General features: G+C 38.9%; 3 protein-coding genes and 1 non-coding gene across 9 annotated transcripts; 2 read left to right on the top strand and 2 right to left on the bottom strand.

Moving 5' to 3' along the window:
• Nucleotides 1-37,600: 37,600 nt before the first annotated feature.
• On the top strand, nucleotides 37,601-62,689 carry Pcf11 (PCF11 cleavage and polyadenylation factor subunit). 2 transcript variants are annotated; one of them, XM_051192252.1, is made up of 16 exons: nucleotides 37,601-38,318; nucleotides 41,751-41,876; nucleotides 43,477-43,665; nucleotides 43,927-44,121; nucleotides 45,270-46,387; nucleotides 47,375-47,555; nucleotides 47,656-47,746; nucleotides 48,672-50,218; nucleotides 53,372-53,471; nucleotides 56,646-56,765; nucleotides 57,219-57,324; nucleotides 58,299-58,482; nucleotides 59,363-59,518; nucleotides 59,941-60,033; nucleotides 60,446-60,481; nucleotides 61,560-62,689. In XM_051192252.1, the coding sequence occupies exons 1-16, from the start codon at nucleotides 37,602-37,604 to the stop codon at nucleotides 61,773-61,775; spliced, it is 5,175 nt and encodes a 1,724-aa protein (XP_051048209.1). In that variant the 5' UTR covers nucleotide 37,601; the 3' UTR covers nucleotides 61,776-62,689. The 2 variants fall into 2 exon arrangements, with proteins under 2 accessions (XP_051048209.1, XP_051048208.1); XM_051192251.1 differs by having other exon boundaries at nucleotides 47,656-48,139.
• Nucleotides 62,690-68,147: 5,458 nt separating this feature from the next.
• Ankrd42 (ankyrin repeat domain 42) lies at nucleotides 68,148-111,938 on the top strand. 4 transcript variants are annotated; one of them, XM_051192248.1, is made up of 13 exons: nucleotides 68,148-69,102; nucleotides 73,010-73,173; nucleotides 78,735-78,842; nucleotides 82,266-82,385; nucleotides 83,532-83,667; nucleotides 88,841-88,885; nucleotides 89,095-89,295; nucleotides 92,251-92,376; nucleotides 94,261-94,366; nucleotides 99,830-100,005; nucleotides 104,851-104,977; nucleotides 107,922-108,066; nucleotides 111,760-111,938. In XM_051192248.1, the coding sequence occupies exons 1-13, from the start codon at nucleotides 68,958-68,960 to the stop codon at nucleotides 111,844-111,846; spliced, it is 1,686 nt and encodes a 561-aa protein (XP_051048205.1). In that variant the 5' UTR covers nucleotides 68,148-68,957; the 3' UTR covers nucleotides 111,847-111,938. The 4 variants fall into 4 exon arrangements, with proteins under 4 accessions (XP_051048205.1, XP_051048204.1, XP_051048207.1 ...); XM_051192247.1 differs by having other exon boundaries at nucleotides 73,007-73,173; XM_051192250.1 differs by lacking the exon at nucleotides 88,841-88,885.
• LOC127228983 (U4 spliceosomal RNA) lies at nucleotides 74,693-74,833 on the bottom strand. The gene has a single exon (XR_007835077.1). It is a non-coding gene; the product is annotated as a U4 spliceosomal RNA (small nuclear RNA).
• Nucleotides 111,939-115,229: 3,291 nt separating the features above from the next.
• On the bottom strand, nucleotides 115,230-133,756 carry Ccdc90b (coiled-coil domain containing 90B). 2 transcript variants are annotated; one of them, XM_051192245.1, is made up of 9 exons: nucleotides 133,629-133,756; nucleotides 125,367-125,486; nucleotides 124,457-124,560; nucleotides 122,407-122,508; nucleotides 121,170-121,211; nucleotides 121,018-121,089; nucleotides 120,294-120,347; nucleotides 118,016-118,130; nucleotides 115,230-115,716 (listed from the first exon to the last, which is right to left on the bottom strand). In XM_051192245.1, exons 1-9 carry the CDS (start codon nucleotides 133,726-133,728, stop codon nucleotides 115,658-115,660), a joined length of 768 nt encoding a protein of 255 aa, XP_051048202.1. In that variant the 5' UTR covers nucleotides 133,729-133,756; the 3' UTR covers nucleotides 115,230-115,657. The 2 variants fall into 2 exon arrangements, with proteins under 2 accessions (XP_051048202.1, XP_051048203.1); XM_051192246.1 differs by lacking the exon at nucleotides 122,407-122,508.
• Between the last annotated feature and the right edge of the window lie 10,423 nt (nucleotides 133,757-144,179).

The raw sequence follows: 144,179 nt of genomic DNA, 5'->3' as shown, positions 1-144,179 counted from the left end.
GGACAAGTTACTGGGGAAAAGGATTTCTATTTTTGTTTCCACCGAAAATGAAAAGATGTGGATTCCTTCCAGACTAATGTGGTTTGATCACGCCAGACCGCCTGAAACAGAGTACAAGCTGATCCTACATTCAAAACAGCTGGACAAAACAGCCCTACAGACTACAGCCAGGATATCTGAATCTTCTTCGAATCCCCCAAGACAGCGCCCCTTACCAGCAGGAAGTAGTTTGGAAAGAACGACGCCCAAATTCCCAAATATTGTGTATAAATGTTTGTTTTCATTTAATTGGACTGTTATATAAAATTAAATAAAATTTAAAAAAAAAGAATTATGTTTTTTAAAAAGGCATTCGACACAGGGTAGTATCTTTATTGCTAACTTGTTGGTATATAGAAATACAAATGTTTTGTTTTGCTTTGCTTTGCTTTGCTTTTCGAGACAGGGTTTCTCTGTGTAGCTTTGGCGCCTATCCTGGTACTAGCTCTGTAGACCAGGCTAATCTTGAACTCACTGAGATCCGCCTGCCTCTGCCTCCTGAGTACTGGAACTAAAGGCGTTGGACCACCACCACCCAGCTAGAAGTACAAATGAATTTTCTATTCATTCTTTTACCTACCAATCTCATTTTTTAAAGGATTTGTTGTTCTAGGGACTTAACCAGAGCTACCTAGCCTTAGTACCTTCCCCTCTCCCTCTCTCCTTGAGAGGGAGAGGATGTCTTCCCTGGAGCTGGCCTTGAACTCACAGAGATTTACCTGCCTCTGCTTCCCAAATGCTAGGATTAAGTTGTGTGCCACCAATACAGCCCAATATCAATCTTTCAAGCTCACTTTTTAAGTCCATTCACTATAGATTCTTTTGTGTTTTCTGTCTTTAACTATATCATCTGCAAATAACTTTTTTCTTTCTATGTTTCACTCTAAGTGATAAAATTCCTCTTTTGTTGTTTTCTGAAGTGCTAGAAATCAAACCTAAAATTTACATGTGCAAGGGAAGTACCCTGCCATTAGATTCCCAGTCCTTGTTTTTCAATCAAGGTCTCACTATGGCACTCACTTTGGCCTCCAGCTGATGATCTCATCCTCATGTCTCCATCCTGAGTGCTAGGATTGCAGACTTTCGCCTCTATATCTGGCTTAATTCTTTTTGTTAACATTAAAAAACAAATAAAAATGAAAACATCTCTTACCTATCTGGAACTTATTTTTGGCTTCAAACTGAACTTTTCTCCAGATAAATCTGATTTGGATGCAACCGTTACTTTTTTTCTAAGGTTGGATTTTTATTTTATGTGCATGTGTGTTGATGTGTGTGTACGTGAGTATATGGGTACATGAGCACTTGGTTCATGCAGGTACTTTTAAAGTCTTGAAGAAGGTGTTGAATCCTGATCCAAATACTCAATTTATGGTTGTGAGCTGCTACTACACCCAGTTTATTCTAAAAAGTTACTATGTCATTTCCATACTTTTACTTTGTAAGCCAATACCTGGGTAATAAGTACTTGTTTATTTATAGATAGCTATTCTTGCTAATATTTACATTTGGCCCTTGTGGGTTTTCTTCTTCTTCTTCTTCTTCTTCTTCTTCTTCTTCTTCTTCTTCTTCTTCTTCTTCTCCTTCTTCTTCTTCTTCTTCTGTTTTCTTTAGGGACTTTGGTATATCAAGTGTTTAATTAGCTTCGGGAACAAAATACTAAGCAGCCATGCAGCCAATTACCTTGCTGGGTTCAGCAAACACTAACTGGTTATAATGAAGGTATTTATTTAGTTACAGAAAATGCTAAGGATAAAAATAACAACATATATGGAAAGAAGCTTTCAAGTTGATGAGTATTGAGAGCAAAATAGAAACAAACATGATTTTCTCAAGACAGACAATGAGACAGAGAGTCACATATACAACTGTAACATCGTTCCCAAATAATCAGGCTGTTTTCTTTCAACAGCCCAGCACTCTTTCCAAATCATTTAATTATGTGTTCACAGTTCCCATCCTATTTAACAGTCAATATATTTAATGAAGATACTATATTCTTAGAGAGGCATTTTGGAGTATTCAAATAGCATTTGAATATGTCTATTTTACAGTGTCCAAAGTCTTAATGCAAATTTACATGTTTCCCCAAATGAGCTGTGGGTAACAAGAGGAAAGAGGAAAATATGGGGGTTGCTTTGTGTCCATACAGAGAATGACTCCAGTCAGTCCAGAACGGAGACATTTGTGAGTTATAATGGGTTCTCCTGAGAGTGGTCAGACTCAAACTAAACTGAGGATACAGGACAGCACAGGGAGGGGTCCCTGGTGCGCTGCAAGTGCTGTGGGAAATTTAGTTCCCTGTGTGATGCAACAGTTTTTTTTTTCTCTCTCTCTCCTTAAATGGTTTAATTAAGCTCACATAGCTTAAACCAAGACAAAGAACATTTATTTTGCTCTCATATAGGTCAGACTTTAAATTCTGATATGAATGCTTCTGAGAAATGCAATACTTTTCTTATTTCGTTACTTTTCCATATTAAAATGGATTATAATGGTGTCCTAGTAAGATTGCCATGGAATGAAGTATACTGTGTATATATTTGTATATGTTCATTCTTTCAACATTCATATACACGTGTAGATGCTTAGTAATGTCAAAGACCAAATTCCCTGCTTGTACAAAATGTCTTTCTTTTCTTCAATCTGACATTTATTGGATCATTATCAAGAATCAGAACAATGATTAGGCAAAATCTAGCAGAACCCCTTGATGATATCTCAGTGTGGCATCTCAAAACAGTCCTACAGGATGGCGTAGTACCTGACAGAGATAAGATGATTAATGAAACCAAGGATCTGGCCAAGATTTTGATATTGCATCTTTAAGAAGCAACAGAGCCATGAACCCAGGCATCTTGCCTTGAAAGTGTCTTGGTAGGAAAGACAGGATGTCTTTCTTTGTCTGGCCTGTGTGCTGTAAAACATACTTCTTTGTAATCAAAATATCAATGTGTTGGCACTGTTTCCCCACCAGCCAGAAGATGTCTTTTTTTTCTGTTATTGTTAAGACAGGATCTTACTGTCTATTCCTGGATGGAACTTGCTATCTAGACCATCCTAGACTGGAAATCATAGACATCATCCTGCCTCTGCCTCCTGGGTGCTTGCTTGCTTAAATCTTTTATTGTACATATGTGTTTTGTCTTCATGCATGTATGTGTACCTTGTTGTTCTTAGTGTTGAGAGAAGTCAGAAGGAGGCAAAGAGTTCCCTGAAACTAGTCACCAATGGTTGTGAGTCACTGTGTAGGTGCAAGGAACTTAACCTGAGTCCTCCACAGGAACAGCAAGTGTTCTTAATTGCTGATCCATTTCTCTAGCTTCTTAGAAAACTTCTTGAAGGTGGCAACTATCCATCGTTTTTATCACTCATAATGGCTGGCACATGGTAAATCCATGGGGAAAGTTTATTTTCTTTAAAAAAAAAAAAGAATGTAGTATGTTTTATAGCTATTGAATCATCTGAGTGTTCATATTAGTAAACTTTCCCTGAATCTGATGAGATGGCTTAATTGGTAAAGGGCCCAGCCAAGCCTAAGAATCTAAGTTTGATCCCCAGGAACTACACAGCAGAAGGAGAGAACTCACTCCAGCAAGTTGTTTTTTGACTTCCACTCACAGCCCATTACACCCAAATAAGTAAATGAGCATAATTAATTAAAAAAAATATTTGGCATGATGAAATCAGATGGGCTTTCTTTCTTTCTTTTGTATAGAAAGGAAATTTTAAATATGAAGACAGGTAATAGGCAGAGCACTAAGGTAATGGGAAAACTGGTTAATGAATTCACCCTTCAGGCTAGATAGAGAGAAGTTTACTGAGTACTCCACAAAAGGGCAAGGTCTGGGTAGTAACTGGAGTACTTCCTGGAACTTACATTATTTTCTTTAAGAAATAATACATTTGAGATGCAAATTCTACAACTGCCATCTTTTCTAAGACATAGACCATCTGATTTCATCATGCCAAGTAATTTTTTAAATTTAATCTTTAATTAGCAAAAAGTAACAGGTTTCTTATGGCATTTTCATACACACTTAGTTTCAGTTGATTCTCCCACAACCTGCTCCTCTCCCCATTTCCCTGCATACCTGTCCCCCATTCCCTGTCTCTACTTATACCCTTCATTCTAGTATTCTCACTTATTATATGTATTCTATTACCCTCCCCACCCCTCCTCCCTTAAAGCATCTTTTCCTCCTCTCAAGGTCCTCTTTCTCATTTCCTGACCTCTGTTCACAGTTCACTCCCACACAAACAGTACATAAAGATTAGAGGCTAGGATCTACATATGAAAGAGAACATGCCAAGCAATTTAAGAAGAAGGAGGAGAAAAAAAAATCAGGGTAATGATGATGTCCATAGAATTAAGTTCATTTTCTGATGCCGTCTGGTCTCACAGTGTACGAAGGAACAAATTCAAAGCATTTTACAAACACCTGCCCCTTGTCCAGCCAGCAGTGGCAAGTGTGGGAGTGACTGCACATTTCACCCTGTGAAACTCCTTTCTCTTGTTCTACTTGGACTGCTCAGAGCGGAAGCTGCTCAACCTCTAACCTCTCAGCCATGCTGCTTCTAGAGGACTCCCACAATGTATCAGAAAAGTGTCTGTCAAGCTGGGGGTGGGGGTGGGGGGTGTGGAGGGGTGAGGGATGGGGGTTGGGGCGGGCACATGCCTTTAATCCCAGCACTCAGGAGGCAGAGGCAGGCAGATATCTACAAGAGCTACTTTCAGGACAGCTTCCAAAGCCATAGAGAAACCCTGTCTCGAAAAACCAAAATAAATAAATAAACAAACAAACAAATAAGAGAGAGAGAGAGAAAGCGAAAGAAAGAAAGAAAGAAAGAAAGAAAGAAAGAAAGAAAGAAAGAAAGAAAAGTGCCTGCCCCCAGTAGTTCCCATGAGGTGGGCAAACATTACACTCATAAAACCTCCAGCATCCTGAAAACTGATATTTAGTACTCTTTAAAGCAACCAACAACCCCTAAAAGGCATTTGTTTGTTTGGTTTTTGTTTTTTCTTGAGAATGAAGGCTGGCTTCCAATTCCCTATGTAATCAAGGATGACTTTGATTTCCTGGATTTCTTGTCTCCACTTCCCATGACACTTAGTTTTAAAAGCTATTTTAAAATTATGTATTATTTAGTAATTTCATATATGAATACAATGTGTTTAGATCATATCCTCCCTCACTGTACCCTCCTCCACCTCCTGGACCACACCCATCTTTCTCCCCACTTTATGCCTTTTTACTTTTTTTTTTTAATCTCACTGAGTGCAATTAGTACTGCCTGTATGTTCATAGGTGTGTGGCCAGCCACCATGGGACCATGGGCAACTTCTATGGGCCTTAAGCTGAACAAAATGGATTCACTTTCCCTCAGCAGCCATCTGTGAAATCTCCCCAGTTAGGCGGGGCGTGTGATCTCACGGGTCCCTTGACTGTTGGCAGGTCCTATGAAGGCAGCTTTAGCTGCTGTGAGGTAGTACCATATCCAGAAAACACTTTCTCTGAAATAGTCTTCTCTGACTTTGGCCCTTATGATCTTTCTATCCCTGAGACATGTGTGATATAGGTATCCTAGTTAGGGCTAAGCATGCCATAGCCACTTCTCTGAACTTCAATAAATAGCTCTAAAACAATATGTACTTCCTCAGCATTTTGTATGGATTGGCCTGGAACTCACTATAAAGCCTAGGCTAGTCTCAAACTCAGGATCCTCTGGCATCTGCCTCTAAGTGTTAGGATCATAGTTGTGCACTATGACAGGTGGCCGGTTTTCTTAGATAGATAGACATACATAGATAGATAGATAGATAGATAGATAGATAGATAGACAGACAGACAGAGAGAGAGATATCCATTGCTAGGCACACTTTTAATCCTAGTACTTGGGAGGCAGTCACAAGTGGCTAATTGGTCTACATATTAAGTTCTAGGAAGCTAGAGCTATACAATAAGGCTTTGTCTGCAAAAGAAAAGGAAAGATACCCAAGGGTTGAAACACAGCTCAGCTGGTAAAGTGCTTGCCTAACATACACAAAACACAAACTAGCCACCTTGCTTTGCATTGCATTACAAATCAGGTACAGTGGGGCAAGCTAATGAAGGAAGCATTCTGGAAGTGGAGGCAGGAGGGTCAAAAGTTCAAAGCCATCTTCAGTACACAGTGAGTTTGCTGATAATCTGTTATACAAGAAACAATGTCTCCAAAAGGAAAGAAAAGAGGGCAGGGAGAGAAGGAGGGAAGGAGGAAAGGAAGAACAGAGAAAGGGACTTACTGGAGTCTCTATAATTTCTCCAAATGCATGAACAAGGAAAAAAAGAGGTCTTCCACCTGGGTCTATAAACCCTGGACTCACCCACTAGCTTAGAACCAACCCTTTCTCAGTATCACTTGGACAAAATGGAAAAATGTTACACAGAAGCAGCAGATAGGAAAACAGACAACCCTGAGCTTGAAACTAGGTTGTGCCAGCAATACTAGTCATGTGACCTTGTGGAAATTACTTAACTTCTTTTAAGGCTCTGTGTCCTCATTTTGCAAGGCTGTGGTGAAAATCTAATGATCAGCTCTGGGATCCCAGCAGGTGCCCACCCTGTCACAGAGGTATTTAGTAGATACTTGCTACCTTTCCTCCCCCACCCCCACTCATTTTCAGTTCCAGCCAGAGGTTGCCTTTGGGTAATTTTTTTTCCTCCTTCAGTGTTGTTCCCAAGGTGATCAAGGGCTATTTTTAGCTATAAAAATAAAAACAAACATGAGTGAAAACCAAAAGGGAATATGCAGTGAAAATGGATTGAAATTTAAACCTCCAAGGGATAGTTTAATTTTTCTATTAGATCAAATGTCTAGTATTGCTTAGTGAAGAAAAATTTGCTTTGACGTTTAAAAGGGTTTACTTTAGAATATTGTGACATGCTTTTAAGACAAAATAATAAAGCCCCAGAGAAATAACACAGTGAGTAAGGTTGCTTGTCACCAACCCTGACAACCTGAGTTTGATCTTGGGAGCTCATATGATAGAAGGGAATCAATTTCTTCAAGTTATCCTTTGATCTTCATGTGTGTGTGGAAAATAAATATATACATATTTGTTTATTTGATTTTATGTTGTTCTGTTTGTTTGTTTGTTTGTTTGTTTTTGAGAAAGGGTTGCTCAATGGAGTCCTGCCTGTCCTGGAACTCTCTCTGTAGAACAGGCTAGTATAAAACTCAGAAATCCTCCTGCCTCGACCTCTCAAGTGCTGGGATTGAAGGCTTATACTACCATGCTTGGCTACATAAATGTTCTAAATTTTTTTTAAATGAGCAGCTATTATCAAACTGCTTATCAAAAATATTTTTCCTATATTCATTATGAAGACTCTACAGATCAGTAGTTGAGCACACAGATTTAACCCAGACTAAATAAGATTAAAGTTCAAATTATCACTTAATTTTCTTGTGGGCTTGGACATTTTGCTAATCAGTCTATAGTCATCTATATCATGGTTTATAATCTCACAAAGTCGATACTATTATTGCTACTATTTCACAGACAAGGAAAGAAGTCATAGATGATAAGGGTAAGACTATGTAGCACATTGACAGGCAAATATTAAAAGATGAAGATACTGAGCTTTAAAAAATTTAGTAGCCCCCTATTTTCAGATCAAGAGTACTGGCTCGAACTGGGTGGTGGTACATGCCTTTCATCTCAGCACTTGGGAGGCAGAGGCAGGTGGATCTCTGTGAGTTCAAGGTCAACCTGGTCTACAGAGCAAGTTCCAGAACAGGCTCTGAAGCAATACAGAGAAACCCTATCTTGAAAAAAAAAAAAAAAAAAAAAAAAAAAAAAAAAAAGATTACCGAATCTCATCTCTTCATGCCTTGCAGGCATTGTATGTGGGAAGATGAAGTTAGAATGACTTATTACCTATCTAAATCCATGTGTCTGAAGAGCATAGCCATAATCCCCACACAACTAAGTAGTCACTGTAGGTACCCAATAGATAATTGTTAATCAAATTAATAGAGAGGATGGACACATAAGAATTCTGTTCTGGATCTTTCCAGTCAAAAGCAATGACAGCTCCTATGCCTGTTTGATTTCTCTATCTTTTTGATACTTCTTTCTTCATGTGAAAACTTCAGGAAAGTCATTTCAGGGCCTGTCTTACTCAAAGGTGAGAAAATATGAAAACAACAACAATAACAAAAAACCTCTCTGCTTAGCTTGAGCTGTCATCCCTGCAAATTTCAAAGTTCAAAAAAATAGGCCATTCACATCTAATTGAGAAATGGTGGTAGACTGTGAAAAGCAGTCACTAACACTGCCTGAAATGAACACTCTCACAGTCACTTTGGAAGAGAACATGAAGCCTAAATGAATTAATAACTATACTTGGGAAAATACCTTACTTTGAATAGTAATGTTTTGATCTTAAGCAAAAATAGAAACCTGAATTTAAATGTTAATTTTCAGGGGCTGGAGAGATGGCTCAGCAGTTAAGAACACTGATTGTTCTTTCAGAGGACATGGGTTTGATTCCCAGCACCCACATGTGGCTAACAGCCATCTGTAAATCCAGTTACAGCCAGTGTTCTCTCCAGCCTTGAGAATGCTAACATTCTAATCTAATCCATTAATGGTATTTGAGACTGGGCAAGTGATACTCACAAACATGCACATACACAAAACTGTGTATCAACATACATGTGATTATAGTGCTGATTAGATGGTTACTATAAATTACTTATCACAGTGATGCATGTATTCAATAGTTTCTACAACCAGAAAAAGATGGCAAGACTTAGAGGCCACACTTCTTAGCAATAATTTCTTGAATCCAGGGGTTTCCAGATGATCCCTGAAGCAGAGTTTTATTGGTATGTTTACAACAAATTGTTTAAAAGGTAAACAGTATTGAATTGCAAAGGATAATTTAGGGTTAGAAAAACATAAGCCCCAAGTCCTGATCTGAACACTTTTAAGTAATGTGAACTTGAACTAGTGATTTATCATATTTGGACTCGGGTTCCCCATTTGAAAATAATTCTTTCAACAGTGCTTATACATTGTTGGCATGCTCTTAAAAACAATAGTGGATCCATTAGTGTCTGTCCCCATAACAATCCTGCACTGGCAAAAGTGCTCTAAGGTAAGGGGCCAGGCTTCCTATCAGGAAGGCTACAGAAGTCCCAACACCTCACCACCAACAGGCTGCAATACACTGGGAAGTTTCCATAACTCTCCAGGGTCCACCAGCAAGAAACCTTTTACTGTCTTTCATCCTGATCACCTAAACTCACTTGTACTCGCTTTTCTAACAGAAGAACTCCCTCTAATATGGAATTTAGAAACTTGAAGAAAAGTGGGCTGAAGAAAGCACAACAGTGTTCAGCATTTTGTTTTCAAAAGATACTGTGCTTTTCTCTCACCTCAAGCATATAGCTGGCTTGTTCCACAAGAGCTACTCACAGAAGCTCTGGGTACCCAGAGGGGACTTTGGAGTGACTCAAGGCTTGGCCCAACCCATTGGTATTTAATTAACATATGGCCTTCCATTGATTGCTACTTCCTTTGAACTATGAATGCTTCTTGAAGCTAAACAAAGTCACTAACACAGAATGTCTTTTCTTTTACTTCTCCCCCTCCCTTCTTTTTCTTACCTCAGCCTTGAATCCTCAATTTACTTCATTTTGTAATCTCAAGAGAAAGATGAATTAATATTGTTTGGGAAAAGGTATTTGGTGAAAAGTGAAGTTTCGAATCTCTATAAAGACAGACATATAAACCCACAAGGAATGGGCAGGTCACAATTCACATAGCAATATGGGTTGCATTCAAGTTAGCTTCCATTCCTGTTGGGCAGGCTGATTTGGCATTAGTACACTGTTGCTAGAAGCTCCATCATTATCCATCCATTATACATCAATTTTGCTTGTTCCAAAGAAGGATCTATACAGAAAAGAAATGGCCTTCAATAGACTTTCAATAATCTCCCAAGACCAATCAGTAATGCCACAAGGCCTGAGGTGCCCCACAGTGTGAAGCAGTCTGTGGTATTTGAGAGCTCTGGGTAGACTGTGATGACTAGCCTCCCTTTGAAATTCAAGGATGCAAGCAGCCATGAGTCAGCTGAGGCTGGGTCTATATCCTGCCATTGTGCTCCTTTATAGAGAGTGATGACATTTTTCTACAGGGTCTCCTTATTCTTTTTTATAGTTGTGATGCTTCTCTTGGTACTTGAGGTCACTGTGGTCCAGTAAGTGATCAAAGAGCTGTAAGGAGATGTACAGGGTGGCTGTGTTATTGATACTGCTGGGAGGACCAGATTATAGTGACAGCAGTAGTGGCTACCTCTCTACACCCAATAGGAATGCTCCCTCAAGGCCTTCGTGGGCTGAGTGACATCCTGAATGTTCCAGAGGTTCACCTTGGACTTATCTCTGTGGCTGAGTAATGCCTGAAGTATTGCTTGTTGTAGTTGAAGTCAAGGTTGCACACAACTGCCTGTGGGCATTCTCTCTGTGATATATCTGGCAAATTATGTTGTCTTTGACTACATTAGAAACACAGCAGAATAACCAGCTCCAGGGGCTGCACAATGTTGGTTTAGTGCTCAAGGGACTGCAGGCTACTGTCTTCTAATTCCCTGGGTACACTCCACACTTGCAGGTATACTAGGCCTAAATAGTCCAAAGTATTGAAGTAATATTTGCCAATACAATGTTTGTTGCTGGACTGGCCCAGATTTCACCCATTTGATGGAGAACATTCTTACTTTACTGTTGTGTTAATTATCAACATCGATCATGTAGGCCTATCATATTTAAGAGATTAAAGCCCAACCAAAAAAATGAATGGTATCTGTTTCTGCACTTGGGAGTGTTAGAGAGCCTGAAATTCCAGCCCATGGATCACTGGTGCATCATCTTCCATGCTATGAAAGGTGACCTTGCCTTACTGCTTGTCACATGACTGGCTACTTCCTCCACTGAAAAGAGACTAGGAGACTATTTCACCCAAGTCTAGTTTGGGGAACCTATTGAGTTTATGGGCTTCTTCACAGGACCACGGGTGACTCATAAGTAGCTGCATCACTGGAAAGCTCCTCCTGGGGCTCGGTGATGAAGGCCGAGCTTTGGAGCTTCCTCCCTGACTTGCAGACAGCTCCTCTGCACTCCCCAGCAATTGTTTACCACTAATATATAACCACAGGGGAGAGGCCTTGGGAGATCTGAAAGTCTCTGAGTCTAAGTTTTCTGAGTCCTATGGGCCTCCTTCCTCCCTCCAGAAGGGAAGCTTTCAATTTGAAGGAAATCTCTGCTAACATGTGCTCATGTGAGAGGTGACATGTCAGTCCACTCATAGTCTGTTCTCAGTGCCTGTTCATCCCTTACCTGTGGAAAACAAGGATAGAGCCACTGTTTGAGTTCTGGATTGGATTCCATGGCCTCAGTTTTGGTCTTCTGTATCATCATTGTTCTTCTCCCCCCCCCCCCACACCACACCCCGAGTTCATCTAGTCCTCCTCTTTTTTTTTTTTTTTTAACACAGGGGTTTTCTGTGCAGGTTTAGAACCTATCCTGGCACTCATTCTGTAGCTCAGGCTGGCCTGGAACTCACAAAGATCTGCCTGCCTCTGCCTCCCAAGTGCTGGGATTAAAGGCCACACCACCACTGCCCTGCTAGTCCTACTCTTGTTGTGAGTGAGCTCCAACACCACCTGCTTCATCTGGCCTCTCATTGTCAAAGCCTGAGTCCAGCACAGTAGCTCCCACACCGTGTTTGTTTAATAGCTGGCTCAGTGGAGTTACTTTCTGACTCATTGTAAATTCATGGCAGGACATCCCCAAAATATCTAGTTGGGGCCAGGTGTCATAACACTCACCACTGATCTTAGTACCCCAGCAGATCTTTGAGTTTGAGGCCAGCCTAATCTACATATCAAATCCTAGGACAACCAGGGATGTGGGGAGAGTTGATGTCTGGAAAAACAAAACAACCAAGTTGGTTAACTCATTTATATTGTGTGTGTGTGTGTGTGTGTGTGTGTGTGTGTGTGTGTGTGTGTGTGTGTGTTTTTTAACCTCTCTTTGCTTTATTGGCAACTTCTCTGAAGTTTTCTTCTGTTTTTCACCTCCCAACTACTGGCAATCTTTAATACAAACTGCATAAGTTTGGGAAACTTCTAGAATCTCCTTTACATGGGGCAAACTAATAACGAATATCAGAGAAACAACTCTTTGGTCCTATAGAACATTTTGATAGTTGGGGTTTTTTGTTTGTTTGTTTTGAGACAAGATCTTACTAGTGGACCTGGTTAGCCTGAAACACATTCTGTAGATCAAACTGGCTTGGAATTAACAGAGATCCTCTTGCCTCTGCCTCCTGAGTACTGGGATTATATCACAATACCAGGTGTGGTTATAGTTATACTGAGGCAGGCTAGAAAAACAGGGAAAATTAAGGGGACATGAGAAGAGAAAGGAGCCCCTCTTCCTGGAGTCTAGTTGGAGCCTCTCACCAAGAATTATGAGGATGAAGCCAGGCAGTGGTGGTGCACATCTTTAATCCCAGCAGAGGCAGAGGAAGGTGGATTTCTGTGAGTTTGAGACCAGCTTGGTATATACAGCAAGTTCCAGGACAGCCAGAGCTACACAGACAAACCCTGTCTCACAAAACAAAAACCAAACAAACAATAAATATTTACCAGGATAGAGAGATGGCTCAGCAGTTAAGAGCACTTGCTGCTCTTTGTAGAGGACCTGAATTCAGTTCCCAGAACCACATCAGACAGCTCACAACCACCTGTAACTCCATCTTCATGGGACCTGACATCACGAGTAACATGTGCATATACACATGTGGATGTACACACACACAAAACAATATTTTAAAAGAACTCTACCATAACTAATAACATTTTCTGTAAACTTTGCCTACACAGGGACAATATTTATTACCTGTATGTAGAGCTGTTATTAATAATAATTTGAAGTAACAATGGAGGCCTGATTCTCCTTCTGAGTCCTGCCCCAGTTGTAAAGTTGTAATTTTCTAGGAGTCTCCCAAGAATCCCATTTACACAGAAGATATATTCACCCCCTTGTAAAGCTTTTGTGATACCTTACCTTTTCTGAAATCCTTTCAAAGGCACTTCCAAAGCCATCCCATAATCCGTTGTGTTTAAAGATGGGGAAAAGAGGAGAAATGTTTCTTATCTCTTTCATATAATTTGAAAGCCACCAAAATTGTGAATGTGGATAATGCTAAGATACTTAGTCCTGACTGTCTTTGAGAAGCCCACACCCAGCCATGGGTGTATCTTATCCTTTCCTCTCTGTTTCTAATAATCCCCACACTGAATAGATGTTTAAAGATCTCTTTTCAATAAACTTTAACTGTTCTGGCTTATCCTGAAATCCTTTTCCATGGCAGAGAAAAACCTTGGTCTGGGGTCTGGCTGAGTGATAAAGAGCTGGAACTGTTCTTGCAGGAGATGCAAGTTTGATACCCAGCACCCACATCGGGCAGACTATTCTAGGGTTCTGATGCTTCTGACCTCCTTAGGTGCACCAGCACACATACACACACACACACACACACACACACACACACACACACACACACACACACAGAGAGAGAGAGAGAGAGAGAGAGAGAGAGAGAGACAGAGAGAGACAGAGAGACAGAGAGACAGAGACAGAGAGAATGTGAGCATAAATCCTGGTTTCAAGTGACTGGAGGTCACTGAATAGAATTCCTAAGGCCACTACAAGCATTTGCCCAGGGCAGCAGTTCCTGTCAGATAACACAGCTACTGACCACACCAAAAGATTTTCATTGTTTATATGAAATTCAAATGCAACTGAGTGTCTGTGTTTGTTTTGGCAACTTTAGTCACAGGGTCTCACCCCAAGTACTAACTTGGACATGGAGGCTGGAGGTTGTCATTTACCAGAATTATGCCTTTTAAGGCTCCCTGTTCATTAATTGGTCCATCCCCTAAGCATTCCTAAGGAGAAAGAAAGCTGCCTTCTCTCCCATCCAACACAGGCATTGGCTCAGAGTCATGTACTGGGGAACAAGCACCTTGGCCCCAGAGGTTTCAGCTTGGTCTCAAGTTTCCTTCATCTGTCCAGAGAGTTGCTCTCTCCCCTTAACTCAGGGACAGACTGCGGACATCCCCTTGAAATCAGAGCATTAGACGCTATACTTGGGTTTCCTCATTCCTGTTGCATCCTTCTTAAAATCAGTCTGTCCTTATAAACTTCCCTTCTGCTGCTACTGAAGCAGAAGCCTTACATCTTTTGCAAACAACCTTTCTAGCCTCTTTCTTTTGTATGCCTCATAGTGTAGAAGGTTGTAAAGCCTGGATTTGTTCTTGTTGCACTTATTTAATCTTTTTCTTATAGGAACATTTCTTGGATATCCTCCTCCAGTCCTCTTCTCCAGCCAGATGTGCAATTTAATATGTCATCATCTGGGGCCTGGATTGCAGCATCCAACTTCTTTCAGGTCCTTGCATTTGGGCAATGCCTCACAAACCTATTGTTATGTAGCATTCTTTTCCCGACTGGGATTCTTCTGTGTGACTAGCTGCAATGAATCTGCATTTCTTGTTGGACAAACCAATGCCCAACTCTATGGCCCTGCTCTCAAGGCCCCAGAGCTCATCTGATAACTTTTATTTTATTTTTTTTTACACTTCTTTTTTTTATTATTTAATTTATTATTTTACATGTCGATCCCAGTTCCCCCTCCCTCCCTTCCTCTCTCTCTCCCTCCCTCCCTTTTACCCTCCCCAGAGCTCATCTTCTTTCACAGACCCATGCTATCAAATTTCCAGTAAGTCTCTGGACCTCCTTGTGGCTTCCATCTTCATAGCCCTGTCATCACATCTACCTTCAATACCCCAATCCCTTCCCTCTTCTGGGTCAAGCCATATCCTTTCTCTTCTTGGAAGCCCAGCCAGGAGATGAGATAACAACCAGTCTTGGACTAGAGCAGATTTTGTTCAGTGAAAGAACTCAAAAACAGGAAAAGTCCAAGAGTTTGGCTTACTTAAGATCGAAAAACTTCATATCAAACTACAGTATAAATAAAACAAATGGATACAGTAAAGTACAGCATGCAATAGATAGTTAATATTTTTTAAATGTATTACATTTGTGTGTGGTGGGAGAGACACTGTGTGTGTGTGGGGGGGGGGGTCAGAAGATAACTTTCAGGGGTGGTTGTAACCTTTCACGGTGTATGCTCCAGGGATTGAACTCTCAGGTCCCCAAGCATGGTAGCAAGCATTCTTACCTGCTGAGCCATCTCTCTGGCACCAAAATTAAAATTATTAATAACACATCTGCCTTCAGATGTGTTTATCAATTTGTAAAATGACAAAAAATGATACCTCAAAAGAAAATGACGAACAGAGATACTTCTTAGTGAAAACCATACCCATGCTCTGGGAAATGTCTTTCTATCTTATTCCTTATATGTAAAGTCTATAGTAAGATATCTTGGATGGTGGCTAGAGAGAAAACTCAGTGATTAAGAATAATTTCTGCTCTTGCAGAAATTTGGTTTGGTTCCCAGCACCCATATCACACAGTTTGGAACCTCCTGTAACTCCAGCTGTAGGGTTCCTGATACCCTCTGGCCTCTGTGGGCACCTGTACAAACATGGAGTGCATAAACTCAGGCAGGAACACATATATAAAGTAAAAATGATAAGAAAATCTTTTTAAACTCTTAAGCATGTGTCTTTAGTAAAACTCCAATTCTACTTCATACTGACTTGTCCAGAAATTGTTTGAAAGAACTAAAGAGGGAGGGAGACTGGCAGATATTACCCTGTGATACAAAGTAGAAAGGTCCAAACCCATGGCAAACACTAAAGCCTTAGTTGTAGAGCAAATAGAAGTTAAAACAATGATTTTACCTTTCCTTTTAGTAAATGGCATTTTCTAGAAGGACGATGGAGGTATGAGCATGGGAGTTTTTATGTATGAGTTTTAGCTTGTGCTTCTTTGAAATAGCATGTAGGGATTAGGAGATGGCTCAGTAGACAAAGCACCTGCCCAGAACATGTAAAAGTCAGGCAGGCATCTATAACACCAGCAAATAAAAGACCCAGAGACAGATATTTGGGTTCAAACTTCAAGCTGAAGATCAGAGAAGCAAAGCAGCTGGCTACTAGTTCTTAAACCTCTACCTTAGCTCAGACCAAAGGGGTGATCCTCAGACTGCTCGGGGCTTCACTGCTCCTTGGATTCACCCAGACTGCTATGCTTTCCTCAAGGTGGCTAGTGACTCTATGCCTTCCTATGTTCAATGTGGCTGTTGAATGAATGCTAGCTCTGAGACCTTGTTCCTTTCTTAAATACATCTCATGAATCTGGGACTAAAGACAAGAGCTCTGATTCAATCTCCAGGACTCCAAAGTGGTCTTGGTTTCGGAGATCCATCTGCCGTTCTTCTGAGTCCTGGGATTAAAGGCCACCACTGCTCAGCTTCTATAGTTTGTGGCTGAATTTGCTTCCTGAATCTTCAGACATGCTTTAATAAATCATAGATAATATATCATCACAGACAACTGTAATCCCAACAGAGATGGGATCTCCAGGGCAAGATGGCTGCTGGGCTAGCTGAACCCGAGAGATTCATGTTCAGTGAAGAAGATGGACTCAGTAAATAAAGTGGAGGGAAGTCAAAGAAGACACCCCAGTGTCAACTTTAGGCCTCCCCAAGCATGTGCACATATGGGCACCTACATACACAAATGAGCAGACATGCATGGAAACATGAAAACACATATACATATAGAGAAATTAAAAAAACATATACTTTAAAATATTACTTTCCTGTAAATTAACAGTTTTTCAAAAATAAATATATACTCTTTCTAAAATTGCAAGCCTATGTGCATTCATTTAAAAACTGTACACAAACTGAAGGGAAATGTGGAGGGAATGAGAATGTAATTCATTTATTTAGCTAATTATTTGGGTTTTTGAGACAAAGTCTCACTATACAGCTCAGGCTGGCCTGGAACTCATTATATACACTAGGCCTTAGCATCCTGAGTACTGGGATTGTATGTGCCACTGTGAGTTTTATCATCCAGGTAGATCAGGCTTAGAAATCTCTAGCTGCCCCTAACTAACTAAGCTGTGATTAAATTCTCAAGCTAGGAATCCTCACCTCAGGAAGCTAAGATTACAAAAAAAAAAAAAAAAAAAAAAAAAGAAAGAAAGAAAAAAGAATACAATGTGTTACTACAGTACTTGACACTTGATAAACATTCAAAACATTGCTTATTCTTCTTCTGTTTTAGCCTCAAACAACAGGTTGTTGTTTTCTTCTTTTCTAGAAGGTAAAATATATGATTGATAGTTTGACTTTTGTAAAATCTATACCTCAAATATTCTCCAAATATTCATCTTATTTAACTTTTATGAGACACGATGATGACCTCAGCAATGCAGACTCTCACAATTAGCTAGATCCCAGACAGTCTAGCAGCAGCCTCTATGCTCACACCTCTGTATTGTGATGTTCTAATTCATGCCTTTCATAGTAGGAGCTCAACTTCCAGTCACACCTTTAATGACTCTACCATCACACATTCCCACCCAAACTTCCTGTTCTGCTCTTCCATCAGAACAGCTGGCTGCTTTCCAGTCTAAAACTGGAGTTATCTAGCATAAAAAGTGACATGGGGAACCAAGGTCCTTCTCAGTGTAAAGATCTGGTGGCCCTAAGGCCAGTGACTACAACAGTAAAAACCTCAGGGTGTGTTTTACAAAAGAAAGACTTTGGTAAAAAGCCTTTTCTACATTACAGTTTCACTTGTAGAAAATTTGTCAGGCCCATTTAAATATTTGCTTTGTTATTAAATTTTTACAACTGCCTAATGAGTCAGTATTATTTAAAGGCCTACTTTATGATGGAGCGACTGGGGCTCCTAAGTGCTCAGTTTCCCATGATTACACTGGAAATGACTTAGGATTTGAGCTTCTGGATGTTCAGAGCTGACAGCGTTTCCATTGTCCTATCCAAGCAATGGAGATTTCTATGAGGCTGTGGTAGATAGAAGTCCTTCCTTCCCCTGTAAGTACAAACTCCTCACCTGAACTCCAGTTCATGATTACTGGTATGCATCAGGTATGCTGTGAGGGATTCTGAACTATCTTTAGAAACATGCAGGAGCATTGTGTTCCTAATAATGAGAAACAACTCTGGCAATCAGTTTCTCTTAGCATATTTAGGGTAGTCTTCAGAACACCAGGTGAGTAGCTCGGACTTAAAGCCAAGGTAAGAGGCAGAGAGCACTTGGTTCTAGCTAGTCTTTGGCTCTATCTATCAAAATTCATGATGTCCAAAATATTTCAAAACTTGTCATGTTCAGAACTTTTCAGGTCCAGTTATTTAAAAAAAAAAAAAAAAAAGGAGAAGACCAGAGAACCAAGGTAGGCAAGAAGGAAATCCAGATATTTATTCTCTTGCTTTTCTCCTTGCAGGGCTGTATCCTAACAGAGTTGTTCCTCAACTAAAGTCATAGTCTCTGAGGCAACCAAATCTTTCTCACCTTGATTCTGAAAACCTTAATCCCTGTGTCCCTCTAGACCTTAGCTTTTTTTGGCATTGTGATGGCCACTAGCTTTGGTTACTACACTGTGTCTGTGGAATTCTGACTGTGTAATAATAGCTCTTTTGAGCCAGGTTGGGGTGGCACACGCCTTTCATTCCAGCACTCAGGAGGCAGAGGTCAGCCTGTACTACAGAGTGATTTCCAGGACAGCCAGGGCTAAAGAGAGAGACTCTGCCTTGAAACACACCCCAAAAGCTCCTGTGTAGACACATTTCTTTGTTTCCCATTGGATTTGCAATTTCTAATAAAGTGCTATCCACTTTGAAAAGAAACCAAACAACCCTTCCCTCCCCTGACAAAAACCTTATATCTGAATTGAGTATATGATTTTTCTTATAGTTGCTTAGTTTAACTCTATTGAGACAGAGTTTCACAATGTAGGCAAACTGATTTTGAACCTGTATCCCTCCTGTTTTAGTCTCTAAGTGTAAGGATTACCAGCATATTGCCACCATACCCATGTCGCCTTTTAAAGGTTCTATATATCAGCCCAGCTATGTAGATGGTGATGTAATTCCCGGAGCTGCACAACTCTCTAGGATCATGAAAACTAAGGCCTCCACCCAACAAGTTTGGTTGGATGGAAACTTAGAAGCAACTTAGGTCTCTGACAACTTGAAAACGTGCCACAATTGCCACCTCAAGACTTTTTTGTTTTGATTTTTTTTTTTTTTTTTTTTGAGACAGAGTTTTTCTGTGTAACAGTCCTGGCTGTCCTGAAACTCTCTTTATAGGCCAAACTGACCTTGAAACTCACAGAGATCCAACTGCCTTTGTCTCCTGAGTGCTGGGATTAAAGGTGTGTGCAAACCAGGCCTGGCTAAGACTTCTTTTACATGAAAAATAAACTCTTATGTTATAAACTTCTCTGTTGCAGTAGATTTTTCTCTTATTGATCCCAAATAAAGTATTTTCAGAATTGATCTTTTATGTGGCACTAGGTAGCTACTTACACAATCCTTATCACCCTCTAATATTTATGGCCTGTTTCCTTCTACTAGGCTCCTTCAGGGCAGGGATTTGCCCCCTAGAACAGAGGTCACCGTATAACCCAGCTCAATAATTCTGTGATAAATGAATGAAGGGTTTCTGATCTCCAAACTGCAGAAGTGGACTTTCATAACTGAAGGAGCTGCACAAGGAAGTATAATTCTCATAATTGTTCTCGGGCAGTGATCACCTTAAAGCTGTCTTGGGCTTCATCATACCTCTGCAGGAGTTGTCCTTTCAGAGAGTGGTTTTTTCTTAGGAGAAGGTTCAGCTGTTACAGTGCTTGCTTTGGAAGCAGAGGACCCGAGCTCAGATTTCCTGAGCCCACATTTCAAATGTGGGCAGTGGTAAGCAATTGTAATCCTAGTGATGGTGAGATGGTAGGGAGAGACAGGGGGTTCCCTGGAACTTTCTGGCCAGGTATCCCATTTGAAAGGGCTTTTGCAGAGTTGGAGAAGCTTTGAAAGTTTGTGGTCGCTTATCTGGAATCAGTCTGCCCTGTGATACAGCCACAATAGGGACCTGCATGTTTTATTTCGGGTTGATACTTATGATGAGGTTTGTTCTAATCCCTGAAAAAATTTACACTAAATTGCAATCCAAATCTGAGGCTTTCTTCAACTAGGAACTTGGGCTAAATGGCAGCAGCATATAAAAATCTTATCTTAGCCTTTTGGTCTTAAGCTTTCAGTGTAGGGGAAAGTGTAACAGTCAGTCACTTGGTGTTTCTGAGCTCCTTTGGGTCTTTGACTAGTCAGTAGACTAGAGGATACAACATTTCAGCCAGTCGTGAGAGTCACAGTTTAGTGAGAAAGTTGGAAAATGGCATTGGGGGAGATGGCAATGAGTGGACACAAGCACTCTGGGTGTTTTCTTGGGCCTTGCCTAAAGCTATACTTAGAATCCCACATGCCAAGTCTGCCCTAGAATGTACTCATGCAGGCCTGCTTAAGTGACATTTACAGTCTGGTTCCTCTGGGATGGCTACACACACAGTCCACACTGGTGTTGGGTAATGATGAAAAATGTTTCCCATGGTTCTCCAGTGTTCCTATTATTACTTTAGCTTTCATAATGGCTGTGACTGCCTTTCTTTAGACCCTTAAGTGCCTAGAATCTCCAGTTGGGATTCTGGATTGGAAAGTAACCCTTCCCAGCTCACAGGTGCTTGTACCTATACTGGGTTGAACAGCTGTTCCATTAGGACGCTTCCTCCACACCCACCCCTTCAATCTTACTTCCTCATCTATTACATCATCTAGAAGTGCTACTCTCTCGTTAATCTTGAATCAGGTCCAAAAGCCACTCCAATTTAGCTCAACTTCCCAAACAACTATGGTTATATAGTAGAAATTATGTTAGATTTGGGGATATAAAAATCAATGATGTGCAAACATGGTTCCTAATTTTCTGGAGCTCATGATTTGAAGAGAAGAAAGGCAAGGGAAGGAAAGATAATGTGATCAAATGCACCACAGAGCATTGTGGGAAATCCAGGTGACTGGGAAGTTCAAGATGATTTATATACTTACTATGAAAATACCTTGAACTATCTTGAACTACACTATGTGTGTTTTCTAGGAACTCTTGCTATATAGGGAGTTGCAATGTAGGTTTTTCACTTTTGTGGAACAAAATGTAAGTCTTTTTAAAAATTTTATTTTTTACGTGCATTTGTGTTTTGCCTGCATGTGTGTCTCTGTGAGGGTGTTGGTTCCCCTGGAACTGGAATTACAGATAGGTTTGAGCTACTATGTTGGTACTGGGAATTGAACCCAGGTCCTTTGGAAGAACGTGTTCTTAACTGATGAGCCACCTCTTCAGACCCCCAAAATTTAAGTGTGAAAGGTTGAGAACTCCATTCTTTTGTATCTCCCTCCTAGGACAAAATAATAGTGCTTGCTTGAATTGATAATTTGTTGATTTAGAGTATTGCAGAGTAGGAGGAGAGAGCTTTGATGGGTTGAGAAATAAGGAGACAGTTCTAATTTTAGTCATGTCATGGAATTTGTTAATATTAGAATTTGACAAGATGCTTGACCTCTCTGAATCTCTGATCTTATAGAATAAGGGACTGAAGATGTAGTTCAGAAGTAGAATGCTTATCTAGCATCTATTATAGGCCCTGAGTTCGAACACACATGCACACAAGTAAGAACGTGCATGTGCTCGCGCACACACAATGCTACTCACATGCTGTTACAATGTAAGTGAAGTATCTGGCTTTAAATTAAACTGTAAAACTCCTGGGCTGGAGAGATGGCTCAAGGGTTAAGGGCACTTACAGGTCTTGAGGGGGACCCGGGACCATTTGCAAGTACTCACATGGAACTCACAATTCATTTACAAGTACCCACATGGAACTCACAATTCTCTCTAACTCCAGTTCCAGGCATTTTTTTTAAGTTATTGAAAATGAACTAAATATTCTTTTTATTTACTTATTTATTTTATATAACCAAGTCCATTTAAATGAAAACAAACATTTATAGACAATATTTGGGAATTTGGGCATCATTCTTTCCAAACTACTTCCTGCTGGTAAGGGGCGCTGTCATGCGGGATTAGAAGAAGATTCAGAAATCCTGGCTGTAGTCTGTAAAGCTGCTTTGTCCAGCTGTTTTGAATGTAGGATCACCTGGTACTCTGTTTCAGGTGATCTGGCTTGATCAAACCACATTAGTCTGGAAGGAATCCACATCTTTTCATTTTCTGTGGAAACAAAAATAGAAATCCTTTTCCCCAGTAACTTGTCATTGAACTTAAATTTTGGAGTCAAAGCATTTTTTTTTTTTAATTTAATTTATTATTTTACATGTTGATCCCAGTTCCCTCTCCCTCCTTCCCTCCCTCCCTCCTTCCCTCCCTTTTACCCTCTCTGCCCTCTCATATGCACTCTAACCACCCTCCCCTCCCATCCCCCCACCCCAATTCCATATGTAGGGGAATGCCATCCAGTTGGGGTCATGTAGATCTGACAGGTCATGTGAAGTAGGGACTAGGGCTTCTCTCCTGTCTCTAGATTAAGGCAGTTATCCCTCCATGGGGGATGTGTTCGCAAAGTCCTTTTGTGCACCAGGGATACATCCTGGCTCCACTGTCTGAGGTCCCTTAGACTTCTCAGTCCTTCTGACTGAGACCCATATTCAGGGGGGCCTGAGTCAGTCCCCTGCTGGCTTCCCAGCTATCAGTCTGGTGGTCCATTAGCTCCTCCTTGTTCAGGTAAGCTGTCTCTATGTGTTTCTGCCACCTGGTCTTGTCCTCTCCATCTGCATCTGGGTTCTACTTCGACTCAGTGTTTATGTATGGATGTTTGATCCTGTTTCCAACAGGCATTAGTTGAGGGCTCCATGGATAAGTTAGTTGTTGATCTCACTCTCCGGGAAGGGCATTTATGGTAGCCTTTCCATGGAAGCTCAAATTATTAGTTGGCAGCAGTCTTGTAGTTCTCTAGACCTTTCTTTGTGTTCAATTTTATCTACAAACCAATATTGGCTCCCTATTTTATGTTCTCTCTCTCTCTCTCTCTCTCTCTCTCTCTCTCTCTCTCTCTCTCTCTCTCTCTCCTGTCCTCTATTCCTAACCAGGCTCAATCTTCCTGGTCGCACATGTTTTCCTTTCCTCCCCCTCGTTTTCTCCTACTTCTTTCTCCATTCTCGGCCCCCCCCCACTTCCCCTGAGCTCTGGGGGACTTGTCTCTTCTCAGTTCTGGTGGTGTGAATTATAGGCTGGTGATCCTTTGATCTAGGTCCAAAATCCATATATGAGTGAGTACATACTGTGTTCCTCTTTTTGTGACTGGGTTATCTCATTCAGGATGGTTTCTTCAAGTGCCATCCACTTGCCTGCGAATTTCAAGATACCATTATATTTTTCTGCAGAGTAGTATTCCATTGTGTAGATGTGCCACATCTTCATTAACCATTCTTCAATTGAGGGGCATCTAGGTTGCTTCCAGGTTCTTGCTATTACAAATAGTGCTGCTATGAACAACAGATGTCTTTGTTGCATGGATGTGAATCCTTTGGGTATATGCCTAAGAGGGGAATTGCCGGGTCCTGTGGTAAACTAATTCCCATTTTCCTGAGGCAGTTCCAGGCATTTCAATGCCCTTATCTGACCTCCACAATCATGCGCATGGCGTATATACATACACACAGGCAAAACATGCATACACAGAGGTAGGGGATGCATTGAAAACCAGGCATGGTGATAGACACCTGTAATCTCAGCAGTCAGTGGGCAGAGGCAGACAATTCACTGCAAATTCAAGACCAGTTTGGTCTACAGAAGACTGTCTCAAAATAAAAAAATTAAAAATGGGAAAAGGCAAGGGATATGTCTTAGGGCTATTGCTGTGATGAAACACCATAACCAAAAGGAGGAAAGAATTTGGGTTACACTTCCACATTGTAGTCCATCACTGAAGAGAACTCAGGACAGGAACTCAAACAGGCAGGAACCTGGAGGTAGCAGTTTATGATGAGGACATGGAGGGGTGCTGCTTACTGGCTTGTTCACCATGGCTTGCTCAGTCTGCATTGTTGTAGAACCAAAACCACCAGCCCAAGGGTGGTCCTACCTATAATGGACTGGGCCCTCCCTCATAAATCACTAATTAAAGAAAATCCCTACAGGCTTGCCTGAAGCCCTATCTTTGGAGACTTTTTTTTTTTTTTTTTTTTTTTTAAGTTGAGGTTCTCTCCTCTCAAACAACTAGCTTGTGTTAAGGAAACATAAAAGTAACAGGATGTGTGTAGTTCAGTGGCTGCATACTTGTCTAGCTAGCATGTACCAGACTTTAGGACCAATTCCCAGCACTACAAAACAAATCAAAATCAGTAAATGCTTAAGTAGAAACTGGAGAGGTGGCTCAGCCGTTTATGAGTGGTCACTACACTTGCAGAGGACCCCATTGAGTTTGGTTCCCAGCACCCACAAGTCAGGAAGCACAGGGCTGCCAGTCACTACAGCTCCAGGGAACTCAATAACTGTCCCAAATGCACCTGCACTCACAGGCACATCCTTCATCCCAGACACAGATGAACACATAACTGAAAATTAACAGTAGCTGGATGTGGTGGTGCACACCTTTAATCCCCAGCTCTCAGGAGGCAAAGGCAGACCGATCTCTGTGAGTTTCACCAGCCTAGCTTACACTCCACACAGCAATTTCTAGAACAGGGCTTCATAGTGATACCCTGCTTTAAAAATAGATGGTCTTTTAAATGGAAACGAAGAAAACTGGATGTATGTTCTTCCTGAGATAGTCCTAAGTTGGAGTTGAGTGCAAATGGCTCATTTAGACAGAGAGACTGGAGTCACTGAGTGGAAGGGGAAGACAGTATAGGGTGGAGAGTTAATTAGCAGACTCCTACTTTGGGAAACTGGAGCATAATTCTACTAAGAGATAGCATATAAAATTTGCCTTGGGTGGGGGAGGGGGAAAGGAAGCTGGGGCAGTCATGTGCAGTGGATTTCTATCCATCACTGGCTGCCAGGATGAGAGCAGGTTCATGCCTTGCCAAGGTATGGACCAAGCTCTCCTCTCAATGAGAAAGCCTAAGGCAGAGTCACAGGTGCTTGAAGTCAAGAGTGTTTATGGAAACAATGAGCACCAAGGGACTATCAAGGAGGCACTGACAGCAGCTGTTGTCATATATTAATGTAAAAAAGGTGATAACTGAGTCATTGTTTACAATAGTCAGATACTATACGAAACCTAAATATACTTCAGAGGGGTTGGGTTAAAGTTGTCGGAACCTATAACTAGGAGATGATCTCTCATAGGCTCTCTTTTTCTTTCCTCTTGTTTCTGTCCCTCCATCCCCCCCCTCTCTCTCTTTTGAAGACGTTTGTCTTCAGGGTTTCTCTGTGTATCCATGACTATCCTGCAACTCACTCTGTAGACCAGGATGGATGGCTTGGAGCTCAGAGGTCTCCCTGTCTCTGCCTTTCATGTGCTGGGATCAAAGGTGTGTACCCTAATCCCTGCTGTCATAAGCTTTTTCAAAGACATAGAAATTTTGAGTATGGGTCTGGGGTTGCTGGTGATAAATAGTGAGACTGTGTGTGTGCGCGTGCTTGCATGTGTGTTAGTAGTATCTACAAACAGTTAACATTTTTTGTAAGTCTAAATATGAATTACTCAGTTACATTTTTGTTTTTATATATTTGCTTGTGTTTTTTGAGACAGGGTCTCTCTGCATAGTCCTGGCTGTCCTGGAACTTGCTATGTAGACTTACCAGGCTGATTTTGAACTTGTAGAGATCCTCCTACCTCTGCCTTCTGGGTGCCTACATTTCTATTTATTTGTTTTTTGGTTGTTTACCCTTTTTTGTTGTTGTTTTAGCTGTAGTGCTTCAATCAATTAGGCTGCACTTGTACAAATTTATTTTTAAGATCCAGAGTCTCAAAATGTTGCCCTGACTTTTCCCCACACCACTCCCAACTCCTGGGCTTAAGAGAGCTCCCTGCCTCGGTGTATCTGGAACCTGTAATCAGAGGCGTAGGTGATGGCATCCAAAATTCATTTACACACCTTGGATGTAAGGTTTTAGAATGCTCTATAATTACAAATAATACTTTAACAAGTGATTAATAGTAACTTTGTTTATTTAACACTACTCATCTGTAGTAGAACTACTTTTTCTTTTTAACCAAATCATAAAAGATGAAATGTAGATTATACAAGGCATGGATGGCATTAACAAATTTTGATTTGGCTGGCACACACCTTTAATCCCAGTACTTGTGATTTCAAGGCCAGACTGGTCTACAAAGTGAGTTACAGGACAGCCAGAACTGTTACAAAGAGAAACCTTGTCTTGAAAAACCAAAAACAACAAGAAAAACAAAACAAAACACCTCCTCCCCAAAAAAAACAAAAAACAAAACAAAACAAAAATCTAGTTTGAGCTGGCAGTGATGGCATACACTTTGAATCTTAGCAGTCTTGATGAGACACTAAAAAATTTAGAGGTAACAAATTCTTTTGTTTTGTTTGACTCTGGAGGTTGAACCTAACATATACTGGGCAGGACAGCACTCTACCACTGAACTATACCCTGGCACTGTTTTTTACTATTACTTGTTTATGAATTTATTTTTTATTTATCTATTATGTTTCAGAAATGTCTTACTATAGATCCCAAGTTGGCCTTTAATTTTTTTTATATAGACCAAGCACACTTTGAATTTACAGAGATCTCACTGGTTCTGGAGTTCTGGGATTAAAGTTCCACCAAACCTACTTGTACTTTTTTTTTTTTAATTTTTAAAGATTTATTTATTTCCTGCTGGTAAGGGGCGCTGTCATGGGAGATTCGAAGAAGATGCAGAAATCCTGACTGTAGTCTGTAAGGCTGCTTTGTCCGGCTGTTTTGAATGTAGGATCACCTGGTACTCTGTTTCAGGCGATCTGGCTTGATCAAACCATATTAGTCTGGAAGGAATCCACCACATCTTTTCATTTTCTGTGGAAACAAAAATAGAAATCCTTTTCCCCAGTAACTTGTCCTTGAACTTAAATTTTGGAGTCAAAGCATTTTTTAAATTTAATTTATTATTTTACATGTCAATCCCAGTTCTTCAGGAGGCAGAGGCAGGAGGCTTTCTGAATTTGAGACCAGCTTGGTCTACAGAGTAAGCTCCAGGACAGTCAGGGCTATGAAGAGAGACCCGGTCTTGAAAAACAAAACAAAATCTTACAGTCCAATTTCGTATCATAAGCACAAAATCTAAACGAAAAAAATCTGGGATTTTAAGTTATTTACAAATGCAGCAGGTTCATTCACCATAGAAGCTTGGTTTCTGTCCCAAGGAGATGGCACCTTCTTTCCGCAGCACCTGTCAACTTTCTGTCCTCATAAGGTGCTGTTTCCTCTACTGCTCATCAGTAATTTTGAACAGTTCCATCAGGGCCCCAGTACCTCCAAAGTAACCATTATGTTTCAAAAATAGCTTTTACCTGTCTTTTGAACTAAAAATCCATGACATACCTACCATTTCTAGAGCTCCAGCAGGTAGCTGGAGCCTAGGAATGTTCCACTCCAAGACTGGTCCCATAACTCTTCTATAGTTATCCCTGGAGGACACTTCTAGAGTGCCAACACCTGAACCTAGGCTTGTTTGTTGTTGATACAGCTCAGGATTTGCCCAGTTTTCAAACTAGTAACATTTTGTTTTGCTGTTTAAGCCAACCAAACCAACTAAAGCAGGCTCTGAACCGAATCCGATAGTTCAGTTTATGCAATTACAGTCATTCTGAAGTTCCCCTCAAACTGGAGAGCCCCCATCTCCCGTTGCACAGCGGGTGGTGTGAAGTCCGGAGAAGTTCTAGTTGCTGTCCATCGGAACGAACATGTGCAAGGCATAGGTGGGAAAGCAGACGCAGTGCAGGCTCCCTTTGGCCCACAGGTCCGTTTTTCAGTTCCAGGTGGATGTTTTGGACCAGTTTTGCAGTAAGCAACAGCAGAAAGTCCACTTCCTCTGGATGATTTTCATGTTCTCCACTTTTTCCTGTTCCTCTTCCAGTCTTTGGTTCAAAGTCAACCAATTTAACCAGGGCTCTGCCAATACCCATGACAAACCAAGGGAATCTTTGCTCTTTGAGGTTTTTGCTCAGGCCCAAGTTACATTTGTAACGTCTGAGTTTGCTTTTCTTTGTTACCTATGTCTCTCCCTGACTCCCTTGCTTCTTCTTTCCTTCCAAATTCAGCTTTCTGTTGAAATTCTTTATCTTCCCATTTATTTATTCTCAGATTGTGTTAGCCTATTTCTTATACCTTTTGTTAATTTAACTTCTACCTGGAGCATCTGCTATTACTGATTTTGTTTTTCTTTTGATTTGGGGTTATAATGCTTCCTTATGTCTGTCTGTTTTTGTTTGTTTGTTTGTTTTTTGGGGGGGTTAAGACAGAGTTTCTCTGTATTGTTTTCAAGCACTCACTCTGTAGACCAGGCTGGCCTCAAACTCACAGAGATCTGCCAGTCTCTGCCTTCCGAGTGCTGGGATTAAAGACGTGCCCAAAAAATGCCTGGCTAAGATGCATTTGTTTGTTTGTGTGTATTGTGTGTATGTTTCTGTATGTATATGTGCACTGGGTGTTGGTCCTGGAGGAGGGCAGAAGAGCTTTATGGATCTGTTCTAGCTGGAGTTATAGGCAGTTGTAAGCTGCCTGAGATGGGTGCTGGGAACCAAACTTGGGTCCTTTCGTATAACAGCAAATGCTCTTTACTGTTGAACCATCTCTCTAGTACTTCATCTTGTCTATTTTTAATATTTCAATTCATGGCTTCTAGACCTGTCTTAAACAGCCATTGACACTGGCAACTTCAGCCTCACATGGTCTGCCCTGTGATGTCCTATCATTTAATTCAATTAGTGAACTTAAGTTGTCAAAGACTAGTGAATCTTTACCTTTGTTTCACCCATGGATTCAAATTTTTTTGAAGGATAGTGTCTGTGTATAATAGGGGTGGTCTCTTCTGTCTTCATGTTAAGGGATAGGTGCTTAAGATGCTGCTTTGCCACATGCCTTATCTTCAGTATTATGCCCCTACTGGTTGGGGCTAGAGATGCCGCTCAGTTGGAAGAGCAATTGCTTAGCAAGCAAGAGGGCCTGAGTTCCATCCCCAGCACCATAGAAAAACAGAAGCAGACCAGCTAGTGGATCTTTCCATCTCCCATGATGCTTGGATGTGTGCTGGTGAAGGCATCTTTGGCTGTCACACTTAACAGGCTGATGCATCCTGGAGTCAGGATGAGGCCTGGCTCACCCTGTCACCACCACCCCCTTGTTGCTTCTAGTGTCTTATGCCTTTATCCTTCAAATACTGCTGGAAAGGCAAGTTCATCCAATATGGGGCTGATATGTGACATATCTCTATTTTTACCAACCCTAGGATACTGCAGTTAACTCCCACTCCCATCCCCTTCAGCAGAATGTTTATGGACAGGAGTTTATTTGGTGGGATGTTGATACCCAGGGGCATTATTCCATGAGAGTGTTTAGATGCTGTGGTAGATTGAATCCCAAGTGCTTCTTTAGCAGAATTCTGTACCTGGTTCTCATCACATAATCTCCTAGTTAGAGGAGGCAGAAGCATCCCACCCCTTCCCAAATATGGACAAGTTTGGCCTTGTCATTTGTCAAAGATACATGGGCCAAAATGACAAACATGTCACGTCAAGATCTGGAGGGGCATCCTATGTTTCCATTTACTTTTTGAACTCCTGTGACCCTTCATGAGAAAAACATGTCCCACATAGCTACTGGTCCAAGGAGAATGAGGAACTTTGTGGAGTACACCTGAACCTAATCAGCAGCCTGGAGTCAAGCCCATCTGATCCTAGCCCAACCCAGTAGAGACACAGCAACCCACAGACCCAGAGAAGAAGAAAAGAACGTTGGTTATAAAACCCTGAGAGTTTGAAGTTTATTGATAAGCAGCAAAACCTGTTTCAAGCCCATGGCTAACATTAAACTTTCTAAAAAAAAAAAAAAAAAAAAGTTTAATTACGAATTCTGTAATTCTTCAGTTGAGGGACTAGGTAACTTTCTCTGTACTGCCTGGTTGAATTGGACATGTTAGAAGATTTATGTTTGCTTAGCTCCATAATTACCATTCTAACAAAAATATTTAAAGTCAGCCGGGCAGTGGTGGCACACACCTTTAATCCCAGCACTCAGGGGCAGTGGCAGGACAATCTGAGTTTGAAGTCAGCCTGATCTACAGAGTGAGTTCTAGGGCGCAGGGCTACAAAAAAAAGCTCTGTCTTGAAAACCAATAATAATAATAATAATAATAATAATAATAATAATTTTAAATTATTTCAATAATAAGGAGCTTTACGTCTTGTGTACTTGACCCTAAGACAGTATAATAAGAATAAAAGATTTTTGTCTTATACTTTTCTGATGGTTAAAATTGTTTTTAAAATAGTAATTTTTATTTTTGTATAGAAAGGACCTATGTGATTTTTATTGAGCAGCTGCCAGACATGAAGAATGTGTGTGGGTCCATGCACATATGTTTATTCTCTTTAAAAACAAACTTAACTTTTGATCAGTTAATACGTTTATAAGGTAAAACTTTCAAAGGCAAATAACATCAACAATGAAAGAAGTAACAGGATTTTATTTTATTTTATTTTCTCACTGCCTGGTCTAGAGGTAATTATTACTAGTTTTTCTTTTCTTTCTTTTTTTTTGACTTCCTTAAAATATTATTTAACTAATTTATTTTATGTATCTGGGTATTCTACCTACCTGGTATCCTTATAGGGCAAGAGAGGGTATCAGTTTTCCTGGGGCTGGAGTTACAGGTGGTTGTGAAAAAAACATGTGGGTGCTAAGAATCAAACAGGGTCCTCTGGAAGAGCAGCTAGTGCTCTTTATAGATGAGTTACCGCTCTGATTTCTAGCAGCTTTCTTTTTGGTTTCTGTTTGCTTTTTAAATGTACTCTTACAATAATGTTGCAAGTACAAGAGCACATATTTATTTACCAGGTTTTTTTGTTTTGTTTTTTGTTTTTGTTTATCCAAGACAGGGTTTTTTTTCTGGGTAGCTTTGGAGCCTGTCCTGGAACTTGTTTTGTAGACCTGGCTGGCTTTGAACTCACAAAGATCTGCCTGCCTCTGCCTCCTGAGTGCTGGGAGTAAAGGTGTACCCAACAACACCTGGCCCTAGTTTTTTTTTTTTTTTTTTAATGATATTATATGTACATGCAAAATAATATTATTTATGTGTCCCCTGGTTTTTTAGTTTTTGAGACAGGCTTTCTCCACATAGCCCTAGCTGTCTTGGAACTCACTACATAGACCAGGCAGGCCTCAAACTTACAGTGGTCCACTATTCTGCTTTCTGAGTGCAGGAACTGAAGGCATGTACCATCATGCCCTATTCCTCCTGAGATTTCTAAAAGTGATTCCAGGGCTGAAATATAACACTCAGGTTTGTATGCCTTTTTTTTTTCCCCCCAGTTAGCAATAAATATTTGAAATTCTAGAATAGCACACAAAGAGCTTCTTTTTATTATTATTTTGTTTGTTTGTTTTCCAGACAGGGTTTCTTTGGCTGTCCTGGAACTTACTCTGTAGATCCTGCTGGTCTCAAACAGAAATTCTGCCTGCCTCTGCCTCCCAAGTGCTAGGATTAAAGGCAATACCTTGCCAAGAACTTCTTAAGTAAAAAAACAAACACAAAACATAAATCATTCTAATGTAATACTTCTCAAATTGACTGGAGTTTTTTTTTTTTTAATTCAGAGTAATTTTCACAACAACTCTAAGAAGTTATTTTCCCTTTCTCTCTCTTTCACTGCTGTGCAACAGTTTTCCAGAAGTTGCTCAACTGACTTAGTTTACAGTGGTAGAGGAAGAGCAGAACTCAGTTGGCCTTTATTAAGTCAGACATGGAAGAGATATGCAAAACACAAAAACTGGGCAGTGGTGGCCCACAATTTTAATTCCAGCACTGGGGAGCCAGAGGCAGACAGATCTCTGAGTTCAAGGCTAGTTCCAGAGTGAGTTCCAGGATAGCTGGGACTATACTGAGAAACCCTGTTTAGAAAAACAGGGGAAAAATAACAAATAAAAGTGTGAAATTTTTCTCATTGATTTTTTTTCTTGGTCTTTTAGAAAATATAATTGTTAAGTTTTTTTGCTTTGTTTTTGAGACAGGGTCATATTATGTATTCCAGGCTTGCCTCTGACTCATTAAAAAAAATACTAGGGCCAGGTGTTGTTGGGCTGTGCCTCCGAAATGCTGGGCCAAGTATAGTTTTTTTTTTTTTTTTTTTTAAAAACAGTATTATTTATATTAACATTCTAAATATTTATTAATTTTTATTTATTTTACACATATGAGTGTTTGGCCTACATGTATGTCTGTGTACCACTTTACCACTTGCATACCTGGTATGAATGGAGGTAAGAAGAAGGAGTTGGGCCTCTTGAAACATGTGGGTACTGGGAACCAAACTCATGTCCTTTGTAAGAGCAACAGTGCTTTTAACTGCTGAGCCATCTCTCCAGCCCTATTATTTTAAATTAATAAACATTTTCTGATTTATCATTTTCAAAATGATAAATATTAACAAATGCAATCTATATGGACTAAAGCTATTTGGATGTTTTGTTTTGTTGTTTTTGAGACAGTTTCTCTGTGTAACAGTCCTGGCTGTTCTGGAACTCACTCAGTAGACCAGGCTGGCCTTAAACTCACACAGATCTATCTGCCTCTGCCTGTGCCTCCCACAGTGCTGAGGTTAAAGGCATGTACCACTGTCGCCTGGCTTGGAGTTCTTAATAATATTTAAGAGTGTAACACTGTCCTAAAACCAAAGAGCTTGACAACTGCTATTCAATTACATAACATAAGTTGTCCTTTACCAGCTTACACTTACCTGGTTTAAATTGGTTTTGTTTTTATTATTATTATTATTATTATTATTATTTTGGTTTTTTGAGACAGGGTTTCTCTGTGGCTTTGGAAGCTGTCCGGGAACTAGCTCTATAGACCAGACTGGCCTCGAACTCAGAGATTCACCTGCCTCTGCCTCCCGAGTGCTGGGATTAAAGGTGTGAGCCACAATGCCTGACACAATTTGTTTTTATTTTAAATCATACTGAATGAGCAACTTCTGCATACTTTATTTCTCATGGGTTTAGTTATTACTACTACTACTACTACTACTACTACTATTGTTATTAGTTTTGTTTTAAACTTGAGGACCATTTTATTGTAGTGTGAGGGGAAAATCACTAAGATTGCAAGATGTAAATCCTGGCAGCACAGAAAAACAGGTAGCATTACCTTTGAATTAAGGTTCAAGAAAACGGGCAGATCCAGCAATGAAAGTCTTCAAGCAGCTGCAGAAAGAAGAGGGGGGGGGCATCTTTGTGGAAAACATGGAAAGCAAGCCCACAGTATCAGGAAAGCATGCTTAGGGCATCAAGTGGTACTCAAAGAAGAGGTAGTAATGTAGAAAATAAAGGCTTTTTGAGTTAGAACTTGAAAACCAGGCAAGCCTAGCAACATGCTAAAAAAGGCTGCAGTCTGTTTTGCATTGTTGGAAGTAGAGTTGTGGGTCCAAATACACCATTTCATCACATCTTTGTAACGTGATGAAATGAGAATTACCATCTTCTTTTTACATATTAGAACACAAACTGACAGAAGTCAAACAATGTGTAGTGATGCTGCTAGGAAGTCGTGCTGTAGAAACCAAATGAAAATATTTTACTCAACTCTGTGCTTTGATGGATAGTCTACATATTCTCCACACATACATCTCATCAGTAGTTCAATTCACTTACCTAAGGGGTTTTATTCTTGCCTTGGCCTAGGTTATTTCTTGTAGAATAGTCCAGGTGAATGAACTCAGTCTCTCAAACTAAAACTCAGTATTAGAACTAAGAAGAGTGCTAACAAATTTGTTTTATTGTGATTCATAATAATTTCAACCCTTAAAACAAATTGATGGGTAAATTTTACTTTAAAAAAGTTTTTATGTGTATGTATGTCAGATGCCAAAAGAGGGCATCAGATTCCCCCCCCCCCCCACTGGAGTTATGTACTTGTATGCTGCCTTGTGGGTGTAAGGTGTTATGTGAGTGTGTGAGTGTTGAAAGTTGAATTCTGTCTCTCTGGAAAAGCATCCAGTGCTCTTAACCATGGAGCCACCTCTCCAGCCCTTGAACTTTAGAGCTCACTAGAGTTAAAACTAAATAAATTTCAGAATAAACTGTCTGTGAGCGTTTGGTAACACTTTCCTCTGAGATTGAAACATCCCTTCCTGCACGGAAGCTCATTAAGCAAAAAGGTAAACAACTCAAAATAGCTTCAGGAAGTCCCTGAAACTGACCAGATCCACAAACTCCTTCCCTGACAGAGTTAGTAAAAACTGCAAAGATTCTCCCAGGAGCCAAGGTGCTCTACCATTGGAAGACCTAGAAACCACTGAGCTGCCTGGAAGAAGATTAGATCAATGGAGGCACCTGGAAAGACACTCCGCATACCTGCTCAGCTGCCTGCAGGCTGTGCAGTGTGCTTCAGGCTCCCAGTTTTGTGAGTTTCCCATCCAAACAAGCTTGGGTGGGCTTTGGTGATGTAGCTGTCCTAGAATCACTTCTGCAGCTGCAAGTAACCTACCCTCCTGTCAGGCCAAAACTCATTGGTTCATTAAATTGGACTTTGGTGGTATCTGTTCTTTGGTCTGTTGTGGGCTCCAGATCTGGGGTAAGTAGATGAGTGTGTTGAGACTCCCCAGGAAAAGTTTTGTCATACAACAGTAACCAAATTGTGTTAAAATATGTTTGACAAAGAGACCCCAAACAGCATAAACCACATTAGTCATTCGAAAAACAACCAACAACCACACACAAATAAATATATTTTGATATGTCACCTGCTTCTGCCTCGTGAGTGCTGGAATTAAAGGTGTGTGCCACCACTGCCCAGCACATCATGTCTTTTATTAATGCCTGAGGCTTGTACCATACTGCTGCTGCTTTTGATTTTGTACACAAAAGAGATATCGCTGAGAATATTTAAAAATATGTAATGTGGACCTCTTAAAGATGTAGCTTGGCAGTACCATATTGGCCTAGCAAGTTTAAAGCCCTGGATTTGATGCCTGGCATTAGAAAGAGAAGAAAGGAGGAGAGGAAGAGGAAGGTAAGGGAGAGGGAAAGAGAATGTAGGAAGAGAGAAAATATGAATATATTTACCAAATCTAGGTATTATCTTCTAAAATAAAATCTAAAAGTAGTGCTGGACATGGTGTCACATGCCTTTAATCCTAGCAGAGTGATCCAAAACTGTGAGTTTGAGTATAGCCTAGTCTACCTAGAGAGTCCTTGGTTAGCCAGAAATACTGTGAAACCCTGTCTCAAAAAAAAAAAAAAAAAAAAAAAAAAAAAAAAAAAAAAAAAACCCAAACACACCAAAACTGTCAGGTTCAAAGGAAACCCCAACTCCCCAAACTCCAAAAGGCAGTCCAAATATCTAGAAATAGGTTCACTCTGGACTAAAGTAGGATTTCTGTGGTTAGATAAAAGCCAGCATGCCTTAGGAATTTGTGAAGCCAGTTCCCCTCTATCAAAAGGAGTCATTTCCCTTATCACTGGCAGAAGGGACTTATGGCTACCTGTAACACCTATCAGCCTATCAAAGATTATTATGGCATCCAGGTTTGCTTAGAATCACTAGTATTTGTTACACATTTTAAAGAGCATCCTGCCCTTCTCACCTCCTCTGACACTCAAAACTCTAGCGCTCAGCACCCCCCATTCTTTATAACCATGCTATTCTTGTCATGTTTTCTCTCTCCCTCTCTTCTCTGATCCTCTAGGCCTATTCCCTGCTATTTTCCCCTTTCTCAAAGATACTCCAGGTCATGTCTTGTGTGCTGGCCATGTTCCATCTACTTTCTCTGGACTCTTCCAGATGACCCTGGCTGTTCTGTCATATCTACAGTAAAAACCTTACTCTTAATCATACCATGGAGTGGTCATGTCATCAGTTTATACAAAAATAACACGTGTGTGTGTATGAGAGAGAGAGAGAGAGAGAGAGAGAGAGAGAGAGAGAGAAAGAGAGAGAGAAAGGAAAGAAAACTATTTCTCCACAGACCACTTAGTGGTCCTCATAGACCACTAAGGCCCTGACAAAGGAAGTTGTTTGCTTTATGGTTTTGGTTTTGATTTTGGTTTGTTTTTTGAGACAGGGGTTCTCTGTATTGTTTTGGAGCCTGTCCTGGAACTAGCTCTGTAGACCAGGCTGGCCTCGAACTCACAGAGATCTGCCTGTCGCTGCCTCCTAAGTGCTGGAACTAAAGGCCTGCACCACCAATATCCAGTGTGGAAGTTGTTTGCTTTGTGTATCTTGAAAACAGATTATAGAAACCTAAGATATTTTCCCATATTTCTCAGAATCTGTATTGGTTGTTATTTTTTGGTTTTCAAGACAAGGTCTCAGTGTATCTTTGGCTGTCCTGGAACTCTCTCTGTAAACCAGGCTGGCCCCAAACTCACAGAGCCACCTGCCTCTGCCTCCTGAGTGCTGGGATTAAAGGCGTGTACCACCAACTCATGGCTGTTTATTTCTTTTGTTTTGAGACAGAATCTCTCTGCATCTCCCTAGTTTCCTGGAAAGCAGGCTGGCTTTGAACTAAGCGATCAGACTGCTTCTGCTTCCTGAGTTTGGGGATTAAATAAATGCATGTTTGGTTTTACAGACAAGGCCTTGCTATGTAGCACTGGCTGGGCTGGAACTTGACTGGCCTCGAATTCATAGAGTTCCACCTTCCTCTGCCTCCCAATGCTAGGCTTAAAGGACTGAGCTGCCAAGCAGGGCTCAGATACTGTATTTCTAAAACCATTTAGAAGTGTAGCAGAATAAGAGGTGAGATTTGTTAGGCTGGGGGCTGCGTGTCGCTGTTAATAATACCCTTCCAGAAATGTGACTTCCTCAAGAGATCTCCAACTCCTTGGGAGCGTCTTTCTCACACAGCACCTCTTAATAATATAAACACTTTTTCCTGGGGACTCAACTCCTGCAAGCCTGCCTACGTGCTTTTATGAGTGAAGCTGTGTGCAAGAGTTACTCCAGACTCGGTTCCGGGTAGGCCAGGTACCTCCGCCCTCATCTGAAAGCCTGAGGGACAGCTGGCCGGGCGAGCCCCGCCCAGGCTCTCGGGAGCACCTGGTCTGGCCTGGAGGCCTTGGCTGCTCCATCCCCCGCCCGCACCGCAGAGGCAGGCGGGAGGAAGGATGATTGACGGGGCCGCCCTGGGGTTGGAGGAGTGCAGAGGAGGGACGAAAGAGGCCTGGTGGAGCTTTCTCAAACTGGTTGGGCCGGTCCTCGGGAACAGCCGTCCTCTATTGGCTTCCCTGGGTGGGTTGTTATGGTAACAAATGACCGAACAGTCCCTTACGAATTGGCCAATGAGAACAGACCGTCCTCTGCACCGCGCCTCCGAGCGGGAGGTGTTGCGAAAGCCCAGTCGGACGGAGGAAGAAGGAGGCGCCTGGACGTCCTGCGGAGAGCCGGGGGCGGGGCCTGTGACACGCGCGGGCCAGCCAATCCCGCCTGGTGTTTCCAACGGCCCCGCCCCTTTACCGCACATTTCCCCTCCCCTAGCTCATTTCGCACGACGCAGCGGTTGGGAACACAGACATTTTCGGAGCTGGAGCCGCCACTGCCGCCGCCATTTTGTGTCTGTGGAGAAAGAAGCCCCGGCGGTGGCTGGAAGTGGACGGAGATTCCCCGTGAGGCTGCAGCGTTTCTTCCCCGAGGTTCCCCCTGGGTCGTCCCCCATTCCCCCTCCGCGGTCAGCATGTGGTGAAGCCGCAGCCGCCAGAGACCCGTCGGAAGGGAGGCGGGGTGTCGAGCGGCTTCAGCTTCGGCGGCGGCGGACCTCGGAGGGGGGCCGCGGCGCAATGTCAGAGCAGACGCCGGCCGAGGCCGGGGCTGCGGGGGCCCGGGAGGACGCCTGTCGGGATTATCAGTCGTCGCTGGAAGACCTGACCTTCAATAGCAAACCGCACATCAATATGCTGACCATTCTAGCCGAGGAGAACCTGCCCTTCGCCAAGGAGATCGTCTCTCTCATCGAGGCCCAAACCGCCAAGGTTTTTATACACCCCGCAGCCTCCTATTCTTCTAATACCCCTTGATTTTAGTGTCAGCCTCATCCCAGGTCTCGCTTCCATCCAAAGGGGGGCACGGAGTTCCTCCTCTCCAACCCCCGACTCGGGCTTGGTCTTTGGCCCTGGCTGGGAGCGTGGGCCTCTTTCGGGGAGGGAGCGGGGAGGATGCAGGGTGGAGCCCCGTTTCCGCTTACCAACTCCCTATTTAGGCCACCTCGGAGTACGTCCCCACGCTCGCACGCTTTGGGGACAGCTCTTTCGGATGGGGGAAGACTTAGAGGCAGTTTGTGGTTCGGGAGAGTAAGAGTTAAAACAAATCATCATAAGCCCCTGGGAAGGTGGGGAGGGGCTTTCCCTCAGTGTCTTTTTGGGAATTGTGCTCTGTGGGTTGGAAGGAGGTGAAGGGGGACCTGGGAGCGAGCTGTCTGGTGGGTTGGGTGTAGGGAATTGGCCCCGAGTGGAGCAGCGGCCTGTTAGCTCAACATGGCGCCTGCAAAGCACATGATGCGAAAGGGAAGAGAGGAGAATCCATTCCCTGCCAGCCAGGCAGCTGCTCACACCCGTCAGCCCCATTTTGGGGTGGGGGAATGTTAGCTTAAACTTTTATTCTCCTCTTGGAGGGTCTGATTTGCCTCCCAATGGTAGGGAAATTGGCCCGAGGTTTGGGTGTGGGGGATAGATCTTATCCAACCTGTAGGTTGAGAATTGCCCAGTGGGTAACAGATACTTGGAGTTTCTTTTGAAATTTCAGCCCCTCCTTTTCCTTTTCTCTTTTTTCCTCCCTTCCCTGATAGTGAAGTCTTGCTTTTCTTCACCCCTTGACCGAAGTGGTCCTTTTCACCACCTATTTCCCTCTGGTTTTCCTCTTCTGGATTCATGTGGGAGTGATATGTCATTTACGTAAAGTTACTGTTAAACTTAGTTATAAATGAGTCTTAACAGCTTCCCAATCAATTCGTTTTAAGTTACTTTTCAAGCTTGTACTTAAGGTTTAGTTTTTTTTCTAGTTGTTAGTGATTGCAGTTATCAGGATGAGCCTCCTTTTAGCAGAGTGAACCCCTTTTAAAAGGCCACTTTAACAGCAACCACCAATATATTGTTTAGAGACGGTTTCTGTCTAGTGTAAAACTGAGTGGTCTGACTAATAAATGGTTTTGAAATGTGTGACTGGTATTATAAAATTTGTGAATAAAACATATAAAATATGTATTTGTCTTATTTATTTACCTTTGTAAGGTGTAGAATCTGTTTCCAAGAATTTTTACTTACGTGGTTGTGTGTTTTAAACAAAAGTCTTTAAGTGACTTGGGTTCATTCTTCTTTAGGTCCATCCACTCTTTTGGGCAAATCAGTTCACAAGATACCCGGTTTCACGTGGTCGTTCCATACTTTAATTTAAAGAGGGGGAAAGGTTGTTATTTTTTTAAGGGCTCAACAAATTTATCATGTTCATTTGGACAGCTAAAATAAATCTCCATTCACTTTTTCCTGTTGAATGCCTGTGAAACAGCTGTTTTTGAAGTATGAGGCTTAAGAAGGAAATGCTCCTCATGCTCACCTTTTTGTTTGTTATCACATACATGTTGTCAGAGAAAATGTAGTTTTGTCTTGTTGAAGACTTACCATTAAATACCAAAGTTTTCAAACTATATTTTGGGTATTGGTATTCACAGCACCTAATATTTAGCAGCTCAGATTGCCACTCAAAGGAACCGCTTCCTTGCTGGTTTTTAAAGGATCTACAAAACTTGGAGAACTGAAAACTATGCAGAATATATTGACCACAAAAAAACTTGTATTTGTGTATTTCTTTACACAAAGTGGTGAAAATAGTATTTGCTGGTAAAAGACAGCTCAAAGTTTTGGGGCACATGCTTCCTGGTTTTTGTAAAGCCAGACTAAGCAAAAGTCACTTTGGGGAAAGAATCTTAACCTGGTTGGGGGTGAGGGGAGGGTTTGCTGTCATTCTGTAGCAACTGGCTTGGTTTTTGTGTTTCTGGAAGTGTATGCTTGTGTCCTTATTCTTTAGCATCTCAGCAGTACTAAACTAATGGACTCACACTTAATTTCACTCTTCCCATAAGATAGCAGTAGCAAAAAAATTACATAGGAGGACTTCCCTTGTACAATAACACACTAGTCTATTGAACAGATTGTGGTAAAAGAGCCCATTTCCTAAGTACAATAATTACTTAAATGGTATAAAACAAGACATAAGTGTGACGACCCAGCAATAAAGCCTTTGACATGTTGGTACTTAATAGTTTGTCCACCCACAGTGGCCATGTGGATCCTTTTATTAGCACCTAAGTTTTCAATACGGTCAATACAGAGTTATTCAAATGTTCTGTAGTCAACTTTGGTTGTAAAGGTGATAACAGAAGCAAGAGCATTTCCACACACTTGTCAGGGCAATTGGTTTTGTGAAAGCATGGCAGGAGTGTGAGCCTGCTCTAGCTACAGTAGCTATGGGTAAGTGTTCAGTCAGGTTCATATACATGTGGGGTGGGTAGTTGGGGATTCACTTAAGTTTTGTTTTCTGAAATATGGGTACTCCTGTGGAGTCAGTGAACAGCTTATATGGCATGTCTTAGTGCTCTTCAACAAGTCTGTGAACCTGCTGATGCTTTCTGGAAGCTTGCTGTGCCTTCTAAAAGTCTTCACCTGGGGCAACTTTACCTTGGAAGGGCTGGTACCTTTATCAGCATCACCACACTGGCTAAGCACAAATTTAGAATCCCTGGTTTGTGTATGTAAGAGGAGGAATATTTCGACGACAGTCCATGCTGTGAAGAAAATCTTCAGGACATCCAGGTTTCCAGTCAAGTTGAACCTGCCTTACATGACTCAGCGGCTCCTCTATCCAGTTTTTCTTGTATCAATAACAAGCTTGCATTTCTGCATGTTCATGTGCCAAGTTTTAAGTGTCTTGCCCTTGACTTCATATGTGAAGTGTGTTTAATTTCATTCATTTGGATTAGAGCAAAGTAATGATTTTATAGGTAACAAAGCTTCATAGACTTTAACATATAAAAATCACCCAGTGAAACCAGAATACTTTATCCAGTCAAGGCACAACATAAACACAAATATCAAAGCTGACACTTGGATACAGAAAATACTTTCCTTCTCTTTTTTTCACATGCCTTTTTATTACATGACCTGAAATTGAGTATTAAGTTCTAGATGTTATGGTTTTTCTTGATAATTCTGAGCTTTTTTTGTGCACAATTAAAAACATTGTAAGAAACAAGTACTTGATTGAACACGTAGGTTTAGAAAGTTAACATAATCAAAAGCATTTTGTACCAACAAAGCTAAAGGTCTATATTGTAGGTTTAAAAACACTTTTAAAAGTAATTCTTTGGTGGCAATTCATTATACTAAACTTCTCAGTTTCTTTTTATACTTTAGGCTCCTTCCTCAGAGAAGCTTCCAGTTATGTACCTTATGGATTCTATCGTGAAAAACGTTGGAAGAGAATATCTTACTGCCTTTACTAAAAATCTAGTTGCAACATTTATTTGTGTGTTTGAAAAGGTATATATATATATATACATATATATATTTAGAAAACGTGAATTTTTATGTGTTCCAGATTAAATAAATAACTTGTCTTGTGTTGGGTTTTCTTGGGTGGTGGAATGTTTCATTCTTCTGGATATTTATTGTCCAGTGCCTTTTCAAGGAAAGTGGCAAATGGTAGTTTTTATAGTAGGGCCTTAAAACAGATGCTGCTTAATCCATTGAAGATTCGAATATACTTTGATTAACTTTTAGAATTGTGTATTTTCAAAATGTGAGTATTGGTAATGTGAAGTTGTCTATAAAATATGGGCAAAACGTGACAGTTTCCAGAGTGTTTATAATATTTTTGTTTAAATGGCTAGTGCTGGGGAGTGGGAAGCATAACCCTCCAGTGTGCCTCAGTCTTTGGTTCCTATTTTTATTCTTCAAAATGCCCTTTGGACACTGTTTCGTTGTTAAAAGTGTGAAAGTTACAGGGACATGTGGATGGTGGAGCAGTTCATTGCTTTAGGTTATTATGGAAATACTTTTATTCTTCTCTAGTGCTTGGGAGAAATGCTTGTTAGTGTCCATAGCTAGAAATTATACATACTTGTGTGACATTGTACCTGGTAGTTTGGGTAATAGGAGGGGTTTTCTGAGGTAATTCTGACACTAAGCAGAAGGGCCCTTGAAGTATTTCGGTTTAAAGATTATTTTCTAACAACTTGTAGTTGATGCTATGTTTTACTAGATATACTTGTTATAGGACATACCTTAACTATTGTCTGAATGGTAGAATTAGGCTGTAAATTTTTTTCTCTTTTAATTAGTGGAAAATTCACATTAGCTCTTACTGGAATAGAAATAGTATGTAGAGGAATAGTTTGAAAAGCTGTATTTCAGATATCCCTAAGAAAATGTCAGCCACTATAAGAAGTAACTTAGGCTAACTTAACCTGGTTTCAATTTCAGTATGTTCTAATTATTTGGGGGTTATCATTTTTACTGAATCTAACCTTAATTTTATTACAGTTAATAATAATAATCTTCATTAAAGATGTGAATATAGGTAAAAAGACAGGTTAAAAAAACTTGTCTTACCAAGTACTGGCTTCTGTTTTCTAAAAATAGTTATATCCATTACAATATGAGCAGGCAACTTATATAATGCCCATCCTTGGCTAAGATCCTGTGAATTAAAATTGTGAGGGTAAAATTCTGCACCCAGATTTCATAGATAACAGTCATAGTGGTTAGATAATTTCATCTTTTTTGTATGTTACTGGCAAGTAATTTAAAAATTAGCCACCAGGTAAACCATTCTGGTTTTTATGTTTTTATCCAGTGAGTTTATTAGGAATATTATATCAAGTTCTACCATGTGAAAACTGTTTTTAAAAGTATAAAGAGTTGCTTGGTTTCTTGCTTGAAGTCTGTTAGATAAGTACTTTTCTGTTTTTTTTTTTTTTTGAGGAGTAATTTTATTAACTTTAATAATCAAATTCATTTTAATAAGTTTGATATTTATGTACAAATGGATACTATATATGAATTGGCAAGTAGCTTTATACTTAATGTACATACATTCTATAGTAACTTAACAAGCCAGAGAATTGTTCTCTTGTTCTAGGTGGATGAAAATACTAGAAAAAGTTTATTTAAATTACGTTCTACATGGGATGAAATATTCCCTTTGAAGAAACTTTATGCCTTGGATGTCAGAGTCAATTCATTAGATCCTGCTTGGCCTATTAAACCTCTGCCCCCTAATGTGAATACATCTAGCATCCATGTGAATCCCAAATTTTTAAATAAATCGGTAAGTATATGAATGGTGTATATGTTAATACAATTTGATTACCAAGTACAAACTTCTGTAAACTTTCTTAAAAGTAAAACTAGAATCCGTTACTATGTAACATTTGGGATTTTAAATGCCTAAGCATTTGTGTGAGTGTATACTCTTAAGAGTAATTGAATATTTGTGACTATGGATAATAGTAAGGTAAAGTTGATAATTTTTAATTGACCTTTAGCAGTTTTAGCTATATGTTTTGCTTAAAAATATTTTTTCTTATAGCCTGAGGAGCCTTCAACACCTGGCACAGTGGTCAGTTCCCCCAGTATTTCATCTCCTCCGATTGTACCTGATATACAAAAGAATCTTACCCAAGAACAACTAATAAGGCAACAGTTACTTGCAAAACAAAAACAGTTGTTAGAACTTCAGCAGAAAAAGCTGGAGCTTGAGTTAGAACAAGCTAAGGCACAACTGGTAAGTAGGGGAGATTCGATATTTAAGTCTTTAAGCATTCTAATAGGGAAATAGTTACTTTGATATGAATATTTTATTGATAATGTGTTTTTTCCTATTTTAAAAATTATGATATTAAGCCAACATTTTATAACCTTATTATAAGACACTTGGTTATGAACTGTACTCTGTTTATCAATATTTTCTACTAAATTGCTATTTCTGGAGGATGCAAATATATATATATATATATATTAGTTGGTATTGGGATCCCTATTATCACAATGAACTAGGATTGATGGCACAAGTCTCTAATCTACGCTTGGGAAAAAGAGGCAGGAGAATCAGAAATTCAAGATCATCCTTAGTCCCATAGCAAGTTTGAGGTCAGTCTGGCAGCATGTTTGAAAACATTAGGAAGACAAATATATACTCAATCTTACCAGGGTAGCACTGTAGTTTTATTTTACCATTGTCTTAATAGGGACTTAATATTTTAGTCCTAAGATGGTAAGTATATTGTGAATGTCTTCATGAACAAATCATGTTTCTAAAAGTCTACAAGAGTTAACAAAAATAGACACTCAAGAGTGTATTTACTTAGTAGTTTTTACTTAGCATCTAATTTTGAGATTGAGGTGTAGGAAGAGTTTTATAAGTTCATTAACATTTTGAGAGAAACCATTTTATGACGTTTATTAGAATCATCCTGTCTTTTGTGCAGAACAGTTGTTTATTATGCAATTGTTTTTGAGCCAGTCTGGTTTAGAATCTTGGATAGTTTTGAAGATTGATTGTATAGAAATTATATATTCTAAAATACAGAGTAAAGGGCTGGTAAGAACCAAGATCATTTGGGTGCTTGGACTCTTCATTATACATTAGAAGTATAGAATATTGCCATGTTTGGTGATGTATACTATGCCTTTAATTCCAGCACTGGGAACAAAAGATGGCAAACATCTGTGTAGTTCTAGGCCAGCCTGGGTTATATAGTGAGACTCTTATCCCCTTTCCCTTCCCTCCCAAAAAAGTGTGTAGTGTTCATGCAGTATTGAGCAAACAGATTTATTGAAAATCTTCTAATCTTGACTATAGTCTATATAATGACAAGGAAATAAAATAATCTTCATTGGTTATGCTATTAACATGAACATTTTGTATTTCAGGCAGTATCTCTTAGTGTTCAACAAGAGACAGCCAACTTGGGTCCTGGATCAGCACCGTCTAAATTACATGTTTCACAAATTCCTGCTATGACAGTTAAAACTCCCCATCAGGTTCCTGTGCAACCTGACAAAAGCCGACCCGGTCCATCTTTACAAATCCAGGACTTGAAAGGAACTAATCGAGATCCGCGTCTTAACAGGATGAGCCAACATTCTTCTCATGGCAAAGAACAGAGTCATAGGAAGGAATTTGTAATGAACACATTAAACCAGTCTGATACTAAAACTAGTAAAACTATGCCCTCTGAAAAACTAAATTCGTCCAAGCAAGAAAAAAGTAAATCAAGTGAAAGAATAGCTAAGAAAGAACTTGACCAGTTAGATTCTAAATCTAAATCTAAATCTAAATCACCATCACCTTTGAAAAACAAATTATCCCACCCAAAAGACTTGAAAAATCAAGAATCCGAAAGTATGAGATTGTCTGATATGAACAAGAGAGATCCACGATTAAAAAAACATCTTCAGGATAAAGCTGAAGGTAAAGATGAAGATGTAAAAGAAAAGAGAAAAAGTGCAGAAAAAAAGGATAAAGAGGAGCATATGAAATCATCTGAACACAGACTGATTGGAAGTAGAAGTAAAATCATAAATGGCATTGTCCAAAAACAGGACATGGTTACAGAAGAATTAGAAAAACAAGGGACAAAACCAGGGAGATCAAGTACTCGAAAGCGATCAAGATCGAGGTCACCAAAGTCTCGGTCACCAATTATACATTCCCCAAAGAGAAGAGATAGGCGGTCACCCAAACGAAGGCAAAGAAGTATGTCTCCAACTTTGGCCCCCAAAGGTGGAAAGATGCGTCAGTCAGGACTTAAACAATCACATATGGAAGAGTTCCCACCACCTTCCAGGGAAGAAAGGAATGTTAAGAGAAGTACTAAGCAGGATGTTCGAGATCCTAGACGACTGAAAAAGATGGATGAGGAACGACCACAAGATACTTCAAGTCAACATTCTATGAAGTCAGGTGCTGAACCAAAGGAAAATATGGAGAGTTGGCCAAGTTCCAAGTCTGCTAAAAGATGGAAATCTGGTTGGGAAGAAAATAAAAGGTATGTTGCTGATGTTTTTGATAAAATACAAAATTTATGGTTTTTATTATGATGTTTTTACTTTAGTAAGGTAAAGTTCCCACACAATATGTCAGGCTAGCCTGAACGGACTCAGTAGCACAGGCTGGCTTAGATGTCATGGCAGTTTTCCTATCTTAGTCTCCTGAATTCTGAAATTATAGGTATGATCCATTATTCCTGGATTTAGAATATAAAGTTTAATTTAAACATCAGAATATACAAATTGAGGCTGGGTGGTGGTGGCAGCACATTCCTTTAACCCCCAGCACTCGGGAGACGGAGGCAGACAGATCTCTGTGAGTTTGAGGCTGGCCTGGTCTACAAGAGCTAGTTCCAGAACAACCTCCAGAGCCTCAGAGAAACCCTGTCTCAAAAACAAAACAAAACAACAAAAAAAGAAGATAATTGAATGTTACAATTTTTCTAGTTGTGAAAAATAACCCAGTGAGTTAAATACCTTCTATTACATAGAGGACATGAAAGTTTAGATATGCTGTTCATCTACTTGAGGTTGTATGTTTATATGCAATTATCAGTTTCTTGGTTTTTATTTTTGTTTTTAATTGGCTTTGGTGGGGCCTAGCTCTTTAGCCCCTCCTGTCATGGAAAATGCTAGCTAGCTCATTCTGTCCTTGGATTCATGATTCTATTCCATCAGCTTGTTTTTTTTTTTTTTTTGATGGGGTGAGTATGGGAGTGAGGTGGGCATGGTATTGCTGTTGCTGCTCCTAGGGGTCAAACCTGGGACTTTGCACGTACCAGACAACCAACCCCTCTCCCCCCAATCAAATCTTCAACCTATAAAATTAGAATTCTTACTCTGTTTGGCTTACTTTTTCAAGTTTTTCAGAACAATTTTATGTACCTATTTTATTTAACCAGATCCTTACAGCATCGTTAAGTACAGCTTGGGAATTTTGTTTTTTAAATAAATGCTTTGAAGTAATATTGCTCTTGTGGTTTCAGCTTACAACAGGGTGATGACCATAGTAAACCTCCTCATCTAAGGCATAGGGAAAGCTGGTCAAGCACTAAAGGAATATTGTCACCTCGAACCCCAAAGCAGCAACATCGATTAAGTGTAGATGCCAATCTTCAGATTCCTAAAGAGTTAACCCTTGCAAGCAAAAGAGAATTACTTCAAAAGGTAGTGACTGATTAATCTCATGTAATCTTTTTTTTTTGTTCAGGTTTTTGTATTTTTTAATATTTATAATATTTCATTTCATTTTATCATCTCTATGCAGACGAGTGAACGTTTAGCTTCTGGTGAAATTACACAGGATGAGTTCCTTGTTGTTGTGCATCAAATTCGACAGCTATTTCAGTATCAAGAAGGTAAACATAGATGCAATGTACGGGATAGTCCTACAGAAGAAAATAAAGGTGGATTAAAAAAGAAACCTCTCTTATCTGATGCTGAATTAACCTACTATGAACATAAAGCAAAACTGAAAAGGACACAGGTTCAGCATTCATTTCCAAGACTTGATCTCTTAGATCCTGATATTTTTGACTACCCTTTGACTGATGCCTTGTTGTCTGGAATAGAATGTGAGCCATCCAAAAGTAAACATGCAAGTAGGAATAGTGGAGCACAGTTTGACAGAAAAGAACAATTTAGTGAAAGAGCAAGACGTCTTTCTCCTATATCTGGGAGTCGTACTTATGCTGAGAATCTTTCACCCCATGAGGGCCGGAGAAGACATGACGAGCAAGTCTCTGCTAAAGGTAGAACAAGTTAAATGAGATTATGCCTATTGAATCACACAGCAGTGAAGGGAAAAATGAACAAGCTAAGTGGGGCTGGATCTTATCACTGTTCAGACTTCTTTGTGTGTGTGTATTTCTGTTTTGTTGCCTTTCCCTCACTTTCCCATGGAAAGGGAAGGGACCTAATTTTATAAGGTCAGTTATATCAGGTACTTTACTAGGTTTTTATTTTTTATATATTTAATGTGCTTAAATCTTCACAAAACCAAGGAAGTACTTATTATCCTAATTTTACAAGTAGGAAACAAAACTAAGATGTTAAGTAACTTGCTCTGAAAGTCAAATGTACCTTGACAGGATGGGAAATTTTTTAACCCTAGGTATATCTAAATCAAAAGGGCATCTTCTTAACCTACTGTTGCTGTCTGTCTCTTCCCTACCCTTTAAGGTAGTGAGATATATCTTTGGATAAGTTTTTAAGTAACTATAAAAATAATAATTTGATGTAAATTCAATTTTAGTAAAAATGTATATTTTCCTTTTTTAAAAGGTGTACGTGAGGAGCAGAGATCTCCATTCAATGATCGTTTTCCACTTAAGCGACCTAGATATGAAGATTCAGATAAACCATTTGTAGATGGCCCAGCCTCAAGATTTGCTGGCCTTGATACAAATCAGCGGCTTACAGCTTTAGCTGAAGACCGACCACTATTTGATGGACCTGGTAGGCCATCTGTGACGAGAGATGGCCCAGGCAAGATGATTTTTGAAGGACCTAATAAATTAAGCCCTAGAATTGATGGACCTCCTACACCAGGTTCTCTTCGGTTTGATGGGTCACCAGGACAAATGGGGGGAGGAGGCCCTATGAGATTTGAAGGACCACAAGGTCAGTTAGGAGGTGGGTGCCCTTTGAGATTTGAAGGTCCTCCAGGACCAGTGGGAACACCTCTCAGGTTTGAAGGGCCAATTGGTCAAGGAGGAGGAGGTGGTTTTCGATTTGAAAGTTCACCTAGTCTGAGGTTTGAGGGATCTGCAGGTGGTTTGCGATTTGAAGGACCAGGGGGTCAGCCTGTGGGTGGTCTCAGGTTTGAAGGACATCGTGGTCAACCTGTGGGTGGTCTGAGGTTTGATGGACCTCATGGACAGCCTGTGGGCAGTCTTAGATTTGATAACCCTAGAGGTCAGCCTGTAGGTGGACTTAGATTTGAGGGGGGTCATGGTCCCTCAGGGGCTGCTATTAGGTTTGATGGGCCTCATGGTCAGCCAGGTGGTGGTATCAGATTTGAGGGCCCTTTGTTACAGCAAGGAGTTGGAATGAGGTTTGAGGGTCCCCATGGTCAGTCTGTAGCTGGTCTGAGATTTGAAGGACATAATCAACTTAGGTTTGAGGGACCACATGGTCAACCAGGGGTTGGGATGAGGTTTGAAGGACCTATAGTTCAACAAGGAGGTGGAATGAGGTTTGAGGGTCCTGTACCAGGAGGTGGCCTGAGAATTGAAGGGCCTCTGGGTCAAGGTGGTCCTAGATTTGAAGGTTGTCATTCTTTAAGGTTTGATGGACAGCCAGGTCAGCCATCACTCTTGCCAAGATTTGATGGATTACATGGTCAGCCAGGTCCTAGATTTGAAAGAACTGGTCAGCCAGGTCCACAGAGATTTGATGGGCCACCTGGACAGCAGGTTCAACCAAGGTTTGATGGTGTACCTCAAAGATTTGATGGACCACAACACCAGCAAGCATCAAGGTTTGATATTCCTCTTGGTCTACAAGGCACCCGATTTGACAATCATCCTTCACAAAGGCTTGAATCGGTATCTTTCAATCAGACTGGCCCATATAATGATCCACCTGGCAATGCTTTTAATGTTCCATCTCAAGGACTACAGTTCCAAAGACATGAACAAATATTTGATACACCTCAAGGACCAAATTTTAATGGACCTCATGGCCCTGGAAACCAGAATTTCCCAAATCCCCTTAATAGAGCTTCAGGACATTATTTTGATGAAAAGAATCTTCAGAGTTCTCAGTTTGGAAACTTTGGCAATTTACCTACTCCGATGCCAGTAGGAAATATTCAGGCGTCTCAGCAGGTAAGCTATTTTAGTTATCTTAAAATTATGTGGTAATTATATTTAGGTGAGTAAATTTATCTTTGAGACAGTTGTATAGTTCAGGCTACTGTCAAATTCTCTGTATAGTCAAGGTTGAGTTAACTTTTTAAATTTTCTAGTATTTGGGAAAAGTTTTCAGAGTGTACCTTACCTTGTAAGTTATTAATGTACTTCTGACACCAGTATATTAGGGAAGTGGGATGAGAGTTGTTTTGGGGATTGATATTTGCCATTCTTCCAAGACACTTAGCCATTGCAGTCTTCCCCTTTATATCATCCTTTCCTCTCAGTGTATATGTACACTTGCTTTGTTTTAAAAAGATGGTATTTTAATTTATGTGTGTGTGTGCCTGTCTTTGTGTGTGCAGCTGCCTGCAGAGGCCAGGCACAGGACATTGGAACCCTGTGGGCTGCCTTCTGTGAAGGCAGAGAACTGAACTCAGGTCCCCTGGAAGAGTAGAGCAGGAAGTACTTCAAACCACTGAGCCATCTCTCGAGCCCTTATTTTATTATTATTATTTTGTTGTTATTTTATTATTATTATTTTGTTGTGACATGGTCTCATTTAGCTTTGACTTGGTATTGAGCTCTGTATCAGAGGGTGACTTTGAACCTGATTCTCCTGTTTCCATCCATGGCGTGCTGGGATTATAGGCATGCTCATTGTTTCCAATGCTGAGGATTCTTTGTGACTGCTACTGAACTATTTTTTTTACTTAAAAAAAAGACTGCATTTTTATTTTGTATGTATGTTTATTGGTGTGCATGTGACATGGTGAGCTTGTGGAAGTCAGAGGAAAAGTTATGGTACTCAATTCTTTTCTACCCATGTGGGTACCAACATCACCAAGCCCTCTTTATCAGTGAGCCATCTTGCTGGCCTTACTGACCTTCTTTTGTTTAATCCTTTTTTTTTTTTTTTTTTTTTTTTAAAGAAATCACTAGAGCTGATTTTCTTAGACTTTTTTTTTTTGACCAAAGTTTTCCTTAGTCTTAGATAAGAAATGAAGTTGTACATACTGTTAAAATTTTTTATTTTCTATTTTCACCACTTTTTTAGTGAACTGTAGTTGCATACAGTGGCTTGATACTAATGTCAACAAAGCCAACTTGTTGCCTTCTTCTAAATATATTGTAGTCATATCAGTGTGTACAGTCATCTATTTTCTTGTGCATTCTTTTTGGTTTTTTAGAAAAATCTTATTTGTAGATCAAGCTAGCTGGAGCTTACTATGTAGTGCAGGTTGTCCTTGAATTGTCTTTTGTTTTTCCAGACAGGTATCTCTGTGTAGTCCTGGCTGTCCTGGAACTTGGCTTGGTAGACCAGGCTGCCCTTGAACTCACAGAAATCTGCCTGCCTCTGCCTCTTGAGCACAGGAAATAAAGGTGTGTGCCACAACCAGCTGGTACATACTTTGTTTTTGAGACCTGGGTCCCAACTATGTAGTCCAGGCTGACTTTAACTCGGAGAGATCTGCCTGCTTCTGTCTCCCAAGTGCTGGGATTAAAGTTAAATGCCACCACACCCAGCTTTTGCATACATTTAAAAATTTATATTACAGTAGTCTTAAAGCAATGGGTTTACAATATATTTTCAATCAGTTGATTCCTGACTACTTTTATTTGCTTGTCAAAATTACCCTTGGTTAAATTTACTTCTTTTCCAGTAGCTGATACTTTACTAGGGCAAATTCATTTTATAGTAATTGGATTGCATTGAAAAAGATGTAAAATAAGAATCTTTAAAGCATATTCTAAATTTTATTGCAAGTTTTCTGTTCATTTCCAGTAATTTAGATTAAAAAAAAAAAAACAGTAGTCCTGCCTGTTAAATAAGTTTTGTATTTCCTTAAAAGAAATACTATTATTACCATATGTTGTATAAGTGTGTTTTGTTTAATTTTTTTCTGTGTGTTATTTTGTGTGTATGTTGTTTAGACTATTGAGGAGTCACATGGAGAGTGAACAAGATTTATTAACGAATATTTATGTGACTAAATCCCAAACATCAAATTTGTATGTTTGTACAGTATTTACTTCATAACATTGTAATCTTTATCTTTTATGGTTCTGGAGCTCGAACTCGGATTCTTAGCAGATGATGTACCTGTAAGCCATATTTAGGCCTGCAGTTTTTTTTTTTTTTTTTAATATTTTTAGGTAGGGTCTTAACTCTGTGGTCTAGGCTGCCCCAGAACTTGAAACTTTATATAGTCTAAGCTGGCCTCAAACTCAAGACAGTTGACCTGTATTTCCTCTGACCTGTCTTAACCTCTCAAGTGTTGGGATTACCAGTGCGAGTTATTCCCAGCAGGGTTTTTTTTGTTGTTGTTGATGATGTTTTGCTTGTAATTCTCTTTGACTTTTGTAATCTACTTTTAACTCAGCTATAACCTTAACCAAAAATGATGGCAAAGCAGGATAACTTCTTGAAGTTCACATCGCTGCATAAAACAGTTTTTCTTGCTTTTTTCAAGATATAGTCTTGTTAGCATAGCTCAGGATATCCTTAAATTTTCAGTCTTCCTGCCTCAGCTCCCAAGTCACCAGTCCTGGGATTATTATAGTTATGTTCCATCATACCTGGCTGAAACATTTTTGACTGGGAAAAGGCCAAGGTTAGAAATTCTGGCTTCAGCTTTATGAACTAGCCCCTATGATTGTGTAAAGGTTTAATCTCTGGATGCCTGTTCTATTTGTAAAATAAGGAAAAAGCACCCCCAAGGTAAAGTGACTTGTATAGCATAGGATCACAAAGCTAGTTTGTGGGTACCTTATATTTGCATGGTTTCTTTATACATTTAAGGAAGTCTCTTTCCTGCCCCCCCCTGTCTCCCCCCCCCTCCTTAGGGTTTCTGTATGTAGGTCTGGCTGTCCTGGAACTCTCTTGTAGACCAGTGGCCTTTAACTCAAGGGTCCTCCCTCTACCTCTTGAGTGCTAGGAACCATGTCTGTCTCTTTTAAAGGATAGGAGAAGGTATAGTTTATGGAAGTAAACCAGTTGTTATTTTCTAAATCTTTATTATCACAGACCTTGGACCTTAGGGCATTTGTGAAAATTTTTATGTGATTAGAATGTTAAAATTTTATTTGTAGAAAGAATATTCTTAAAATTAATATTTATCTTTAAAGGTTCTGACTGGTGTTGCTCAGCCAGTAGCGTTTGGCCAAGGACAACAATTTTTACCAGTTCCTCCACAGAATCCTGGAGCTTTTATTCAAAATCCTTCAGGTATGTCCTTCTATTTCTGAACTGTGATTATTTTCAAAAGACAGTTAACTTTTGTTTTGTTCAATAGCTATTGGTGTAGAAAATGGCATGTTTGTGTTCAAGTTAAATTTAATCTGGTTTAAGAATTTTTATCATCTGAGTTTATATTGTTTGACAGATGGTCATGTAAACCTCATTTTACAGCTAGAGATGATTAGGCTGGCCATATAGACCATCAGGGAAGGAAATCTGTTGAATTGAGGCTGATAATTGAATTGAGGAATGATAATTTTGTTGTGATAGGCTGTTTATCATTTAGGAAATGATAAACTATAGAAATTTTAGTTAATATTTGTAGCTTTTCTGAGTGTGTGTGTGTTACCCATTAAACATTAATACTGGGGGATACAATATCATAAGATGATTTATTTACAAGTTTTTGCTGGGTGTACAAATAGAAAAAAAATAAAAACAAAAAACTAATTTCTTAGCCAGGTAACCTGATAGGTATTTTTGTTACTTCAGAGTGAGTTGTAACTAATCATGACTTTTAAAATTGATCTTACTTTGTGGTAAATGGGAAAAAAAATTTGTGTGTGTGTGTATACATATATTTGTGATACTTGTTTTAATTTCTAAATGATAAGGCCTGGGGATATAATATAGCTCAATGTTAAAGCACACCACTTAGCTAGTATGAATGAAGGCCTGGGTTCAAGCCCAAGTACCATCAAACAAAGCAAAACAAAACAAACATTTCTTAGCTTTTCCAAATATATATATTTTTGGAGCTAAAGTATGGTTTTTGGTGATAGCTCACTTGCACAGCATGTACAAAGCCCAAGTACCCCTTTTCACAAACAAAAACATCCCAAACTAAAAATACAACCCCCAAAACAAAACAGCAAACTCCCTCCAAACAAATGGTACCTTTAACATAGTATTGTTACTGACTTCACACATTTTTAAAGAATTTTTTATAACTTACAAACTAGGCAGATTTTAATGAAACTATATTTTATGAAGTAGTTCTTAAAATTGTGTCAGTTTGAACTTAATATGTATTTTAATTTCTAGATGGACAATTAGGATTAGCTAGTCCTTCCCTTCTCCCATTGCATAGTTGTGGTTGGGCCAGGCATAAACAAGTGTTGTTCCTGTTGTTTAGGTTATTTTCCTCTGTTGAAAAAAGAGATACAGTATCAGTATTTCTTGGGATTTTTTTCTTAAAAGAAAGTAAAATAAGATGTGCAAAAGTACTTTGTAACTTTTAAATGCCAAATGAATAACAAATTTGTTGTGGATAGGAGGATGGTTTAGAATTTAAAAATGATGCATTTTGCCCTTGTAGAGGGCTCAGGTTCAGTTCAGTTCCTAGTTCCCATAATTAGGCCTGTAGTATCACTAGTGTCACTTCAGTTTCAGGGAGATGCAGTGCCTCTGGCCTCTGTGACCATTTACACTGCAGTACACATATGCAAATAAAATAAGTAAAATTCATGAGAAAAAGTTTTTTATATTGAGGTTGGTGTCTGACGTGAGTAAAAGCTACAGCTTTTCTTCTGGTTTTCAGAATGTTGGGTTATACATATAACCAAGAGAAAACAATGTTGCAGAGGAAATGTTTTGTTCCCTTGGGTTGGGAATGTATTTTTCTTAAGTTTTTTCAAGCAGCTGTCTTTCAAGTTCCCTTAATATTCTTTAAAGTAGAAAATGCCCTTTCCTTTTAGTTTTATTCTTGGTCATTTGCTGCATGAAAGACGTTATGCTAGGAGGAATTTATAGTAAGGTTTATCCTTAAAAGAACTTTTAAGTGTGGCAAATACGCTACTTCCTCCCCTTGAATATTATATATTGTGCCAAATAATACCTAATTGTTTTACAAATAGTATTTATCTAAATCTCATATCAGCCTTAGGCAGGAACTATTATTCTTTTATAAGTAGTAGAAATTTAGGCAACAATAAGCAAGTAAGTAGATCATGTTTCATAATTAGCAAGTAGATCTTTTTTTGCCAGTATCAGAAGTTAGTATCATATTTTTATCACTGCTGAACTTGGATACTTCCAACCAAGTAAATAGCTAATTGGCCTTCTTAGACATATAAATAGCTCATTCTAATGGAATACAAATGTTGAACTAGTACGTAAATGCTATTATAATTGATTAATTATTGAGGTGGACTTATTCCTGTATTCAGATATTTGAGTAGACAGCTAAATACATATATATTTATAAAAGTCCTGTGATGGGCATATATAATGGTTAATGGTTATGGTTATGGATACAAATTGATTCTGCCATTAAGTCGAATGGAGGTATAGACAGATGGATAGCAGTGGTAAACATTAAAAATTTATTTTATTATGAAATAGGGTTTCACTAGGCTGGCTTGCAACTTGCTGTGTACACTAGGCTGGCCTCAAATTAACAGATCTGCCTGCCTCTGCATCCTTATTACTGGGATTAAGGGATGCATCAACATGCTTGAAAATACACTTTCTTGTAAAAAGATTTTACTTATTTATTATGTATTATTTATTATGTACATGGTGTTATGCCTACCAGATCTTATTATAGATGGTTGTGAGCCACCATGCGGTTGCTGGGAATTGAACTCAGGTTCTTTGGAAGAGCAACCAATGCTCTTAGCCTCTGATCCATTTCACCAGCCCCCTGATAAATACACTTTTGTAGAACCCAAATCTAGGGCTGTCAAGAGTGCTAGGCTAGGCAGTTACTCTACTGCTGAGCTGCTGTCCTGTTTTTACAGTTGAGTTGAAGGGTTAATTATTAGAATAGTACTAGCAAAATAATGGGGTTGGATTAAGGAGAAGACTGTTGTTGCCTTATTCAAATTGTTAAAGCCTTGGTAAAGTTGAAAGTGCTTAGCAATGGTTTGAATATATAGCGTTTCTCTGTGTAAAGTGACAAGTAATATTTTTTAAAATAAGTACATATAACTGTGTTAAATATTTATAAATATGTATTACATATCCTATATATAATATACTGTTTTTAGTATTTATCCTGGAATTTTTTTTTGAAGTAATGATTTGTCGGTCAAAAAGAACTTGAGCCATCAATTAAAAAGATTTATTGTTGGAATATTTTGAAAAAAGCTTCAATGTTGAAAAAATGCTTAATATGAATGTTTATGTTCATTTTAAGAATGTTACTGTTTTCTTTAAAAGGCGGTCTTCCTAAGGCATATCCTGATAATCATCTCAGTCAGGTGGATGTAAATGAATTGTTTTCAAAACTGCTAAAAACAGGAATTCTCAAATTGTCACAGCCTGATTCAGCTACAGCACGTGAGTATGATTTTGTACTTCATAACACCAAGCTTAATTTAGAGATATATTATAGGGTATAATAAGTTTTGGTAAATTTCTATACTTGAGAAATTGAATTGCTATAGCTTTTAGGCATGTGGAATGTTTTGAAAATCAAATGTAATTGGGTTACAGGGAAATTTTAACAGTTTCTAAAGATTGAGCTATCCTCATGGTCCAAGGTTGTTTTAGTTAACATTGCTGCAAATGTTATGTGCTCATTTTTAGTAGTCAATGTATATTAGCTTGGGGTTTGCAGTAATTTGAATGTAAAGGAAACAAACTTTTAAGAAATTCATTAGGTTCCTTGGCCAATAAACTTTGTACCAAATGTCCTTAATACCAGATAGACTTCTGTATAGGCTTGTAAGCAGTGTTGCTCTAAAGAACACAGGGAATGTAGTATTGAGAAATTTATCTTCTCAACTGCAGAAGTAAATGAGGCTGTTGCTCAGCCTCCCCCTGAAGAAGAGGAGGATCAGAATGAAGATCAAGATGTTCCAGATCTTACTAACTTTACAATTGAAGAATTGAAGCAGTATGTGATGTTTTTAAATTTATTCTTAATGTGCATGTGTTTTTGTTACATGTATAATGTGTCTGTGTAAGAGTGGAGGTACATGCATGACACGGTGTTTTGTGCAGGTTAGAGGGTGGCGTTTTGGGAGTTGGTTCTCCTTCCACCGTGGATTCTCACACCATCCAGCTTGTGTGATGTATATCTTCATCCTGTGAGCTATCACACTGGTCTTTTAATCTTAGAGTTAATTATTTAGATAACAGTGGTTTGAGTCCTCCCCTCTTAAGTATATCTGCTGCTCAAGTTTAAATATTAGGCACTAATAATTATTCATGTATTTATTTTCTTTCTTTTTTTGAGTTGTCTCTTTAGCCTAAGCTGGCCTTGAACTCTTGAGTGTTGGAATTAAGAGTAAGAGCCATCATGCTCTACTTTCAGATAGCAAGGAAAAAATGTAAATGAATAAAAATGTAAACATTAGGGGCTGGAGAGATGGCTCAGTGGTTTAGAGCACATACTACTTTTCTAAAGTCCCTGAGTTGATTCCAAGCACCCACATCAGGTGGTTTATAACCTGCATCTCCAGTTTCATAGGATCTGATATCTCTAGCCTCCATGGGCACCTACACCCATGTGCATATATACAGGTATATGCACATAGACAGACGTACATAAACAGTAAAAACAATAAATCTTTAAAAATATAATTTTCTACTTTTAATGCATATTATTACTTAGAGCTTTTAACTATTCTTTAAATGGAATAGAACATTAGAACTATTCAGAACATTAAAATTGTAGGGAGGTGAAATTTCTTGCCATTTATATGAAAGTAGGTTCCATGTTTCTTCACATTTAACCAGAGTTAGAAAGGGTCAGTGACATACTCAGTCTTTCTGGTTTGATTCCTGTTATGGAAAACTTAAGTATTTACAATTTGTTTTTAACCATTGTCATGTTTCAAAATTGAAAGACTTTCTTTTTCAAAACAGACGTTATGACAGTGTTATAAACCGGCTGTACACTGGGATTCAGTGTTACTCTTGTGGAATGAGGTTTACAACATCCCAGACAGATGTTTATGCAGATCACTTGGACTGGCATTATCGGCAAAATAGGAGTGAGAAAGATGTTAGCAGAAAAGTCACTCATAGACGTTGGTACTACAGTTTAACAGTAAGTAATCCATGTTTCTGAGTTACCTAGATGTCAGTTATATTCTGAACTATAAGTTTAAGTAATTGCTGAAGTTAACATAAGTAATCTGAGTAAAATTTGATCCATGGACTATAGTTGTTTTAGATTTATTATTTTGTGTGTGAGCATCTTGGCTGTACCTCCAGCTCCATGGGCTCTGACATCTCTAGCTTCCTTGGGCACTGCACCCATGTGCACACACAGATAACACATTAAAAACAAATCTTTAAAAAAATATAAATTTCTAATTTTTCCTTAGTACTAAGAACATTTAACTATTTTTAAACTGAAGTAGAACATGTTTATGTGTTGTGCACTATATACATGCAGTTCTTGAGGAGGCCAAAAAGAGGGTGTTGGAACCCTTGGAACTGGATATAACAGATGGTCATGAACTACTATGTTGGTGCTGAGAACTGAATCCTGGTACTACAAGAACAACAAATGATCTTAATCACTGAGTCATCTTTCCAGTTCTAAAGTAAATTTAAATGAAAAATTATACATGAAGTTTATCTAGTGATACTTGTAGAGTTAATAGTAAATTAACATTAAGATCTCAGTCATACCCTGGTTTGTTGGCATATGCCTGTGATAGTACTTGGGAGGCTAAAGGAGGAGAATTGCCAATAGGCCAAGCATTGCTCCATGGTTGAAGGCCAGTTTGGGCTACACATTGTGAGACCCTGTCACCAAAAAAAATCAAAAAGATTATAGGGCTTTAAAAAAGTATGTTAAAGTAAAATCAGAGCATATTGTATGAAAACGTATCCTTAATTTTAAATGGATTATAGTGAAGATAAAGCAGTAAAAGCTTGAACATTAATGAACATAATCCTTTACATCAATTCTTTTTAAGGACTGGATAGAATTTGAAGAAATAGCTGATTTGGAAGAACGTGCAAAAAGCCAGTTCTTTGAAAAGGTTCATGAAGAGGTTGTCCTCAAAACTCAGGAGGCTGCTAAAGAAAAGGAGTTCCAGAGTGTACCTGCTGGACCAGCTGGAGCAGTTGAGGTAATAGAATGTTGACTGAATTTCCTGGCAGTGTTCCTCACTTCCTTTACACATTTATGTCTTCACACAAGCTTGGTAGCACAGAGGATCAGGTGTTCAAGCCAGGCCCAGCATATAGAATTGGATGCTAGTCTGGGTTATGTAAGATGTTGTTAGCAAATATAAAAGGACGACGACTTAGCTTTTATCTTAAAAACAAAAACTCAAAAAAACAATTGTGGCTGTTTCATGACCAATTTGGGTGAGATGCCATCAGTGACTAATAATTATGAAATGTTAACATTTGATGTGGAAAGTTGGCACAAGCCATAAAACTTCATTGTTTATTGGACATTGCTTAACATTGTATATTTCTTACTCAACTTGAAAGGTTTTTATTTTAATGGACAATGTACATTTCATTTTATATGATTCTGTTTTAGAGTTGTGAAATCTGTCAAGAACAATTTGAACAGTACTGGGATGAAGAGGAGGAGGAATGGCACTTAAAAAATGCTATTAGAGTAGACGGAAAGGTAATTTCCAGTTATTTATAAGTAATTGTTAAGTTTTGTTAGAGTAAACTCACCATTCTGAAGATGATTCATAATCTTCCTGGGTTTTGGTCAGTAAAAATGGACTTTAAGGTCAGAATGTTTCCTTGGTAGGTATCCTAGCAACTATATGGTTCTATATAGTAGGTCATTTGAGTGACACTAGACTCAGAAGTAGATTTTTGCCTAACTGCACTGCATTTCACCATTAAAAGTCAAGCTTAAAAATATCAGTTTTCATGTTCTTTAAGTTAGGTAAGTTTAAAAATTTGTGGGTTTTTTTTTTTTTTTAAACCAAATGATTTTTATTATCCTTTGATTTAAAATGTAAAGAAAAAAAATCACTTCAGAATAATATATTAGAAATGAACATGCATGCTGTTTTTTTCTTCAGATTTATCATCCATCGTGTTATGAAGATTATCAAAATGTAAGTTCTTTTTGGATATTGTATGTATTTATTCACAACAGTAAATTTTATTTTAATCTTCATAGAGCTTTCTAAAAATAAGTTTATTCATTAAGTATTGGCATTAGATCTATCACTGAAAAGTAGATAAAATTTGAAGTACTGTTTTTTATTTGCTTTTATTAAGAGTCAAACTCTTAATTTTTATTCGACTACCAGAGAAATGTTGAAAACTAAGTCACAATGGCAACAAATTTATGGAGCTCTGGGAAGAATTTATTAAATTTTTAAATGTATTATCTAGTCACCTAATAGAGGAATCCTTTAAAATTTATTGTTAGGTATAAGCCTTTAATCCTAAAACTTAAGACGCAGAAGTAGAAGATCTTTTGAAATTGAGGCCAGCCGGTCTACATAGCGAGCTACTGGATAACCACATAGAGACTGTCTTTAAGCTTAAAAAAAATATCAAAAGTGTGTCTGCAGTCATGTATTTGAATGCTAGTGGCACATGTTTTTTTTTTTTTTTTTTTTAAGATTATACCAGGCTATTTGGTCTGACCAATTCCCAGGGATTCTCTTGTATATCTAAATTTTATGTGTGCTAGAAATTTGAACTCATGTCATTAATACATGGGAAGCACTTTCATCCATCGAGTTGTCTCCCAAGCTCTAGTAATATATTTTAAGTGATGACATATAAAATTGTAAACATACTAGCCTATAGCCTTAGAAATTTAAATTGTTGTATTTGTAGCTTGACATTTCTAAATCAGTGGAACATGTTGACTTGATGTGGGGTTTGATAGGTTAATATATATTTAGATCACTAGAAGATTAGTGTTTCCTGAGGTAAGTTTTAAGAAATTCTCAAGAATATTTAAAATTCATATATACACAATCAAAGTTTGTATAGGGTTGTCCTCTGTAACAATTAAATACTGAAGCCTGTCCAACTTATGTTAATGACCAGTGTCATGAGCTTATGGGAAGCAAGCATTATAGTTGAATGTGTTTGTCTGAACTAAGGGTCTTATAAAACTGTTACTTAATATGATTTGAAGATTCATTAGTACTTATAGGGATTTTCATTTTGTAGACATCTTCTTTTGATTGTACACCATCTCCCAGCAAGACACCAGTTGAAAACCCTTTGAACATTATGTTGAACATTGTCAAAAACGAATTGCAAGAACCCTGTGAAAGTCCCCAAGTTAAGGAAGAGCAAATTGATGCCCCACCAGCTTGTTCGGAAGAAACTGTAGCAACACCCACTGAAATTAAAACAGAAAATGACACAGTTGAGTCAGTTTAAATAAAATGAGAAAGGTATGGTTTTCTTTTTTTAACAAAAGCTGCTGTTGGATCTAGAAGGTGAAGAATTTTTTATGTATATATAGACATATATCTATATAAATTGTCTAGCTGAGGCAGGGCCTTCAGCTATCATTTGGTTAATAAATACATTTTAGTATTTGCATTTACTACTGCCTGCACAGTTTCAGGTGCTTGTTGTGTGAAAGTTCTGTAGATGAGTGCAAATTTAACAAAATGAAATTGTATGTGTAAAAATGTACGATTTTCACTTGTGAACTGTAAATTATAAATAAAAAATATTTTTGCTATCCATGGAGTGTAATATTTATGCACACCATCAAATAAAGACAGTGTTTCCATACTTTTATTGGGTAAGAATGGAACTGAAACAGCAACCTTAATGTGAGATGGTTTTTTTCTAGTAGCTTCCCAGGACCTAAAGCAAAGTTCAAACTTAAGTTTTTCTCAATAGAAAAGCCAGATTTAAAAAAAGAGAAAAAAAAACAAAAAAAAAAAAAAAAACAAAAACAAAAACAAAAAACCAGAAACAATTAGGACATATGTGCTTACATATAGATATGTATCTCCAGCTAGAATTGTCCACCTGTCCTTTTTTTGAAAGTACGTAATGAAACTGTAATGCCTATTCTTGAACTCGGACACTGATGCCATCAAGCAATTAACAAATATATTTAAGTACTAAAAGTGATTTTTTTTTTTTAAAGAAACTATTTTTCAAATTGTCAATTTAATGCAGATGAGCATATTTCTATTTTAAGTTACAGGGACTCTGTGTAAGAATGTTCATATGAAAAAACATGGTTAACTTTTTCCTTTGTTGGTTTTGATTGAATTAGATGGATACCATGAGATGTTAATATTCATACATGTAATAAATTGAATGATGAAGAATCTTCGTTTGTATTTCTTGATTTTAGATTGTGGGACCCTTTTTCATGTGTTTTAAAACATGAGTGCAATGCCAGCTATAAGCCACATTCTCAGATATATTTTTCCCGTTTACAGAAGATAGGGACATAGTGCATGCACAATATTAAGACTTGTAATGTTTTGTGGTGGGAATTGACATACTTCATGTGATTTCTTTGGCTATAGCACCAAAGGCTACTCTAGTTTATGAGTACAATTTAGCCACTCCAAAAGTACAGTGTAAAACCTGGTTTTGTCTTACTCTATAACCAAGACAGATAAAACTACCAAACTATTGGAGAATTATTAAGGAATAGTCTATAGCAGTGGTTTTAAGAGTAAATGCACATAGACAGGATTATCACTGGAAAGTTAAGTTTGAATGTTACTTTTTAATCTCTGGGTTTCATGCCTATATGTATATCTGTCTATCATCTGTATACCTGGTGCTCAAGGAGGCTAGAAGAAGGCATTAGATCCCTTGGGACGTGAGTTCCACCCACTTGTGTGGATACTAGGATCCAGACTGGGTTTTTTCCAAGAGCATCCTGTGCACGCTCTTTAGTTATTTACTTTACAGACATTGGCATTTGCCTGCATGTCTGTATGGAGGAGTCAGATCCCCTAGAAGATCTGTTGCAGACAGCTGTGAGCTACCATGTGGGTGCTGGGAATTGAACCTGGGTTCTGTGTTAGAGTGGCCAGTGCTCCTAACTGCTGAGCCATCTCTCCAGCTCCCCAGCCTGTGCTCTTAAACTGTTTTGCCCTCTCTTTACCCCTTATTTTTTCAAAAACTTAGATATGGCTAAACTACAGTAATCTTTAAGAGACTAAAAAGGCACACAAACCTTAGTAGTCTCCAGTTAGCGGCAAAATATAAATGCGTTATGGGACAGCACAAATGATGTTATATACACAAACACTGCCATGAAAGAATTGTACTGTCTAATAATGTAGGTAAAAAAATACTGGTAGGTGGGAAGGTAAAAGGTAGAATTGCCAAAAGAGGAAAAAAAGTTGGTCAGTTAAAACAAAAAAATTCAGTAAGATTAAATAAGACAGTATTTGAGCCAGACATGTATACTGTTAGTCTTCTATAGTTTAGTTCCTGGGGATATGATCCTTCTGGCCTCTGGGTTGGTACCAGGCAGGCATGTGGTTTACATGCATACATGAAGACAGTCACACATAAAATCCTTACAAAGTTGAAATTTTTGATACCATGTAAAAATAGTTTATCTTCTATGGTAAGATTTCAGCTTGATTTTACAGTGTAATGTTCCTATTTAATTTCTCATTGAGTAGCTGGCATTGTAGCTATATCAAAAAAGTACATTAAAAAAGGTCAATAAAAATTACTCAGGAAATTCTTAGGAGTCTAAGCAAGTCTACAAAGAGAAGATAAACTGACCAGGTGTCATGTAATCCCTGTCTTTCTAAGACAGGGGCAGAAGTTCCAAAGTTAAAAGGCCAATATAGATTACATAAGCCCTATATCAGAATGGGGCTGAGGCTATACACTGGCAGAACATTTTCTTATGTGTAAGGCTGTTTGATTCAAAATGGGCAGGGAGAGGAACAGAAAATTAGTAGGCTATAGTGAAGAACAGCTTCAATTTGTGGGTCAGAGAGATGATTTGCAGGTAAAGGACTGCCTAGTCTGATGGAAGGGTTCCCACAAGTTGTTCTCCGACTTCCACATGAGCACTGCAGCATGCATGATCCTCTACTCCACCCACAGAATAATGTAAAATTAAGGAAAAATAGCCTCAATTATTATGATGGTAGTTCTCTAATTCAAAACAGGGTCAGTTTCTTGAGCAGAATGTTACTCAGCAAACAGAGTAAATTAAGAGCCAAAAATTATCCATAGGACATCCAAGGCAAGGACATAGTGGAGAGCATTAAAGGGAGAGGTGTGTCTTGAGTGCATGGGCAGAACAGGCTTCAATGGTCTAGAGAGTTTGGGCAAAATAGCGAAATGTCTTACTTTTAAAATGTTTACGAGCACACGAAAACAAAGGAATACAAATAGTTGTCAAAATCAAGTTGCCCTAAGCTGGTCCCACTCTCTGGAATAATACCTAGGGCTGATTTATAGGACAATCACTTACTTGTCTTATCTCACTTTAGAGAAACAGACCTGAGAGCTAGAAATGGCTCAACAGTTAAGAACACTGGCTGCTCTTCTTGAGGTCTCTAGTTTGAACCCTAGCATCAACATGGCAGCTCTAGACCCCAGGGTTTCAATTTTCTCCTCTTGTTTATGAAGGCACCAGGCACACTGTGATGCACAGACAAAAATCCCATACAAATAAATGTTTGAAAACAATTAAAAACAAACCAGGTGTAGATAACTAACCATTACAAACTAGAACTATAGTTTCCTGTCTAAAACCAATTCCTAGTCTCTGGAATGTTGATATGTCCACTCCAGTATGAACTTCTCTTGCTTCAGTTGAGAAACAGATTTTACTGCCAACTTACCTTGAAATCCTATGCAACCCGATTTTGTATCTTGATAGTTTTATTGAAACTGCTGTACCAATGACTTTGCCAAAACCAATGTGCTTTTCCTTAGCTTAATTGTGGACCATTACTTTTAAAACTATCTTCTGTTTATATGATAGCATCTTTTTATATTACATTTTATATTTCCATGCCTCATTTTTGTAGTCTATAATGGAATCACTCAATTTGGTACAGGTTTTTTCAAAAATTTCCTAAGATTAATTTTTAAAAAATGAAGTGAGACTACAGGCATTTTGTCTATTTTGTTCTCCAATGCATTATACCATTAATTAATGCCCGTAGATTGCATGTCTACCAGTATTTTTTTTTTTTTTTTACTATTTTTCATTCCTTTAACAAAAGTATTCTGAGTGTGTTTACATCGTTGGAGAATGTGTGCATATGTGCCATAGCATGTGTACAGGTCAGGGGAGAACTTGCAGCAGTCACTTCTCTCCCACCATTGTGTTTTCAGGGATCCAACACAGGTCATTAAGCACTTTTTATAGGCTGAATCATCATCTTGTCTCTGTACACCATCTTATAAATGTAGTAAAGCTTACTTAGCCATTCTCTTATGGACATTCCTTACTCTAACTGTAAAGTGCTACAGTGACTGTAGTTCTCTATCTGAGCAAGGTATTTAGAAAACTTTACATTGTCACTGATTCATAGGTAATTTATATTCAAAGTTTTGAATTATGATTATGTTAGCTTCATGTCTGGCAAACATTCTGTCCTACTTTTCCCCTGGTGATATTTGCCAAGGACAGATTACTTTGGGATATTCTTTTATGATTATAAAATTCTTGAGACAGCTTTTGGATATCTGTATTTTCCTAAATTTATAAAAGTCAATTTGCCAAACTATTTAGTATAGGTTGTGTAAAATCATTTGATTTTTTTTTTTTTGGCAAACCTCTATATCTGTTTCCAACACTGTTTTCTCTTCTTCTGTTTCTCAGATTTGCTGTGTCCATTGTGTAGGCTTATCTATTCTATATAGCACAGCCCAGAAATTGAGCTTTTACTATTTGAGGTAGTTATAACCACTTTGTTAGTTTAGTCATAGTAGGTTCCAAATCCCCAAGTCCTACTAACGTCATCCTGATCAATTGTGACCTGTTTCTTCATCTGTAAGAAATAAACACAATACAGATTAGGTTTAAAATTATTTCAGTTCAGTTGTCATAGGCACTGGTTTCACATATGTAATTCAATAAATACCTGTCACGAAAAAGGTCTCAAGTGCCCAGGTTCTAAAAGGTCTCAAGTGCCCAGGTTCTAAAGAGAGAAAGGAAAAAATTAGACTGGCATGACTAATCTCATATTCCCTTCCAACAGTGAAGAAACTTTGTTTGCAGCTTATCAGTTCACTTACCAGACAATCAGACCAACCCACACTTAACACAGTAGCTGCTGAGCAGCTCTTCTCTTGAATATCCTAGATGCCAGAACACCCAGATGTTGAAGACTGAATGCTTACCTTCTAAAAGGTTCACCTTCTCAGGGAGGGGGTGAAAACCAAATGTTAAGTAGGTGATTACAATGTGTGATATAATCTAGTAAAGGCTTGGGGAAATCAGGTGTTGAGAGGAATGTGCAAAAACAAACCAAAAAAAATCAAGGATGTAGTAGAAAAAAACTAATGTAGGTATTTACTACTTACTGTGTATCCACAAGCAGTATGATGCTTTTAAAAATAAGTAGAAAAATGTCTGGAACATTGAATACAATGTTAGACTGGTCATATAAACTCAAGAAATGTCAGTTAACTACTACTAAAAAGCTATGGTAAAGAAAATCAATTTACCTCAATAGAGAAGGTAAATGGTCAGATATTTTCCAAATGGGATCAGAGAACATAACCAAGGAGAGAACGAGGAGGGCAGAATAGTTTCTGGAGGGCAAACAACATACATATTCAGAGACAGAGAAATGTAAAAGTTCTTTTAGAGGACCCCAACTCATTACTCTTGACATGTGTGACAAGTCAAACATACAAGAAATATCCAACTGAGGGTTGGAGATTTGGCTCAGTGGTAGGGTGTTTGCCTAGCAGCACAAGGCCCTGGGTTCGGTCCTCAGCTCCGGAAAAAAAAAACAAAACAAACAAACAAACAAACAAAAACAAAACAAAACAAAAAAAACAAAACCCAAACAACCAACCTGAGAATTGCAAGCTATATGGACACCGCTTACAGTTTTTATATTCTCAGCGGCTAGCACAAAATTTGCACACATTCGTAGAACTGAACGGGAAGAAACATGTTGAGCAACGTTGTTGGAACGCGTTGGTTCACTTAAAAAAATGTCAGAGTGAAAGAAACGTTGCATTTAAAGTAGGACTGGAGTCGTCTTCTGACTAACGACTGCTGTTTTTAGAACTTAGCTGCTGTTTGGCTTTAGCAAACTACTGTATCTCGAATGTGTCGACCGGGGATGACACATAACAAGCGAGCCAGACACCGAGCATGCACTCAACAATGGCAGGGACCGCACCTAATACCGTCCCCTTTAGGCATTTTTCTCTATTTGCAAAGCCATCGGGTAAAAACAGATTTTCCTGCAAACCAGCACTGAAATAGTATACCAGGCTTGCCAAGGACGAAAAGGCCCCTCAGGAGCGGCACACAGGTCAGCTACGCGAACCGCAGTCCTGAGACCTCCATTGGGGGGCGAGATCCACGATGCGGTGATCCAGAGGCAGGCCTCGATAGGCTCTCGTGAGGCTGAGCAAACAATACAAAACGGAATAAAACAAAAACCCATTGAAAACCACTCGGTACCTAGTGTCCTGCGGCTTTCCTCAGACGAAGCCTCGAAAAAGGTGAAAGGAAGGAAGCGGGAAGTGACGCAAGCAAGCATAAGGGATACGGAAGTGACCGCACACCGGAAGTGTACTTGTTTCCAAGGCGACAGCCCCACCACCCCTTTCCTCCAGGCTGCGGGGACTGAGACGCTGGAAAACCACTCTGAGGAGGGCGTTCCCGCGGACGGCGGCCGTCGCCACAGCCACCCGCGGGTACAGGAGAGCGAAGACTGCGGCCTCCGCGCCAGCCGCCGCGCATGTGCGATCCGTGGCCCGCACGGCTACCTCGGCGCCGGGTCCAGGGAGAGGGTGGTGGAAGAGCAGGGATCCTGTCGGCTCAGCCCCGGAGAAAGAAACCTCGAAGAAGGTGACCGCCGCTCCAGGATCTCCTCTGGAAAAGTAGGTGAGAACGGCGGCTTCTCCCGCAGGGACTCGAGAAGAGCAAGTGAAGACCTAGGCCAGCACCGCGGTGTCTCTGAGGAGAAAGTCAGGGTTCACGATGGCCACCGGCAGAGCAGCCCATGGGTGGCTGTGAGGGGTGACAGCGGCCAACGCGGCAGCGACGTGGGCCGGAATCCCTGCAACTCGAGTGCAGCTGCCAGCGAAGACATCTGGGTGGGCGGCCCTGAAGCCCGAGGGCCCCGAACCAGCGACTCGGAGGACAAAGGCAGTGACGACCACAGCGGTTCTTGTGAAGGAGCAAGCGTGGATGGCAGCCACTGCCCCAGTAGTTCTTGGGGAGGCTATGAGGCCAGTGACTCCTCTAGGGTGAGCATAAGTGAAGACTCCAGCCGCCGCCTCAGTGGCTTCTGGGAGAGAGAAAGCGAAGAATATTCCCGCTTCAGGGGCTCTTGGGAGAGAAGGGAGGATCGTGGGCCCCGCGCCAGCGACGAGGAGTCCAGTTGCTGCAGCAGCAGTGACCCATGCATGGGAGCAAGTGAAGATCGACGCAGCAGTAGGGGCCTGGGCTCCACTCCTCCCCAGAGTCCAAGTCCGAGGGCGAAGGACTGTACCATGCCTGATGTGACCAATTCAGGCCCCTCCAAGTCCTCTAGGGAGACTGCAGATTCATGTGAGTCACTTTTGTTGTTATCCCTTGTTTTGGCCTCAAAACTTTTCCTACTTCAGGGGCATCAGCCCGATCTCCTGCTGGCGCACTCATTCTCTATTGCCATGCCTCCTTTTCCCTTTATTTTTATGGATTCCCTGTATTGCCTTATTTGAGCTTTTCCACATGTGTACACACACACACACACACACACACACACACACACACACACACACACACACACACACTTACTTGTCTGTCCGACATCTTACTCAGATCAAACAGATTCCCTGTATTGCCTTATTTGAGCTTTTCCACATGTACACACACACACACACACACACACACACACACACACACTTGTCTGTCCGACATCTTACTCAGATCAAACAGCATTTGCTAAATGTTACGTATCTTTGTAAGTTCTTGCAATAAAAGTTATTGCACATGCTTTAACAGTTAAAGCATGTGCAGCCTGTGTCTTCAGAAGCAACAGGGTCTTATTGTCTAGTTCTGACCAGTAGTAGTAGCAATAAATTTTATTGTTTGTGGAGCTTCAGAGGCTTCCCTGGACAACACCCTGGACAACAACTCACTAGGAGATATCTCACCCCTGGCACTGGGGGTTTTATTTAATAGTTTGATTCTGGGAATGTCCTTTTTCACCCATGTAGGAGCAAACTGGCTTTTTTACAGGCCTTATTGTGCTGTTGAAGGAGTTCACGTTGTTTTACCCTTTCGAATTCTATAATGAGTTTTGTAACTTTACTATAGCTCCTGGGCAACCCTCCCTGGGTGTTTGACCTCTGATACCTTATACAAGAATGGGCAAGTTTCCATGTTGCTGTCTTGCCTGACTACTTGTAACTGGCTTCACTGTTTGCACTCTTAGGCAATACTCCCCCAAAGTGGTATACCCACCAATGTATCCACCCCCAGAATGTTTTCTTGCAATAGAGAAAAATACATGCTGAATAGTCTTGGGAGGAATAACTCCCCACCCAAGAACCAGCTTAGTCCCTTTTATCTGTATTGTCTTATTGCCATATCCATACACTGTTGCCTACTGTCTCATACTTTTTAGGTTTGTCATGAATTAAGGTAAACTGAACTTTACTATTTTCCAAAGCCCCAAAGTAATTTGAATATTCATGGGGACCAGTAGATCTCTACATTGGCCCTCACTTGTAGATTACCTTGGCCTCTCCATCAAAGGAGTGACGATGGTGGCTACCACTCTGGGACACCTTCTTTTTCATAAGAGGTGCTGTGGGGATCATCTGTACCTTCCTATCTTTCTTTAACCCTTTGGTGAACTGCCATTCAGGCCTTAAAGCTTCATATGCTGTGCCCATTTAATACAGTTCCTCATGTTGTGGTAACCCCCAACCATAAAATTATTTTTGTTTCTACTTCATAAGTATAATTTTGCTACTATTGTGAATTGTAATGTAAATATCTGTGTTTTCTGATGGTCTTAGGCGATCCCTGTGAAAGAGACCCTTTGGGGGTCTTGATCCATAGATTGAGAACTACTGCATTAAGTTTCAAAGACTCAGCCGGGTGGTGGTGGTGTATGCCTTTAATCCTCACACTTTGGAGGCAGAGGCAGGTGGATCTCTGTAATTTCAAGATCAGCCTGGTCTACAAGAGCTAGTGCCAGGACAGGCTCCAAAGCCTCAGAGACACCCTGTCTGGAAAAACCAAAAAAAAAAAAAAAAAAAAAAAAAAAAGTTTCAAAGACTCACAACTATAGAAAGTTGACTTGTTATCAGTATTTCCCCTAGGAACTCTGGTTTGACACATTTGTCTTTGGGTGATTCAGATAGGACCTTGCCTGTTTACTCTTCTCCCCTCTTCCCATATGATGATCTATCTAGCTCACCAGGTGTCAGAGCCTCTCCTTCACAAAGATTCCATCCCACCATGGGGCTCAGCTAAGCCACTGAGTTCTATTAAATAAATATAGTTCTGTCTAGTCCAGTGAGTTGAGGTCCATACATAGCTCCTCTCATTCCTAGTTTCCTCAATAGTGCCTGTCTGTTATTTTTTTTTTTAATTCCTGGACATTTATAGGGACTTTAGATAGAGATAAAAAAATGTTCCCAACTGCTCTAATAAGCCAGGCTATTAAGGGCTGATTTCCCTCACACAGTCTTAAGTTACACAGCCTTTGCCTTATGAAAGTTATAGTTAGAGAAGAGTTATAGTCCCCAGTTTTTCTGCCTCCACAGCAGTCAGACTGATCCGGTTCACTCTCATGTCTCACAGCCTCACAATTCAGGTGGTGACATGCACTTTCATTGCTTTTTAAAGACTTTCCCCCAGTTCCAGCAGCTCAGGTGCTGAATATTCCCGATTACCTTGGTTTCTTGCAATGGACCATTATTAATGCCTCTATCTTCACGCTGCACTATAGATTTTCCCTTTTATTCTATTAGAGATTGGACCTGAGGGGTATCTTCTATTGCTTTTATCATCTTTTCCTCACTCTTGGAGTCTTCCGGTGGGCTCCAGGTTGATGGAGCCCAAGAAGGGCTTTTGAGCACAGATCTAACTGTACTCTCTTTTCCCTCTGGCTCCCAAACCTTAAGTGGCAAGTCAACACCTCTATTGCATCCTCTTGTTTATTTTACTTGCCAAATCAGAGACTAACATGGAGGATGCTAGCTGCCATCCCCCTTTCTTGTTGCAATTGCTTCTTTACAGAAACAAGTTCCTGATTGGGCACCACCTGGCAATCTTGACCCTTGTGCTTGTGTGCTCCTCAGAGACTGCAAAATTTCCTCTAAACCTTTAATTGTGTTAGAGCATTTCCATGTCCCTTGTCAGTCAGGTTTGCTGTCCCATACTGCATAGACAAAGATTACAGTCCTAGTGTTTCTCCTACAGACACTCTTAATCCTGATGGCTCAGCCATAACTGCATGTCTCACTACCTATTGCAAGAACCATGTAACTGCTGTCATAGCACAAAGGCACAGTAACATACACATGCAGGAAAGCATAACTCTATAGAATTTCCTCCATATATGCTCACCTATCCAGGTTTGCCAACCTTAGTTATATTCCTTGGTATCCACAGACAGGGTCATGTACTCAACTCTTGTCCATCTCATCTTTGGTTTTGTTATGTCCCTGTTCAGGTCCATTTCTTTGCAGCTTGGCTTCTTTTTGTCTGAGAGGGACTTCCCTTCATGGTGGATCGTGATTGGGACATGTAAACTGAAACAAATACTTTCCTCCCAAAGTTATTTTTGCTTATGATATTTTATAACAGTAATAGGAATCCTAACTATGATACTGAGCCTTGGAAAGTCATCAGAATTTTCATTCAAGTATTTCTAGCAGTTTATTGCTTCCAGCAGTATCTGTAAGCTGAACTCAATTATATTTTTCTGTATATGCTTGTTTCTCTAGATTTAGGATGCCAGTTTTTTTTTTTTTTTTTTTTCTGAGACTTTAGTTGTCTGTTAGGATTAAGAATGGTAATCCCCTGCCTTCCCTTCCCTCCTCTTTCCTTCCCTCCCCTCCCTTCCCCTTCCTTCCTTTTCCTTCCCTTCACCTCCCCTCCCTTCCCTCCCTTCCTTCCAACAGGGTCTTTCTTTGTAGCCTTGGCTGATTTGGAACTCACTATATAGACCAAGCTGGCCTCAAAATTATAGAGATCTGTCTCCCAAGTGTTGCGATTAAAGGCACTCACCACCATGGCTGTGTGTGTGTGTGTGTGTGTGTGTGTGTGTGTGTGTGTGTTTGTTTATTTATTTATTTGAGACAGGGTTTCTCTGTATTGCTTTGGAGCCTGTCCTGGAATTAGCTCTGTAGACCAGGCTGGCCTAGAACTCACAGAGATCTGACTGCCTCTGCCTCCCAAGTGCTGGTTTTACAGTTCTGTAATATACTTGAAGAGATTTTATTTTATTTTTCAGTAGGTTCCAGAAAGAAGGTGCATTTTGGTAGCATACATGATGCAGTGAGGGCTGGAGATGTCAAGCAGCTTTCAGACATAGTGGAACATGGAGCCAATCTCAATGAAGTTGATGTTCTCCATCAGTTCAGCCCTTTACATTGGGCAGCACATTCTGGAAGTTTGGAGGTAAGAGTCTACATCTACTGTTAAACTAAAATGAATTGACAATGATAGTTTTATAAATTTAGTACAGGGTAAGACTTCATGCCTGACACTCAAAATAATCTTCTTTTCAGTTCAATCTATTATTTGTGTGCTTTTTAGTAAGGCTTCCTAACAAAATATCCCAAAATGTAGTGTTGTAAAGTAACCGTTTTTTTTGTTTTCTTTTTTTGAGACAGGGTTTCTCTGTATTGTTTTGGTGCCTGTCCTGGAACTATTGCTGTAGACCAGGCTGCCCTCTAACTCACAGAGATCCACTTGCCTCTGCCTCCCCAGTGCTGGGATTAAAGGTGTGTGCCACCAACACCTGGCAAAGTAGCCATTTTTAATGCTCATGAGTGACTAAAGAAGTTGAATTGTCTTTGCTCTATAATGACTGGGGTTTTAGTTAAAGACTTGAAGACTACAGCTGGGGATATAGCTCAATACAGAGCACCTGCCCTGTGTACCTGAGGCCCTATACTCAGTCTTAAATATTGAACTAGTGTGCTGAAGCTGGACTCTCCTGAAGCCTCATTCACTCAGATTAATGGTTAGTACTGGAAGAGACTGAGTACTTTATTTCCAAGTAGATGTTTTGCAGACTTCTCTCTCTGGGGCTAGTTTGTGCTTCTTTACAATATGGTGACTAGGTTCTAAAGACTAGCAGAGAGGCAAACTTGTAGAGCATGATAGTGAACTCATGTTCATATTTTGCATAAAATTTAAAGTCCCAAAGTGTGCATTTTTTTCTTTTGTTCTTTTTCTCTTTACTCTTTCGGTTTTTGGGGGCCCACCACCTAGCTCTGAAGTAAATCACACACAGAGTCTTATTATTACTTATAAATGCCTGGCCTTAGCTTGGCTTGTTTGCCAGCTTTTCTTAACATAAATGAACCCATCTATCTTTGCCTCTGGGCTTTTTCCTTTTCTATTCCTGTATACCTTTCTTTCCTTCTTACTGAGTATCTTGCTGTGCAGCTGGGTGGCTGGCCCCTGATGTTTTCCTCTCCTTTTTCTCTTGCTGCTCCTCCTCCCTTGTTTCTCCTTCTATTTATACTCTTCTGCCTGGCAGCCCTTGCTATCCTAGTTTCTGCCTTTGTATTGGCCATTTAGCTTTTTATTAGGACCACTGGGTGTTTTAGATAGGTAGGTGTTTAATTTTGATTAGGCATGTTAGGGTAGCCAAAGAGTCCTTTGATTGCTGGACTTTAATACTCTGATAGCTGGATCTTGGTAGTCAGCCTCAGGAGGAAGAAGTGTTCAGTCAACTAAGGGAATAGACCTTGGAGGCTAGCTTTAGGAATGTAATCTAATATTTTTTATTTTTTTTTATTTTTATTTATTTATTTTTTTTAGCAAGGCAGAGGGAATTGGGGGAGAAGGACAAGGCCTGCCAGAGTCATGTTTCATGCTAGGGCTGGCTAGTGTCCCTTCAATACCCATTCAACATCATCAATTACTTTCATTTAATCTTTAAAGTGTTTCTTTTTTTTTTTTTCAGACTCCTTAGAGACTATCAAAAATTGCCAATGTGGACTACATTTCATGTCATTATGGCAGGGTATTGGGAAAAGTTTTCAATTAGCAATGATCTTGCCTCTGATAAACCTCATTTGCTATGATTTTGCCATTACAAAAAACATCTTTAAAGTTTTTAAAAAATATTTTATTTACTTATGTTTTAGACAGGGTCTCACTGTGTAGCCCTGGCTTTCCTGGAACTTCCTATGAAGACCAAGTTGGCCTCAGACTCATAGATATCTATCTGCCTCTGCTTTCTGAGTCCTGGGATTTAAGGATTAGAGTTGTGACTTCAGACTATTTCTGATAATTGCTTTCCCAGTTTGTTGGTCACGGAGGTTGGAATTTTTCTCTACAATATGCCTGAGCCTAGTGTTCACCTTGTTCACCTCCAAATAAAATGTCCTTCTGGTAGAAAAATGGAACTATATAACCAAGTAGATCTGTACTATGAAGCTAGGGATGGGGAAAGCTATAGGCCCTGGCTAAAACCAGAAGCCCTTTCCTTTCTGAGATTTTTTTTCCCTCAAAATATGTTTTTATATATGTGTATGTATGCATGTGTGTGATAATGTACACATATGTGCAATGTGCCTGAGGAGACTAGCAGAAGATGTCAGATCTGGAGCTGGAGTTCCAGGTAGTTGTGAGCTACCTGGCATGGGTACTGGGAACTGAACTCAGGTCCTTTGAAAGAGCAGCCACTGTTCTTAACTGCTGAGCCATCTCACTAGCAACTTCTGTAAAATGTTTTGGTTTACTTTTTTGTTTTTTAGGTAGGTTTATCATAGCCCAGGCTAACCTGTGTACTAGTAGCCCTTGAACCTGCAATTTTCTTGCCTCTCCCTGCTAAGTGCTGGGATTATAGGTGTGCCCCATGCCTGTTGTGTAAAGTATTGGGGGTCAGTATGCTAAGCAACTCTGCCAACTGAGCTACATCCCCAGCCTAAGATTCAGTAATTTTTAAAAATATATGCTTTATATTTTGTTACATGCCTTTTGTCAATTTCCAGACTTAAAAAGGTCAATTTTGACAACATTGTTAATTTGTCATTTATTCTGTGAAGGTCTCAGCCACTGTTTCCTTCAAAGATTTCTGAAGCCCTGTTCATTTTCCAACTTTTTTTTTAAAAAAAAACATGGTTGATCTCAGTATGCCTGTTCACTATACCCTCAAACTACCGAGCTTAAGGAACCCCTTTACCTCAAGCTTTTGATTAGCTAGGGCCTTAGGTATATGCTATGTACTGACTTTTAAATTTAAAAAAAAACATTTAAAAATATTTTACATGTGTGGGAATTTTGCTTGCTGTATGTTTATGCATCATGTATGTGCCTAGTGCCTTCAGAGGTCAGAAAAGGGTGTCAGATCTTCTGGAACTAGAGTTCCAGACAGTTGTAAGCTACCATGTGGGTGCTGGGATTCTAATACCAGGTCCTCTGGAAGAGCAGACAGTGCTCTTAACTAATTGATTTTTTTTTTTTTTGACAAAGGTTCAAATGTAATTTAATGGAGAATAAATCACATCTTTTAGTCTATTTTTCTTCTAATTCTTATGATTTTTTTTTTTAGATTTATTTTAAGTGTGGGTATTTTGTCTATATATATGTCTGTACACCATGTGTATTCCTGGTGCCCCAAGAGGTTAGAAGAGAGCATTAGATTCTTAACAATTGGAACTGTGGATGGCTGGGCACCATCAGGTGGGTGTTGGGAATTGAATTTGTGTCTTCTGCAAGACCAACCAGTACTCTTAATCAATGGGCCTTCTCGCCAGTCTCAAATAACATTTTTATTAGTTGTCCTAATTGGTGATTCATGTGAAATGAATGTGAACCTTGACCCATGCGAGGCTCCATGTAGAATTTATCCAAAATAAGCCAGGCAGTGGTGTTACACACCTTTAATCCCAGCACTGGAGAGTCACAGTTAGGCTGATCTGATTGATCTCTGTGAGTTTGAGGCCAGCCTGGTCTACAAGAGTGAGTTCCAGGACAGCCAGGATTACACACAAAGAAACCCTGTCTACAAACAAACAAACCCAAACAAAAACAAATAACAAAGAAACCAAATTTTTCCAAAATAGATAATAACTAAATATAAAACTTGAAAGATTTATATAAACACAGAAAAGAAACTTTGCAAATCATATACTTGACTATAAGTTACATTCAGTTTAAATAAGGAATACTTAGAAGTGAACAGTAAGAAAATAAATGTGTAAATGGGCAAATGTTAATAGACATTTTCTCAGAGAGAATTGATGGTAATTGAGCCTTGTGAGAGATTCAACATCATTAGCCATTAGAGAAATGCAACTTAAAATTACAGTGAGAAGCTACATACGCATAATAAGGTGAAAGAGAAAGTAAAAAGTCCCCAAATGACAATCCTTGGCTAAGAATGTAGAGAACCAGAAACACTTATGCATCCCTGGTAAGAAGGTAAAATAGACATTCCAGCAGACATTTGGGTACTTTATTGTAATATAAAACGTACATTATCCCTATGTAACAGCAGTTTCATTACATATTTTTTTCAAGAGAAATGCTAAAGCAACATTAGTGTTTATAGTGGCTTTAATTTCAAGGAGCTAAACAGTGTTAACACATAGTAGTTTCTTCACAAGTATTTGTCGACTTGAATGACTTGTGATGATTATTCAGATTGAACTCCTTAAAAATACGTGGGCTAGCAAGAGGGCTCAGCAAGTAAAGGTGCCTGTTGCCAAACTTGACAACCTCAGTTCCAGGAACTGTACAGTGTAAGGAAAGAACTAGCTCTAACAAATTGTCCTTTGACTTCCATATATAGGCACATGAGAATCATGCAGACAAAATAATGAATAAATATAATTTAAAAAACTACAAAAAAGAGAGTAGTGTCCAAAACTTCCAAGCTTGTTTAAATAAACATTTAAAAAATGACAAAAATTTTATTTTATTGGTAATTAATTTTAGTGGCAGACAAATGATACCTAAATGATAAATAAGCCTTTTAGCAAATTACAGGTTATGAGTGATGTGCAAATGAGTGAAAGATAGTCAGTTCTTTTAAAAAGATGCTTTTCAGAAGTAGAACATGCAGAGTTAAGTATTTAAACATTAGACACCAGATGCAGCACAGACCTCCAGGTGTGGTAGTAAGGTAAGATTTAGGTTAGCTTAAAAACTCACAGGTTTTATTTCACTGTTTGCTCTTCCTTTCTAAAAATCCCATTGCAGCAACCATGTTTGTTTTGATACGGAAGTTTCTGAATCCAATTAAAGGTTTGTAGTAGAAGTTAGGCATAGTGTTAAATGCTAGCTATGTACTCCCAGCTACTCAGAAGAATAATGCAGGGAGTCATTTGAATCTAGGAGTTCAAGGCCATTTTGGACAACACTGCAAGTTCACAACTCTAAAGAAAAAGTTTCATTTTAATTAGGTGTATGAATGTGCACCTGTGTGTGAGTGCAAGTGCATGTGAATGTAGGTGCTGACTGAGGCCAGAAGAGGATGTTCTCCTGGAGATGAAGTTAGAGGTGGTTGTAAGCTACCTGACATTGGTGATAGGAACTGAACTCCTGTCTGCATAGCAAGTATTCTTGACTGCTGAGCCATCTTTCTAGCTCTAGAAAAGAAAAGCAGAAAAAGATAATAGTAATTGCAAATTGGCAGCTCTTGAGGAAACTTGCTCATGATTGCTTTTGTTTGGCTTGTACAATATTAGCAAGTGGTATATTTATTGAACTAGCATTTATTTCACTCACAGCAAGAAATGCCTATAATTTAGTATCAAGTGTCCCTGATAGACAAGGAATGTGGCTTCCAGTTTGCTATAGTTTCTGTTTCTTTTTCTTAACTGACAGTGAAGTCAATGTTTGTTGCTATGCCACTGTGTTTGTGCCTTTTTCTTACACTCATCTATGTTTGTTTTTCATGTTACAGTAGCAATCTCATGATAACAGACTAAATTTAAAAGTTATAAAAATACAAAATGTGTCTAATATAACACCCGCTAATGTTATTATTCTCTTAGTGTCTTCACTGGCTACTCTGGCACGGTGCTGATACCACACAGGGCACTACAAGAGGATGGACAGCGGCTCATATAGCTGCAATCCGGGGTCAAGATGCCTGTATGCAGGTAATGCTTTTAGTTACTGTTATTTTCTTTTCAATTTAGTGAGGTCAGTTACTTTATCATAGCTCTGTTGGAATTCTGCCATTATTCTATTTGATCTAACACATGCTGTAAAGAAGGAATGATTGATACCAGCTAGCCACATAAATGATATGTGGCTGAAGATGCTTTAGTACCTGAAGGAGTTGGGTTTTCTTCAGTGATGTCATGGTCGTACAGAGTGTCTTCTTTGTAGCTTGCTGCTATGGTACAGATGTTAGTATTGTGCCAATGTAAGTCTGTTCAAATCTTAGCTCTTAAAGTGATGGCTGTTAGCTTGAGCAGGTAGGTAATAAGAGGAAAGTGAAAATACAATAGTAACTTCTGGGGAAATCAGGTCAGGTGAAGCTTTACCCGATGTGTTTCTTCCAACAAGCATTAGCTCAAGCCATTCCTTGCACCTTGATTCTCTTTTCTGTGCCACAGTGGTCTCTTCCTTCTTAGAGTTTTTATGATATGTATTTTGGTTCTATGCTGTATGTTCTTCATTGAAGTCTTTTTTTGTGCAGTTGAGTATCTATCCCTAAGAATGTCCTGATTCCCTAAGTTGATAATTTTTATCATTGGTGTTGTCATGATCCTTAAAACACAGTAAGTACTCAGTATGTCATTTATGACTGTCATTGGCTGGTTAGATTAGACAAGGTCATGAAGATTATTCTTTTTAAAGCCCATGGTAGGAATTATGACAGAGTAATCCTTTGATAATGTACTGGTAAATAAAGACTGACTAAAAAGGAAATGCTGAGTGAGAAAGAAATAATTAGGAAATATGAAGTAGGAGGGAGTTGGGGTGTGTAGCTGCATGCTACCATGAAGGGGTAGCATGGTCAAGGTTCTAGGTGCAATCCTCAGTGCCAAAAAAAGAAAAAGGTACTATTTTTTTAACTTTAAAAAAAGTCATTTTGTTTTATGTGCATTGGTGTTTTGCCATCAGTGTCAGATTCCCTGGAACTTGAGTTGCAGGCAGTTATGAGCTGCCACATGGGTGCTGGGAATTGAACCCAGGTCCTCTGTAAGAGCAGTCAGTGCTCTTAACTGCTGAGTCATCTCTCCAGATCCCTAGACTTTAATTTTTGGAGCTGCTGTAGGTTCAGCAAAATTGAGCAGAAGGTACACAGATTTCAAATTGTTAGATTGATTTCCCAGCCAGTGACTCTCTAGTGGCACCTGATACCAATAGTTTACACTGGGGCTCACTCTTGGTAATGTACAGATTGCATTTGAACAGGTTTATAACCATATAGTGCTTGGCTCATTTGCTTATTTAGTGATAATTCTTGATGAGTAAGGCAGTCTGGGCTTGAACTTGTGAGCCTCCTGCCTCAGCCTCCCAAGTTCTAGGATTACAGCACCAACATACCTTATGATTACTAATTTTTTTTCATTCTTCTCTTATATATTACATTCTGTCTGCATTTCCCCTCCTTCCCTTCCCCAGATCCTCCCTCCATCTCCCCTCAGACAAGAGTTGACCTCCCAAGGACATCAACCAAACATGGCATAACAAACTACAGCAAGGTCAGGCACATGCCATCACATTAAGGCTGGACAAGGCAAGCCAGTAGGAAGATAAGGGTCCCACAAGTAGGCAAAAGAGTCAGAGACACCCCTGCTCCTACTGTTACAAACCCCATAAGAACACTGAGCTACTTAGCCATAATCTATGTGCAGAGGACCTAAGTCAGACCCCCTAAGGTTCCTTGATCTCTTCGAGGTCCCATGAGTCTCAGTTGATTGGGGATAACCTCTTTTAGAGCTTGGTATTTCATTGTCTGAATGTTTGTTAGTGTTCACCCACTAAAGGGTATTTTCATTGTTTCCAATCCTGGCAATATGAGTAAAGCTTATAAATATTCACTTTTAGATTTTCTTAAGGTTTCAATTTTATTAGGTATTTACCTAAATCCCAAGGAGTGTGTGATTGTTAGATTATGGTGAGATTGTGCTTAGCTTCATAAGAGACACTGCCCTACCATCTTTCAAAGTACTCAACCTCTGGCTCCTCATCCTTGCCAGCTTTTGTGCTGTCAGTGTTCTGGACTTTGGCTATTCTAATAAGTAGATAGTGGCACTTTATTGTTGTTTAAATTTGCATTTCTCCACTGGCCTTTTCATATGGTTATCATCTTTGGTCAGTGTCTGCTCTGAACATTTTTTGGTAGTATAGGGGACTGATCTCAGAGTCTGCTGTAAGTTAAGAAATTTACCACCGAGCTACATCTATAGCTCTGACCAATGTTAAAGTTGAATTTTTTATTATTGTGTAAGAATTTTGGATAATAGACCTATATTGAATACTTTCTCTTTGTGTGAACTGTCTTTTTTATTCTCTTTCCAGTCTTTTTAGATTCATGATGCTTAATTTCATTGAGGCCTAGTTTATCAGTTCTTCTTTTGTGGATTGTACATTTGGTATTGTATCTAAAGAACTGTAGCCCAGCCCCCAATCATCTAGATTTTTCTTCTAGGGGTATTATAGTTTTGTATTTTCTATGTGTGATCCAGTTTACATTAATTCCTTCCTTCCTCCCCCCCCCTTTTTTTTTTTTTTTTTTTTTTTTTTTTTTTTTTTTTTGAGACAGGGTCTCTCTCTACATAGCCCTGGCTGTCCTGGAACTCACAATGTAGACCAGACTTGCACCAAACTCACAGAGATCCTCCTGCTTCTGCCTCGAAAGTGCTGGGATTAAAGGTACGTGCCAACATACATGGCTAAGTTAATTTTTTTTCAATGTTTGTAAGGTCTGTGCTTACTTCAGTATTTTTATATGTGAATATTCTATTGTTTTAACACCTATTTTTAACAATCTTTTCTTAATTATACTTACTATCTTTTCTCCTTTCTTCAGTTTCATTGCAATATCTGTTTGTTCTTTAGCCAATATCAGTTTGTCTTGATTTCTGAAATAACTCTTGAAGTTGGATAGTGTTAATCCTACAATTTTGTTTTTCTCTTTTAATATTGTCTTGATTATTCTGGGTCTTTTGCCTTTCTGTAAACTTTAAAACCTGTTGATATCCAGAAAGCACATCACTGGGTTTTTATTGAGACTGATAGATTTATGAAATTAATTATTTGTCGATTATACAGGAAGAAACCCTATAGTCAATGACCTATATGGAAATTGGCTCTGTTGCTCGTTTGGATGAAACCGTCTTAGAAGATTGACCAGGAACTTAGAGCTAGCCAATTAAGGTCCCACTGACAATGTTACAGAAGACCTCAACCCCTTTTTAGGGTTATCTAAGGGATGTATTGTATTTTGCCTGTAGATCATATATAGTAGCTTTGTTATAGATACATGAATTGCTTACCTTTACTCTATCAGAATTCATAGTTTAACATCTATACTCATGCATGCCTATTCCCATTTCTGTTTCTAGGCTCTTATAATCAATGGAGCCAACCTGGCAGCTCAAGATGATCGTGGATGCACTCCTGTACATCTCGCTGCCACTCATGGACACTCTTTTACTTTACAAATAATGCTGCGAAGTGGAGTGGTGAGGGGCTCTCTTCTTAATTAGCTAGTGGTAGTGTGTGATCATGTAGATGGACTAGTAGCTGGTAGTCTGGTTATCTGATCCTTTTAAAATCCTTCCTATGACTTGGGGGGGAAGTAATTTTTTTCCTTAATCATGGATTCAGTAATTAAGACAAATCTCCCCCTGTCTCTCCCCCAAAATGAACACTAACACAAAATATTTCAGAGGTTATGTGTTTAGCTGCTGGTTCAGAGCTCAACCGGGAAGACTCTGAAGCTTTTAAAACAAATTTTCACCAGGTATTATGTCTTTATGAATTTGTGTGTATGTAATATAATACTTTAAAAACCTCTCTATTTCATACACCAGTTTAGGAAGTGATTTATTTCTCCATGTTTTAATTTATTTTTTTCTAATGTTTATCTATTATTTTTTAAAAATATTTTTAAACTGTGAATATGTGCATGTGAGTATGTGCATGTGAGTACAGATGCCTGCAGAGGCCAGAAGCCTCAGATTCTCACTGGAATAGTTACAGGCTAATGTTAGCCAGCTGATATGGCTAACACAGGTCCTCTCTATGTTTAACTGCTGAGCCATCTCTCCAGTTGCCTAATATTTATTTTTTATAGTACTCAGTGGTTGTATAACTTCTTAATGAACAGAACTTTCACTGAGTATGATGGCTCCTGCCTGTAATCTCAGCTTTTTGGAGGTTAAGACAAAAGGATTTCGGCTACAATGTGAGACCTTGTTTCAACTTCCCCACAGAGAGAGGTGGGGAAGAAGCACACTGCCAGTATGGAAGACAATATAGTGCAAGTGTTTTCTAGGAAATAAGAATGATAAGACATCATTTAAATCCATTCCCATCCTTTTAACTTTATAGATTAGGACTGAGAAACAATGACTTAAATTTCATTGAAAACGTTTCATGTGGACTGATAGTTTTCTTTTTAAAAGGCTGTTTTATAACAGTTCACTGAAAAGTTCATTGCTTATGCGTTCAGGTTAGTGGGTGCAGTCAATTTTTTAGTATATTAAATGTTTGCTGTATAATTTTAAAAATAGCTTCTAATTTTCAATTGTTGAATCAAGCTTCCAGATTTACTGCTTTCCATACAATGTAGCATGAAGCTGAGCTCTTGTGAATTTTACCTCTAGGATCCCAGTGTGACTGACAGGAGAGAGTGGAGACCTGTGCATTATGCAGCTTTTCATGGGCGCCTGGGCTGTTTGCAGCTTCTTGTCAAATGGGGGTGTGGCATAGAAGATGTGGACTACAATGGAAACCTTCCGGGTATTGAACCAAAGCAAACATTTTAGTTTTTCATTGATAAAAGATTTAAATGCTTGATCTTATTTAAGGAATTTAAATTGCCCCATCATTCTGTAATTTCTTCATGAAGCTTAAATAGTAGATCAGCTGATATGAACTATTTACTATCATGTGTGTGCTACATACCCATCATGATTTCTTTTCTAGAGCTATCCCAGCAGTAGAGAACTTGGCTCTTCCTTTTCTTTTGCCCTCCCCACCTCCTTCCTTAGTATTCATGTGGGATCCAACTGAGGGCTTCATACAAGTTAAGCAGGTGCCTGCCTGGTCACTGGGCTACATCTTCCAAAGTTTATGCTTTTTTTTTTTTTTAACTTCTTACCTCTCTGCCACTTGAACAACTATTTTACTATTTAGGTAGTACAGAGGACACATAATTGTATGAACTGGTTTGTTAATTTCAGTTTAGGTTTAACTTGAAACAAACTGGCTAGATGACATATAGATTCTAAACACCCTTTCTTCTTTATGAGGTGGTATTGAAATTCAGAAGACAGTGAGATAGGAGTAAAAATGATCCATGAGGGCTGGAGAAATAGCTCAGCAGTTAAAAATAATTTGCTGCTTTTCTAGGGGATCTTAGTTTAATTTCCAGCATCTATATCAGATGTTTCACAACTGCTTGTAGCTCCAACTCCAGGGGATCTGATACTCTCTTCTGGACTCTGTGAGGTCACCTGCACTTACCTGTACATGTATCCACACATTCACACACACACACACACACACACACACACACACACATGCAGACATGTACAAATGATTTTAACAAAAAGATTCTTCAGTTATATCTTGAAGGTATCTTAAGCACTCCTGTAAAGGGGAAATCTAGGAAGATAATATGAGTGAGTCTGATCCAATTGCTTGGCTGTTTAGAACATGTCTGGATCCCTGTGGATCCATGATTGTTTGCCTTGGTATGCTGGATGTTGTCTTCTCCCTCTGTTTCTTCTCTGTCTTTGGACCTTTACACTACTACCTGGGATTTCATTATGACTTACACTTTTAGCATCCTTTTTGTAAAGATTTGTTGGTTGGTGGGAATACATTTTTTTTTAATGTATGAAAGTGATCTTACTTTGATCTATGCATATGCCATTGAATTTTCACAAATAATGCATCTTCTGTAACTACTAAGATCAACTAATATCTATTACTTGCACCCACAAACTTCTCTCTCATCCCCTTTCCACATCCCCTTTAACTTGGACCTTCCACAATTCACCCCTAACTTCTGACTTATAAATCAGCCCCATCCCCCTAGTTTTGAATTGTCTGGGATGAAATAATATATTAGTACTCTGAGTGCCTAGTTTGTATTTCCTTTCCAAAGTCAGTGTACCAATTCTAACCATAGCAGTATTTAAGAGTTCCCCTTGCAGTTAGGTATGGTGGTGTGTGCCTTCAATTTCAGCACTTGAAAGGTAAAGGAGGGTCAAGATTGGAAACCACCACAGGCTGAATAATGAGGTCATGGCCAGCCTGTCCTCCATAGGGGATTTCTCTTATATGCAGAATTTAAGTGTATATAGAGTTAAATATGTAAAGACAACATAAAACACATAGAGGGGCTGGAGAGATGGTTCAGTAGTTAAGAGCACTTTCTGCTATTGCAGAGGACCTGAGTTTAGGTTCCAGCACTCATTTTGGGCAGCTCACAACTGCTTGTAACTCCAGCTAGACATTCCTACACAAAGACACACACACATACAAGTAATTTTTTAAAAATCGGAAACATATAGAAATATGTAAGTATATTTTAAATAAATATAACTAAGGCATTATAAATATATGTAAAGCCATGAAATCAGAAGTCAGAAGAATGGCTATTTAGGGGGTTAGGGCAATGAGAAAAGGATATAGGAGAGTAAATATCAGCAGTTTACAATAATACCCATATGAAAATGTCATTATTTTAATGATAAAGAAGGTAATATGGAAGAAAACATTTTAGTAGCTCACCTTATTAATGCTGGCCATTAACCAGTTTTAATTGTAGGATTATTGGCTCTTTTGCTGGTTTTAATTTGTGTTTTTGGCCATGACTGCTGTCAGTTCACATCATTTCATTTCTTTGCATGTTTAATGGCTACTGGTTATTTTCTGTTGTGAAGTAGCAGTTCAGACATCCTTCCCATGTCCTAGTTCTTTTTCTTCCTGGGTTGTAAGGTTCTTCAGAGTCTAGATGGAAGCCTTTTATCAGCTTCATAAATTTCACATACCTTTTCCATTCTGTGGACTGACACTTTACTCTTTTGAGATATCCTTTAATGAGCAGAAGTTTACTTTCAATGTAGCCCAGTTTAATAATATCTTCTCTTTGTGGTATTTTTTTTTTTTATATATATAACTGATTTAAAAATACCCTATTCTGTGGTCACAGAGACATTCTTTAAGTTTGGGAAACTTCATTATTTTACTTTTATGTTTACTTTTCTATGTGCAGTACAAGGTAGGAGTCAGTTTTGTTTCAAGTACGTCTGATCATTTTAATTGGTCTTTTGCTGTATGGTTATTAAAAAGATCAAACTTGGGCTAGAGAGATGGCTCAGCCATTACAGGCTAAGCTCACAACCAAAAATATAAAAAGATAAAAACTTGTTTTTTTTAAACATCTGTCCTTTTTTTTTTGGTTTGGTTTAGCAACAGTTGTTTTTATTTTTAACACATTTTGTGGAACCATAACTTTAACCCCACAGACAAGATTAACATTAACTTACACAATAAGAACTAATCATAAAAGAAAATCAGAACTTGGGATTGTACTTCAATAGTGTTAAACATCTATCTTTGTTATAATGGTATATATAGAGGATAAGAATGCCTGAGGGACTAGAGATACTCTCAAAAACTTTTTTATGAAACCAATTTAGGGTTTAATAAAAATCTTTTAATATTGATTTAAGCATGAAAGTTAAGAGATGTGCTCAGAGAGAAATATAACGTATCATGAATGTGTGCTCTGAGAGCCAGTTGCCATCTCAAACAATTTGGTATGTATTTATTGAGCACCACCCGTGTATCTATGTGCCAGAGAAAACTCAGCAGAAAGTACAAAGTCATTGTTTTCATGTGGTGAGGAGAAAGATAGAATCAAAATGAATGATGCAAATATACAACATTGTATAGGAATACATGTTTGGGTAAATATAGCAAAAAGGAGTGGAGACTACTAGAGGGAAAAAAATTAAAATAGTCTTGTAGTTAGGAAAGCCTTCATTGAGGCAGTAACAGTTGGTGGAGACAAAAAGGGCTGTGTTGCTCCTCTCTTGAGGCCTGGTGGTTTGCATAACAGTGAATCAGTGTAGCCAGAACAAAAGTAAAGACCCAAGGAACAGGTGAGGTTGCAGAGGGACCAATAGCTACTGAAAAGGTTTGAACACAGGGTGATCTGACCAAACTTAATGTCTTAGAGTATTGGTTCTCAATCTGTGCATGGCCACCCCTTTGGCAACCTTCTATCTCTGAAAATATTTACATGATTCAGAACAGTAACAAAAGTATAGTTTCAAAGTGCAACAAAAGTAATTTTATGGTGTGTGTGGGTGGATGGGGATGGTCACCACATGAGAAACTGTATTAAAGGGTTGCAGCATTAGGAAGGTTGAGAACCACTGCCTTAGAGGATCATTTTGGTTATTTTATTTGGAATCTACTGTAGTGAGGGTATGGGCATAGTAAGGCAAGGCAAGAAACACACATAGAGAGAGAATCCAGATATGGTGGCAGACTCTTGAAATCTCAGCTGTTCCATAGTTTGAGACATGAGAATTGCACATTTGAGGCCAGGCTGAGTAATTTAGTAAGACCTTGTCTCAAAATAAAATTGAAGAAAAAGGGAGATATAGCCCAGCTGATGGGCATTTGCCTAGCATTCTCAAGGCCTGAGGATTTATCTCCTGGGGAAAGGAAAACAAGTCCAGTATAACAATGTAAACTACTAGTGTTTTACCATGTATGGTGGTGTGGAATCGAAGAGGTAAGGAGAGCAGGAAGGAACTGGGTTCTGTGTATATTCTGAGGGAGACATTAGGAGTTTCTGATGTAGTAGATATGGGGAGTGACGACAGTAATAAACTCTGGACAACTTAGGAAGGAGAGAGTTTTCTGTTGGTTGAGGTGCAGAAGACAGGGCTGGAGAGATGGCTCAGCAGCTAAGACCACTGGCTCTTCTTCCAGAGGACCTGAGTTCAACTTCTAGCACCACATGGCAGCTCATAGCAGCCTGTAACTCCACCTCTAGGGGATCTGACACCTTTACACAGACTTACACCAATGTACATGAAATAAAAATGAATAAATCATTAAAAAAAGATGCAGAAGACAGTGCCAGGAGAATGTGAGGGAAGAGTTTAGTTTTGAAATATTAAGTTAGAAATCTGTGATATTTGAAAATGTATGTGATGAATAAGTGGTTGACAGGGTCTTTTTCAGGAAGGACCTTTTGGTAGGGCTGCAGGATGACCCAGGATGGCATGGTATGAGCCTGCAAACTAGCCTCTGGACTGAAGGACTTCTCTTTGTGATACAATGGCTACTTGAACACTACCTTGCTTTCCTTTAGTCATAATTTGCCCAAATATTATACATTTTTTTTTTTTTTTTTTTTTTGGTCTCTGGAGTCATTGCTTTATAACTCTTTTTTTTTCTCTCTCTCCCAGAAAGGTTTGGTTAAGGCTGCTTCTCAATCTGGTCCAATATTTTTTGATTCTTTGAATTTTCTTTCTGTTCATGCCATTATACTTTGTTTTTTGTTTTGTTTTTTTTTTTTTTGGTCATTTATGGCTTTTAGAAATGACTTATATTGTATATTTTTAAGGATTTAGTATGGAAACAGTGTTAATGTGTGCTTAGTATGTAACCTTTTTCTTTTTGAGACAGGGTCTTACAATGTAGCTCATGCTAGCTTTGAACTTGTACTCTTGCCTTCACCTCTCCAGTGCTGGGACTGCAGTCCTGTGTCTCCATGACTGGCTAGTGTAGAGTTTAACTTAAGTTTTTGTATTAATTATAAAGAATAATGAACTAAAAGAAAGTGACAAATACAGAACGATAAAAGTATTTACTTTTGCTCTCTAAAGCTCTTCCTTCCTTCCTTCTTCCCTTCCTTTTCTTTTCTATCTTTTTGAGACAGGGTCTTTCTTTGTATTACGAAGTTCTGGATGTCCTGAAATTCAAGGTGTGCAAAACTACCCCTGACTAAAGCTGTTTTTTTTTTAAAAAAAAAAATTTACAAGCTGGCCTGGAACTCACTATACAGTTCAAGATGACCTGAAAATTAACAGCCCTTTTGCCTCTCCCATTGTAACCATATGTCTTTCACTAACCCAACTTTTTGAGGTATTGTCATTTTTAGAATTAACTCCATTCTTTTTGTCTAATCTACAGTTCATTTAGCAGCCATGGAAGGCCACCTTCATTGTTTTAAATTCCTACTGAGTAGAATGAACAGTGGAGCACAAGTTTTAAAAGCCTTCAATGATAATGGAGAAAATGTATTGGACCTGGCCCAGCGCTTCTTGAAACAGAATATTTTACAGTTTATACAGGGGGCTGAGTATGAAGGAAGCAATCCAGATGATCAAGACAGTAAGTAATTTACTCCACATATTTTAGCAGAAAATGATAATATTAAAATGGAACCCAGCCAGGTGGTAGTGGTGCATGTCTTTGATCCCAGCACTTGGGAGGCAGAGGCAGGTGGATCTCTGTGAGTTTGAAGCCAGCTTGGTCTAGAGTTCCAGGACAGGCTCCAAAGCTACAGAGAAACCCTGTCTCAAAAAACAAAACAAACAACAACAACAAAACCCCTAAAATGGAACCCAGAGACAAAGTATTTGTAATGCAAATGGTACATCAAAATATAAATGTTACTATCCATATTCATCAAGATTCTTTATTATTAAGCATTTTAGACAAATCATGTAGTAACTGTGCTGGCTAGTTTTTATGTCAGATGACATAAGCTAGAGTCATTAGATAGGAGGGAGCCTAAATTGAAAAAGTGCCTACATAAGATCTCACTGTAGGCAAGCCTGTAAGGCATTTTCTTTTAATTAGTGATTGATGTTGGAGGGCCCAGCCCATTGACTGATGGTCCTGGATTTTATAAGAATGAAGACTGAGTGTGCCATGGGGAGCAAGCCAGTAAGTAGCACCCTTCCATGGCTTCTCTATTAGCTCCTGCCTCCAGGTTCCTGGTCTGTTTGAGTTTCTGTCCTGACTCCCTTCAATGATGAACAGTGATATGGAAGTGTAAGCCAAATAAACCCTTTCCTCCTCAAGTGACTTTGATCATGGTGTTTTATCACAGCAATAGTAACACTCACTAAGACAGTGACATTGAACTTAAGAATAAAATACTACAGAGTTGAAGTATTTAGCTCTCTTCCAATTGCCAGTCTCTTTTTCCCCAAGAGGGTGTCTTAGTGTTATTATTGCAGTGATCAAACACCATGACCAAAAGCAACTTGGGGAGGAAAGGGTGTATTTGACTTACACTTCCAAAGTCAGTGCAGGAATTCAAGCAAGATAGAAACCTGGAGTCAGGAGCTAATGCTGAAGTCTATTGAGGAGTACTGCTTACAGGATTATAGATCCCAGGACCAGCAGCCTAGGGATGGTCCTACCCACAATGGGCTGGACTTTCCCCCATCAATCACTAATAAAGAAAATGCTCTACAGGCTTGCCTACAGCCTGATCTTTTGGAAGGTTTTCTCAGTTGAGGTTCTCTTTCTCAGATGACTTTAGCTTCAATCAAGTTGACATAAATAATAGCTAGGACAAGCACAAAGTGTTATTTGGGATTTATTGGTCTATTCTATGATTTTATATTTTAGTTACAATTCTATATAAATAAATTCACAAAATATATAATACTATTTTGTATATTTCTTATAGTAACTAAACTATTGCAACATGTTACTTGTCTGTTCTCCACTTGGCCTTTAAGCTGCTTGTGGTTTCTTGCTAAAATTTAAGTGTGTAGTGGATATTTTTGTACAGGCTTCCTTATGTACAGAGTTTCTTTAGAGAGTCGCCTTCTTGTCTTTGTTTCACATAGTGTACACTGAATGTGAAGATCATATTGCATTCTGGGATCACTGGATGAAGCTTCTTAAGGTTTTGACCATTCTGTGAAAATTCATAATGAACAGTTCTGCTTTTGTGGGGACATGAAACTATATGCTTAATGTTCTAAGAATATACACATATGTTATATACCTATATTTTTACCTCTTTAAAAATTGCATTTCATTTATTTTTCTAAGTAATTTGAGTTCTCTATATTCTTGGTATGACTTATTTACTGATTTTTATCAGATATAATTTTCTTTCACAAGTGGATTGTTCTTTCACTTTGATTATGTCCTTAAACGTTAGTTTTTAATTTACTTAAGTTAAAGTGCATTCAGGTATGCAATTTTAGTTTTGACCTATGTGTGCACTCAAGATCCCATCACATCTGGGTATTCTCAGACTCCTTTCAGCGTACTGTTCCTTTTACTCTGTCCCCATGCAGTCACCGATCTTTATGTTAATACAGATTAGCTTGCATTTTTTTAGAGTTCTATGTATAGAGAAAGTCCTTTTGAGAATCCATACATGTTATGTATATTTGTAGTTTATTCCTTTTCATTGCTATATTGTATTCCATGATCAATTGAATGGAGGTGAGCATTGGATTGCTTTTAGTTTGGGATGTATCAATAGAATAGCTATTATGTTTACATAGACCAGTGGTTCTTAACCTTCTAATACAGTTCCTCGTGTTGTGTTGGTCTCCAACCACAAAATTATTTTTTTTGCTGTTTCATAACTGTAATTTTGCTACTGTTATGAATCATAATGCAAATGTTGGATATGCTGGATATCTGATATGCAACCCATAGGAAAAAGCCCTTCAACTCTCAAAGGGGCCAGGACCCACAGGTTGAGGATCACTGGCATAAATATCTATTTCTGTCCCTCTTTGGTGAGTACATAGGAGTGAAACATGCGATGGGTGTATATCTAACTTTAGATATCATTTAAGGAGCTACTTTTCAAGCTGTTTTCCAAAGTTCTCTATATCCTTGTCAACACAGGTCATAGTTAGTCTGTTCTGTTGTAGTCATTTTAATGGGTGTGTGTTGGTTCTGTGAGCCTGGTTCTGGATTGGCCATTTATATCACTTCTGTAATGAAATATCTTTTTAGTTTTTGACATTGTATAGATGAGACTTTTCTAATTATTGAATGCTTGAGAGAGTTTTCTTTTTGCATATCTGGACATAACCTATCAGATGTGAATTGCAAATATTTTCTTCCATTCACAGCCTGTTTTCAAAGAGCAAAATTTTATATTTGTAGTTTTGTGTTTTAGATAGTATAGAACATTTAGTGTATTGTATTTTATAATTCTTTTTACTTGTCAGTGTGTCAGTTGAACTCACCTGAGTAGCTTCATACTTAGAATAATATTGAAATCTGAATTGTATGACATCTTGAGGTAGGGAAAAGAACAGATCCCTGTGTTTACTAAAATGCTGACTTTTTATTCAGATTTAGCTTTTCCAGGTCATGTGGCTGCCTTTAAGGGTGATTTAGAAATGCTTAAGAAATTGATTGGAGATGGAATAATCAATTTGAACGAACGTGATGATAATGGATCAACTCCTATGCATAAAGGTAAGCTTACTTCATCTTTACAATTTCTTATGCTTTTAAAGTTGTGATTGATCAGAAATCTACCCTAGTGGATATTAGTGAATGTTATATAAAATATACAGTTCCTGATTTCTGATTCAAGTGCCTTTTATGATTTCAGATATGTATACCTCTGATGGTAATGTCAACTGAATTTCTTGGTGACATTGTTCTTATAGTGACACGTGAAAATGCACTGCTGAGTATTCTTTGTGGTTTTTTTTTTTTTTTTCAAGATAGAGTTTCTTTTTGTTGCTTTGGAGCCTGTACTGGAACTCACTCTGTAGACCAGGCTGGCCTGGAACTCACAGAGATCCACGTGCCTCTGCCTCTGCCTCCCGAGTGCTGGGATTAAAGGCATGTACCACCACCACTGGCAGATTTATTTAATTTTTCCCCTTCCTTCTTTCCTTCTTTCCTTCCTTTTATTTTTAATTTTATTTTGGGAAAGGGTCTTGCTGTATATCCCTGTCTATGTATATTAAGCAGACTGGCCTCGAACTCAGAGAACTGCTTGACTGTTTCTGTCCTTGGTGCTAGGATTAAAGGCATGTGGCACCATGCCCTGTTCTTTTCTTTCCCTTTAAAAATATTTATTTTACTTTATGTATATGAGTGTTTGCCTGTATGTATGGATATATACCATGTGCAAGTTTGGTACCCGAACAAACTAGAAGAGGACATCAGAATCCCTGATATTGGAGTTACAGACAGTTGTGAGCTGCTATGTGGGTGCTGGGAACTGCTCCTGTAAGAGCAAATGCTCTTAATGGCTGTGTCATCTTTCCAGCACAGAATCTTTTTCTTATATTCCATTTTAGATAAATTATTTATCCTTCCTTTTTCCTGTGTATTGCCTGTGATGGAATTATTTTAAGCCATACCATCATTCATGATCATAAATACAATTTTTGAGCATATTTAAAAACAATATGTTACTGTTATGTCTACAGAGTATGTCTGTTTACTTATAGAGCTTTGGCCAGTCCTATAGTATTTTTTGTCAGCTGGTTCTGGATAGGAGAGAGAGAGGAGAGAGAGAGAGGAACAGAGAGAAGAGAGAAAGAGATGAGGAAAGGGAGAAGGAATTGAGGAACAGAACAATTTGCTAATGATCAAAGTGATGCTATGTTTATGGGGACTTAGTAATATATATATTTATGACACTTAACAGTGCCTATCTCTCACTACACTTAATGATCATTGAAACCCTATCTGTCTGTTTGTCTGCCTATGCTAGAGCAAGATTGGTGGGGACAGGGGTGTCAGTGATATGGTTCAGTGGATAAAGGTACTTGCTGCCAAACCTGATGGTATGAGTTTGATCCCCAGAATCTACATGGTAGATGCATCTGAAAGTTGTCCTCTGACCTCCACTTTTACACTGTTCATGCTCAAATGTGTGCAGGTATAGATACAAAGTAAATAAAAAGATGCAAAACTTTTGAGAAAAGATTTCTCTTTTTTATTGTGCAGTAGGTAGGTATAGATCAAAATTTTTGATGTATCTGAGATCCTAGTGATTGAAATGCACTCTCACTGGAGTATGAAAAAAGACATTTAGGAGTTATGCAGTATGACATAGCACTTGGGTAAGGGTTAGAAAGACTGGGTTCTATTTTCAAATCTATGACTTGCTTGTTTGAACTTTGAGCTCCAATTTTTATATCTGTATCCAAAATTATTCAGATAGACATGAACATGGTAGATATTTGATTAAATGTCTATTAAATGTACAAGTGAAAAAGAAAATACTTTTACAGCCTGCTTTTGTTAGTTACTACAAGATCAAAAGTTCAGAAAACTGTTTCCAATAGCAACTCTTTGTATGTGTTATGTGTTTCCTTGTTTTATCTTTAAAAAAAGCTGCTGGACAAGGCCACATAGAGTGTTTGCAGTGGTTAATTGAAATGGGAGCCAACAGTAATATTACCAATAAAGCAGGAGAGAAACCCAGCGACGTGGCTAAGAGGTATAAACTCCTATCTACTGTTCCTTGCTTCTACTTTTAAAGTTGTCATTTATTTTCCTGTACTTTGAAATTTCTGATAATTTAATACAGGTTTGGGGGACTCAAGATGCTGATGGGATCATAGTTTTTAAGTTGTGTGATATTTATTATTAGTGTTCCTTGTTAAAGCAATTATTCTCAGCTGGATAGTTGTATTAGTTCTCTTTCCCCTGGGGAAGGGATATTTAGAAATGAGAGGAAAGGTCAATCAACACTTACCACATAAGGAGGTCAGGTCCAGGAATCCTAAGCATTCTGCAATGATCTAGTTAGTGTGCACAATGCATTCTTCCATACAATTATCCTTGACACCTTGTTGAGAAACATTGATGAAAAACAGTAACAGTGATAATAGAGAAGCATTATAAGGGGTTTAAATCATATTTAGAAATTTACATGGGAAGTAAATGTAGCCTCTATCCTGAAACTTTGTGATCTTATTCAGATCAGACCCTCAAGGAATAGTTAGTTAGTGCTTATCTGTTTTCTCATTTGGTTGTTTATTCAGCCTCCTGTCTAGTTACTATGGTTCAGGCACTGTGGGCAGAAGTCAGACTGTAAATATGGGAATGCACAGTGCCTCCCGTCCAGGGACTTATAGTCATGGAAACCCTAGAAGCTTATACTTCAAAGAAAAAAATATACAAGCAAAAGTTCTTAGTAATTATAACCATTATAATAATCATAGTATGTATAAGTGAGGAAAACTGCTAATTCTATTTGTCAGTGATGTGGGTTTAGAAATAATACAGATGATAGTAAAATATATAAAAGAAATTGCAGTAGGATAGATCGTTATCAAGAACATTTTTTGAAGCAGAATTTATATTGATACTTGGAAGAGGAGCTGTAACAAAATTTTTCATTTTTGTTGTTCAGAACGGCTTGAATTTCATACAGACAAAACACAAAAATAAATAACTTAGGGGCTGGAGAAGTGGCTCAGCAGTTAAGAACTGCTTGAATTTTTACCATAAGTGTGGGCCATGGGGCTTGGTCTGATGTTTGGTTGGGCCCAACTACTCACTTAACTTCACATGTAGCTAGCTCAGGCTGCCCTTCAACTTGCACTCCTGTCTCAGCCTCCCTAGTACTGATATTAGAGGTTTGTATCACACAATACCTAGTTTGGATTTTTGTTGTTGTTGTTGTTGAGTTTAAAGGGTTCTTTATATATTCTAGATATTGATTCTTTCTCAGAAAATACCCTTTGTAAGATTTTTCTCTCACTTGTGGGATGTTTTTCATGTCCTTAAAAATAACTTTGGAAATGAGTCTCAACAAAAAGAAGTTTTACGTTTTTGGATTGTGCTTTTGGTGTTTGATCTTGAAAATCTCTGTGACTTTGTGTCCTATATTTTCTTCTAGAACTTGTATAGGTTGTGATGTCTATGGTTCATTGTGAGTTCCCTTTTTTATGTTATACTAGGTGTGCATCTAAGTTCATTCTTTTGCATATGGATATCAATTATAGTTCTATTTGTTGAAAATGTTATGCTTCCTTCATTTCCTTTGTGACTTTGTCAAGAACAACTTTATTTGCTTGTTTGAAACAGGGTCTTTCTCCATAGTCCAGGCTGTCTTTAAATTTCTATAGCCCAAACTGGCCTCAAATTTGCAATCTTCCTGCATCAACCTCCTAAATGCTGAGATTGTAGGCAAATCCCTAACCTAATACCTAAACATAGTAAAATACAAAAACAAGGAAATAAGAAATATATCCCCAGAAGAATAAAAGGGACAAATAAGGTAATTTACAGGGTAAATTAGAATATTAAAATTTGATTCAGGTCAAATATTAGTAAAATGGAGAATATTAATAAGGTAAAAGTACAAAGAAAAGAGGAAAGGTATATGTAATTAAGGCATGGAAAATAACAGTGAAAAGAAAGTAAAAAGAAAATAAAGCAATTGAAAAAACAAAGATGGGTATAGTAGTACATGCCCACTGTTCTGAAGGCAGGAATGGAATTTGAGCCCAGACTGTTCTATGTAGTAAGTTTCAGGCCAGCCAGGGTTATACAGTGTGATCCTGTCTGCAGTTTTTTTTTTTTTTTTTTAACTCTCCTGCAATCCAGCTCCCAAATGAATAAATGGAAACTTATTCTTATACAAATGTCCAGCCTTAGCTATTTTCTAAGCCTGCCTGTCTTCTTTCCTTGCTCCCTCCCTCCCTTCCTTCCTCCCTCCCTTTCTTTCTTCCTTCTCTCTCTCTCTCTCTCTCTCTCTCTCTCTCTCTCTGTCTCTCTCTGTGTGTGTGTGTGTGTGTGTGTGTGTGTGGTTTCAAGACAAGTTTTCTCTGTGAAATAGTCTTGGCTGTCCTGGAACTCACTCTGTTGACCAGAGGCAAACTCACAGGTCTGCCTGCCTCTGCTTTCCACATGCTGGGATTTGGAGACTACCAATGCCCAGCTTCTAGCCAGCTTTTCTATCTTAAATTAATCACTTCATCTTCTACATTTTGCCTCTGGGCTCTTTACCTTTCTTTATTCTACTTGTCTTTCTTCCCTTCTTATTTCATGACTGGTTGTCTGGCTGGTTGACTAGCCCTTGGCATCTTCCTTTCCTCCTATTTCTTGCTCCACCTTCTCCTTTTCTCTAGAGCCCATTTCTCATATTTATTCCCTCTGCCTGGCAGCCCTGCCTATCCTCTATCCTGCCTAGCTATTGGCAGTTCAGCTTTTTATTTTAGACAGGCAGTTAGCATAGCTTTGCAGAGTTAAGCAAATGTATCATAAAAGAATGCAACACATCTTTGCATCATTAAATATTCTACAACATAAATGAATGTAATGAATCTTAAACTAATATTTTACAATACCTGTCTCTAAACAAAAAGGAAGAGACAGACAAAACAAAACAAACCCAAATGGCCATCCTTAGTTCCGTCTTGTGAGCAGATGGGAGATACTTGGTGCTTTTTTTTTTTTTTTTTTTTTTTTAACCCCAAGCTGCTTCTTTTGACATGTGCAAGGGTTGGGGAGGTGGGCAGCAAGTTGTTTTTCTCTCTTTTCAGGTTGAACCTGAAAGAAATATATGAAGGCTGAGCCCTTCTGAGTCTTACTGAGCCAGGGAAGAGATAAGACAGTGACCACTCCTGGCTCAATTCATGCCTGTGATCTCTGTATGCTAACCTAGCACTTCAGCAAGTACAGGAGCAGCGTCCCCGTGTACAGGAGCAGTGCACCACCAGTGCATGCTTGGGCATGGGCAATACCAAAGCTATGGCAGTGTTGTCTCTGGGGGCTCTGAGAGTGGAGAAGATGATCAGATCCATACAGTCTGCACAAAGGGTATGGTACATGGGCGTTGAGTAATCCTGTCTATTCTGACCCTGCTAGTTTATGTTCCAGTGCCTACTTATAGCCACCAACTGCTAGTTTCATTCCACTTTTCAGAGGTCAGGCCACCATTTCCATGGAAGTGCCCTACTTCCTCTGCATGCATTTCTCAGCCTTGGAGACCTATGTCAATAAATGTGTGTCCAAGTCACAGCCAGTTACTCAGGCTCACATTGTCTCCTGCAGTAAGCACTTGTGGAGCTAGTAAAGAGAGGCACTCAAAAGTATGAAGGTGCAGGGCCTCTAGTTCCTCAAGCCTTAGGTTTGCTTTTGTGTTTGTTTTGTTTTGTTTCACAGACAGGGTTTCTCTATGTAGCCCTGGCTGTCTTGGAACTTGCTCTATAGACCAGGCTGGTCTTGAACTCAGAGATCCACTTGCCCCTGCCTCCTGAGTGCTGGGATTAAAGGCATGTGCCACCACTGCCTGGCTCAAGCCTTAGGTTTGATGGTGGCATCTCTCTTAAGATGGTTGCTCAGAGCTCACTGAGCAAACTAGCAAGTGCAGGGGTCCTCTCCTGTGCCTGCTTGTACTTTGTGCACCTAGATCTGCTGTCTTAAACTGGTTTTGCACAGTGCCCAATTGTGTACCTGTGGAGCTTGTCCAGGTTCTCTTCTCTACTTTTCCTAAAGCCCCGAGGGGAATTTTCTTCCTTGTCCTCGCTGTGCTGCCTAGCAGTCAGTGCTACAGTTCTTTGCCTTTCATATTTTAAGGTATGCATGTCTGGATTTGACCTGATCACTAACTGATGCACACACCTGCAGCCACACATCCGTGTTCTTTTTCAATCTTGTAAAGATACAGGAATGTCCTGCTGTCTCCATCTACCATAGCTCCTTGCTCTCTTCCTTTGTCAGCCACACCACTCTCTATATAGATTTATTACTTGGGTACTTGTACATGCTAGGCAAGTATTGTACCACTCAGCTGCAAAGCTAGTCATATTGATAGATCTTTAATAATTTACTTGCTGTACCTGATTTAAAAAACCCAAGAATGTAGTATATAAATGTATAGTTTAAAAAATATGAACATATTAGTTTGTTTTCTTCTTTTTTCTTTCTGCATTGCTGTAACCAAAATACTTAACCAAGAACTTGAGAGGAGAGAAGCTTGTTTGGGTTCGTGGTTTCAGAGAAGGTCAGCTCATCGCAGTTAGGAAGGCTTGGGAGTGAGGCATGGTAGTGAGAGTGTGTGGTGGTTCACACACTGGGAAGCTGGAAGCAGGCAGCTCTGGCTCCCTAGAGGTGGATATAATCTTCAAAGCCTTATCCCTAGTGGCCTATTTCTGTCAGCTAGGCTTCATCTCCTAAAGGTTTTTTCACATAGTGCCACAAGCTGGGGACCTGAGCTGGTGTTCAGAACATAAGTGAATGGGAATATAGTACATCCAAACTATAACAGTGAATAAAATAGAGTTTAGTGTTTGTTTATTGTCCATGTTCTAGAAAGTGTTATATATTTCAGTTAACAACACTGTGGGAAAGTATGCATGTTTCATTTATTCACAACAGAAAAATTTCTAAAATCAAGAATTTATTAGTATGGGCTTTATGAAATGTGAGAAAGAGCAAAGAGAATAGAAAACAGAAGGAAAGGTCATTGTTGCCCCTTTAAATTTCAAAACTGAGCTAGGTGCTTTGGGTTGAAGGATGAAGAGTAAGTATGGTAAGAATTATAGTTAATTCTAAAATTGGAACTACAATTAATTCTGTCACCCATCTTGGGCTAACAAAAGACAATGAAATAGGGAATCAAGTTTCTGGGCTCTGTATTCAATAGAGTATTTGATTTGGAGACACAGTAAATATTCTTCTACTGTGGGATCTCTTCTCTTAGTAAATTTTTAGCAGCAACACTTTGGGATCACTTCCCAGGAGGAGAACTTTATAGTATTCAATACTGAGGTTCCCACACAGCTGAATGCATGTCAGATTCACTGACCTTCAGCTATAGGTTTGCTTCCTTGCCTGCTGATGGGTTGACTGAAGTGAAACACAGTAAAATTGCCTAAGTTAAGTATGAACTGCAGTTTAAATGTATGGAAGTTTATGGATCTGGTTAATTATGAATTCCTTTCTACAGATTTGCCCATTTGGCTGCAGTGAAACTGTTAGAGGGGCTACAGAAATATGAGATAGATGATGAGATTGGAATTAATGACAGTCATACAAAGTTTTTTATAAGGCATGGTGTTGAGGGAAGCACCGATGCCAAGGATGACTTATGTCTGAGTGATGCAGACAAAGCAAATGCCAGAAGTAAGTATGCTGTCTCTATCATGAATTAGCCGTTCAGAAGAACGACTATGGCCATGGGGATGGGGAGATGGCTCAGTAGGTAAAAGCACTTACTGTGCACTAGTGAGGACCTGAGTTTAATCCCTAGAACTCATGTAAAGCTGGCATAGTGGCATGCTTCTGTAATTGCAGTGGTGCTAACATATCATCGTATTCAAAGACAGGAGAAACCCTCGAAGCTTGAGGGCGTATAAGTCCATGAACAACAGAGACCCTGTCTCAAGTAAGGTAGAAGGTAAGGACCAATACCAGAGGTTGTCCTTTGAACTCCAAACATGTTTTGTAGCATGTGATTGCCTAAGTGCACATAAAAGAGCATGTACACATATGAATGTGTGCACACAGGCAACAGATATCACTGCCAAAAGGAAAGGAACGAAAAGAAAAGAAAGAAATACACTTGGGCAGGTGAGATGTCTCAGTGGTTAAGAACTCCTTTTGCTCTGTCACGGTTGATTCCCAGCACCCACTCCAGCTCCAGAGACACCTCTCCCAACAGATACATATATTAACAATAAGGTCTACTTTTACTATAAATTTGGAAATTATTCAAATGACTCTGTCTACAAAGAAAAGCAATTTTGTATTTTTGGAAGCAGCACCAATTCAGTATTTTTTCCCTAAAAGTTATTGAAAATATAAGCAAGTGTACAATATGGTCTTTGGATGGAAGAATTTAACATGGAAACCAAAGAAGTTAAGTAAGACAAACATACTTTAGTGGATTATAAACATGGAAAAACATAACTCAAGAGTGATAATCTTAGTGCTTGGGAGGCTGGTTAATAGTGAGCTTAAAACAAGCATGGATTACATAGAAAGACTTTAACTCCCTCCCGTCCCAGCACACACACTCAAAGATCTCAACAATTTCCAAGGCTTGTTGGTAATGATATTTTTGTAAAGATTCATTATTTTAAATTATGCACAAGGGAGTTTTGCTTGTATGTATGTCTGTGCACTACATGCCTGCCTGGTGCTCACAGAGTCCAGAAGAGGGCATCAGATCCTTTGGAACTGTAGTTACAGATGGATGTTAGGCACCACGTGGTACTGGGAATTAAATTTGGGTGTTCTGCAAGAGAAAGAACTACTCTTAACCACTGAGCCATCTCTCCAGCACCAGTAACTATTTTATTTTTGAGATTATAATATAATTACACCATTTCTCCCTTCCCTTTCCTCACTCTAAGCCCACTCATATATCCCTTCTCACTCTCTTTCAAATTCACAGCAGATTCTTTTTTTATTTTATCCAGTATTTTTTAGAGACTGATTGCAACAAGTTTTATTGATAGTCTATTATGCCATACAGTTGTTGTTACTAGAGAAAACAGATCAATTCAAAGGAGCTTCATTTTGGAGATGATAGTCATAGGAGAGGGTAATGAACAATTGATAGGAAAATAGGAGTATAAAGAAAATGAAGTGATGGGATAAGTAACTGTTAGGACTGTGCGGTGACATTTCAGAAGAGACCTGATGATTAGAATGAACTTTAGTGTGTTCATAGCCTTGGCTAAGGATTGTGGTAGGATATAGTTCCTGTTGTCATTTTTAAAATGCTCGAAGAAAAGTCACACCATACAACAGGACTCACATGGGAGGTTTATTGGAAGAGGAGAGAGAAAGGCAGAAAAAAGGGCAGAGACCAGTCCTTGGGGACAAGAGTGATGGGAGAGAGAGAGAGAGGGAGCGAGAGAGAAAGAGAAAAAAATGGGAGGTGGGCAGGGCCCTTTTAAAAGGGAACGTAGTCAATGTGCATAGGAGGTGCTTTAGTGGCTGCAGCTGAGGGCATATCCATCAGAACCCCAAGGGCAGGCCAGTACAGATGCCTGAATATTAACAGTTCCTTTTGGGAATTGAGAAAATATTCTGAGCTCAACATAGCACTGCAAGATGTTCCTGAAACTATGCCTTCTCAGTTATTTCTCTTTTATCATCCAACATGTGCTTCCTGAATATTGTTCATGTGCAGGTATGTATAAACACTAGAGTTATACTGGTAAACATATGCATCATTTTTCCATGCTTTGGAATAGATTTTTTTATAACCATGGAAGTGTTTGTCATTTTCTTTAAAAAATAACTTATTTTTTAATATTTTATATTGTGTGTGCATATGTGCATACATGAGTACAAGTGCCCTAGGAAGCCTTTGGAGGTGGAGTTGCAGGTTGTGAGCCACTACATTTGGCTGCTGGAATCTGAACTTGATCCTCTGGAGAACAGCAAGTTCTCCTAACATCCGAGAGAATGTACTAATAACTTTTCTGTTGCTAAATACCATGACCAAGCATCTTAGAGAAGGAATGGTTTATTTTGGGTTACAACAGATAGGTAAGTGTCTATCCTGGCATGGAGGTGTAGTTTTAGTAGCTAGTTGCAAGCTGCAGGCATGGAAACAGGAACAGGAAGCTGAGAGCTCATGTCATTAAACAAAGGCATGAAGGAGAGAGCAAACTCAACATGATGGGAGGCTTTTAGCTCTCAGAGTCCAACCCTAGTGACTTCCTCCCACAGGGCTACACCACTACATTTCTTCATTGAACTAGGGACTGTGTGTTCAACAACCAGTATCTACTGGGGACATTGTCATTCAAAACATTATAGTCATGTTAATTGCTTTACGTTTAAAGACTATTATTCTAAGTATTCTGGATATAATAGACTGGAGGATGAGAAAGAGTATAACATTTCTATCCCCTCAATTATTTTCATGATGACCACTTAGAGGATAATGTAATTCCATTTAATGATGTCTTAATGTGTTCAGGCTGTTGTAATTAAACACTAGAGACTGGGAAAGTTAAACTACACAAATTTATTTCTTATAATTAGGGGCTGAAGTCCTAGATCAAAGTTTAGCATGACTTTTATGGGGAAAGGATCTGCTTTTGACTTTGATATAACGTACTCAAAGTGAAAGAATGGGGAACATGGATGTGAATGTAAGCCATCTAAATTGTTTTCCTCTAATGATATTAATCTCATGAGAACAGTACCCTTATTGTCATGCCACTTAACCCCCTTCACCTTCTAAAACCCTATCTCCACGTAATAGCACACAGGAATATAGAGGTTTAATGTGAGTTTTGAGATATATTCAGTCCATAACAAATGGAAACCACCAAAACATTCTAAATTAGTTTAAGTTAGACTGCTCCTTCCACACCCCAGAATACATGTTGACACAAATAGATACCCAGAAACCAATGGGGCTATGGTTTCTATCAGTGTTATGCTTTTTAAAAATTTTTTAATTAAACTGGTTTGGTAATTAGAGAAAATTTTGTTTCTGTGGCATTTGTTCTGATGTTTCAGCTACTGGTTTATACCTCCCCTGTCAGAAATTTGACTCTACAGTATTGAAAAGATTTACATTTCCATAGAACTTACAGTTCACAAAACATTTCCATTGATCACAGTAAGTGTTTAGGAATGATTGTATCTGTGTTCTCTCTTAAGAAACACTAATAGAGTATCCTATTATTTGATTTATAAAGTGCCCTACATTTAAAGAAGCTAAGTTACTTGTCCAAAGCCACCCAGTAAGTGGACGTAAGGCTTTTTCTGACTTCTTTATATAATGCCCTTGTCACCACACCCATTGCATCCTGGAGTATTTTCATGCCATGTGATCTTGATGTTTCTTCTGTGTTTGGTTAGGAAGTCATGGTTTGTGCTAGTGAATGAGAAGGATGTTTTCAGTGGCTCTCTGAGTGGTGAGGAAAGTCAGAAGAATGTGTTGGAGTTGAGCTAATCTAAGCACAAGCAGCTATGTAGTGAGTGTACAGTCGGTCTTAGGCAATGTATTCAGACATCAGTGCTTTGCCTCTTTTTAGCTCTGTTGCTCTCATAACTTTAGTTTCCTCATCCGTGAAAACCAGCAATGTTGATATTGCTACCCTGACAGGCTTAATTTCATACACCAAAGAATATGAACTAACTAGCTTGTAGCAGAGGCTCAGAAAATGGCAGTTCCCTTTCCTTTTGATCTTTGGAGGGTGCTTTTAGTTATTCTGGTTGGAATATATAGTTGTGCTTAAACTATATTTTCTAAGAAAAAATTGAAATTCATGTCTAGATTTATTTTTTTTTCCTTTAAAAAAGATTTAAAATCTCCAGTACAGTCTTAGGCTTATTTTCCAGGGACCTGGGGGAATCCTTTCATTGTAAGGGAGAACCAGAAGACGCTGACATCAGTTTTCTCTAATTTTATAACATGTAGTAGGTACTGCATGCTCTGGTACTTCTCATCTTAAAACACTGGTAGACTTCTTTAAGCCATCCTGCCTATAACATCAGCATCATAATTATCTGATTCATTTTCCAGTAACTGATAAAGTATTCTCCAACTAGGCATTTCATTCTTGCATCACTTATATTTACCCTTCTACATTATATCACACTCCCATCACTTCCTTCAGTAAACAGTAGACAATGGTTTTGTTAAAGAAGAATCAAATGGGGCTGAAGAGATGGCTCAGTGGTTAAGTGCACTTTTTGCTCTTTAAGAGGACCTGAGTTTAGTTCCTAGCACCCACATGGTGGCTTTCAACCATCCGTACTCCAGTTCTGGGGGGGGGGGTCCAGTACCCTCTTCTGACCTCCACATGTACCAAGCTCAAATGTGGCCCACAGTCATACATGTAGGTAAAGCACTTATACACATAAAATAAAATTAATAAATATTTTTTAAAAAGCTGTTGCAAAGAAAAAGAAGCAAATGTTGAGAGGGAATCATCATCCTTGTAAATGTATGTGCTCTCATCTAAATTCAGTTCCTATTCAACTGTCTTTCAGTGAGAGCCCACAAGAAAATTGTGGACTTGAGACAACTTCTGGAAATCGCCAAGAGCAACTTCAAACACTTGGGTGGGATAATGGAAGAAGAACTACAGCAGAAGAAACAACAGCTGGAGTCTGAGAAGTAATGTCCTTACCAATGTATTTCAGTACTTATGAATTCCACATGAGGCTTTCTTACTGAAAGCGTGTTCTTTCATTCTGCCAGAGATTTTTTTTTTAAAGTTGTGGAATAATAGACTTAACATAAAATTTATCTTATCAGCAGTTTAAGTGTATAGTTCAGTAGTCTTAAACATACTTATGCCATTGTGATTCGTCTCCCAAACTGTATTGATCTTGTAAAACTGATATTTATGAAGATTTTGAGACCTCAGCTATTTTAAATCATTCAGCTATCTGTAAATATTTGCATTAGACTGAACTTCCCACTGAAAGAATTATGAAGTCCATTTCTTTGTACACTAAATTATAGGCCCAGAATGCTTATCACTGTGCTATCCTCACCATTCAGTGATAGACAAAAACTCTAGTTCAAGTCACAGCATCTTTTATTTGGATAATTATCACATTTTCTTTATAGGTCTCACAGTGTACTGACCCCTGTCCTTACCCATATTCCTTACCCTGTAGTTTGTTCTTAACACAGTATCCAGAAAAATCATACAAAAGCTTAAATGGAATCATGTTGCAATAGCAAGCCCTCTACTTGCTTCCTGTTTTACTCAGAGAAGCCAGTCTTTGCTAGACTGATGAGATGTATTTGTTCTGGCTCTCCTTTACCACTAATCTACACTACTGTTTTGTTTAAACTATTCCAGTCATGCTGGCCTTTAGCTTCCTTGTACTTTCTTAGGCATAATCTTTTCTCAGGGCCTGTTCTGCACTGTCTGGAATGATCTTAACCACAATGTCTAAATACTTCTTTCTCATTCCTTTCAGGACTTGGCTCAAATCTCTTTTTAGTAAAGTCTCCCTAGCCACTGTATATAAAGTTGTCCTAGCATGCTTTCTGTTGCTGTGACAAAACACTCCCCAAACCCAGTTTGGAGGAGGAAAGGGTTTATTTATTGTTCCCTCATTCTAGATGAGCTGTTGTCACATTGAGAAAAAATGCCCGACACAATTGACCCTGGTCAGTTTGACACAAATACATCATTATTAAAACAACCTTTCTTGTTTTTTTCTCTTCTTGTTCCTGCTCCTCCTCCTCTTCTTATGGTGGCATACTACACCCAGTGAGTTTGAGGTCAGCTTAAGTCTACATAGTGAGTTCCATGACACCCAGGACTAAATAGAGTGATCCTGATTTAAAAACAGAAAAAATTGTTTGTTTTTAAAATATGTAGCTTTGGTGGTCTGGAATTCACTATAGTCCAGGCTGGCCTCAAGTTTGCCTCTACCTCCTGAGTGCTGAGGTAAAGGCATGTACCATATGCCTTGAACCTGGGAGATTCTTAAGTGTTACCAAGTTTAACTTCTAGCTTAAGATGCCCCATTGACCCCTGACTGTTGATCACAGCTGATTCCTGAGCCTCAGCTGACTAGTATTAGCTAGCCCGACAATGCACCTTCACTCCAGTGGTGCTGGTCTCTTGTTGATCACAGATTACTGACCCTTCAGCCCTAGCTGACCAGCATCTTTAGTTGCAGTGAAGCACAGGCTTTGCTCCCACAGATTTTGACTCAGATATATCACAGGAACGGCTCTGACAGAGTGTCTACTTCTTTCAGAAACTTTACAAATCAGCCTACATCTCTCAGATTAAGCTCCCACAACAGCTTATTAAGTTTTTAGTATTTAGAGTTCCAAAAGCTTCCACAATCCTCCTCAGAACAATATGATCAGGTCTGTCACAGTGTGTGGGTCCAAGCCAAGGCTCTGAATCAACCCAAGCAGACACAGGTTCCCCAAAGCAAGATTTATTTAAAGGCAGCACTACAGAAACTAATCAGTGACCACGGTATAAACACGAGAGCTGACTGCGCCCCCTAATGGTCATTTCAGAAAGTATTTAAGCACAAAACCCTCAAACATCTGTGCCACAATACAGTTTCATTTTCAACCTATCAGGATTCATATATTAGGGGCTTTCCCTTTGTGTTCCCTATGTTATTGCCAAGTGATATAGAATGTAAGCTTTTCAGTTCAACCAATCAGATTCATTTGTTCCTTTTGTTGTTAGGAATAGCCATGTTTTTAGAGAACTGAAGATGCATAGCAGACTTTCTATTGTTTAAGGAGCAGGTGTGTCAGTTATTGGATGATCCCTCCCTAGCTCCCATAGGGCTTGGGAATGTGAACTTTGTTTTACCCTACTGGTAAATTGGAGTATGAAATTAAAATGGCAGTACCTAGGACAAGGTGCTTTTGCCTGTTCCTAACAACAGCAATAGCCCACTCTTTGGTACCAATTTCTGTCCTAGTTTGCTTTTTTGTTGCTGCAATGAAAACACTGACCAAAGCCAAGTTGGGGGAGGAAAGTTCACACTGTCTTTAAAGGGTTGTCAGGGTAGGAACTCAAGGCAAGAATGTGGAGGCAGGAACTGAAGCTGCTTACTGACTGGCTGGCTCTTCATAGCTTACTCAGCCTGTCTTCTTATAACCTAAGGAGCACCTGTGTAGGTGGGCCAGCTGGGCCTTCAAACATCATTCATTTTAATCAAGAAAATGTCCCACAGGCATGCCCTAGGACAGCCTGATGGAAGGAATTTCTCAGTTGGGGTACCATCTTCCCACATCACTCTAGTTTATGTCAAGTTGACCAAAAAAAAAAAAAAATCAAAAAAATCCAACTAACTAGCATAGAAGTGTTAATCACCTGCTCCACAATATTGCTGTTCCCCCATCTTAGTACTTGCTACCTTCCTGTATACTTTCCTGTATTTTGCTTATTTATTTCTTCATCACTATTTGTCCCCAGTACTTAAATCACTGCTGATTCAGAAAAGACCCTAAATACAGTTAAATGAGTGATTTTTATTTGCTTTAAAGTACAGATGCTTTCCACAGTTAAGAAAAATAGTCATTAGGTAAATTGGGATTGACTGAGAAACATTTTTGATAGGACCATCAAAGAGCTGCAGGACCAGCTGGCTTATGAGCGACTCCGAAGAGAAAAGTTAGAGTGTCAACTGGATGCATATCGAGCAGAGGTGGATCAACTCAAGGAAATGCTGGAGAAAATTCAGATCCCCAGTGTCATGGCTATGGTTGGTGTTCTTAACACATTTATTTTCCTTGACAAATAGTAAATAGAAGAGGCTAAGATTGTAAGCTTTGGGTTGGGGCTAAATTTGAATCTTGTCTATAATCTTCTTTGATATGGGTAAAAGCTTTTGGCTTATTTGAACTTGTGTTGCAAACTAGAGATAACTACTTTCTAGAACTGACATCATGATTGTGAATTTGACACTCTTAGACACTGTGAATAAGTATTGTTATTATTATTTGCTTTCTGGAGCTGTATTTTGAATTTCAAATACATGGGCATGAATTTAAATGGTGATTCCATTCAGTGTCAGTTTTTCTAGTAGAAGAAACAACCCCCATATCAATAACACCTGAACAAACCAAGAAACATAGAATGACTGAGGATGGTAAAATAGTTTCTCTGTTATCAGGGAACTTACATTCTCATTCAGTCTCAGTAGACTAGGCTTTGGCTCCCACTCTTCTACAAGAAAAGATGGTGTTAGCCAGGTGTGGAGGCACATGCCTTTAATCCCGGCACTTGGCAGGCAGGGGCAGGTGGATCTTTGAGTTCGAGGCCAGTCTGGTCTACAGAGTGAGTTCCAGGCTAGCCAGGGCCACATAGAGAAACCCAGTTTCAAAAAAGCACTGAGCCAGCCAGGTAGTGGTGGCGCAAGCCTTTAATCCCAGCACTTGGGAGGCAGAGGCAGAGGCAGAGGCAGAGGCAGAGGCAGAGGCAGGCGGATCTATGTAGACTAGGCCAGCCTAGTCTACAAGAGCTAGTTCCACGACAGCCTCCAAAACCATAGAGAAACCCTGTCTCGAAAAACCAAAAACAAACAAGAAACAAAAAACAAAAACAACAACAACCATGAAATTGCCCTGGGGACAGCTGACATTGTGGGCACTGAGAATCATGAACATTTTTATCCTTTAGAGATGTTTTTATCCCCAGTCATCAAGGATAACTTGTTTCAGACCTCTGCCACCTTGTCTGATCTGTAACAAAACTCCCTGGCTTTTTATTTTCGCTAAACTAATTGTTAGTCTCTAATTACTTCAGAGATTATAACATAATACAATGGAGCTGCTTGCAAGATGTTGAAACAAGATAAATGTTTTCCAGATGAAGCCACTGCAACAGTTTAGTTAATGAGATGTAGAAAATGTTTCCATTTGTCTATGACACACTTTTGTGTATATATGTCTCCTCTCTTCTCCTCCCCTTTATTCTGTTCTTGAAACAGGGTCTTATGATACCACAGACCTAAAATGCACTAGCCCAGGTTTGTCTCATTCACAATCTCTTGCCTCAGTCTTCCATGTGTTATGATTGCTGGTTTGTGCCATCATGGAAGGCTAGGTTGGGTGACTTGTTTGATCACTCAGATAGTGTGAAGCAGGAACAAACTAAAACCCAGTCTTCTGATCATATGTTTGTTTCTGTATACAAAAACTCTAAGCTGTCCTTTAGTATAATGCTCTCACTAGGGCTTCCTTCCTATGTTCTGATAGCTGAATATTTCCATCTGAAATTCCCAGCAGTGTCTAATTTAAAACTGAAACCAAACTTAACATCAATATTTTCATACCCAGATCTATTTTCTTAACTGCCTAGCATTTGTTTGTTTGTTTTGAGACGGGGTCTCTCTATATAGTCATGGATGGTCCCTGCCTCCCAGATGCTGGGATAAAGGTATACACCCAGCCAGTTTTGTATTTAGGCATCTAGTCCTTCCCTATCCAAATACATTTGAGTAAACAGCTTGGTTTCCTGACATTTCTTGTTCTGAAATCTTTGCCTAGAACAAAGTGGATTTCTCAGTTCTGATTCAGCTTTAACATCAGCCCTCCATTTGTCAGTTCTTCTTATGTAGGTGATTTGATTTGAACTTAGCATACACTTTCCTGCAGCAAGCCTTTGATTATTTAATTCTTATGTTCCCCACCCCCACCCCCCGCCAGACAGGATTTCTCTGAGTGTTTTGGAATCTGTCCAGGAACTAGCTCTGTAGACCAGGCTGGCCTGGAACTCACAGAGATCCACCTGCCTCTGCCTCCTGAGTGCTGGGATTAAGGGTATGCACCACCATCACCCAGCTTCTTTATCTTTTGTTTGTTTTATTCTTATCTCTTATGTGTCAAAGTCCTCAATCAAATCTGCCTATCCCTCTTTCCATTAAGGGAAAGATCCTTTTTCCATTAAGCACTTTTATACTTTATACTACTGTTTAGGGTGCCTCACTTTTTCAGTGTGAACCCACAGTACTGAAATTTTAATTTCATGAGATCATTTAATGCACTTTGAGATTTTAGTCATCATCAATAACAGTTATTGTTACTGAAATACTGGGCTTAATGTCAAGATTTTTTGTTTAGGATGCAGTGTTAAATATTGCTAATTGAGAATCCTAGTGCCAGATAAAATAGTTTATGAAGTTGCAACAGTTGTTAGCTGTGATTTAATCTGCCTAACTCCAAATCCACACATGCTTTCTACATCCCTGTTACTGCTATTAGAAGCTATTTACTCTCATTTTCTTATTGTACTTGTGAAAAATTCTGACAAAGTTTGTCTTTAAGAACTTGGATGATTCCAAGTTAAGTTTCAGGAACAGAGCAGGGGGAAGGGTATGGAGACATTATTTTTGTTTGTTTGTTTCCAGGTTGTACTGGGTAATAGCAACTTCTATGTTCACATGCTGAATACAAGAGTTAACTCTTGAGCACATTAGGAATGGCATGGCAGGAATAACTTCAGAAGTAACTCTAGCCATAGACATGTGTTGAAAAGGCTGTTTTAGGAACTTCTGTGTTCACATCTATCTCAACTAAATAGGGCATTTTCTTTTCTAAAATTCATTAAAATTTTTTTGTGACATGTATTTTGGTTATATTCCTCCCCACCCCAAACTCTTTCCAGAACCGCCATCCCACTTCATATAAACCAAACTTCAAGCATGCACATGAGTGAGCATACACGCGCACGCACACACACACACACACACACACACACACACACACACACACACACTCCCTAAAACCAACCAAATAACCGGGAAAAAAAAAAAAAAAAAGGACAAAACCAAAACTTGGGAGTCTGATTAATGTTGGCCAACTATTCCTGAGTATATAGCCTGCCTCTAGGGTAAATGGCATGCATAGCATTTTACTACAACTATTCAACAATGATAAACATCTACTGAACATCTGTTGTGCTTTTATTCCTTCCTATAGCATTTGTTGAATCTTTTTTATTAGGTCATGTGAATACCAAGATGATGAGAAAGTTTCAGGAACAGTAGAGAATGGACTAAGTAGAAAATGAAAAAAGTTGTAAAGGAATACTGTGTAAACAAAAACTCAGGAATGGAGAAGAAAGATAAATCTTAGCCCTGTAGGGCTCCATAAAGGTTCCAAATGAAGTCATATTAGTACATTGGACATTGCAGTCATATGGAATGTTACTCAAGATAGAAGCAGATGTGACAAGTTGTTCCCTTTGGAGTCTGTATTAAACAGAGATGGCACTGAATGACTTTCCAAGGAGTCTCCCAGCACAACACAAAGCAGTAGTACTTTAGATCTGGGGATGTGGTTACACAAATCCTAAAGAAAATTTAATCAGAGTGGAAAATACTTAGCATGGCTTTTTGGATGCTGTTGAAGAATGTTAACATGAAGTTTATTTGACCTCCTTTATTTGTTTACAGGAAGATGACTCATGTGAGTCTAGCAAAGAGAAGCGGAGAGTGAAAAAGAAAGCATCTCCTGGGGGCTTGTTTGTGAGAAGGTACTAATCAGTGTAATAAGGTTAAATAAATACTTGATTTCCCCCCTTCACTTTAAAAATGTAAATCAATAGAAATCTTCAGTTATGAAGGTGAAAATGCCATTGACTCAGGATACTTTTTATGTACATATACATGTAAGCCAACATTTATGAATAATAATTTTGTAAGTATTTACATAAACTGATATATAAGATGATACAATCTAATAGTTAAAGGAAATTCAATTCTAGGTAATAAAAATTATTAAAGTGATACTATGGCTTCATAATAAAGTTGTATTTCTTCACTCTCTTTCCGTTTTTCAAGACAGGTTTTCTGTGTAACAGCCCTGGCTGTCCTGATTCTTCCTTTGTAGATCAGGTTGCTTCAAACCCACAGACACCCACCTTCCTCTGACCCTCAGGTACTGGGATTAAAGGTGTGCACCACCATGCCCGGCTAAAATTGTATTTCTTTTACTGTCTAGAAAGTGCTATGTACCACTATTAATTTAAGAGTTTTGTTCTTTGTCAGGTATTACAGTGCATTCCTATAAATCCAGCATTTAGGAGACTGGGGAAAGAGTACTATGAATGTGTAGGCAGCTGGGCTCCACAGTGACTGTCTCCAGATGCATGTGCATGCATATATGCACCTAAACTCACTCACCCATCCTGACAAAACATTCTATTTATTCAAATGACTTAATTTCTACAGAGCATCTAGACTAGGAAGAATTTTTTTTTTAATTAAGTTTTTACACAGAACAGCTTTACTTACAACTACCAAATGTCACTCAAAGGCTTTACATGAGTAAAAATCTACTCTTGCAAAAAAAGCCCGAGCTAGACCTTTGCCAAGAATGCCCCTTAAATATTCTGTCTCACAAGTCTGCCTTTAGTTAAGATGTTGATACAGCAGGATGAAAGCACATGGCTTGTTTTCTCCTTTTCCCAATAATCCCTTGAATTTAGAGACTTTGTTTTTCGTTGACCAAGAAACAGCTGTGGTTTTGACTTTGTTCCTAAACATTCCCATTCTATTCCTCTTTCTTCTTATGGGGAGCCAGCAAGCTGCATGATGGCTATTTTAACCTGGTGTCATCAGGATCTGTTGGTCCCAAGAACCTGATTGATGAGATCAAATTAGGCTAATCAAAATCTGTAAGCAAGTGGTAAAAATGGTTTGACTGGGATGGGGGTGGAGAGCAGTTGGAAAAGTGCTTGCCTAGCATGCATGAAACTCTAGCTTCAATATCCAGCATCACATAAAATGGGCATGGTAGCACATGCTTGTAAGTGTAGCACTTGGGAGGTTCAAGATTATTCTTGGTTATAGTCCATTTGAGGCTGGCCAGGACTACATGAGTCTCTTTTTCAAATAAAGAGATACCAAAATACCTTTTATGTCCTCTATGGTTTGTATCTTAAAAATTGGCAGTTATTATTTTGAATTAAATTTGTTGGTTCTTAAAAAGCTTTTGCCAAGGCATTATGAAATCTTGTGAAATGTTTAGCATTTTTAATCTGGATAGAGAACTAAGATGTAAAAAAAAAAAATTATATGGAGAGGATGGAGAGATGACTCAAAGTATAAAGTGCTTGAAGCACCTGAGCTTGCATGCATAGCACCCTTGTAAAACCTGGGCATATAGCCTGTGTCTGTAATGCCAGCACTGGCGGACAGGGACAGGGACAGATGAATTCTTGAGGTTTGACAGTTTAGCTGAAATGCTAAGCTCCAAGTTTTGGGGGGTGGAAGTGGGAGAAGGGGGAAAGAGTAGAGGAAGGGAGAGGGAGAAAGAGGAAAGGGGGAGGGGGGGGAGGAGAGAGGGAAGGAGGGAGGAAGGAAAGGAGAGAGAAAGAGAGGAGATTATATCTCAAACAACTAAGACACAGAATGAATGAGAAGATACCCAATGATGATGTGTGGCCTCCACATGCATGTACATCTGTATACATACACATACCCCCAAACAACAAAAACCCCCAAAACAAAAACCAAGAAAAATGTAGAAGACTGGATAACAACAAAGGACAACAATATAAATTTGAATTTCCTTTTTTTTTTTTTTTTTTTTGTTCAGGAGGTTCCAATCCCCAACTCTCTTTGAGATGTTATGTGTGTGTGTGTGTGTGTGTGTGTTATGTATATATGGAATATATGGTACTACATATATGGCATACATAGTAATATATACATGTGTATATATGTGTGTATGTATGTACATCTCATATATATATATATATGAGATGTATGCTGAATTTAAATGATTTATTGAGGAAGTGTTTCATGTAATGAACCTGAAATGTATTACTGTAAAGTAGTTTTGAGAGGTCAGAGAGAGTGCTGGGGAACAGAGGTCGCAGTAGAACATCTATCTGGTCAGCCAGCATGCCATTAAGTGTTAGGCTCAATCCCCGGTAGCAGCAAACAAACAAAAATGTTGCAGAATATTCCTTTACACTGTGTGAAGATGTGTCACTGTGGTTGGTTTAATAAAGAGCTGAATGGCCATTAGCTAGGCAGGAAGAGGTTAGGTGGAACTTCTTAGAGAGAGAGAGAGAGAGAGAGAGAGAGAGAGAGAGAGAGAGGACTTGGAGAAGAATAAAATTCACCAGCCAGGAAGGAAACAGGTACAGAATAAAGGTAACTAAGCCATGTAAAAGAGCGTAGATTAAGACAGGGTTAATTTAAGCAAGAATCCAGTTGCAGAGAGAAAGGAGTGGTGAGCAAAGGGGTAAAGACCAGGCTGAGGAAACCCACATAAACAGCTGACCTGAACAAGGGGGAGCTCGTGGACTCTAGTATGATAGCTGGAAATCAGCAAAGGACAGTCCCAGACCCCCTGAACATGGGTGTTAGTTAGGAGGACTGGGCAGTCTATGGGGCCTCTGGTAATGGATCAGTACTTATCCCTAATATATGAATGGACTTGGGGAGCCCATTCCCCATAGAGGGTTACTCTTTCACCCTAGACACATGCAGGAGGGCCTGGGTCCTGCTCCAAATGATATTTCAGACTTTGAAGACTCTCCATGGAAGGCCTCACCCTCCCTGGGGAGGAGAAAGGGGATGGGATGGGGGTTGGTGGGGGGAACAGGGGAACAGGGAAGGATGGGAGGGTTTGGGAACTGGGATTGATATGTAAAACAAGCTTGTTTCAAATTTAAAATAAAAAAATTATTATGAACAAGCCTAAGTTAAGGCTGAGCTTTCTTAGTTAATAGGCTTCTGTGTCTTTTTTTTTTTTTTTTTTTTTTGAGCTGGCAGCCCAAAGAAAAATTTGCACAAAACAAAACACAAAACCCACTTCTCAATTTTCTGTACATATGAAAAATTAAAAAGACATACATAATAATCAGAGTATCTATAGATTTCAATATTAATTTAACACATTTGCAATGAGATACACATTATTTTAAAATTTATTATTCACTAAAAAAAGAAAAACACTTATGTAGGAAGTCCCTTAGAAAATCCAACCAACTTTGTATTATTTTATATAAAAAAATCTAACTGCAATAATAAACAGGGAAGTAAAATCCAGTAAGTATGTAGTCCATGGAATTGTTTTCAAGTATGCACTCCGATAACGAATCCTACTTCATTTGCAAAACAAAAAGCTCAAATGCAATGTTGCTGTAGTCATCAAAAGGATAAGGACAAAATGCTCTTCTATCTCAAACCAGGCTTTGGGAGACAGCTTTTCAACATAATGAAGTCATAAACCTAAAAATAAAATACCCAAACACTTCTATTTAGTCCATAAGTACTTTGAAGAATTTGTAGCAAGTACAGTCTATGGAGTGATCAGCAGCAACAGGAAGAGTGTCAATTATTCCTTCCAGAACCGATAAAACCCCAATGCTATTGCCAAGCAAGTGAACACTGAGGCTGTGGAAAGAAAGAAGCTAGTTACAAGTTATAGTTTAATTTCGGGTGGTAAAATAATAATTAAATGAACAGAAACAAAGAAAATCAAATTTATATCCTATGTTCTTTATTCCCTAGAAAACTAAACTAGAGATAAAAAGGCACTTGTTAGGCAAGACTTACATCAATAGCTTCCTGTATTTTAGAGAGTCGAAATGAAAATAATTTAAAAATATAGGTGTCATGTCAGCAAATGTAAGCAGTACTTCACAGTTACTAGCATTATGTCTTAGGGTTTCTATTACAGTAATAAACAACATACTTAAAGCAGCTTGGGAAGGAAAGGGTTTATTTTATCTTACACTCTCAGGTAAAATAATCCCTTCACTGAGGGAAGTCAGGATGGGAACTCAAGGCAAGAACCTGGAGACAGGAACTCAAGCAGAAACCACCTTATTTACTAGCATACTCAGCCCGTGTTTAGCCTGTCCAGAGGCCAGTGGCATTACCACAGTGGGCTAAGTCCTCCCACATCAATCATTAATCAAGAAAACTCCCCAAAGGCTTGCCTACATACAGGCTGACCTTATGGAGACATTTTTTCAGTTGAGGTTTCTGGGCACAGATGGCATGTGCCTATATTTCCAGATACTTGGGAGGCAATTTGAAAGCCAAATCCTACCATGCCTGGTATTTGTGTATCTTCAATAAATGGGACCTTATTGTTTTATTAGCAACATCTCAGGTATTCTAGGACAAATAGATCCATTCATGCCATATCTTCCTACTTATTTAAAAATATGTAATTGTGGCTTCCTAAAATGCTTACCAATAACAGTGTAAAAATATATTTAAAGGAGGAGGAAGGAGAAAATGCCTTAGTATTATTGGTTCTAAATCTCAGTCAAAAAAAGAAAGGGTGACTTAGTAAAGTCTTTATTACTTATTTATTTTTATGTATATGTGTATTTTACATGTATGTTTGTGAACCATGTATGTGCTTTGTGCCTGTGCAGGCCAGAAAAGGGTACTGGATCCCTGGAACCGGAATTACAGATGGCTGTGAGCTGACATGTGGGTGCTGGTAATCCTTTAAAAGAACAAACAGTGCCCCTAACCACTGAGCCTTCTCTCCAGGCCCAGGAAAATCTTTTTTAAAACAATTGCTAATTTGCTATTTCTTTTGCTACTACTAAGTCTATTAGATTTGCCTTGTAGATCTAAAGTGCTGAAGGAAAACTTTTTGGAAAATGTCACCATTTCAACTTGGAGGGTAACTACGTATTTTTGTTAACCTATGTTTGTTTTTAACTGTGGTATTCTTTTTTTCTTTCTCTTTTGGTTTTTCAAGACAGGGTTTCTGTGTATTGCTTTGAAGCCTGTCCTGGAACTTGCACTGTAGACCAGGCTGGCCTTGAACTCATAGAGATCCTCCTTCCTCTGCCTCCCTAGGACTAGGATTAAAGGCATGTGCCACCAACACCCAGCTCAACTATGATATTTTAAGTAAATATTCAGAGAATATTAACTAGAATTTGAAACCATCCCTTTGTTGTTTGAGGACTGATTTTAGAAGAGAATGAATATTACAAATGGCTGTTTGTAATTTCCCTTACCATTACAGTTAAGTTCAAGTTCTACAGACTTTTCTAGAGTAGGGGTTTTCAAAGCCTAGCTTTAGAATTACTTTTTAATCTGAATTTTAAGTAGGAATTTAATGTTACAAGATAAAAAACAGAGTCTTCATAGTTTAGAAAGGAGGCTATGTATCAGTTGAGGGCTGACTCCATCTTCTAACTTTCCATATCACCACAAAACAGTAGCTGGCTAGAAAACTACTTTGGTCAGGATTTTTTTTTTTTTTTTTTTTTTTTTTTTTTTTTTTTACAGTATTTTGTTAATACACACATTTAAAATAGGTGTAACTCTGACTCCAAATTTTCAAATGTACATAGCAACAAGGTGTGTGTCCTTATAAAAGTATGCACGTAACAGCCTGTATCTACTTTAGTGATCTTTCTAACACCATTCAAATCTTTACAATAAAGTGAATTTTTTTATTGTAGAATTTACCCAATTACTTTTACCATTTTGTTTTTGGGTTTATTTTCTTGATAGCCAGACACCTTTTTCTCTAAATGAACTGCCTAGTTGCCTGACAAACATCAATCCTGAACCTTTGTTAAGCAAAACAGGATATCAAGAAATATAGTATTTTAGCTTCTTTTTTTCCCTCTGTCCTGGCATGGTTATCCTGACAGGTAGGAACCAACAGATCCAAAAATTCACTGTCAGAAATTCCTTTCTCTGACAGACTTACCTGCAAGATAGCGAATTGTTTCAAGTTTGTTGGACTCCATCAGTGTTTTTAAGGAAGCAATTTCAGTGTCAATTTTATTACTGGTCTCTGAAATAATACTTTTGGTTTGGGTATCCTGTAGCAAATCAGAATAAACAGAATTATTATTTTTGTTCCTATGAATTATGAATAAAATCATTTATATTAAAACCTTTAATTGTATGCTAATAGTTCATTTAAAAAAGTCTTAATAGTAAGTGACAAAACATTCCTCTAATTTCATACCTGGAGATAATTTTTGAATTATTCAATACTGGGCATAGTCTACTAAAAAGATCCTATGATATCTGAGATCTAAAGATATATGATAAACTAAGAAGTAAACATTTTAGTTCCAGACCTATCATTTAAAAGTCACTGGAATATTATTAACACTTTAAACTTAAAGACCTATTTTAAATATATTTTGCCAAAAAAGATCATCCAATTTTATAATATGGATGTAAAAGGAATTGCCTTATGCCTAGTGAGTAACTTTACATATATAGGGGACAAAGCTCAGAAATTAGCTGAGAGATAATTAGCTCATTTCCTTAATTATCTACTTTCTTTGGCCAAGAAGTATAAGAAAATGGATTCTTCAAAGAACACAGGCATTCTTTCCTTTTACTAAATTCTGAGCAAGAGGGGCTGGAGAGATGGCTCAGTGGTTAAGAGCACTGGCTGCTCTTGCAAAGGACCCAACTTCAATTCCCAGAACCCACATGGTAGCTCAAAATTATCTGTAATCCACCTCAAAGTGAGCTGACACCCTCATACAAGCATAAATGTAGGCAAAACACCAATGCACATAAAATAACATTTTTTAAAAAAGGCTTGTTTGAAAAAAAAGGGAAACTAAGAAATAGAAAATTCTTAAACTCAAGATTATTTGTTTAAAAAATTCTGAGCAAGAGAACTTTATAAGGATGAAGCTAAATCAGAAAGCTAGAGTTTACTTATTACTTTACGATTATATTACAGGATTATTGAGAATGTAACAGGACCTTTAAGTGCAGGGTTTAGAGCCTGGGTTCTTTATTTGAGACAGGAGAGTACATAGTAGCTCAGCCTGGCTTAAAACTCATGGCAGTCCTGACTTCTGGGGTTACATAGGACATTTGGATTAGAATCTGTGTTCTTTTTAGAAAATCATTTATTTTTATTTCATGTGCATTGGTGTTTTGCTTGCATGTATGTCTGTGTGAGGGTATCAGATCCCCTCAAACTGGAGTTAAAGATAGTTGTGAGGTGCCATGTGGGTGCTTGGAATTGAACTTGGGTTCTCTGGAAGGGAAGCCAGTGCTTTTAAGTGCTGGGGCATCTCTCCAGTCCCTAGAATCTGTGTGCTTATCTCAACTCTATCAACTATTGGTTATGTGATTTTAACCTTTTTTTTTTTGGTCATTTTCCAAACTGCTAAAGTAGAAATAATACTAATTACAGAGGCTGACCTGACCTGAAGATTAAATTCATTAACAAACACAAGTGCACGTAATAAATATTAAATATTTAGTATGATTTAATAATTTTAAAAATGTTTATTTAAATCTAGGCTTTGCTTAATATTGAATTTTTGTTTTTTTTTAATAAAAGTAACTACTGTTTCTATAAAAATAAGTTTTCATAAGTATGTCATGAAAAAGTAAATTATTTTTTGGGGGAGGGGTGCTATTTTCTTTTTCTTTTCTTTTTTTAATTGAAACTTTTTTTTTAATTATAAATTGTTTTGAGGGGTGTTATTTTCAAGACAGAATCTCACTGTGTAGCTCTGGTTGACTTTGAACTCAAGAGATCCATCTCTGCCTCCCAAAGTGCTGAGATTAAAAGCATGTGCTATCATGCTCAATCCTTAACTCATTTTTTTTAGAGATTTGTTTTATTTTAAATTTTGTGTGTGTGTGTGTGTGTGTGCTGGAGGCATCAGGCATGTGATCCCCCGGAACAGGAGTATGGTGGTTGTGAGCTGCTTGATGGAGTGCTGGGAACCAGATTCTAGTCCTCTGTGAGTGTAGTATGTTCACTCATCTCTCTAGCCCTGGGAAGCTTTCATTCTTACTCTAAGATTGCAGCTCATGTAACCCCACTTCCAAGGGGCAGCTTTCCCTAGAGTGCTGGCAAATATAACAGCTGTGATGACATCAGAGTCTACAGGCTAGGTATTTAAAGTCCAAGCTTACAGACTGATGCATATAAAAGTGGTCATACAAGCAAGGAACATGAAACAAGAGGAAGAGAGACTTCTACATATTAACCTTACCTTTTTGGTAAATTCATTGGTTGCTTCCATAAGTTGCTTTTCTTGATCTGTGAACTAAAGGATATGAAGCCAGAAAGTTAACAGAAATAAAAGGGGCAGCAAGATCACTCAGTGGAGAAAGACACTGGCCACCCAAGCCTCAACCTGAGTCGGACCCCTGAAACCCACAAGTAGGAGAAGGACAGAACTTACTCTGTGAAGGTGTCTCCCCTCCTTACATGTGTTACAACAACAACAGCAATGAAAAGAGATTATAAGTAATTTAAAAAGGAATAAATAACAAAAATTTCCTCTAAGAGCACATTACTGGAGGGTCTGGGAAAATGGCTCAGCCGTTAAGAGGACTTGCTGCTTTTCCTGAGGACCTCAGTTTGATTTCTGGCACCCACATCATGCAGCTCATGACAGTATACAATACCAGCTCCAAGGGACCTGACCCTTTTGGCCTACTAGGGCATCTGCACTCACATGTAGATAGCCACCACACATGGACACACAACATATATACTTGAAAAAAAAAAAAAAAGGACATTACTGGGGCTGGTGAGATGGTAGCTCAGTAGCTAAGGCACCTGCTGCCAAGCTTGAATATCTGAGTTCTATCCCTAGGACCTACATGGACCTAACTCCTATAAATCACTCCTTTAACCTTTACCAGTATGTGCACACAAATGCACATATACAAAAAAATGAATGTAATTAATTGTTTTAAAAAACACATTACCATGTCTGTTACTCTGCTCCTTTCCAGGTTGATGTCCAACTTATTATCAGCTCTGATTCGACTGCTTTCATGCTTTAAAGAAAATCAGTATTTTTAAAAATGATCTTGTAGTGGGTATTTGTTCTGAAATAAGTGGAATAAATTTCACTTACGGTCAGCTGCTGCTTAACTTGATCTAATTCAATTTTCATTTTCTAGGTGTAAAAGAGGTAACAATTAGCATCAATCTAAAAGTCCCTAGAATTACTTGAAAAGTTTAAAAACTTAGATTAGCAAAAGTATATCTCTGGGTTTTTAATACAGAATTATGATTTTAAAAAGTAAACAACTAACATACCACTGTACTCATTAAATATATATTAGGTAGAAAAATTAGTTTTGGTGTTTAGATTCTATCTCTAAAATGATTTGTTTATTTAAATTTAAAAATATTTAAGCTAGGGCTGGAGACAAAGCTCAGTGGTCCAGACTGCTTGCTTCTAGTCCAGGACCTGAACTTGATTCCCAATGCCTTCATCTGGTATCTCACTAGCTGTCTGTAACTCCAGTTTCAGGGGATTTGATACCCTCTCTGACCTCTATAGGTACCACAAAGTACCTTTACAGCCTTCCTCCTCTTCCATCCCAAAGTGCCCCCCCAATTAATCTTTAACTTTAAGCTAATGAAGAACTTATTTCTGATTTAACTACAAAGAAACATTTTGGGAGTCTGCAGAGATGGCTCAGTGGTTAAGAGTGTTTACTGCTTTTCTAGGGGGCCTGAGTTCAGTTTCTATTAATCATGTCCAATTGCTCACAACTGCCTGTTAAAATCCAACTCCACAGGGTCTGTTGCCCTCTTCTGGCACCCATACCCATATACCCATAGCCACTTACATATAAACAGAACTTTAAAGTAATAAATATTTTAAATATATTTTTTCTCATAGTGACAAAGACAACATTAAATAAAATGGAGACCATCACAGTACTTCCAGTTTTAAAGATAATATATATGACAAACTATATTAGAAAATTTATATTGTAGCTCAAATTTTTCTCCTATGTGATTTCACATAAACAACTTACAATACGTACTTAGTATGCAAGAAATTAGTTTACAGATAAAGATTAGGTAAGGCTAAAATAGTGAATTGTGTTTTGGTTTTTGTGACAGGATCTCACTTTGTAGTTCTAGCTGGCTTGGAATGTGCTATGTAGACCAAGCTGGCCTCAATCACACAGAGATCCATTTGCCTCTGCTTCCTAAGTGCATCACCAAACCCAGCTTTAAACAGTGACTAAAAATTTGTAATATACAATATTATTTGGTCTCACTATTTACTAAGTAGCATACTTGTGAGATTTATTACATTTTTATCATTAATACAAACTTAAAAATTCTATCACCTCATTCTCTGCTCTCAGATTTGCAAATTCACTTTTCTCTAGGATGACCATGTCTTTCCTGATGGAATCCAAATGAGCCATTAGCTGTTGGACTGTTATTTCCTAGAAAATAAAATAAAATAACCTAGTGATGTATGGAATGGTAGTATCCTTTTAATTTTGAATTGTTTTATGGAATTTTAAAAGAATGTGTCAACATCCTAACAGGTATAATTACTAGTTAAATAAAAAACACACATGATACCCACATATCTGAAATATCAAAATAACACAAGTGCCTATCTCCAAAAATTTTAAACGTGAAGCTGTAATCCATTATAAGTAGCCACATCTATTGTATGTGTGACTGTCCTACTGTCCGTGGAGTCTTCAGTCTTGGCAGACTTACAGTGGCTCTTTCTGAAAGGATCATATGGTATCCTTCATATCATCTTTATGCTTTCTTTTGTTCCAGAGTTGGGGTTAGGTTCCTGGATGCCAGAGTTATTTTTAACATCACAAGCCAGTAATTTTAAAAAGCCAAAATTTAAAAAACAACTAAACTTAATAATAGTAATAAAAAAGCCAAAAACCCACTACACTCCAAAAATAAATAAATAAAAAGTCAAAAGTTTCATAGTAACATTTTTACACTTATGCTACTTTTAATATGTAGGATTAAGTGGTTCTGGCAGCAGGAATATTCCTCAAATCATAGTTTTAATTCATGCTTGCATAAAAAGCAGACTTAAAATTTAATAGGAAGTTATTTTGTTGAAAATATTAATAGCTCCTTTGGCTAGATTACTTGAGGATAGATCAGAGCTTTGGGGTTATTAATGAAATGCTTGACTTTTTTCCCCCAGTTAATTACTCACCTGTGATGATCCTGAAATAAGATAAGCTAAAATAATGCAAAATTGAAAGGCAAGTTAAATATAAGAGATCTGTGTTTCAATTTCTAATTAAGGATTGTAGTATTTTTAAGAGCTTTTGATTTTCTGTAACCCTTAAAAATAATTAAATTCCATGAAGTAGATTATAATTTTATGTAAGAAGTCCCAATTTTTTCAAGATAGGGTTTTTCTGTGTAACAGCCCTAGCTGTCCCAGGCTGGCCTCAAAGTGCTGGGATTAAAATAAATCCTAATTTTTACATCTGTGTTTTGAAATAACCACCTGAAGAAAAAAGAGACTAAATGTGGAAAAACTAAAATAAACATAAAAATAAAACAGATTTTTAAACAGTTCAATATCTTACTGATTTTTATCAATTATCATCAAAATATGGAAAGTCTTAAAAATTACTCAACTCATGCATAGGTTAGCAAAATGGCTCAGTGGGTAAGCATGTGCACTGCCAGATTTATAACCCAAGTTTAATCCCTGGGATTCAAATGGTGGAAGGAGAACCAACTCCTACAAGCTAACCTCCATGCCTGTGCCTCCACCTCCAATAAATAATGCTTAAAAGATTTTCTTTTCCTAAGATAGAGGTTCTTTTGTAGTCCTGGCTGTCCTGGAACTCACTCTGTAGACCAGGCTGGCGTTGAGCTCAGAGATCCGCCTGCTTCTGCCTTGTGAGTGCTGGGATTAAATGTGTATGCCATCACCACTTAAATAAATAAATAAGTAAGTAAGTAAATAAATAAATATATTTACATATTCAGTCAGATTTTAACATTTTAGCTAGGTAATTTAGAAAGTCTTTTCTAGACATGTTTGTCCCTTCTAGCTTTCAAAGTCTGTGAAGATTAACCATGCACACATAAAAACAGTAAATGTGTCATATAGAAAGGCTAGCCCTTCTACTTTGGAGGGTTTTCCAGGGGAAAAAGTTGTTTCATTAAAGTCTACCACCATCTCATGATTGAAATACTACATTTATCTTGAACAAGGGAAGATGACTACATTCTGGTCTTGGTATCACTGTACTCTTGTTAGGGACACTCCAATTCTAACGTTTCTAGACAGATTCTGTGAAAGGCCTTTCAAATTCTTCCTTTCCTCCTTCCTTGGAAAAGATTACCTAATGAAAGTACCAGGGTGATTAAAAAAAATGAACATATTACCTGTTGAGCTTTAGTCACCATCTCCTTATAGATAGTATCCAGGCTGACATTTGATAATTTACTTAGTACTGATACAACTGTCTGTGCTTGTGTCTTGTCAAATCCTGTATACAACAAGTAAATCTAAATGTTAAAACCATGTACATCACTAGCAGAAGAGACAGCTAAAACGCTTTCAACATTTCAACTATTATATTTAAGACAGTTACAATGAAATATACAAGACAATGCTACAAAAAGTACTCTGTAATTCCTAATGTAACTACATCTACAACATAATTGAACAATTCTAGTCTTTTTAGATAGTGATTATATAATTGGCAATACAGTGGTGTTATTTTCATTTGTACTTCAATTCGTACTTGATAGTGAAATTAAGCACCTCCATGTACGTTTTTGTTATTTTTCTGTGTACTGCTTTTTTACATAGCCTTTGCCTATTTTTCTATAGAATTACTAACCTTTTATTTATTCCTAAGAACTTTTTATCATTTAGGGCTATCTAGAATTTCAGTAAGTAGATTTAGTATTTTTGAATACCATTCTGCAATGTCAATCAGCTATTTACTTGTAATATATTTCCATATCTGGAAATATTTTTTTCTTCAAAATTTATACTTCCATCCAGAATTTAGTATTAGTCTTTAAAAGTTTTTGTTGATGTTATTGTTGCTATTGTTTTTACTTCACCAGAATTACTTTTGTGCATGTAATTTTATATAATGCTTTTTTAACAATATATCTTTCCCCAACAATACAATTTTAAGTGATTATAAAACATTGTAGTGTATGGTGGGTACTTCTGTTTCAAAAATCCTTCTTAATTGTTGGTAACAGTGCTATGGTCTTGACTTGGAAATTTATTACATGATTGCTACTATTTTTCTTCTTTCAAGAACTTGTTTCTCACCGTTAGTTTCTAAGTCCTTCACCAACGCATGGGTATCAAAAGTTAATTTTCTTTGTTCTAAAGGTGTTATGTCCACTGGCCTCCTATCATAACTTGTCTTTGTTGTGGTGGTCAAGAACCCTGAAAAGGGAAGACAGTGAGTGTTATCTTGTAATAATTAACAGTGGTATTACACATTGGCTTCTGAAAAGCTCTCCTCTTCTAAATACAATTCTAGCTTCTTAATTAGGAGTCCTGTAATCTCACTCAAATTAACCGACTCTTGTGAACCCTCTTCATCTGAAAGTCTCTGATACTATCCTGTACACAGCAAGCATTCAGCATGTTTCCTTTTCTTCTTTTATCATTTGAAATGTTTTAAGATTTGGTCTAAATACTGACTTAACATATATTTACTGCTTTGGATGTCACGACCTCTAATTTCCAGAAAGCAGATTCTGCCCCACTTCTTCAATGCCCAGAGTTTCTTACAGAGAGCTATAAAACTTTTCTATGTATATGTTCTTACCTAATGTAACTTTTGTTTTCTTATGTACCCATATCATTTATTTCCTACAGTTTTCAGCTCTAATACAATGAACATGTTAGCTGTTTTCTTTCTGACCCAGACTACAAGCCCTATGAGGCTGTGGCTGCATATGTATGTATGTATGTATGTATGTATGTATGTATGTATGTATGTATGTATGTATGTTACTGTCTCTTCAGGACCCATAAGGGCACTTGTGTAACAGTTACATCCAAGACTGGAACATTCTATCTTTCAGGGAAGCTCCTTAAGCAGGAAGGTATATAACTCAAAACAGCTTTAGGAAGTAACTGAAACTGACCAGATTCACTAGACCACCCTTCCTGGCCAGAGTAAGCTATACAAGTGGAGAGTCCCTCTTGGATGGAAGGAAGCTGCATACATGATTCTAGGAGAAACCAAAGCCAAGAAGATTCAAACAAACTGAACCGAAAGAGGACCACTAGAGGAGAAAGGCTACAAAGACAACTCAGACCAGAACAGCTGCCCCAAAGAAGCAGAAACTAGCTGAGCTGCCTGGAGGATGTTTAGATCAAGACACCTAGAAAGGACATTCTTCAACCTTTTGAGCTGCCTTCAGGCTGTTCAGTGTGCTCCAAGTTCAGAGCTTTGTCAGCTGCCACCCAGGCTGTGGGGACAGCTCCTGATACAGCTGTCTGAGTAATTTTTGTTCCTGTAAGTAACCACAATGAAACTCATGGTTCACCAAGTTGGACTTTGGTATTCTCTGTACTTTGGTCTGTAATGGGCTTCCAACCTGGGGTGAGTAGATACATGTTGTGTCTCCCAGGAAAAGTTTTGTCATTCAACAGCACTTTGATACACAGGTGAGTCACAATCAATGAATTTGATTTTAAGTCCTGAAGCATTTACTGGTTAGTATAGGAGCCCATTCATTTGTGAAGTCTAATGGTCCTGCTTCATTAAATTCCCAAAACTTAACTCAGACACTGTATAGTCTTTTTCTCCATTACTGATTAATTTTAGTATTAAGTATTTCCTCTGAGGATGAATTCTGCACATATAAAACTATTATGATACATTAAGATAATAACTGTCAGTGTAGTAGTCAAATACAAGGTATTATACCAGATAACTTACATGCTGCCAAGACAAGGTAGTAGTATAAATCACATTTTAAAACAAACAAACAAACAAACAAATAAATAAAAACTTACTAGAGCTGGATATGGTACCTCATGCTGGATATGGTGATTCTGGCACTCAGGAGCCTGAGGCAGGAAGATCATGAATTTGATGCTAACCTGGGCTATAAACTGAAACCAGACCAGGCTAGACCAAACCATACTAAGCATAGGAAAGGCAAAGGAATTTGCTTTAGGTTATTCAGACCCAATGGCAGGTAATGGGATTCTGATTTGGGTTCTTTTGATTACAAATCTCACATTCTTTTTATCACCTTGTGTTGTCTGTCTCCTATTTATACAAAGGTACCTATTTATCTAGGTACTGAAATGACAGCTTCCATTTCAGGCATTACTTTATGCTAGTAATTTATAGGGCATATGTGATTTCTTCTTGAATATCTTCATAGTCAACAAATGTAGACTAAGCACTATGTCATGTACTAGGCACAGGGCAAAATATACTGAAGCCAGACACTCCTGATGCCTTCACTGATTTTATGGACTAGAAGGAAGTAAACAGGTGTTATTAAAAAAAAATATATCAAAGCCTCACCTCTGAATTCCATTTAACAAAAGAGATAAAAGAAACAGCTGGAAAGGTGTTTAACAAAGGAGATAAAAGAAACAGCTGGAAAGGTGGAACCATGCTTTAAAATAAACTAGCATAGTCAGCCTTCTTTTGGCTGGGTGTCATCTAGAAAAGGTTTTTAAAAAATGTGCTTTTGTGTGTCACACCCAAAGTAGAAGAGAAAAAATAAAAATCAGAACTATAGATTTCGGTAGTTTATCTATACAGCTGCAGCAGGAGTAATGACTTGGTACCCTAAATTACCATTTTCTCATTAGAAGTTCATTCTAGTTTAGAAAAGAATCAGGAATACTTACATAACATTCTAATGTTTTCATGCTTATTACCAAATTCTTAAAATTCTCATTTTATTGATGGAGAAAAGTGATGCTCAGAGGCAAGTATGATATGTCTTAGATCTTAGGTTTCATTAGTTAAACTGGTATAGTTCCTGATTTCAGTCAACAAATAATGAATGCTTCATCAGAAAATCAGTTCCTTGGGATTGCCAACAAATTTCTGTAAGGCACAGCCAATTGCACATCCTATTATGCACTCTGGCTCTTAGATATTAACTCTACATACATGCCATCTGCTTGCTTTTCCTTCTTGGAGCCTTTGCCCAGTCTGTGTTCTGAAAGCTCTCATTTGCCTGTTCCTAGTCATTCTTCAGAGCTCTGCACAAATGTCTCTTCTGATGGGAAGTGTGCAAAGATTCCTGAGATCAGATCTCTCCTAATGGGATTTTTTAAGTACCTTGTAATATTCTAACACCATTCAAAATTTTCATATTTGCATAACTATTAATTTGTAAGTTCCCCTTTAGATTAGGCATTAGTCAACTGCTGCCATCAGGCTACCAATACCCAGTCTTCAAAGTTGTTTCCATAAATAAAATGTTATTGGGATTATTATCTTTGGCTGCTTTCACGCTTCAATAACAGAGACGTTGTATTCAACCATATAGCCCACACAGCCTAAAATATTTACTGTAGCGCCCGCGCTATGATCTGTTACTCGAATCGGGCAAAAGCCTAGAGATTGAAATAAAGACAAGACAGTGGGTCATTCGTTCAATGGCAATGTTGGAATGCCAAATGCCGAATACCGTTTATTGAGGGGAAAGAATGGGCTTAAATACTGACTCACAGCACAGTGGAAAAATTACAGGAACTTTAGGCTTAGCTCCTCCCCACAAGGTGTGTGTTGTCATGAGGTGTGTGTTATCAAAATGGGAAGAGTGCCAACAACAGCCTTGGGGCAAGGAGTTCCAGCCCATAGGTTCAGGCTTGCTCAAGGTACCTCGGGGTCCTACAATTTACCATTCACCCCTTTTACAGAAAGTTTACTAACCACTTTGAGAATAAGTGCTGTGGAATAATCTTCTTGTACACTGTAAAGATTTGCCAGGCAGTAAGTATAGGGCAGGGCAACCAAACTAAGGATGATGGGAAGAAGGGAGGAGTCAGGAGATGCCAGCCAGATACAGAGGGAGCAGGAGATGAACATACCATGTTGATAAAGGTACTGCCATGTGGCAGAGCATAAATAAGCAATATGGGTTAACTTAAAATGTAAGAGCTAGTTAGAAATAAGTCTGAGTTATTGGCTGAGCATTTATAAGTAATACTAAGCCTCCGAGTAATTTGGGAACAGGTAGGTACTTGGCAACAGGCATGCAGGAGAGAAATGTCTGTTTACAAGTAGGGGGTACATTTGTTCTTGGTGTCTATTGAGTTCCCAGTACCCATAGTTTTAGGTGCTCTAAAGGATACATGTTGGATGAAAGAGACCATGTTTGGCATTGTATATACAATGGTGAATTGATGTTTTGGGGTCAGAGACTTGTTCACATTTGCCTCAGACTGCTGAGTGCTGCAGGATATTTGATCACACTGTGAACCTTGAGATTGAGTTATTTACTGGAAAAACTGTTTCTAGTTGTAGTATGTATGGCTTAGCCCTAGCACACACCTTTAATCCAGTGCTTTCTGCTTGAATATTGTAAACAGGGTTAAATAAAGTGAACCATACATAGGTCAAGAGGTGAAGAAAGCTACCAATTGACAGGAATTGAACAGAGGATTATTAAGAACAAAAAGAGAGCTTGGCCGTGGTGGAGTACACCTTTAATCCCAGTACCCAGAAGGCAGAGACAGGTGGATCTCTGTGAGTTTGAGGCCATCCTGGTCCTGAGTGAGTTCCAAGACAGTATCCAAAGCTATAGAGAAACCCTGACTCAAAAAACAAACAACCCACAAAAAACCCAAAACAGAATAAGGGAGTCAGGATGATAGAGATGCACGGGAAGTAGAAGGGAAGGACATGGAGTTTGAGAAGGTTTTGTTTGAGATAGTACTAGAGAGAAGGCTCTGAGATACTGGCAGAGGAGGAAGGTCAGCTGGATGCTTTCTCTGCCTCTCTGAGCTAACAGGCTTTCACCCCAGCGTCTGGCTCCCAGGTCTTTATTGGTGAAATTGAACAATTGAGATTTCTGTTAGACAACAGCTGGGCTCAGAGGATCCCATTTCAGCCATCTGGGTAGAAGACTACAAGGTGTGTACTTCTGCTGGACTTTTAAGGTTGTGGTTTTTATGATGTGATTTCAAAATATATCCACGGGAGAAGAGAGAGACATTTGACCCTTTGTAGGAATAAAGACACTAGAGTTATAGGAAATCTTAAAGAGAAGTAAACCAGATAAATAAACGGAATGGGCAGGCAACACTGTCATTTCTACCTTGGGCTCTATTTATAATGGGGCTGAGTATAATGAAAAATATGTGGAATATTCCGTAAGACTTATTTTTATTATTTTTACTTATACCTATGTGTAAGTATATGATAGTAGTTCTCAAACTTCCTAATGCCGGGACCCTTTAATACAGTCGCTCTAGTTGTAGTGACCCCCCCCAACCATAAAATTATTTTCATTGACACTTTGTAAGTATAATTTTGCTACTGCTATGAATTGTAATGTGTAATCTGTGTTTTTCAATGTTCGGTCTTTGAAACCTAAAGGAGTCATGACCCAGAGGTCTACACGAATGTATGTCACTTTTGTGCATGCCTGTAGAGGCTACAAAAGAGTGCTGGAGGAGATGGTTGCGGAACATGCCTTTAATCCCAGTACTTGGGGGAGGGGAGATAGGTGGATCTCTGAGTTCAAGGCCAGACTGGACTATGGAGCAAGCTCCAGGACAGCCAGGGTGCTTACACAGAGAAGCACTGTCTCAAAACCAAACTAAACCAAAAAATCAAACAAATAAACTGGATTCTGGCCTAGAGAGATGGCTCAGGCTGTTAAGAGCACTGGCTGCTTTTCCAGAAGTGCTGAGTTCAATTCCCAGCAACCACATGGAGGCATATAGCCATCTTTAATGAGATCTGGTGCCCTCTTCTGGTATGCAAGCAGAACACAGCATACAAAATAAATAAATAAATCTTAAAAAACAACCCCCCCCCAAAAAAAAAAAAAAAAAAAAAAAAACAAAAAACCTGGATCCACTGGAGCTGGAGTTACAGGCAGTTAGAAGCACTGCCTGAGGTGGGTGCTGGGAATCAAACTCTGGTCCACCTTTCCAGCCCATTTATTTCTTATATGTGGCTTTGTCTTTGACATGGGTATTGATAGGATCTCTGGCAATAAGACTTTGAGTTGGTTATGTGTTTCAGTTCTCTTTGAAGGCAAAAACAGAACTGAATAGCCACTGAATGTTCCTAATAAGGTGTTATGATTACTGGCCTGACTATGCCATTAGCAATTTGATTCATAAGTACATTTGACATCTGTACAATAGATGTCAAATTTTATAGATACCCAAGTATCTATAAAAACCTTACATCTTTCTCTTCATTATTTTTAAAAACTCATCTTGTATGTTTACAGTGAGAAACTTAAACTAAGTTGAACATCAAGGATCTGATCTCTGACCTATCTTGTATTACATGTCTTTCTGCTAGAAAAAGCCAGTATTTACTTTTTAAAAAGCCATATAAAATAGAGTTCATTGATTCTAAGCTGCAAGTTTTATTAATTTACTGCCTGTTTTTTAGAACTGAATCACTTCAATGACATAATAGGTTAGTTTTTTATTTATTTGTATGTGGAGTATATTTGTGTATGGAGTATGCATGTGGGAGTGTGCATGTAACTGTGTGGGGAGGTCAGAGGACAACTTTTAGGAGTGTTCTCTTCTTCCATCCCCTAAGTCTCAGGCTAGAAATCTCATCATCATGCTTGGGTAGCAATATCTCTGCCTGCTGAGTTACTTTGGCTGGTCCTAGCTTGTTGTTTCTCTATAGGAATTCAAAAAAGAATACGCATTAAAGCATGTATTCTTACATTATAGCACACTGGCATGCTGTGTATTTAGGAGATCTACGGCAAATTAAATGAACTAACAGAAATGCCTGCTCTCTGTCCTTGGGGAATGACTCAATACTTCTAGTCATAAGGCTTGGGGATCTTAGAGGAAACATTTGCAATGTCTCTGATGTACTGCTAAGTGTAGAAATTAGTAACAAACAAAATAATGCTATACTTTGAAGAGAAAATTTAGACAAATCATACTTTCCTAATTTTTATTCCTTCATCATTTACTTTTGAAGAGTATTGGACTAAATTACTAAGGTCTTTCCATGGGATAAAGACCAGCTTTCAGATTTGCTTGGCTAGTGAAATTATTTATGTACAGTATGCAATAAATACCTGTTACACTGAACAGGGGCACAGACCATGCACTAATTTTAAGGGAGGACTTATTATTTACTTGAGTACCCAGGTTCAAGTAGAATAATTCAACAATTGTATTAAAATATTAACATTTACTTAGGGTGTTATATTTTCAAAATGATGTATTTTAAACTAATGTATATTTAATATACAAAGTATATTTCTAAAAGCACACAGGTAAATTGAGATTTGAGTTATTTCCTCAGGTTCAAAACAATGTATGAAGGTGCACATACCTAAGCACAGGTCAGAGTAGGCCTTTGGTAGGTATCTTGCTGTCATGCAGCTTTCATTGAACCTGGAATTGGCTGATGGCCACAGCAAGGGCCTTTTATAAGGAGGGTATTAGGGACTCAAATTCATGTTAGTAAGCTTGTGCAGTACACACTTTCACCAGTGAACCCATCTTGCCCTTGTTGAAAGTCCATCAGAATGTGTATGCATACTAACTACCTAAACATGTAACCAAAGACTTGTGAATAATCCTGGTGGTTAAACAACAGCCTTACAAGGGCAGCCGTGACTGCGAGCCAGTGGTGTAAATAAAATTAAGAACAGGTTAAAAACAAAACAGTAACAACAAAATGAGCCACACAAGAGGCAGGAGAGGTGTGTTTGAATACCGAATGGCTCAGTTTATCATAATAGATCCAGGAAGGACAGACGGAGGTGGTGGTTTGTTTTTTGTTTTGTTTTTCCTGCAGAATACCTTAAAGAATTAAAAAACTGAAAAACAGAAACAACAACAAAAAAGAAAAAAAAAAAAAAAAAAAGCAAGTCTTGGAAACGGTTCTCAGAATAAAGTAAGATATCCCCCAGGATATACAGACTAACAAAGGGGCCAAATATTTGGAAACACATAGGTTCAACTTAAAAATGCCTACTATGTGACTTTTAGAGGGCTGGAGAATTAAGGCGAGAATAAAGCAGCACTTGACCTGAAATGTGTGCTGCCTTCTACCACAACCCTGAGCTCCAAAATGGCTAAATAAGTAAATTTGAACAGGAAACTAAAAGAAATCAAGACACTCGTTCATTAACTTCATAAGATGGAACAGAAACCCTGAACCCCCACCTCGCCCCCTTACGCGGAAGCCCAAGTCTCTGAGGAAGGCAGCCTTCCACCCAGACCCCTTCCGATCAGCCTTCCCCCAGCAAGCCCCATCCCCAAGGGTGGCTTTGTGCCTGTGGGCGGGGCCTGGCAGGGGGTGTGTCACTCTCGAGTACCCCTGAGCAGACACGACCCGCCCGAATCGTCTCCCTGAGCGATTTCTTGTCTCACCTCTGAGCAGGGTGGGTGACAGACACCCGTGGGGAGTTGAAGTCCAGCGGGACCCACCGCCGTCAGGGCGTAGGAGCCGCCAAATCCAGCGGCTCTTCATATTCTCGGTGATCCGGGTCAGCAAGAGGAAACGGAAGGCGTGCTGAATAGCGCAGAGGCTTTCGGACAATGAAGTTCTCTCCCCATAAGGATGCTGGGAAATGTAGTTTGTTCTGTTTGTGAAACCCTGTATTTACGGGGTCTTCACCGTGAGTACGGGCCTCGTCCCAGGGCCAGACTTCTCCATAACGACTCAGAGCTTATCTCTTTAGCTCTTCATCCCTTCCCCAGCCCTTTCCGCCTTTACTGCTCCAAGAAACCGGGGTCTTGGAGACCCTTTGGGCGCCCATATACTGGCGATGAGTTAAGTGCCACAAGCTTTCCGAGACCAGTGTAGCCGCATAGCATCCTGGGACTCGCAGTCCTCGCTGCTGAGCATGAAGGCGCGTGGGTGTTGAGGGGGTGGGCGGGACTGCGTAGTAGTCTCATCCAAGAGACTTGTGGAAGTCCATCCCGCCCCTCATTTTTTGCAGTTTCCCGTCTTTCTGCTTGGCCCTCTGGTGCACTGGAGGACCAACTGTTTTAGGCCCTTTCATCAGGGAAACGAAAGTTCTCTTACTGGGTCGATAGATTCATGATGATTACCTCTCTAACGTAATTATCGTAGTCATTGCTCCACTTGGTAAAATCTGGAAAGTAACGTTATCAGTGGCTTCATTAGATTTCAGCTTTGTGAGAATCAGCTACATACCAATCACCATTCCAAGCACTGAATCTCACTGAAAACAAAACTCGAGTCCCATCAACAAGTGCTTTAGTAGACCACACAGGGAGAGAAAGTTTAAAGGATTGTGTGTGCGGTTATAGGGACAGGAGGTGGGAGACACTGCTACTGTGTGTTGCAGAGCAGCAGCCTGAGGCAGTCCCCTAATACTTGAGGGACTAAAGGGCAAGCACTCGAGACTCTAAAATTTAATTTTTCAATTTCATTCTCAGAAATGTCTGAATGCCAGCTAGGTTTAAAGATCAATATTGTAAAGAAAACTAAATCAGTTCAACAACAATTCAGATTCTTACTATACAGGAATTTTTGCTAGGCTATGTGGGGATTACAAGGATTTCTGTTTCCTAAGAACTTGTAATGGAGAGTAGAACAGCAGAATGGAGAGAACAGGCGTCCATAGAAAACAGTAATATATTAGCGTCATGTGATTATTTAACAAATCAATTTTATAGTCCAGTTGAGACTGAGATAATGGTGCTTTTTGCAGTAGCCAAGCTATGGAAGAAGCTTGGGAGTCCATCCACAAATGATGGACAACAAGAATGTATTATATGCACAGTGTAGTTTTATTCAGCCATGAAGAAAGCCAAACTCATCCCATTTGTGGGATAATGGGAGAGTATCATATTAAGCAAAGTGAGCTAGACCCACAATACAAAAGTTCCCTAGTTTTCCTTATACATGCGATCTAGGGATGTATATGTATAGGTCATGAAATTGAAGGGGAGGGCTATTTGGAAAGAACAAGAGTAAAAGAGTAAAGGGAACAATTAATGGGGAGTAAATAAGCATAAAGTACATTACACTCTTGAATAAGAATGTCATTATTAAACTCACCTCTAATACAGTGAATATACACTAATAAAATAACCTAGAAAAAAAAGAAGAGGTAGGATTCAGATTGGTTTCTAAGAAGTTTTTAGTAAGTGGAGATTATAGGACACGGGCTCCCAGGGAGAGGGCTGGAGCGGAAAAAGCACACTTTATTAATCTTGCTTCTTACTCATGGCCTTTGTGTTTGATGCTTTTTCAACTTGGAGAACTTTTTCTAGTGTATTACACCGATTTTTCATGATCCTCAGATCCCAGTTGAAATGCCACTTTCCAAAGCCTTTTATTATCTCACAATACCGCGTGCACATCTGGTGCTTTAGTTAAGCACTCGAACTTTTCATGTCATGAACTTATCTATATCCTTCGTAATGGTGGCAGCCTAGCGCCTGGCCCAAAACAAGCCTTGATAAATAGATGTTCAACGAATGTGTGAGTGTTCAAAATATAATCATAATTTGGTAAGGACACCTTTAGATGGGGGCAAAGGAATATATGGATCTTGGGTAGAATTCAGGTAAAAACCGAATAAAAATGAGTAAAGAATTGCAAGTGAAAAGTCCATTTAAATTCCTTTCCAGGAAAGAACTATTTGCCATTCTCCAATTCAGGCAAATGAATTCTTTCTTGTGTCACTGGTGTGAGGTGGCCTGGGTATGGGAGGTGCAACCACTCCGAAGCAGCCTAGTTTGCCCATTACTCAAAGGCTGGTGGCGAGTGACCAGAGGTGGTGAGCCCCAGTTTTTCATAGAGGTTAACTTTTAGTATCTGTTAATTCTTATGCACCCCAAATTTAGATAAGCTTTACTGCTCATCAGCCACATATGTAATAAAACCATTACTCCTTTTCCAGTTTTCAAGTAATTTGTGCTAAATTACCTAACTGGTGAGTGGAAGAAAAGTAGCGCTGGCTCAGTCCCAAAGTAACAAATCCCAAGCCAAAGGCAAAGGTAGATGCCAGTTTCTTTGGTGGGCTTCCATTTGCATCTAGAGCATTTTAAATGCCCAAACCCACCCAGAGACCCTGATGCCTGAGGGCCACAGCTAAGGTTGATCTAATTGACTGGAATAACCAGAAGCTCCATGCATGGAGAGTGCAGTTTTGGTGACAGAAATGAAAGAGAAGGCAGAATGGTGCACTCAAACAGTCACTCTTATCTACTGTAGCCAATTCCAATGCGTTTTAAAAAGAGGCCAGAGCTTTGGCTCTGGATTTAATTTTCTACCTTAGCGTACTTGCTAGTTCTTGACACTAGATGGCGGATGTGAGATAGGCTAGAGGATAGTCCTTTGTTCTTTGTGAAGCTTATTTTACAGACTTGTGTAATTCTGGAGACAAGAGGAGCCCACAGTCACTAGAGCCTTGGGGGAACTATGCTGGCATCACATTGCTTTCATGGCTTAAATATGGCAGCCACTCCTTACCTTTTGCAAATCATGGAACAACTCTTTTCTTGAGTGTACCAGGAGGTTAACAATGACTCAGTTACAAGTCTGCCAATTACAGTAAATCAAAATAAAATAACAATTAAAATAATAAAAAGACAATTCCAAGAATTGTATACTTCACAGTGGTATATCATCTCTCATTAATTATTTGTTCTCTCAAAAAGTCATGGTTTATGGTATTAAGTACTGTGATAGACTGTGAAAAGACACACAAAACACAGTCCTGACCTCAGGCTGGTTGTGAGTTTAAGAGCTACTATAATGAAGGGAAGTATGACTGCCAAGGAAACACATAGGAGAGGTTTATACTACTGGACATGAGGCTCTGTGAAGATTCCTTTGGAAGAATAGGTAAAAGGTAGAGGCGGATTGGGCAGATGGTAGTGTGTGGAAGGCAGTAACATATGCAGAAATTGAAGAGTGTGTATGAGAAAGCCTTATTCATCCAGGAACAGGGACAATGGCTATAGAACTAAATTGGGCATGGGCTTAGAGATGAGGTCAGACTATGTGGACTGACCCTCGTGAGTAAGAAGCACCATTGGGCCAGAGGTGGTGGTGCACACCTTTAATCCCAGCACTTGGGAGGCAAAGGCAGGCAGATCTCTGAGTTCAAGGCCAGCTTGGTCTATAGATGGAGTTTCAGGACAGCCACAACTACAAAGAAACCTTGTCTTGAAACAACCTGCCCTGCTCCAAATAATAGAGGAAGAACCATTGGATGGAAACCATTCTGGGGAGTGACACTGAGACAGTCTTTGCTCAGTCTTCATTTCTAGGCTCTTCTTTTAGCAGTCAGGGCTATGTTTTTCATCAAGGTCTATTGTATACACTGACTTTAGAAGCCTTAGCAATTCCTCCTTTTCTGGGCAAGGATAAACTCTTTCTCTGTAGAGACCAAGCTCCAATTCAGGGTACCATCCTCCTTGTACTGCTTGGTGGCCTCATACATTTAGTGGGGTTTAGTTGTACAACTACTACCTCTGTTGAATTCCGTCCCTGTAGCAGTATTTTCCTTTGGGCAGCCAGCTCACAAATAATGACAGGGAGACTTGTTATTACTTATGAAAGTTTGGCCTTAGCTTAGGTTTGTTCTTAACTAGTTCTTATAATTTAAATGAATCCATATTTTTAAGTCTACATTCTGTCACATGACTCATTACCTCATCTTTCTGTACTTCTCATTCTGCTTCCTCTCCATCTGGCTGCAATTCTCCCTTTCTTCTTCCCAGAGTCCTCTCTGTCCCCAGAAGTCCCACCTAACCTCTTCTTGCCTAGCTACTGGCCACTCAGCTCTCTATTAAACCAATCAGAAGGCACCTTGGCAAAAACACATCTTCACAGTGTAAATAAATATTCTGAAACACATCTCTGCCAACTAAAAACCTTTTACCTATTAAGTAAGTTTTCCCTTTTCCTGCTACTCAGCCTCTGGCTAAACCAATCTCTCTCTATGGATTTATATTTAGATGTTGATCTGTGTTTCAGTATGTATCAGTATTTCATGCCAAATATTCCTATTATATGCTTTTCCATTCATTTATTGATTAATGATTATTTTACTTTTATTTTGTCTATTGTATATAGGCCTAATATGAATATTCATGCACACATACTTCTTTGCCTTTCTTCAGTCTTTTGGGTATACACTTAAAAGTGTAGTTTTAGGGTTATAGGATAATTCTGTAACTTTTTGAGGAAAGATCCAGTCCTTCTTGTTGATTCTGTGGGGGGTATGTTTGATAATGAAAAAACCAATCTTTTATTTGGTTATTTTTCATTTTTGTGTATGTATGTGTGTGTCTGTGTGCTTCATGGGTGGTGACACATGTGGTCACAGGACAACTTTGTGAGTTGGTTCTCTCTTTCTACCATGAGATCCAGGATGGAACTCAGGCTACATATTTGCACAGTAAATGCTTTTACTTGCTGAGCCTTCTTACTAACCCCAAGCTAGCGTTTTCTTAGCCACATATGATTTTAGCCTTATTTTGGAAACTTTTAAGCCAGACCACAGGTTACAATTACCTCACTAACTATAGTTACCCGACCAATTAAAATTACCTCACTAATTATGGTTATCTCACTGGGGCAAATATTGACATGGGGATGTAAAGGAATCGAATCTGGGAACTCTTGGAATATGGACTATTATCTTCCAGACAACATGCTGAGTAGCAAGAATCTCTCCTACTTTATAATGCATAAGCTGAAGCCTCAAAGGATAAGAACTTGTTTAGTACCACACAACTTCTGTGGGCGAGACCTAAGGCTTTGCATGTCTGACTATGGGAAAGACCTTCTATCCTGTGTGCCCACCCTGTTGTTACGTTTTAGGATTTTTACAGTGACCTAAAGTCATGTGTGTTAAAGGGAACCGCAGTCAATTGAGAAAATACCCTTATCAGATTGGCCTGGGGGAGGGACCCACTGGTGGTGCCACCCCTGGGCAAGTGGTCATGAGTTGTAAAAGAAAGCAAGCTGAGCAGGTCACAAGAACAAAGCCAATAAACAGCTTCCCCCCATGGTGTCTGCTTCAAGATCCTGCCTTGAGTTCCTGCCTTGGAGTCCCTTGATAATATACTGTAAGCTGTAAGTTAAATAAGCCCTTTTCACCCCAGGTTTGTTTTGACCATTATCTTATAGAGACTGGAAGCAAACTAGAAAACTCTATTGAGGAGCACTAAACTTGGTTCAGAATCATTTAATTCCAATCATTCTAGATTGCCAGTCTTTGTCACCTAACATTTAACTGATAACTATGGTTATCAGTTATGCAGCCTGAGGAAGTGGATTGAGAATTCCTTATTGGAAAAACTGGGTGTTTGTTTATAGAAGACCCAGATATGACAAAGGACATTTCCTTATCAGTTTTTATGAGAATATGTTTAAAAAAAAAGAAAAGAAAAGAAACAACAACAACAACAAAAAACCCCCAGACAAACACAAAAGAATTAGAAATGTGGGAAATTGTGGCACTCCAAGCTGTTATGAATGGGTTAGGGGAGAGGGGATGATATTTATGAGACAGTGAAAGTAGCCTGAGATAGAAGCCTTCTGCATGTTGTGGATACTTCTGAAGATGGCCATTTATTTGGAAATGGTACTCTTTCTTCCAGAAGCCCGAGGGACATGAGCATCTTTGCTCAGCTCCCAGCAGCTACGGAGACATCAGGAGGACTGTGAACCTCTCCAAACATTATGCGGATCTTTGTGTTGTTATATTAGGAGTAACAATCACCAGGATCACAGGATGTCAATATTGTGATACAATTAACCATTAAGGGATTGACTTAGAACCACAAATTGGAAAGACTAAGCATTCTCTAAACTTCAAAACTAAGACGTGATCCTGAAAGGCAGATGCGCAGCATAGGGGCCCTGTAGAGAAATATCTTAATGTAGAGTTAGGATGATAAATGGAGACAACCTGTTGCAGGAATGCTGCAGAACATCTTTAGATATACTCAGCCAAGATCAAAGGGTTTTACCTAGTATGTCTTTCTCCCACAGTGTGATAGTTGCATTTGAGTTTATAGATAGATATGCTTTAAAATGTTCACAATTGCTCTTAGCAAATTTATTCCATAGCTTGGATTTGTTTATTCTCAGGTTCTTAAAGCCATTATAAGATCCCAAACCTTGAATCTGGCAGGTAAGATGGAGGTGTCCAGTATAGACATACTAGTTATACAGCTCTCTACATAAAATAGAATTGAATAAAGTATTTCTCCCACATTCAAGATCTTGATAGGCACACTATTTATGTTGTTCTGTCTGTCAAATGGGTGCCATGATGTAACCATGTTTTCTGATGAATAGCGAGCTCTTGAGATGATGGGCATATACAAAAGGTTTAGTTATGTTTTGAATAGGAAATGGCCTTCACAGGCTCAATTGTTGAAGGCTTCATTCCCACCAGTAGTTCTATTTTAAAATGTGCCATAAAGTTTTAGTAGGTGTGATCAAGTTAGAGGGAGTAGCTCACTGGAGGGATGTACTTGAAGCTTTATGCTCTCCCCACCCTCTCCTGTCTGTCTCTTTCTGCTTTCTGGCTGCCCACAGTGAGCAGCTTTGTTCCATCATGTTCTTCCAGCATGAAGCTCTTTTTCCCCACAGCCTGGAAACAACAGGGCTAGCTGAATGTGCACTGAAACTGAATCCACCTAAATCTTTCCTCCTAAATTAGTTCTGTCAGGTAATCATCATAGCAGTAAGATGCTAATATATCAGTCTTCCTGGTTTCAGTTTGTCCAAATAATTAATTAGACTCACCCTAAAACTTCTTAGAGTGTTGCAAATGAGAACTAGAGTTCTTGTCCTTTTGGAAGTATAGGCACTGGAGGATTTTCATAGCTGCCTCTGCAGTATGAAGCCTGTGGTTCAGGAGCACAGGCAGTTTCTTCAAAGAAAGTTCTAATAAGGAAGAGCACAATTTTGAACCAACATTTCTTTTGCTTACAAAATGCTCAGACTGTAAGAATATCAATTGATGGGCAATGGTTCCAATAGAATGGAAATATCTGCCCTCTTTCTTTTGCTTGCACAGACAGAATTGCTGTGAAGATAGAATAGTGCTTCTAGAACAGCTTGCTTTGAGATAGTTCTTTGTACAGTGAATCTAGGGTTAGAAAGGCTCTGCATGGAAAGGCCCACTGGGTCTGCTAGGTTGTCAACCTCTGGAGGTCTGCCTTTCTTAATGCTGGGCTCTTTGATACCCACCCACAGCCACAGACCTAGATCCAGCATAGTACCCACCTGTGGTACAGAGCATTTGTATTTGAAGCTACTTTTGTCTGAGACTTGATATTTCTCAGCCATCCCATAGGGCAGATGAAGTAGAGTATCTGCCCAGCAATGTTTTCTCAAAGGCTGGGTGAGGAGCACAGCCCTTCAACAATAGGGTTACCAGAGGAATAAGAGAGGACTATGGGAAGGAAAAATATCATATACTGAGCACTAGACACTATGTAGGCATTTTATATATGCCATTTCAGTTAGGTAGCAGGTAGTTGAAGCCCAGTGGATGAAACGATGTGGAAATATTATGGAATCAACTAGGTAGGTGGTCCTTTCAGGCTCCGCTGAAGTCCTGAAATCCATGTTGTAGTTTCTGCCTCTGGAGTAGGGAATAGCAAAGACCAGCCAAAGTAACAGGACCAAAGCAGACTCCAGTCCTGATGCCCACTTGTGAACAGTCTTGGAGAGCTTACACAAAGGTGGTAGTAGGAGCTCAGGGGAGTCTAGGGATATAGCTCTAGTCGTAGAGCACTGTGGGAATGAACTGGGAGCATAATACTGAGAAATAAAGAGCAAGACTCTAGAGGAGGATATTCTGTGTTTCACAGGGAAGTCTGTCCTTTCTCTGTGGGCAGGAAGAAGATATTAGAAGATCTTAAAGATGTATATTTTTGGAACTGGAGTATCATGTTCTGGCTACCCAATGGAGATGGGAGAGTAGGTTAAGAGGAAGAAGGTGTTGGTGAACAGCCCACAACATCCATAAGAAGACCCTTTCTTGTCAACCACTGTTCAGCTGCTAGATAGAAACTGACCTTGTGAAACAAGCATGGTTATAGTCTACCTTTTGGAGTTATTGGAAATGGGACTTGAATTTGACCAGGCTGTTGGGAAATTTAAGTGCTTGTCCCTTACAGCTCTCTTCCTCCCCACCCAGCTGTAGAACTCCTGTGCTCTCAAGGTTGATCAAACAAGGTTGTTCTCATAACTTTCCAGTGCGCAGTGCCAGTGCCTTGATCCCAGGTGTGGGTAATGCATGATTTCTTCCTATGCTTAGCCCATCCCCTGGCTTGGGTATATAAGCCCATTATTCTCTGTAATAAAAGGCGGCAGCTTCTTCTTCACTCCTCGTGGTGGTCTGTTAAATGCTTCAATCCCAACAACACCTCCGCCAAGCTCGGTACTCTGGCCACGGCATAGGCTTCTTGTTATTTCCAATTTTTGCTCTATTCTGCCTCCCAGCTCTGAAACAGATATATTAATAGTTGAAGTGATAGGGTCTGGAACCAAATAACCTTTCTTATAAATTGTGTGATGTTGAATAAATTACTTAAGCTTACTGTGTTCATTTCTTTAGAAAAGAATAAGAAGATCACTAACCTCCTGGGGTTGTCATAAGGACTAAATGAGCTCTGTAGGCTCAGCACAGTGTCTGTCACAGAGAATGTTCTTACAAAGTGTTAGGGTTAATGCCATTGGCTTTATTATTCTGTTTCAGATTGATTTTCCAGATGGTAGGAAAACAGGCTATAAGCTCTGAGTGTTATTATCTTTGACTCTAGTCATCAGAATGAGGCTGAACTTAATGTCTAAAAAACAGGCCTGGCTCTGTTTTCAAAGGTCTTGCTGATTCCAGCAGAGTTACCAATGATAGTGTGCAGATTGCTGTTCCTGTTGTTACTGGAGCAAGGACTGGTCTCAGCAAGAAAGACTGGCAGGACATGGGACGGTCATATGTATCTCTTTGTGTGAATGCATCTGCAGGCTGCCTTGACCCCCTCATGGGCCATGCTGTCCTGGAACTGAGAACAAAGCACAACAACTGAGAAAGTTGTGTAGCCACATCTCTGCAAGTAAGATCCCACCTCTAATTTTATGATTTGAAGAAGCAGGAGATGGCTGACTAGGTCACTCAGCAGGTGCAGGCACTTATTGCTAAGCCTGAAGACTTGAGTTGCATCCTCAGAACCATGGTGGGAAGAGAGAACTGACTGCTACAAGATGCCTTCTGACTTCTTTCTACCTGCATAGTGGCATGCATGTACCAATGTACATGTATATGTGCACATAAAAAATAAATATATATGTTAAATATATATGTTTTAAAGCAAAAAACAAAACAAACAAACAAACAAAGGGAAAAGCCTCACAGACCACTTGCATTGGATTTCTTTCCTCCCCCACCCCAATCAATATGATCCGATGGACAGGTATCCTGTCCCTATGAAAATATCTCAGGCCAAACACTCCACTGTCTAAACAGCTTATTGCGACATGCAGTTATAGTACAAATACAAGTACAAATACACCAGGATGAGTCCTTGACCATCTAGAAGGGAGGAAATAGAACCTCGATTTCGTCTGGTGACACTCTGAGCACTCTGAGGAGGGACACACTGATGGATTCTAGAGGACTGCTAGCTATGTGTTTAAGATCAACTGCTAAGGCTGTTATGACTGCTGTGCTTGGATGTCCTCTACAGCTTCATATCACCTACACTGAAATCAGAAAAACAAACAACAAACAAAAATAACGGAAATATTGTGACTAGATTGAGCTGGATCAGAGTGTGGGGTAAAGATGGCTGACTCATGGGGGATCACTGAATTCTCTATCCCTTAGACCTCCAGCTTCTATTTGTCAATGGTGCCTGAGTCTAAGACCCTAACTGCTTCAGTCTTGCTTTCTTGGTTCTCGGTTACCTCCT

The sequence above is a fragment of the Phodopus roborovskii genome, unplaced genomic scaffold (genome assembly GCF_943737965.1).
Source record: "Phodopus roborovskii unplaced genomic scaffold, PHOROB, whole genome shotgun sequence".
NCBI lineage: Eukaryota > Metazoa > Chordata > Mammalia > Rodentia > Cricetidae > Phodopus > Phodopus roborovskii.
This window is presented reverse-complemented; position numbering and strand designations above follow the sequence as displayed.

Bases quoted from the DNA above. Each gene is read 5' to 3' on its own strand.
- Pcf11 (XM_051192251.1), top strand. From the start codon at position 37,602: ATGACCGAACAGTCCCTTACGAATTGGCCAATGAGAACAGACCGTCCT. The intron at 53,472-56,645 runs GTATGTCCTTCT...TTTCTTTAAAAG, and splicing joins TTTTATTCAAAATCCTTCAG to GCGGTCTTCCTAAGGCATAT. The intron at 58,483-59,362 runs GTAAGTAATCCA...ATTCTTTTTAAG, and splicing joins GTTGGTACTACAGTTTAACA to GACTGGATAGAATTTGAAGA.
- Ankrd42 (XM_051192247.1), top strand. From the start codon at position 68,958: ATGGGAGCAAGTGAAGATCGACGCAGCAGTAGGGGCCTGGGCTCCACT. The intron at 100,006-104,850 runs GTAAGTATGCTG...ACTGTCTTTCAG, and splicing joins AGACAAAGCAAATGCCAGAA to TGAGAGCCCACAAGAAAATT. The intron at 108,067-111,759 runs GTTGGTGTTCTT...ATTTGTTTACAG, and splicing joins TCCCCAGTGTCATGGCTATG to GAAGATGACTCATGTGAGTC.
- Ccdc90b (XM_051192245.1), bottom strand. From the start codon at position 133,728: ATGAAGAGCCGCTGGATTTGGCGGCTCCTACGCCCTGACGGCGGTGGG. The intron at 125,487-133,628 runs GTGAGACAAGAA...TTCCCTTTTCAG, and splicing joins GTCACCCACCCTGCTCAGAG to GGTTCTTGACCACCACAACA. The intron at 124,561-125,366 runs GTGAGAAACAAG...TGTTGTATACAG, and splicing joins GAAGGACTTAGAAACTAACG to GATTTGACAAGACACAAGCA.